This window comes from Gobio gobio (genome assembly GCF_949357685.1).
Source record: "Gobio gobio genome assembly, chromosome: 8".
NCBI classification, from domain to species: Eukaryota; Metazoa; Chordata; class Actinopteri; order Cypriniformes; family Gobionidae; genus Gobio; species Gobio gobio.
Window position 1 is genome coordinate 35,991,937 of NC_137114.1, and position 122,808 is coordinate 36,114,744.

The 122,808-nt window shown below is 38.4% G+C and overlaps 3 protein-coding genes across 3 annotated transcripts; 1 reads left to right on the forward strand and 2 right to left on the reverse strand.

Annotated features, from left to right (window-relative positions):
• Nucleotides 1-10,193: 10,193 nt before the first annotated feature.
• npas1 (neuronal PAS domain protein 1) lies at nucleotides 10,194-61,913 on the forward strand. The gene is made up of 12 exons (XM_079823542.1): nucleotides 10,194-10,324; nucleotides 20,767-20,942; nucleotides 23,996-24,234; nucleotides 38,287-38,354; nucleotides 40,147-40,236; nucleotides 51,087-51,261; nucleotides 52,786-52,898; nucleotides 53,368-53,564; nucleotides 55,005-55,111; nucleotides 55,937-56,084; nucleotides 58,440-58,552; nucleotides 58,644-61,913. Exons 2-12 carry the CDS (start codon nucleotides 20,848-20,850, stop codon nucleotides 59,609-59,611), a joined length of 2,313 nt encoding a protein of 770 aa, XP_079679668.1. The 5' UTR covers nucleotides 10,194-10,324; nucleotides 20,767-20,847; the 3' UTR covers nucleotides 59,612-61,913.
• Nucleotides 61,914-73,779: 11,866 nt separating this feature from the next.
• On the reverse strand, nucleotides 73,780-80,086 carry tmem160 (transmembrane protein 160). The gene is made up of 4 exons (XM_079823396.1): nucleotides 79,807-80,086; nucleotides 79,030-79,054; nucleotides 75,508-75,600; nucleotides 73,780-75,350 (listed from the first exon to the last, which is right to left on the reverse strand). The coding sequence occupies exons 1-4, from the start codon at nucleotides 80,020-80,022 to the stop codon at nucleotides 75,049-75,051; spliced, it is 636 nt and encodes a 211-aa protein (XP_079679522.1). The 5' UTR covers nucleotides 80,023-80,086; the 3' UTR covers nucleotides 73,780-75,048.
• A 5,478-nt stretch (nucleotides 80,087-85,564) lies between these two features.
• egln2 (egl-9 family hypoxia-inducible factor 2) lies at nucleotides 85,565-111,517 on the reverse strand. The gene is made up of 6 exons (XM_079824582.1): nucleotides 111,291-111,517; nucleotides 109,246-110,529; nucleotides 92,435-92,554; nucleotides 92,202-92,338; nucleotides 90,372-90,439; nucleotides 85,565-88,982 (listed from the first exon to the last, which is right to left on the reverse strand). The coding sequence occupies exons 2-6, from the start codon at nucleotides 110,293-110,295 to the stop codon at nucleotides 88,930-88,932; spliced, it is 1,428 nt and encodes a 475-aa protein (XP_079680708.1). The 5' UTR covers nucleotides 110,296-110,529; nucleotides 111,291-111,517; the 3' UTR covers nucleotides 85,565-88,929.
• Nucleotides 111,518-122,808: the final 11,291 nt, after the last annotated feature.

Sequence of the window (122,808 nt, forward strand, 5' to 3'; positions counted from 1 at the left end):
TATTCTTAAATTGGATCAATCAATTAAATTAGAAGACGACACTGGCTGTTACCAGTCAAATTAAATAATTTACACAGAAAAATTACAACTGCATTAAATAATGTTATGAGATTGTTTTAAATATACAAATAAGAAATGCTGGAAAGATTAAACTAAGCCACCAGTAGGTGGCAGCAGGTGACCGTCTGAATGAGTGAGTCATTGAGTCGATTCGTTCAAACGCTGATTCATTCAAGAATGAGGTAGGCGTTTACGAATAATTCATTGAATCTTTGATTCTATCGATTCATTCAAAATGCTGAATCATTCAGTAACACGCTGTTGATGTGACACGCGTTCTGCTGTGATCTTTTGGAACTATTTTCGCTGCTGAAATAGAACAAAAACACTCAATATTGCATCTAAAATGTAAGTGACTTAATGTTAATCATTGTTTATGGAACTGTCACATAAAATCAGTGTCATTTTCAGTCGTGATGTTATTCAGGAAAACAGCACTCTTGGGAATGTGACGTTGCAACTGTATCATATTATAAAAATAAATAAACTCCACATTTCTACATTTTTACGGCTGTGTGTTAACTGAGTTTCTCTGTGTGAGCGGTGCACATTTGTTTCGATTTCTCCTCGAGAGGCTGCGCGAGCGTCAAGAGTGCAACGTTACCGTCAGTTCATTATACATTATTATCATTCACTGAAGATCGCCAATTACAGTAATGAATGCAGAATCATTCTTGCATTTGGGTGATTCCATAGTTATTTTTGTTAATGACGTTTTATCAGGCTACTTGTCCGTCGGGCAAGTAAAATTATTTTTCACTAGCCCCTTCAAAAAATCCACTTGTCCCGGAGCGTTAACGTCGAGCCCTGCGTGGTGTTATCTCTTCTGACATACAGTGTTAAAGCATTGGTAAATTTGGCAGTAAAAATCCATTGTTTTGGTCTTGGTTGAGCTTGTGTGTGAAAGAATTTCAAAGCAACATGAAATGTGTTAATTATATAGCCCACACAGGCAGATGTTGTGCTAACTGCGTTAAGAGTTAAATAATAGAAAAAATTGTCATAGCGATAATGGCCGTAATTCCGGTAATGGCCGTACGCAAGTGTAGTTCCGACGAAAGTGACCTCTGACTCGACGCATGGCGTGTTGACGAACGCGGAAGCGAGATGGTAGAGCAAAACAAAACAATGGTTACGTATTAGAAGTCTAAAACAATCATTTTTAAAGAGAAATATCGGAGGAGCTTGAGTTTGTTGCCCAGCCCAATTTGTTTGAACCGCGAGAGGTGTCTACTCTCAACTAAGCTTACGCTACTCCTACATCATATGTCGGGTCAGATATCACTCTTCCCCTGGATCTAGACTTGCATACGGCCGTTGCTGAAAGCCAATGATTATAGTTCATAAAGTTATAAATATGGATATTTTTAGACATATTTTTAGATTATTATGAAGCTTGGAAGAGCCAGGATATTATTTAATATAACTATGATTGTGTTTGGATCAAAGAAGTTATATAAGTCATATAACGTTACATCTCTTTGTTCTGCTGAACATAAAAGAAGATATTTTGAACAACGTTTGTAACAAAGCAGAGAGAGCAACCATTGACTACCATAGTATTTTTTCCCTACTATGGAAGTCAATGGTTGCTCTCTCTGCTTGATGCTCAAGGATATGTTAACATTGCTGTTCAGTACCGGTGTTAGAACCGCATTATCTTGCAGCAAATCTTAATTTGTGTGTAACGGAGGAATTCCTCCCGCTGTTTTGACTCTTTTACACCGTTCAGACCTTTTAATGGGCCACAGCATTTTTGAGCACAGGGGAATTTTGATGGCATTTAAATACTCTTGCAGCATGAGACATTTTTCTGCTGGATATAGTGCTGCTGGTAGCTGATTGATGTTGATCAAAGAGAGTTTGTAAAACATCTTGAACTGAATCAGATATACAGTATTCATGTGGGGGGAGTAAAGATGATTTCTGTCATGCTGATGCCCAGACATCTTATCCTTCGGAAGCATTTAATGCCTTATCAGTCCATCGCTATACCAGCTATAAATGCATGGCTTTGAGTCAGAGGATTCAAAAGCTTGTTCATCTGATGCTCCACGTTTCAAAAATTGAATCTCAGTCATTCAGGGGAGAACTGGGATACAATTCAAACTGTGTAAAACTTGCATTAACTACACATGTTGGTCCTCTCAACTGGTTTGGCCATGGGACCCACATTTTCCCATAGACATTAAACTGTGTACTACATTTTTAGGAATTTGAACCAAGCAAATATATTTCTCAAAAGCACACACACACACACACACACACACACACACACATGTTTGTTTTTGTGAAATGTGAGGACATTCCATAGGCGTAATGGTTTTTATACCGTACAAACCGTATTTTCTATCCCCTTACACTGCCCCTGCCCCTAAACCTAGCCCTCACAGGAGACTGTGCAGTTCACTTTCTGTGAAAAAAAAACTTGTTTTGTGTGATTTATAAGCATTTTGAAAAGTGAGGACATGGGGAACGTCCTCATATTTCACCCTCTTTTTGTAATACCTATGTCATACCCATGTCATTATACACATTTGTGTCCTGATATTTCACGAAAACATGCCCACACACACACACACACACACACACACACACACACACACACACACACACACACACACACACACACACACACACACACACACCATCCCACTTTACTTAACATACTCACAAATTGTAAGAATTTCACTAACACTGAATAAACAGTATTATAAGGTAAGGCTATTAAATAGCATGATCCACCACATTCATCAAAAATATAGAATTGATGGTATTTTGGGGGAAACTGCAGTTACCATGGTAAATACACAATACTAACACAAACTATTAATAAAACATATGGACACAGATCCTAATGAATAGAATGAACATCTGTCACAGGCGGTTGCAGGGTAAGTTAAAACAGGATCTAATTGCAGCAGTTTTCAGGCTGTATTTTAACAAAGAACAGTGGAAACATGGAACGCGGGACAGAACAACCACTTAAACGCAACACGTGACATCATCATACTGCATATATATATTATATGTTTTTTTCCCCCTTCTGTCCAGGTCATTTATCATGGATCAGTAATGGTGAAGTACAGTTGTTCTATGGCAGAAGCCGATGCTAATACAGTGAGTGAATACTGGGCCTGTGCCAGGACTGAAATGGTCCAGGTGAGGACATCAGGAGAGGACACTGCACGGTGTGTGAGTATGTATGTGTGTGTGTGTGTGTGTGTAAAATCATACAGACAATAACGCTCTCTGGGTTATAACACTGGCCGAATCTTTGCTTCAAGGACGCTGGACAGTGGTTACAGCAACTTACTCCTTAGCACTGCTGTAGACTGTAGACTGTAGACTTTCTCTTTTACAATATTGGCTACAGTTTTCTACAGCTCATTTATCTTTCATTGTCTCCTTTCTTTTTTCTTTTGATAATCATGTCTGTGGACTGTAATTTTGTTTTCTTGTGTATGTATATATAGTATGTGTGTGTGTCCTTAACTACACCCTGGGGGCAAAATTGTCCCCAGAGACTAGATGTCACAAAATTTCTCTTAAGGGATGTCCTCAAAGGAAAATATTATGTAAATTTAAAATTGGTAAAAAAAATAAATGAAGAAATAAATGATTTTTTTTAAAATATATATATAGTGCTGGGAATCGATTAAAAAAAATGAACTAATTAATCAATTTATTTTTCTGTAATTAATCGCAAGTTTTTAATATTTTAAGTTTTTAATATTTTGATATTGTAATAATTTCAGTTACTCTCCAAATGAATGTAGAAACAATTTAAAGACAGCATATTTTAAATATGTTTTGTAATGGCATCTTTTTATGAATGAAGGCCAGTATCACTGATACTAAAGTCTCTATGAAACATTAATGATGTTACATTACAGTATAACTGAAAGCTCCCAATTTCAACATTTATTAGGCTTTAAAAAAACTACTTTTAATTTAAATGAATTTAAAACAATCTTTACATAACCCCATTATAATAAATATTATTTTTACCTGTGCCTTCCCTGTTAGACATATACAGAAATGTAATAGTTATCAAACACCTTTCTTAACTGCGTAAATAATAAATGAAATATAGATTAATCATCATTAAAGCTAAAATTTTCTCTATTCCTGTTGTTCTGTGATGAACATTAATGACAGGCATCATCAGTGCTCCTGTCACTTTAAGAACGGCCGCTGACGAACGTGACACAGATCTGACGCGCTGTCCCGCGCATCTCATTTCCTCACAACTCTTTAAGACGTTATTTAACTAATTTAAGACTCCTAATATGAGAATACTCAAAATTATCTGTGTTATTCTGTATGTTATTGTTTGTTCAAGAGCAAAAGAGAACTCTATGTGAGCAGGAGACTGACACGAGTCTGTCTGTGCGTCGAGTGTGTGTGTCAGAGTGTCCCTCAATTAGCTGACATGAGACGCAGCCACAAAGACAGGACATTGACATACAGCGCGTTCTCTTGTGTCTTGTCGCGCTTTGAAGCATTTACATGAATTGGAGCGTGATCATGTAACGCTAGGCAAAAATGGATATAAAAATGGATGTTGCGTTATTTGCGTTAAATATTTTTAATGCGTTAAGCTGAAAAAATTAATCGCTCGCGTTAACGCGTTAATTTGCCCAGACCTAATATACACTCGCCTAAAGGATTATTAGGAACACCTGTTCAATTTCTCATTAATACAATTATCTAATCAACCAATCACATGGCAGTTGCTTAAATGCATTTAGGGGTGTGGTCCTGGTCAAGACAATTTCCTGAACTCCAAACTGAATGTCAGAATGGGAAAGAAAGGTGATTTAAGCAGTTTTGAGCGTGGCATGGTTGTTGGTGCCAGACGGGCCGGTCTGAGTATTTCACAATCTGCTCAGTTACTGGGATTTTCACGCACAACCATTTCTAGGGTTTACAAAGAATGGTGTGAAAAGGGAAAAACATCCAGTATGCGGCAGTCCTGTGGGCGAAAATGCCTTGATGATGCTAGAGGTCAGAGGAGAATGGGCCGACTGATTCAAGCTGATAGAAGAGCAACTTTGACTGAAATAACCACTCGTTACAACCTAGGTATGCAGCAAAGCATTTATAGGAAATAGGAAAAAGAGGCTACAATTTGCACGAGCTCACCAAAATTGGACAGTTGAAGACTGGAAAAATGTTGCCTGCTCTGATGAGTCTCGATTTATGTTGAGACATTCAGATGGTAGAGTCAGAATTTGGCGTAAACAGAATGAGAACATTGTTACCACTGTGCAGGCTGGTGGGGGTGGTGTAATGGTGTGGGGGATGTTTTCTTGGCACACTTTAGGCCCCTTAGTGCCAATTGGGCATCGTTTAAATGCCACGGCCTACCTGAGCATTGTTTCTGACCATGTCCATCCCTTTATGACCACCATGTACCCATCCTCTGATGGCTACTTCCAGCAGGATAATGCACCATGTCACAAAGCTCGAATCATTTCAAATTGGTTTCTTGAACATGACAATGAGTTCACTGTACTAAAATGGCCCCCACAGACACCAGATCTCAACCTAATAGAGCATCTTTGGGATGTGGTGGAACGGGAGCTTCGTGCCCTGGATGTGCATCCCACAAATCTCCATCAACTGCAAGATGCTATCCTATCAATATGGGCCAACATTTCTAAACACACCTTGTTGAATCAATGCCATGTAGAATTAAGGCAGTTCTGAAGGCGAAAGGGGGTCAAACACAGTATTAGTATGGTGTTCCTAATAATCCTTTAGGTGAGTGTATATATATAATTTATTTCTTCATTCATTTTTTTGTATTATTTTTTTTTTCTTTAAAGGAGCTGTATGTAGGACTGTGGCCAAAACTGGTACTGCAATCACTTTCAAATTACTGTTGAGCGGTGTATCCCCTCTCCCCCTCCCCCTGACTCGAGGTTGCCAGATAGGCTGCAGGATCCAGCAGGAACGTAGGCTGCTACAAGGAGCTTTCAATGGCAAGTGACAAGGTTTTTTTTCTTTCTGTTAATTATGTTTAAGCTTCAAGAGCGATGTTTTGTGAAGTATTTATGAATCGCAAAAATTTACTAATGGCGATTAGCCAAATATAATCGTAAATATGAACGCTCGTATGTGACAGTACATTCCCACATGAAAAATTACTATAGTAAAATTACAGCAAAGCTAAATAACATTAGCAATGGTCATACAGGTCAACTTACAGCATGTTTTGTCCACTAAATATGCGAAGAACGAATGAGGAATAATTTTTACCGAGGTAACGTTAGGCTACTGTCTCAAATACGTTTTCACATTGCCATAATAGGCGTGCTAATGTTGTTTTCCTCAGCGTCCCAGCATAATGACAGAGAAACGGGCTCTGATAATGCATTACTAATGTTAGCAATGACGACTCGCCGTTTTTATATACCAAACATTTCTTAACGTTACCTTTTCAATTCAATGACCCACCTCCTCCATCTGCGCTAACCTAACGTTACTTTGCACGAACATGCATATCTTTGTTCGACTGTCATGAATATTTGAAATGTTCATTTACATTAAGTACTACAAGTTAGCCAAACATAGAGGAACCTTACCTGTACAGGAGAAAATTAGCAACGTTGGCATCAGTCTTCAAATTATTCTCCGTTTTCAGCCGTCTCCATCTTTCAAAGGCATCTCTTATACAAATCCTTGTTTTATTTCAGACACTGTCACAACGTTTTTCTGATTCATAACGAGGTCGTTTAGGTTTCGTAAAGTTAGACATTGTTTATCCAGAAAGTTTGTTGCTGCAGCTGTGGTAACTAGAGCAGAGCTGGCAACCCGAATGCAGAAACACTACTGACTTCGTGATTGGTAGACAGGTTGAGGGTGGCGCTTCAGGCCAAAACACAACATGTCAACATCAACATCAGTTGAGGGCTGCAACTTCACTTTTAAAATGACAATATCTTGGCCGGACAACCGTTTTCAGTGATATAAGTATTTGAAATTAATTCAATTCAATTCAATTCAAATTTATTTGTATAGCGCTTTTCACAATACACATTATTTCAAAGCAGCTTTACAGAAAGTGCATTTCATAGATGTACAGTAAAAATGTTAGAAAGACAATGTTAAAGAATAATGTTCGAAAAAGTTAATCAATCGTGTATTAATTTAGGCCATAACAACGCTGGCGTTGAGTCGTCTCTTCACAGGCGTGGAGTCGTCTCATCACAGGTGTCGGGGCATCCGAAGTCTCCATGAGAGGCTGGATACAAACTGGAGCTGATGAACTATTTACCTCGGGACTAGTGTCCCGAGATAACAACAGAAAAGCAGATGGGAAATGATTAGCGTAGCTGCTGTTCAGAATATTATATTTATGCTTTTGATCCGATTTAACTGTAGTATAAAAAGATAATTATAATGTGAATGCTTGGCTAAAGAGATGCGTCTTTAATCTAGTTTTAAACTGGGACAGCGAGTCTGAACCTCGAACAATATCAGGAAGACTATTCCAGAGTTTAGGAGCTAAATGTGAAAAAGCCCTCCCTCCTTTAGTGGACTTAGATATCCTAGGAATGACCAGAAGCCTCGAGTTTAGTGATCTTAAAGAGCGCGATGGATTGTAGGGCGATAGAAGATCCGTTAGATACACTGGAGCTAAACCATTTAGGGCCTTATAGGTCAGTAGCAATACTTTGTAATTGATACGGAACTTCACAGGTAACCAGTGTAGAGATGATAAAATTGGTGTTATATGATCATATTTTCTTGACCTAGTAAGAACTCTAGCAGCTGCGTTTTGGACTAACTGTAGTTTGTTTATTGATGATGCAGGACAACCAGCTAATAAAGCATTACAGTAATCTAATCTCGAGGTCATGAATGCATGAACTAACTTTTCTGCATCAGAAATAGATAGCATGTTACGTAGCTTAGCAATGTTTCTAAGATGGAAAAATGCCGTTCTTGTAACATATGAAATATGATTTTCGAATGTCAGGTTGCGGTCTAATATAACTCCCAGGTCTTTTACTGTAGTGGATAAAGTGACAGGACATCCTTCCAAGGTAAAATTGTATTGCGAGAGGTTTTGTGGGCAGTTTTTTGGACCAATAAGTAACACCTCCGTTTTATCTGAATTTAATAGCAGAACGAAATACGAAATAAAATTAACATGATTTCTTAATGTCTAGTGACATATCAGGGCCATTTTATGATTAATTGAAATACATTTCTAACATACAGTTCCTTTAAATTATTCATTTAATTTAATATATATATATGTATATATGTGTATATGTGTATATATAATTTAGATTTTGTGGTGAACATTTTTTGCCCAAGCGGTGCAGTACCAAAATTATTTATCAAATAAAAATGTATTTTGATTGTTTCAAGCCAATAATTTGTCATAAAGGTTTAGGTCGTATTTTCTTTTACAGTGCTTGTTAGGTTAGTTTAGTTTGCATTTTATTATTTGCATTTAGTACTGTATTTTTTTTTTGGTGGCCTCAATGGTTCCATGAGGAACCTTTAACATGCATTGAATCTTTCCATTTCACAAGGTTGTTAATAGTGGGAAAAAAATCTTTCATTTTTAAAATGGTTCTTTAAAGAACTGGGGACAAAAATGGTTCTTCAATGGCATCCCTGTAAAAAACCCTTTTGGGACTTTTTTCTTTTTTTTAAGATTGCACAACAGAACAGACTTCTGGCCCACCATTGAGAATTACTGGTCTATGGTCTGTCCTCATTCAGATTGCTGGCTAAAAGTGTGTGTTTGTGTGACTGGATGTGTGTTTGACAACTTTTCAGCCAGCTGTTTAAACTTTGGAGGAGGTCTCCTGTGTTCTGGACTGTCCCGCTGTCCATTATTCCTCTCTCTCTGTGTCTTTTTCTGTCCCTCTCACTGACAATTGCAAAAGTAATAGTTCTCTTACGCTTTTACCACGCGCTTCTTTGTTTTCATATTATCCTGTCGCTTCCGCATCGCTCTCTGCGTTTACAGCCGCACACATTCTTTTCTCCTCCTTCCGGAGCACTTACGCCAATTTCTGGCTTGACATAATCTGAAATGGTGCTTAAGTGAATTTATGTTGTGCTCAGTGCATTAACTTCTGCCGTTTTTGCCTTTATGTTACGGAGAGCTTTTGTGCGAGCGCACGGAAGAAAGCGAGAGAGAATGAGAATTTGAAACCCAGACCACGGACTAGACAGCCTATCAGTATTCAGCGGAGAAAGTGAGTGATGGAGAGAGAGAGAAATGGAGGAAAGAAAGGAGGAGGGGGTGATGTATCAATATTCTGAGTAGTGTTTGAGGGCAAGAAGAACGAACCGAGGAGGGGTGGGAGAGGGGCGCGGGTGCGCGAAACAGTCCAAGCGGGTTTATTCGCTCAATGTTTGTTAGTGCGAGAGAGCCCGTTGGGGCGAGATGATATCGGTAGAGCAGTTACGTTGAGGACGGAAACTCAAGTGTGTGTTTGTCTGAGAGAAGTGTTGTTCAAGTCGAATGTGACGGAATCTTAGCCGAACGCTAGCCATAACTCCACTCTCCCTCTCTTTTTTTACTCTGTGCGCTAATCAGCATTTGAAAGGCAGCTTTGACAGTGAGAAAGAAAAGTGAGGGCAGTGGGGAGGAGGGAGTGTAAACGAGAAAGAAACGAGAGAGAGAGGGAGTGAAAGAGAGAGAGAGGTAGGGGCCGTACAAGCATTTCTTTTATATTTACTAGCGATTGAGGAGAGAGAGAGAGAGAGAGGGAGAGAGAGGGGGAGCGGGTGAAGAGACGACCGGTGCGTGCAGCTTTCCCAAGAGGAAATGAAAAGAAAAGAAGCTCAACGAGGAAAGAGAGAGAGCCAAAGCGGGGAGCACGCCAGAGAAGGAAACAGACTCGCATCCTCTAACTCCAGTCATATCTGAGGCGATCCCGGTTGGAAAGTGAGCGAGGAGAGAGAGCGAGAGCACGGTCGCTGCCGCCGTGCGCCCACAAACACACACACACACACACACACGCTCTTGCGGCAGCAGACCGCTGTGTGTTTGCCTGCTCTTTTGTGCCAGCAGCTGGGATTGTTCTTGGCCCCGTCTGACCCCCTTGTCACCCCCCGTGTGAGTGTTTGTATGTGTGTGTGGGAGTGCGAGGGGTCTTTGAACGTGGACTGAGCGGAGGGGAGGGTCACGGTTCGGGTGTCCGGACGGGTCCGAGACAACTGAAGAAGAGGAGGAGGGATACATCTGCCTCCGAAACAGCTGCTCAGAGGTGGACATGCACATCAGGTGAGTCACGCAACTGCTCTTGACATACACATGTCAGACTGTCACATGCATATCTGACAGTTTTAAGTCTCAATGGTGTCGATCCGAACGGAGGGTTTCTCTTTTCTCCTCAAACTTGTTGATGGCTTCATGCCGGGAGGCTTGGCTTCCTGGGAAAGTTTTTGGGAAAGACACTTTACTCATAAGTACACTCGTCTTTCCCCCTTAATGACGGAGGTATTGGGAACGGAGGGGGGGAAGCTGGGGTTAATTGTGCGGACCACCTTGGCTCGTTCTCAAACATCATCTCTCACTTAATTAGTGGATTTTACAAGATTAGTGCGCTTTGCATTGACGGCGTGTTCTGTGGAAGGTAGTGAATGGTAGCGGCGAGGCGCTTGTCTTCTGTTATCTGATGTCTTTGGATTTAACAGCTTCTTCTAAATGACTGGATTTGTATTAGAAATAAAAAGGGTGGGTAAATATTAACCTTTTCCTTCATCAGTCAGTTTGGGCTTAGCATGGGATTATTAAAGAAACTAAATTGCTGTTGTAATAATGCGTTTTAATTCAGTTCTGCTTGTTTTTTAAATGAATTTTTTTCTGTGAAAAAAAACTCAATTTTTAAACAGATTAATTAATAATATTGTAACAACAAATTGATCATTTTAATAACAATAACAATCATTTGTCACAAAACGATTCCTAATTTGTCGCACATCTCAGTAAATTTAGTTGTATTCTTTTGATATTGGCAACATTCATGCGATTATAATGAAATATTATAGTCATAATAATGACAGTGTGTTTTCAAGTAGGTCCACAAAATAATTTAACTTTAAATACGTTCATTGTTATTACTCAGTAGTTACCGTGTACTTACATACTGAAGTGTAACCAATATATACATTTATTTGCGTTTTTTCAGCCCTTCATTCCTTGATGAATAGAAAGTTCATACTGTTAGTTTGTACTATGCTGGACAACTGGGAAATAGTTTGACACTTTCACACTTACTATAACAGTAGCAAGTGAGTGAAAAACTTTCCTGGGACTAGTTTTAAGAGGGTGGAAGTTTGTTTTTCTGTTTTCTTCTCATCATTTTGCTTTGGTTGAGTGTTTCGATCAATTGCGTCATGTTAGTCTGGAAATCGACCTGTTGCTCATTAAATGTATTTGTTTAAACACAAGTGAAAATGAGCAGCTTTTTCGACCTGACCTGGCTGTTAAAAATCGCTTTCATTGGTGGGGTGTAATGTCGTCAGAGTGATTCAGTCATATTATATTTTTCACTTAAATAAAAGTAGTTGATTTAGATTATACTACATATAGCAACTTGGTGACCTGAAGCAAAACATTTTTTTATTATTGCTTATCCTGGTGTGGATAAATTGCCTTTGTAATTTGTTGTTGTTTAGACCCTGGCTGGACAAGTGTTTTCTGAAGAAAATGTTACGTTACAGTTTTCAGATTTTGCCTTTTCTACTTCATAAGTTGTTTCACCATGTAAGTCCCAGTAAGTAGAAGCATGTAGACTGTAACACCATGACCAAACATCAACCTGTTCAAAATAACCAAACCACAAAAAAAAAAAAAAAATCTTACTATGATTAATGCGCTTACACCGACTATTAAAGTAAAGATGCAAAAATGGCCATTTTATTGAAAGCGAGCTGCCCTGTTAGTAAAGTGTACACATCCAAAGGCTATATTTGCATATATGCGTAAGACATCAGGGGCATCTTGGAAATGAACGTGAATTGAGAATTGATAGAAGTTATGCAGGTATGTACAAGAGAGCTATAGGACCATAAAAGCCGTCACACACAAACACACACACTCTCAGAGCGGGACAGACAGGCCTGGTGACAGACAGTGTCAGGGAGGTGTCAGTGAGAAGCTGTTGGTGTCACACTTGGTTGACCTGATCTGTGGTCAGGCTGTCCACTGCAGCCCGTTGTGACTCCTTACATAACCACTTCCTGCCACTCACACCCAGCTCTGCAGGGATGCACTCGGATATTTATATACTCAACATACACACACACACACACACACACACACATCAATATGGCCTTATAAACACACACACAGACACACACACACAAACAAACAAGAGCCCCTGTCAATATACAGTCCCCTCAGTCTTCTGCAGTCAGAGAGATATGATCTTGTTCACTGATTTTGACCTCCTCCATCCTAAAAAATGTCTCTTATCATCCATAACCTGTACGCCATCACACAAGTGTCTTGCGACAGTCGTGTATTGTTTAGGGCATTTTTACCTCCAAATAAATAGAAATAAAATAAGTAAAATGATTAATTTTAAAAAATATATATTTAAAAAAATCCCCTCAAATTCACCCAATTTATTTATTTCATTATTGTATTGTAATTTAGATAATAAAGTACAACAAATGATGTATACTTTTTCTACATTAACTGTAGACTTTTTCTACATTAAAATTTTGGGGAAATGTGATTAGCTTTATTTTATTAAGATTATTTTCCCCACAAATGTTTTTTTTTTTTTTTACTCAGTGGTGTAAAAAGTGTTTTTACAATCATTTACATCAGTAATAATTAAAGTACAACAAGTTATATATTCAAAATTATATATATTTATATTATATTTGCATTACATTAACCTTGGGGAAATATGATTAATTGCAATTAAAATATTGTATCAGATCAATAATTGTATCAATATTTTCTCAATGCAAAATATAATTTCTTTATTTTTTTCTTTAGATTTTTGGATGAAATATGACATGTTCATGAAAAGTTTTTGTTCGATTCACATTCATATCCTGCAGTTGTCCGTGTCAAGAAGCATGCATAGACTATATACATTTTATATATACTTAATATATACCATTAAATATATCCATCATAGTGCGAAAACCTCTAATTCTCACTGGTGTGCAAATTATGTTGTACTTTGCCAACGAAATGGGACATTTAAATACACAGATGTGGCTGCATGTCTGCATATAGACTCTAGACTTCTCTCTGACATTCTCTGTGTGGCTATTTGACCCTGTGATCAGGACACGTTCCCTGTCTGAGGGGTGAATACTGTGCGTTTCAGATATACATTGTGTATTTTTTTTAGCAGTGTTTAATATTGTGAAATTCATTTTTTTTCCTTCTCTCCACAGTTCATAAATTTTTGAAAAGTTATAGAACTGTGCTCATCCAACCCGAGTCAAACAAATATAGATTATTTAGTCAAATTCATATTGAAATCTCTCAACATATGCTGGCATATCTGAATTTGAGACATAGAAACTCTGAAAGAGACCCATGTGACGATTACTGGAGTCTTTTGTCACTGTTGAATGATTGCTTAGTTGATCCTAAGAGTTTTAAGGGTTGAGAGAAGCAAAACCATTATTATGTTGTGCTTTCAATCTTTTAGTCCCTTATAGTCACAATTTTTCCGGTTAAAATGTTTTTTTAAAAACAAAATACGCAACATTTCTCTTTATGTGAGATGTAAGATCTCAGGGGCCAGTCTAGTATCCTTTACGCTTTCCGTTTTACCGTTGCGGGTCAGAGGCGGGTAGGGTCAGTTTGATCTAATCAAATGGGGTATTGATTCCATTTGATAATTAATGGGCCAGGTGAAGATGAAGATGCAGCCTCCAGCTCTGAGGATTTGAGAGGAACCTTGGACTGGGAGTGATGGGAAGCCGCCAAGGTCAGCGGCAAACCACAAGAGTGCAGAGCGAGAGAGGTCCAGTTAAATGAGATGGGGAGAGAGAAATGCTGTTGACCAGAGCTGATTTATCAGCGTTCGAAGAAAATGAGACTACATCTGACTTCCTAATGCTGGACTTCAAATGCAGAGAGATGTGAAGAGAAATTAGTATTCTGCTGAAACAGCTCCATATATTGATGGAAAACTACATGCAGTATATATACGTGTGTGTTGCTGAACTATTTGCACTTCAAAGATTTTGGATTAATAATTCCAAAAGCAAATGTAATTGAATGTTACATGCTACAACATCATTTCTGCAGTTATTCTTATTAAACGGTCATTTGAAATGCTCTTTATAGGTGCATCAAAGACCGAGAGGAGGTAAATTATGGACGTTTTATTTCATGCATGACTCCAGGTCAATCTTTTAAAGTTGTCTTTTGTTCTCAGATGTATTTTAGTGACATATGGCTGACTTTGTCTTTGCGACTTTTGCATCCCTCCCAGAAATAAAGTGTCCTGGCAAACGTCTGGTGAAGATCGCGGCAAATTTGCCACTAATTAAGCCCTTGTTCGCCTCAAAATAAACAGTTTTTATTAGAGAACGAACTGGAATTTTAGAATTGCGTAGAAAAACAACGCATTGAACTATTTATAGAAGGATGTTTGGGTAACATGGTGGAGTCAACATAAAGTAAATGAAATATCAAATTTTTGTAGTATAAAATTCATCAGAGATGCTCTCAAAGGAAAAGACGACAGCATATGAGCAAAAACAATTGAAAATGTACATCCTAAGTTAAAAAACAACAAGTTTATGGATCCTAAAATATGTAGTAACTGCTATGATGTGAAACAGCTGTTCACCAGCTACTGTATATCAGAGACATTTATGACCAGGAATTGCAAGTGAAGCTATTGGTGCACAAAATGTAAATGAACATATTGTAAACATAATTTCCAGTCAATAATTGCAACTTCACATTCTAGACGACTACATAACTGAACAACGTACAAACGACTGAAATGTCCAAATGAAAATTCTCTCATCACTTTCAGATCGTTACAAGCCATATCACTTCCTTTCTTCTGTGAAACAAAAAAGATTTTGTCAATTGTTTTCCATGCATTTTACAATAAAATCTGATCAGCCATTCGACAAATGCTTCTCACCTGAAATCTATCGTATGACATGAGAAGACTCTTTTCTGGATTATTTTTTATGATAAATGTATTGTGCTTTTTTGAAGCATAAAAGCTTCGGTCACCATTCATTGTAATTGTGTGGAAAAGACCGACCAGTCCATTATTCATAATTTCTTTTCTTTTTTTTTGTGTTCTGCAGAAGAAAGTAAGTCATTTGGAATGACGTGAAGGTAAGTGATGACCGAACTGTCAGTTTTGGGTGGTACTAGTACTTTATCCAAAGCTGAAGGTGAAATTTCAACGTCAGTTGTCAATCCCTCAGTGTCAGATTAAGCTCCAGAAAGTTATGGCTGGAAATCTGTGTGACGTGACCAGCCCACCACAGCTGTTTGCTGTTTAGATTTATTAAGAGAAAAAGGGGAAAGGAAACCAGTGCCAGGAAAGTAAGAGAGAAAGTGCCCGATGGCCACATACAGGAATTGTTTTCTTCTGTCAAAGGCATTCAAAGGTCAAAGTCACCAGAGTCACCCTGCATTACAAAAAATGAATAATCCAGAATGTTCCAGAGGTCCTTCACGCATCCTCATACCACTGCATGTGACATTTAAAACGGAATGGCAATGTTATATCTGGCCTGGAAATGTGGGACCAATAAATGTTGCGCGAGAGAAAAGAGAGGGAGTTTGTGTGTGCATGAAAGAGAGTTGGTAATAGACGTGGTGTATTGTCTCCGTGCAGATTGGTTTAAATGTGCTCATTTTCCCCATTTGGCAGCTCCATAGGGAGGGGCGGAGCGCACTAACGAACCTCTGACAGCTGGAGGCCCTAATTAACGATCCCCTCTGAAAACAAACAGCCACAGGCTCCGCCAAACACACACCCAGGCTTGGTTTGCTCCCACACCCCGGCCTGAGCCAAATCCCACCGCATACAAGCCATACATGATGCAGTTGGGATCCACGTTCTTGTTGCTTTTGGAACAACATTAGTATTAAAAAAACAAATCTGTCATTTACTCACCCTTATGTCCTTCCAAAACATTGTTAACGTTAACTCAAACGGTAATGTAAAGTTGAAATAAAATAAAAAATTAGTTGAAAAAGTTTTTCAACTATATGAAAAACTTAAACTTAAAAATTTGAAATGTTGGCTGAATAATCATCCCTGTTTCTATTAGTCTATTCGGAATTAAGCATTTCTTAAACTGAAATAAGTATTAAAATGACTAAAACTGAACTAAAAATAAATTAAAGCTAAATAGAAATGTTTAGAAACTTAAAAAAAGACAAAAGCATATAACAAAGTTACTAAAACTTGAACTAAACTGTTGATAAAGTGTATCAATAGCGCTAAAATAAGTGTTCCAAATCTGAAGTACTTGCTCTCTTCTGATTTTATCATACAATGAAAGCAGCTTGGGTCCAAAATAAATCTAAATATATATATATTTTTATAAGACTACAGGTTTGGAACGACATCCATTGCATTCTTCGTATACATATATACTGCATACGTATACAGTTCATGCATTTCCTGAGAATCGAACCCATGACCTTGGCATTGCTAGCATTGTTAAAACTATGCTGTACTGTTTGAGCTATAGGAAACTGTTTTAGACCAGCTTTCAAGCCAATGGCAATGTGTCTATCTAGATCTACAAAATCCAGTGAGACACAACTAAGCAAATATTTAATGACTAAAAAGTTCAAAAAATAGGAAATGTATTAATTGTTGTTGTTCAACAGGACCAGCAAAAGATGTTTATCCAGGAACCCGTTCTACTTGGCTAAATCACGATCAACTTTATTGATTGATGCAGTGTATTGATTCACCAAGTATTTTCACAAATATATGAAGCAGCTCTATTGCTGCCAAATATTAATTTCCTGTAAATGTCCAGTCCTTCAGTGGGAGGACAAGGTCTCTTGTTCTCAGTCTGGTAGATGTGATGTTCTCTACTTAGACGTATAGTTGACTTTCAGAACAGAACGTGACCTTCTCTGATGCCATTGTCCGTTTGCGAAGGGCAGGAATGCTAGCACACCTTGCATCAAGGTTACAGAGTTAATTGAACAATTACGGTGGACAGGACCTCCATTATGTGTGCGGAGATAGTGAGGATGCCGAGCGAGATCCCACACGCGATTAGATGAGGCATGATAGGCTAAAGACCAGCAATCGCTATGTGTGTGTGTGGTGCAGTTGCTAATGCTAATTGCACTCTTTCACTTGTAAATGTGTTTTTTTTGTGTGCGTTTCTGATCTCTTATATGTGCCAAATGTTGTGCAAATGATGTATCGCATACAATTTATCTGTCATTTTGAATTCACATGCTTCAGTTAGGTAACAACTTTGTCTCAAAAATTCTTAAGAACTATAAATGAATGTGGAGTATGCTGGTCAGTTTGGGTTTGGTATCTTGCAAATCTGAACACATTTTCAGACCTTTTTGTGATCTTATCAGAAACACTACACTGTGATAAATAATTTTTCAAAGGTGTGAATAAGACATTATTGCAGAACGTTTTACAAGAAAATACTATTACGTTTAATTTGACATTACTTCCCCTTTCTTTGTAATTGTTTATCAAATTTAATAGCAATTTCTGAGTGAATTTTCTACACCAGTTGTCTTTCACTGTAGGATTTATTCTGAAACAGTTTTCACTCCGAAATGGCGTCAATTTTACAAATAATTATAAAAAAAACAGCAAGTAACACATTGAATTAAACATGACATTTTTTTAATTCATGAAAAGACTGAAATGGTGTGTTATTACAAACTTTGAAAATCATTTTATCAATTGATCTTGCAAAAGTCTCCATTTGCGCTCCATTATATCTCATTGCTGATACACAATTGAGACATCGAAGAGATTGCATACGATTTTTCTTTCCTATGGGCAACAGAACATGGTCAAAGTGATGTATTATGGCTATTAGCACATTAAAGCACATCTCATACAGTCTCGCCAGCTCATGACTAAGCTGTTTTGAGCCATGATGATGTTGCTAGTGCCTGTCATGGGCTCACCTGAAATTAACGGGGCTTTATACAAGTTCATGTCATGTCAGAGGTGGCATCGACCCATATGATGAATCCGCTGATGTTGTGCTGGTTGTGTGAGTGTGTGTACCTTGCCAGGTCAGGTCAGAGGGGTAGTGTAGGGCTGTGGCATGTAGCCAGTATGACTGTGTTGTGATTTACTCAGAGCTGGCCAGCGGGCATCCCACGCCTGTGGGTATGGCATCATGCTGCTGGAGGGCAAGCTGGCCCTTTAAATGTCATAGAGATGGGGCCAGGATGAGCACTGCGGCCAAACAGACCTGGTTTGTGTGTGTGTGTGTGTTTAGATGTTGCTGTACGGCCACAAGCCCAGTTGGATTTAAAGAGAAAAAAGTTGTTGTTTCTCTTTATTTTATACTTTATTATATCCTTACCCATATACACAGTAAACTGTTTTAAGCGGTATGTAATATATAGCAAATCTCAACTGCTTGATTGTTATAAAAATGTTACCTATGTTATTGGCCAGCGATTATATTAAAAGTTGGATATATAGTACAACATTTTCCACATCCATATAGTATACTAATGTAGGGCAATATATACTATTAATAGAATATCTTAAAGGGTTAGTTCACCCAAAATTGAAAATGATTTACTCTCAAGTCATCCTAGGTGTATGACTTTCTTCTTTCAGACATTATATTAAAAGAAAAAGTCCTGGCTCTTCCAAGCTTTATAATGGCAGTGAATTGTTGTCGTTTTTGTAGTCCATAAAAGTGCATCCATCCATCATATAACTGCTCCACACGGCTCCGGGGTATTAATAAAGGACTTCTGAAGCGAAGTGATGCATTTGTGTACGAAAAATATCCATATTTAAAACTGTATATAGTAAAATATATATTCAACTTACGGAAAAAGTGTAGTGTCTCTCGCAGTTCAAAATGCTTACGCTACGTCTGACGACATTGCACACCAGTTACGTTTTTTTTGGGGTTTTTTTGTTACGGCCTTTATTAACCCCCCCGGAGCCGTGTGGAGCAGTTATATGATGGATGGATGCACTTTTATGGACTTTTCAACAACAATTCACTGCCATTATAAAGCTTGGAAGAGCCAGGACATTTTTTAATATAACTCCGATTGTATCCGTCTTAAAGAAGAATGTCATATACACCTAGGATGGCTTGAGGGTGAGTAAATCATGGGCTAATTTTCATTTTTGGGTGAACTAACCCTTTAACTGCCTGATTGCTTGTATCAACTATAAGGCATATATAACAGAACTGGCTCTCTTGTGTCTGCACTCATATATTTGGTGTTATTTGATAAACCATCACAAATACACAAATCTCAGTGGCTGTTTGAAAACACTTCCTTTATGTTTACCGGAGTATACCGATTAAGCATCACCTACTGCCAGAGAGTAAATTTGCATTTTGATTCAGCTTGTCTGGCTTTTTTTAATTATTTTTTTTACGCATTGGTCTGAAAGATCAATCAGACCAAATTTTCATTCAGAACATTCATGTTGGTGTGAACAGGCCTTCAGTCTGTGCAATACACTATGCAGGCGACAAGTGACTTTATCTTCATGAAGGAGTCATCAAGCATTTTGTTTCAAAACACAACACCGTCTTTGTGAGTGTCTCATTGAATCATTCATTCAACTGATGCATTCAAAAACACTGAATCATTCAAGAACGAACAAGTTAACCATCTTAGTGAGTCAGTGAGTCATTCTACAGATTCATTCAAAACATTGATTAATTCAGAAACAGATGTTCAGAAAGTTGGAGGCTGCATACAAAATCGCCTACTTCCCGACTATATAGTGGGCAAAATTCACAGTACTTATAAAAGAGTAGGCAAAATGTTCCCAGATTAGACTTAGGTTGGCTGTCTTTATATGTTTTGTCATTGAATTATTCATTTCTGAATAAACGAGTCATTGAATCATACATTCAACCAATTTGTTAAAGAACACTGATTCATTTAAGCATGAACAAGTTGACTGTCTTTGAGTCATTGAATCATTCAACTGATTCATTCAAAACATTGATTCATTATGAAACAAAACAAGTTGACTGTCTTTATCTGTGAATCATTGAATTATTCATTTAACTGATTTGTTGGAAAAACAGATTTATTCAAGAAGGTAAAATTGACTGTTTTAGTAAGCGAGTAAATTAATCAACTGATCTGCAACAGTTAGCCAGTAAAACCAGTAATATATTGCATTATGTAATGTACTAAATGTCAGTGCAGTATACGCCTATACTCTAATGCATTTATTATAATAATAGTAAACACTAAACAGTGTTTTTCTATTTTTTCAAAACCCAATAAAAGTAATTTATTATGTTTTTGGAAATTAAATCAGTTATGGTTATAAGTATGTTTTATTTGAACTAGTATGTTACCACTTATCATCCACCCAGATTACCCTAGCAACTGCATAAGGAGTGTGCTAAAAACACTCAAAACTCATTAATATTATATCTTCACACTAAAAAATTAAACTTCAGAAAATGTAAAAATATAGTTAACATCATTATAGTTTATTTCAATACACATTTGACTGTTCTTTTGTCTTTCAGCTCTTCTGTTGGGGGTCTCGGACTGACATAGCCTCGGCCAATCACAGCCTGAGTTAGAGGTGGCGGCCCATAGGGGACGTGATGGCGGCCATGCCGTTCGTCAGTGAGGGGAAGTGTGTGAGTGTGGAGTGGGACTTCTTACAGGGGCTCCTCGCCAAACCCCCCACCTTACCCTGGTGAGGACAAACACACACACACACACACACACACACACACACACACACACACGCGCACACACCTTGATGAATAATTTTCCTGAACACAATTCAACAATTCAATTTCTCTCTCAAGCTTTTGCTTTTGCCACGGCTCAGTGTAAGCCGTTGGTGTGGATCCATTAGCAGGAGATTAACTAAGTTTTAGTAGAATTATTAATGTCCGCTCAGCTGTGGAGGATATAAAACTAAACAGAATCAATGGCTCTGTATTGATTGAACCCTCCAGGGTCGTCTTACTACAACGATGAGATGTTCTAGCTAGGAGACTTTTTTTTACTTGGAACAATGCTGTTTACACTCCGAGAAATCTCACAGGACCGAGCCACTGATCGACTGACTTAACCTGACACATACAGTATAGTGATATTCTGTTTAAACTTCGGCTTTTATTTTTGACAGAATACTGCTGAAAAGCTATAAACTTCTGCCCACAAAAATGTTGGAAATTATGCAACTATGTAAATAAAGTGAACCTAGAGCACGATGCGTTCCCAAATGCATGTTAAACTCGCAGCACATGCAGAGATGGACTTCGCTGCATTTACTGCCAGGAAGCTCTCAGACGATGAATAAACCAGATCACGTTTATTTGCATGCCGCCCTTCGCTTTGAAACACGCAGAGCATCAGACTATACTGTTATTTAATTATATCACAGCCTTTGATTTGATAATCAAGCTAAGCTCTATCGAGATTATCGTGCAGCTCCATTATTTTAATTTTGCACTTGATATCATTTTTATTAGTTTTCATCAACTCTCAAACGCTCTGCCGTTCCCTCGCACACACATAAAGGTTATAAACTATTGTTAAAAAGCTAAATCAAATAAGTTTGCTGATTTACACACTCCATCCCTTAAAACACAACCCAGTCCTGTCTAAACAAATAAATTAGTCCCTTTTCAATTTGAGGAACTGACTCTTTTGTGTGTGCTTTTTGGCAGTTCCCTTTTATTCTATGGGTCCCCCTCTTCACACACACACAGACACATTTTTCCGCGCCGTCCCTCCCTCCCGTGCTGATACTGCCCTGCATCTGCAGGATGAATGAGAATCAATGTCACAGACACAGAAAGAGAGCGAGGCGCGTTCGGCTCAGTCTTTCAGTGCAGTCACAAATTGTAGAGTCGCCGTGACAACATAATTCCTCCACTCAGGCCCCATTGAGAGCGAGTCGATATCCAATCACAGCGACAGCTACCTGGGCCTGCCTCCGCGACAGCCCCTCCCTCCATTGATCCCTCAATCAAGACTGGGGCTCACCACCCGGGAGGGAGCCTGGGAAAGAGACGCAGCGATTGGATTTGGGCTGGACGCTGGCGCAAGACTTCTGATGTAAGATAAGGCCTCCTACCGGCTACAGTGAACCTGATCATGGGTCAGCCATCACACTCTTGAGACACTTGGAAAAAGCGTGGAGCACAGCTGATGGAATCAGAAAAGATTCAGAGTGACACCTTGTCACTTATTGTCGATCTCCAGTGAGGGTTCTGCTGGAAATGACATCACACAACCTTAATAAAGTTAGGTTAGGTTTGATTGTTAGTAATCAAAATGTTATTCGATCTTCCGTTGAAACAACAGACTACTACTTCTTCTATGGTGACAAATGCTGGACTTCTCTAATCATTTAGTCCACTCAGACCCCACCCCTGTCTCATGATCGAACGCAAGCTCGCATTCAGATCTGCCTTCATACAATCAACCGTTGTTCTTTTGGAGAGGATTGTAGATACTAAATCTTTTTTTAAATTATATATTCCATTATTATTATATATTATTGTTATTATATGGTAATATTTTCTCCTTTCTTTGGCTCTAGTTTTGACTATTCTTTTGTAAGACTGCCCTTGTGTACCTTCTTTCCATTATGTTATGTGCACACCATGGGCACATCTAGACAAAACAAGGACTAGGCCTTGGACACACGCAATCACACGCAAACAGAATCTCAAGACACACACATACATTTAAACATTAAGGGCCCTATTTTGACGATCTGAGCACATGGTCTGAAGCGCATGGTGCAGGTGCACTTAGGGCGTGTCCGAATTCACTTTTGCTAGTTTAATGATGGAAAAAAAGGTCTGCACGCCAGGCACATTGGTCCAAAAGGGTTGTACCTAGTCTCTTAATGAGTCATGGGTGTGTTTTGGGCGTAACATGCAATAAACCAATCGGAGTCTCATCTCCAGTTCCCTTTAAAAGCCAGTTGCGCTTGCACCATGGCGGATTCGCTATTTACATGGCAGAATTTGTGAGCGGAAAGACTGAACGCTTCTCCAGAGAGGAATCCTTTTATTTTGAATATTTAAAAAATGTTTGTGCGCTGCTGCGTGTCCCTGTGTGTGTAAGAAGCAGAGTGTACGCACATTGTGTACCCGCTTATAGGTACATATTACTAACACGCGCTTTAAATAACACAAAAAATGCTGCGCTATAGACTTTAGAGCAGGTTTCAGTTGGTCAATGGTGCAATCGTTTTCAGTTGCCTCAGAATAGCAATGCGCCAACACTGAGCCTGAACACACCTCAGACCATGGGCGAACAGATGGGCGTGAGTGCATACATTTGCTATTTAAACAACGGTAATATATGGTAGGGATTGATCTTTGAGTACTGTGATTGGATGAACTGGACCTCGTAGATGATTCTGCTTTATCTTGTGTATAAATATGACCTTTCTTCCTTAATAAACTTGAAAATCTTATGGTATTACACTGGCTCTGTGTCTGCTTGATATTTCTCCCGAGATCTCCCGCTGCTGCTGCTTCCACACATCACAAGGGTTGAGGCGCCTGTTTTCAACTGATGACTGATAGCTTTGAGGCAGTTTAGATAGTGTATATATATATATATATATATAAATATATATAGCATATATAAAATCTGAGTTGATTTCTGGTTAATGCCTGCAACCTTGATGTTATGCACAATAACACATTATAATTGTATAATCACTGTTGTTCTTCCTCCTTCTCTTCCTTTCCGTCCTGTCTTATTTTTCACCAGCTTGCAGAACTTGAGGAAGGAGAAGTCGCGCAATGCAGCTCGTTCTCGGCGGGGTAAAGAGAACTTTGAGTTCTTCGAGCTGGCAAAGATGCTTCCCCTCCCCGGGGCAATTACCAGCCAGCTGGACAAGGCCTCCATCATCCGCCTCACCATCAGTTACCTGCACATGAGACACTTTGCCAGCCAGGGAGACCCACCCTGGAGCCCTCTAATGGAGGGAGAGAACAACTGCAACAAAGGTAAGCGTACTCATTACACCCGAATGTGAATTTTTAGACTGGCTTACTTAATATGCCAAAGAAATTAGTATGGACAAACAGTTTTGGGTTTTGCAAACCTGTTACCAAAATATGGGACATATATAGGTCAAAATACATTTTGACATTTTTTATAGGTATAAACATTAAATCAACAGGATTTTTTCATTATTAATAATTGTTTTTTAAAATTAATATAATAATAGAAATTATTTGTATGTACAATTATATGTTATATATTATATGTATTTTGGCAGTATTGGCTACTGATTTGGGACCAGATGTTTTTTGTAGTTGTTAAACGTATATGATAAAAAGTATTCAGTTAACTTTTTGCATAAATTACAGAAAATATTTGTTCAAATTTCTTCATAAACGGGTGTTTTCCTTATTTATAACATTTGAAACAGCAGGCCTGATTGAAGATACCCCGAGTACACAGTAAAGATGAGCAATGAGAAATCGTGAGATCCTCACTACATCTCACATATTTTGAGGCAGATTTATATGAGCCTTTCATGGACAGCATCAATCCTGACGTCGATTTGTATTTGAGGTGCCATTAACAGAGGAGATGACTTTGAGTGAACCACGACAAAACTCAAATCGAACATGACAGTGGCGGCCTGTCGATGAATACAAATGCGTTATTAATTTAAATTATGAATTTAAATGGAATAGGCTATTATTGTCTTATAGGTCGCTCGTGTACGTCGCTTGGGATAGTCTCACGTCGAAAATTGCCGGAGAAGCAGAGAGAGCGCTTTCACATGCACACACAGAACGACACACACACAGAAAAGTAATTGAGATTGCGCCACAAGAGTAATCACTCGCAGTCATGCGGAGTTAAACACGGCTCATCTGAAATAATGCATTTGCTAGTTCACTGGCAAATTATTGCAGCATACAGACTGTATACAGATTGTAGGAGCAAAATCTACTGTCAACGGCATCATCAGGATACATATTCCTTTCTTATGTCTCTTTTCTGAGGGAGGCTCTGTCATTTGAGTTTAATTTGAGAGCAGGGTCATTTGGCTTCTCAAATGCACTCCGTCGTTCATTACATCCTCTGATAGGTTCATCTCAATTGTGAAGTGAACAATAGATCTAACAGCCAATTAGCCGCTGCCAGTGTGTAGGGCTGTGTGGAAGCCGGCGGGGATGAACAAAAGAGCCAGAGCCCTCGCTAAAGCTTGTTAACAAGTGGCCAGACCAAGGAAGTCTGTTTCTGAGAGATGGTCCTTTTGTAGCTCGCCTGCGAGCCTCATTATACCTGCCGCATCAAAGCGATCCGGTCCTGTTAAAATACCTGGGCGAATGTCTCTCTTTCTGCTTGCTGTTTTTGTCTGTCTGTCTGTCTCTATATTCTGTTTCAAAGCCTAGTGAGCTGCTGTCTGCTGTTCAACAGTCAGTCTAGTGTTCAACAGTCAGTCTAGCCATTAAAAATGTAGTAAACTACCATCTAAGCATGGTTAATTACACGATTCGATTTTTAAATAATGTATATAACCAATAATAACTGATATGAAATATAAAATCTGATGATTATTAACAGCAGGGTTATCTGATAACATGAATTTATGCTTAAAATATCAAAACTAGCAAATGGGCTAGTTAATATTGAGTACACTGGCGTTCAAAGTTTGGGAAATTAATATGATTATTCAGCAAGGACACATTAAATTGATCAAAAGTGGCAGAAAAGACATTTGTAATGTTACAAATGCTGTTCTTTGAACTTTGTTCATCAAAGAATCTTAAAATATGAAGCTGTTCAACATTGATAATAATCAGAAATGTTTCTTGAGCAGCAAATTAGCATATTAGAATGATTTTTGAATGATCAAATTTAGAATGATAATTTTTTTTATAATAGAATTCATATTTTCTCGTTTTATTTGCATTATCTTATAATTTTAGTGTAGAATGAGTAAAGCTGTTTGTTGTTGGTATGACACAAAGGTTTAAAAGTAAATTTTTTAGGCTGCTCTGCCTCAGCGGTCTAACAGCGCTCATCAATGTCAAAATGATTGAGATGACCAATTAAATCAAACAAGGCGGGGCTTATTGTCACAATTTTTTATTGAAAATATGTGATTATGAATCATGTAATTCATAACCGAATGTGGCGAGACAGGAAACATTTGCGTTTTCGACACATCAGAACTATAAGGCATCTTTCACCAGGGCTGTTATGCTAAAAATGTAGCATCATTTCACCCTAACACTGTGTTCTATATAGACAGCAACTCATGTGACATCCTCATTAAAAGCCCACAGTGAGTTTGTGGTATCTAGTTAGTCAGCTCAGTAGATTTTGGAACAGAGCTAATGTCTCTCACACACCCACTCAACCAAATGCATACTATAACCTGATCGAAAGAAAAACCACACAAAGGGTAGAAGAAATTATCTGTGTGATTTGTAATTATAGAAATTAACTATATAACGAGGAGAGCATAATTACAAGGGTTGTCTAATTGCCATTATTACTGAGGGGAAACAAGTAGGCTACAATTAGGTGTGTAGATGTGTGTCTATTTGTGTTTGTGTAGTTAATAAACATACCTATGAGGAAGTGAACAGGGTCAAACTGTGATATTAGGTATGTGTGGTAGTGTGTAGACACAAATGCCACCTGAGAGTTGATGAATGTAGACCGCTATGAGAAACCAAAGGATATGATACGGATGAGAGTCTGAGAGCCTGATCGTCACACTTGAGAATATCTACAACAGATTGCTGAAGTAAGGCAGACTGCCCTTTAATCGTACATTAACCCACAATCAGGAACTAAAGTTCTGTTTTAAAAGAAATTAATGTCATTATGAACCACATGCTGTACATTCAGCTATAGTATAACGTTATGTATATTATTAATAAAAAAACTGTACCATCTGATGTACTGTACTGAAAGTACCCTACTACCTTACTAACTATTAACAAGCGGTAATTAGGAGTTTATTGAGGCAAAAGTCGTAGTTAATAGTGAGAATTGGACTTTAAACTAAAAGTTTGTTGCGCATTACCCCCATTGATATGGTCAGTCAGACCAAAGAAGGCGGGCTTTACTGTTCACATAAATAACGCAAATTCCAGTGCAACAGTTTTACCGGTGAAAGATGTGTTGAAGGATTATATGTTTGTTCGGAGCATTTTGTTTTATAAACGCGGCACAGTGTAATGGAGAGTTCACAAAGAAACGTTTGTTGACCGATGAAGTAGTAAAAAGATTTCATAATGCTTTGTCTGTAAATGACGTTTTACATGGATAATGTTTTCCCATTCTTACTCTCATACAATACCGAGTGGGCGTTGATACCGTTTCCTATGCAATGATGTTAGCCAATCATAGCAGTGGCTGTTCACTGATAAGAGCCGCCCCTTAGAAATGGATCATTTTAGACGATATAAATAATTGTTTTATTTTTTATTTTTATATTTTTTTTGTACAACAAAACTTTATTAACATTATAAGTGAACCTCAAGGAACATTTAAAACAATTAATCTTTTTTTTTACTGTTCACTTTCTTTTTCTTTATTCCCTTAAATCACTTTAAATTATTTAATTCCTTTAGGCATTCTTATGGCTTTGGAGTTAAATAAACCACACTAATAAACTTAATTTATGCAGACTTTTAACACTAAAAAGAAAGACTATCGTAATATAAAAAATGTCAAAATGCTATTTTAGCACATTCAGTTGGTAAAAATGAATTGCGAGTGATTGCTGGAATCGACTGGAATAGCTGCAGCTGTTCAGTGAATGTGTCCTGGTGATGCTGTTTGCTGGAATGAGCTGGGCTGGTACGGTCATGATGCATATCTCAAACTGCAGTGCAGGAATGTGAGTCCAGGTCGGGCTCCTCTCAGGGCGGACGCTGACGGCGGGTGCGAGCGGCGTGAAGCGGGGGAGGGGAGGCTGTGCGCGCTGGTGGGGGGGGGGGGTTTGGCTTTTGTCTGCTTCCCACGTTTCAAAACCAGGACTGAAAAATGAATAGACAGAGGAAAATCAATTGCATGACCTTCACACAGGGCGAGAGTGAAAGAGGGAGGAAGAGAGAGGGAAAGAGACGGGGAGGGCGAGACGAGGAGTAATGGAGGGACGATGAGGGACAAGAGGAAAAGTAAAATGGCTGTGACACAAAAAAAGTGATATTTTATCTCTCTTTATGAGCTGTGCGTATACATGTGTTGTGTGTGTATGTGCGTGTGAGTGTGTAGTTGTACAGGCTCTGCCGGGGGAATGACAGTCTTTATGGATAATGGGGTGATTAAACCTTTTATGTCCGACCGTCAGACCTATGGCCCTTAAAAGGATACATGCACATATATTATCCCGCAGTGCATGTGGATCAGCAGATCAAGTACAAAACAAGCGGCTCCAGTTTTAAACCATTTTCGTACAGTTTGTTATTAGTTAGTGGCATTTGCTAAGTCAAGCATCACTATTACTGTTGCTCATATTTAGGGTCTACCTTAAGTATTAAACTGGTGCATAACTCATCCATAACCATTTGTTATGCAGATCTGAATAACTCGCACCATGCAGCTTGTTGAAGACGTACTGTTAAATTTATAAGCGACTGGACAATAAATCGGTCAGAAAATCCTGATGTACACTAGAAGGACCTGAGTAATTGAGGTCGTCTTTTGTATCTTTTTTTTGTCAAAATATTTAAGCATCCTTAAAACAAGGATTAATTTACCTAAATTAGAAAGTGATTTGTTGTTTTGAAAAAAATATATTCATACATTTTATTTTTAAATAGAAATATATGCATATTCTTAAATTGAATTAGGTTTAATAAAATTTAATAAAAACTGTAATTGTTGTTTTAAATGTGTAATCTAATATTATATAATATAATTAATATAATAAAATATCCACAAATACAGTTTTTTTCTCACTCAAAAAGAGAGATTTATATGCAATTTTTTGTAGGCCGGTCATTTTTGATCGGGAACTCCACAAGTATTACAAGGTGGGGAAAAAATCCCCCCCAAAAAAATAAAAAAAATAAATAAATAAATAAATAAATAAATAAAATTTTCAGGAAAAAAGAAAAGCCCCGAACGCAACATAAGGGCTAGAAAAGGAATATCTGAAAACTATTTATCTTTTCTTTATTGACTGCAGGAAGGCCTTCAACTGTGTCATTCCTGGAAAACTATGGACAGCTCTATTGCAAATGGGAATAGAGTGGTGCAGGGATGACGTCAAAACCCGGAAGGATAATTCTTCGCTCTGGTTCCCTCACGAATGCTGTTTTTCAATTTATATTTAAAATAATGCCTGTGGTAAACACAAGTTGACGATACTTTGACGTTTTGTTCTAAATTGCACACACCCATATTGATTTTATTAAAAAAGAGATGAATATATATTTCTGATAATTAATTAGATGAGAACTTTTGGGGTGTGGGTTTGTGCAGTTTACGTTGTTGAACAAAATGTTCAAATATTGTCAAATTATGTTTACCACCTACCTTATTAAAAACCCCATAGGAGAATCTCAAGGGATTTGATGTTATCCCTGCACCACTCTTTACCAAAACATGTTGTTAAGCTAATTTAAAATCTTTATGACGGTAAAGAAGAGACGGTTAAATACGGAAATACGAGCTGGTTTACGGTTCAAAAAGGTGTACGACAGGGCTGCAACTTGTCACCATACCACCATAAATCTTTTTTATTAATTTAATTGTATTAATATTGGACTTTTTAATAAAATTTAAATAAACTTAATTCATATTATTATTATTGGGGCTGTCAAACTGAATGTGTTACACATGCGATACAATTTGTTCAGTTTACGCATTAGGGTTAGGATTATGAGGGTTATTAACGCAGCATCCGTTTTTTCCAGAATTTGGCTAGTTACATTAGGCCTACAGTATATAATGCGATAAGAACGCAGTGCGGAATCTCCTGTCTGTGTCAAACACACGGCTCATGCGCACCGAAAGCCGCTTCAGACAGCGTTTGAACGGACAAAAACACGCAAAATTATGCCAAAAGTATTTTGTTGAGTATCCTCGCAAGAGGTTAAATGTGTTAGATGAAGTCTTAAAGCTGCACTATGTAACTTTCCCGTCCACTAGAGGTCACCTGTTCAAAACAAAGGCGTAGTTTGATGACGCCAAGTTTGAGCGCAGAATCTTGGGACATGGTCTTCACCTCACAGCCGGTGGAAAAGAATCGGGATACGACTCGGGCAGAAATCATGTTCATGCATGTGATTTATTAACGTTAATGTAGTATGAAACAGAAGCAGGAGCGATTGTTAATAAGAAGCGCGCAACACCTCAAGAGCAGCGGGACATTTATTATGCCACAGTCGCCGGCGCCATTTCCGCTTTTCCGGTCATGAGTATGAGGTAACGCAGCTCTGTTTATCACATTAGACACATCTGAGTGTGTTGAAAATTATGTTATGACATTACTCTGTGTTTTCTCAGCGGCTGCTATGACACTTGTTCACACTGCAGTAAGAGTAAAGCATTTCTGCAAAATAAAACCGGAAACTGAGGACAACGCAGATATGAGGCCATCGACAGGCGACTCCCTCACACGTCCCGGTTCCTTGGTTAAAATAGCATTTTACATAGTGCACCTTTAAAGGGGCTATATGCGTTTTTCTGAAATTTAAACTCGCGACTGACACTTGTGGCCAAAAAACAGAACTGCTCTCATTTTCTGCTCGCTCTCGCAGCGGTGGTGACGTCACATCCGCAGACAGCGCGGGAAAAGACGACCCGCCAGAAAATAGGAAAAATAGGAGACAGGCTTATAGGTGCACCCACTGTGAGCGGACAAGGTGTCAGTATGCTCATCAGGAGATGTTTGAGTCATAAATGGTAAAATAAAAAGGCTATTGTTACGTTTATTTTGGGGAAAAAGTTGCATATAGCCCCTTTAAACGAACAAAGAGTTATGAGAAAATGTGTATCAGATCCACGTCATGTGCGACAGGTCTTAAAGTGGCAGCAGCCTAATAAACCTGCTGCTTTCTGTCATTAATGTTAATCACAGAACAAAAGAAATAGAGAAAATCACTCTGCTCTTGACTGAATAACTTTTGTAGCTTTAATAAGGATTAATCTATATTTAATTTATAACGTTTGCAGTGAAGACTGTGAAGTATTTGATAACTTTATTCATATATATATTCTACCTGTTAGACCTACCTGAAAATCTTAAAGCACTGTTTACAAGGTTACATGAGTCAAAAACAACGAAAGCAATAACTTTTTGTGCATTTTGACAGGGCAAGTAAAATCTAAACCGGTCTGATTGGGCCAGTAGAAAAAATTGAGCCCTGATATATTAAAGGGCACAGGTAAATGTGACATTTGTTATGGCTTAATTATAATTAATGGCTAAAATTTAGGGGGGGAATCAATTTCGTAGAGACATCAGTAGCTGAATTACTATCAGTTATGCCTTCTTTCATATTTCAAATATAGGCTACTGTATTTATGTTGTTTCTACATTAATTTGGAGTAGGGATGAAACGGTATGGAAATTTAACATCACAATTATAGTGACCCAAATTATCACGGTTATCAATATTATCACGGTTTTGTTCAAACGAGATGAAAGTATTCAAAAAGAACAGATGCACACACTTAAAACATTTCAACAAGTTTTATATTTTGAAATTCAACAAACAACAAATAACTAAAGCAGCTCTATGCACTTGATTCTATGAGCTTGATTCTGTGGGATTTCCTTCCTTAATGGCCTCAATAGCAACGCATAATGCATAAATAATAATAATTTATCGTAAATATAATCTCTAATATTATCTCTGTAAATATATTCTCAAGCAATATTCTCATCAGTGTTCAGCAGTGATGCATTTAAATCTAGCATGTTTTGTGTTAGAGCCCAAACAGTATCCTAGTGAAATAATGCATATCCATATTTCCATATGATTTGACAGTTTAATTATTAAATATCAAAATGTGTGCATCATACCTGACACCTAAATGATCACTTTACAGTCAGTTTTATGACTGTCATTCTCTTCAAATGCTATTGAAGTTTGAAACGTGTATAACGTTACCAATGTTGTATGTAACTTTAGAGACGGTCCCTAAATTCGCCTGCGTTATGCCAGTCATATCAGATGCGCTGTGGTTCTGCTGTGTTTTTAAAACAATTTTCGCTGCTGAAATAGAACAAAAACAGTCCAACACTGTATGATGAGTGAATCTCCTGCGTACATCGCACGTTTATCTCTGCTTTGAGTGCAGATTTCAGGGAGTGAGCGCGGCGCGCGCTCTGAACGCCTCTGATTATGAGACATTGCATTCATAAACTCAATATAAACACGCGTGAGTGGTTATAATGCGCAACGCGATTATAACAGACGGCGTTTGAGAAGACTATTATAAGTTCAACAGCCAGAGTGACTAGTGTGCAGCCGAAATAACGTTAACTTATACCCGCAAATGGCGGTTGTTAATGTCAAGCCCTGAATATTATCCCTTAAATGTCACCCTAGTCTTGTCTGAATTTGTTCGCTTCATATTATTTGCCAGACATAGCTTTGGTATTGAGGTCAAAGTCCACTTGCCTTGCGTTCGTAGTTTTGAAGTGTTCCCCCTATTACAGCGACTTTCTTCTGGCATGTTCTGCAGACAAGGGTGACCATCTTCGATTAAGTTTCCCTCAGGACTTTTGTAAAAGGCAAAATATGACCACGCCTCAGATTTGGTCCTTTTAGAGGGCTGAACAATCTCCAGGCGCTGTCACTGCCTTCTTCCATTTCTTCTCATTCAAAAACAACCGTGCGCTGCGCCAGACTGACGCTGACTGGACAAGATTTACCGCGAGTTTTCACAATCGTGATAATCACACGCGGTTTTAATGATAATTAAATTTTCTACGATATTACTAACCGTCACTAAATTTTATCGTGGTTTATCGTGAAACCGGTAATCGTTTCATCCCTAATTTGGAGATTAAATGTGTAATGATTACACTATAAAAATATATAAAAAACTTTAATGTTAGTTGCGATTAATCACGATTTAATTCCAGAAAAATTTGCGATTTTTAATTATAATTTTTTTAATCGATTGACAGCACTAATTATATTACACAATTTTGTTTTTCAATCAAAATGATCATGTCAGTCACACCAGGAAAGATGGGATTGTGGTCTTGCTTTCCAGTAAAAATATCTAAACATCATTAAAACGATATTAATTTACTTAAAATGTTCATGTTTAAAAAAAAAAAAAATGTAAATGCCGTTTTAAATACATTTAGGGGGGTTTATTATTAAAAGAAGAAACAATATTTTGATATTGTTTGTTGTATTACCCTTCACAATTTTGCTTCTCGCATAAATGTATTGTGTTTTAAAGATGTTTTTAATGTGAAACTAGACAAAAGCAAACATTTTCAATAATGTGCTGGCTGCTGAGTTTTGCATTGGCAAGCATCATTTTTTTCAGAGAATTTTTTCAGCGCAGGTCAGTGCAGCTATGTTTAGCAGTTTTGGAATTGAGTAAGTTCCTGAGTCGCACACATTTCCTTTTGTCCAGGTCTCGCACTCTCTGTGACACAGTCTTGTTTTTGACTTTCACACCATCTTTCTCTTTCTCCTTCCACTTGTTTCTTTTACTCTCCCTCCTGCCAGCTCTCAATGTCTGTCTGTCTCTCCTATTTTCAAGCATTTAAAGCACTGAGGGCTTTTAAGGGACGTTAATTGCACTCAAATTATGTTCGACCGTGCTAGGAGAGAGGTAACAGCTTAGAAAGAGGGAGAGCGAGAGAGGGAGGGATGGCAGAGTGAAAGGATAATTGCAGCGGAGAGGGACATTGCGACTGGAGACGCTTTCTCTGCCTCTTTTCGTCTGTCTGAGAGTCATTCCTCCTGTCTCATCCATGAGGTTAGAGGTGGGGGGAGCGCAGGCCACTTTACATCCACCGCCCTGTAAACAAGTTGCTAGGCGATCGGCCTACGATTCCCATCAGCCAACTGGACTGAGCATACCAACATGGAATGAAAGGCCAACCTTGCAGTTTCCATAGTAACCTTCGAACTTCGTTAAAAGGTTTTCAGCTTGAAGGAGGGGAAGAAGGAAGAGGAAAGAAATGAAAAAGAGTTAAATTTAGATGAGTGTGGAGGAGAAGAAAGTCAAATGTCTTAAGTTATTTCATTCTTTTATGTGCTTCAACGTCCTAAAGACCCTCAAAGCTGACCCATGAGTCAAGCTGGAGTTAACATGAACCTGTTATTTCTCAGAGGTTTCTCGTTCATAACTTCTCAGTTAGGATTCATTCTTTAACTTGCTCTCAAATGTTTCTCTAAAAATTCTGTAAGGAAAATAAAAATAGAACTAAATGAGATGATAGCCAACACAATAGAATAAATAGAAGAAAAAATATTTGCCTTTAGAGTTAAAATTTTGAAACAGAATTGTGTAAGATGATAAAACATTTATTCAAATAAAATATTTAATGTATCTTTAATATTTAATGTAACACAATTTTGTGAGGTTTATGCTTAAAACATGTTAGTATTGATTTGTATTTTTCATGTGTATATTTTAATATTTACTTGTTTTAAGAATAGACACTCACTAAATGTAAAATATATTATAATATAAAATGTATTTATATTTAGTTAAAATATTAAATATTTAACGTAATATATTTATAAATGATATAATAAAATATTACATATATAAATATATATACATATAGTTTTAATAAAACAAAATAAAAACTATTTTCAGTAAGAACAAAAACTGAAAAACAAGCATTTCCTGAAGTTATACTAATCTTGTTATCTTGCTTTATTTTGTCCTGTAAAATCCTGTATATATAAAATATGTATATATAAATTGTAATTATGCATATAATTGTAATATTTAAATCTTGTCATTATATTAATTGCAATATTTAATATACAAAATGTTTAATATTATATATATATGTATATGTGTATATATATATATATATATATATATATATATATATATATATATATATATATATATATATATAATGTATGTGTATGTATATATATATATATATATATATATATATATATATATATATATATATATATATATATATATATATATATATATATATATATAAATATATATATATATAAATATATATATATATATATATATATAAATATATGAGACAGTAATTCACTTTATATACTTTTTTATATATACACAAGTTAAATATATCATATTTTAAATAAATAAAATACTTTATATTATAATATATTGCACATTTTGTGAGTGTGTTTATTCTTAAAACAGGTTTTTTAAACCTAAAATATACATGAAAAAGACAAATCATTAAAGTGTCCAATATTAACAAATTTTCTTTATCAGTTAGATCCTCTGTACCCCTAGGCTGAGCAACAACACCATCATTCTCACCCGCTGCCCTATTGGGCCTGGTTCGACTTCGCATTAGCCTCTGCTGTTGCGGCTGACTTTGGGAAATGAGGGCCGACCATTGTCCATCCATCAGGCAGTATGGCTCCTGTCAGCCCTGCCCTATAGCTGGACTGCATCACTCACAGACCCTGTGGGAAGACCCTCAGTGTTTGGATGAGGGGGGTTGCTAAACTATTCAATCGTCAACACGCATGTGACCCCCCAAAGACGAACAAGCAGTGCTCTGTGTACCCACAAGTACTGAGTGGTGATACCGCTTTCTGCGCCAGACCCCCTTTTCAAGACTCTGAATGGGTCAGACTCATTGATATTCCTGTGAGGGGACCCCATTCTTAAAGTGCCGCTGAGTTTTGGGGTGTGTAGTTTGGGTGCAGGGACTCATCTATGTGTGTACTTGTATGTTATTTTCAGTGTGTTCTAATGTTAAAAGAATTGTTCACCAAAAAATGAAGATCTTTCCGTTTATTTTGACATCCGCTTCAAACATTACAATGCTCATGATAACTTTCGTTAACTCTACAATAAGTACATCCACATTTACCAGCTGATTATTCTTCATCGGCGATGCCATAGAAATATGCGGAAAATGGAGGTCAAACGATAAATTCTAAAGATGGCTGGCTGAGAAAGAGAACTGAATCCGCTCCTGACAGGATGCTTTCTGTGCACGTGTTCCGAGTGGAACACGCATAGTAGCCTTTGTCTTTGGTTGCACACCTAAATGGTCAAATACACAAACATTTTGACAGAAATATGTCAAAATGCCAAGATGTTGACGTAAACACAGTCGATGTACACACTATGCGTTACTCGCTCGCTCGCTCACTCACTCAGTCAGTCACTCAGTCAGTCACTCACTCACTCACTCACTCACTCACTCACTCACTCACTCACTCACTCACTCACTCACTCACTCACTCTCTCTCTCTCTCACTCACTCACTCTCTCACTCACTCAGTCACTCACTCAGTCAGTCACTCAGTCACTCACTCACTCACTCACTCACTCACTCACTCACTCTCTCTCTCACTCTCTCACTCACTCACTCTCTCACTCACTCAGTCACTCACTCAGTCAGTCACTCACTCACTCACTCACTCACTCAGTCAGTCACTCAGTCAGTCAGTCAGTCAGTCAGTCACTCACTCACTCACTCACTCACTCACTCACTCACTCACTCACTCACTCACTCACTCACTCACTCACTCACTCACTCACTCAGTCTCTCACTCACTCACTCTCTCTCTCACTCTCTCACTCACTCACTCTCTCACTCACTCACTCACTCACTCACTCACTCACTCACTCACTCACTCACTCACTCACTCACTCACTCACTCACACACACACACACACACACGAAGAGGATTTATGCTCCTCAGCTGGTTACTCAACCTCACAGTAAAAGCCCTATCCAATTAATTCCATATTGCAACTTATTTTTGTTTGTTTTTAGTTGTCTATGGACCTAATTAAGTTACTATTATTGAAATGTTCTAGAAAAAAAACATGTTTTTTTGTATAATATTATATTATTCTTTTAGAAAAATGCATTAACCAAAAATGAAAAAATGTCTCTGATCAAAAAAGGTTCCCGACCCGTTTTAAATTACATTATTTCATATAAGTACTCTTTCTAAGAGGCTTTTTTAAGTATGTTAAAGTGTACTTGTTTTTCACAAGTGGGTGAATAAATGAGAGTATTTTCAATTGTAGGTTTACTATACTTTATACTAAAGACATTTCCTGGAGGTGTGTATTTTGTCAGGTGAACACTTGTATTGTGGCAGGAGTACCACGGGAAAAAGGTTTATACTGTAGAAGTGAGCTCACAGTCTGTCTCCCGTTTAGCAGCAACTCAGACAAACGCTGTCATCCTCTCTCAAAACACTTATTGATTGCCACAAGCATCCCAGCCGCACACGCACACACACATACACGCGTCCTGCTGTGAGTGCAGGGAATTTCAACTGGGCTTCCACGGCGGAAGATCAGAGCGGGGCATGTTTGAAATGCACCACGAATGTCATTTGTGTGATTTGTAAATTTGTTTGTTTTGTGATGACAGGCCGCCCAGGATGCAGTTGTTTGCTGAGGATGAATTAGCATGTCTCTGTCGGTGTTATCAGCCCAATAGACCGCAGCGGCTCTGACGTTTGCTGTATTTGATAGTCTCTCTGAAATACCAGTAAAGAACTGGGAGGGTGTATTAACAGCTGCTTAGTGCTATTATCTGCTGTTTCCTCCTGTAGTAACCAAAGAGGGTGACTGTCAAGATGCGTCTATGTTTGAGAATATTATAATGGTTCTGCTTTGTTTTGTTAAAGACGTTGGAACTCTTCTTTATGCTTATTAAAATGTTTGAGAATATCATCACAGTAATACTACTTTTAATTAAAAAAAAAGACAAATTTAACTGATTTATTGATGTTTAAGATGTTGTGGGTTTCATTGCATTAATATACTTAATTTTACTTTCATCTGTCTGTTTTAGAAATGACAGACGATTGGGCTTTAAAGAGCTTCTTGAACAGTGTGTTTGCTTTCTTGACTTTTTTTCTTTCTTTTTTTCTATTTTGCAGTGCGAAGAACAAGTCATTCATTGGTCACTGACATATTTGAACAGCACCTGGGAGCTCATCTGCTGCAGGTAAATATGACTCATTTAAATAAAATAAATATGTAAATATGAGTTTGATTTATGTGCATTTACGGATATTGATGTTAGTCATGTGATGTGCATCACTTCAATTATTTAATTTCTTTCTTCAGATTATTAGATATTTTGGGCCTTTTTACACACTACTGTTAAGCAAAATGTTTTTTAAAGGAATTAATTCTTTTTTTTTTTCAGCAAAATGCATTGAATTGAAAGTAAAAACATTTTATAATGTTACAAAAGATGACTATATTTCAAATAAATGCTGTTCTTTTGAACTTTCTATCTATCAAACAATCTTGAAAAAATGAATCACATTTTTTGCTGCTTAATATTTTTGTGGAAATTGATCATATTGACAATATAATAACGTTTGATAATAATAATAAATCTTTCTTGAGCAGAAAATCAGCATATTAGAACATGTGACACTGAATAATTAGTGTAATGAATTACATTTCAAAACAAAAAAAAGAAAACTGTTATTTGAAATGGTAATAATATTTCACAATATTAGAGTTTTTACAGTATCAAATAAATGCAGCATTATGCTGCATCACCTAATGCAACTCCATTCATGATGCATATATAAATGTCTTCTTGTGTGCAAACTTATTGGTGTCATTTTTGTAAATCATTACTGTAATTTGGCTGTCTGACTTAAAAAGAGAAATAAAGTTATTAGAAGGTTACCTTGAGAAAAATGTAAAATGTTCAAAGAGGGGTGGCGCTGATAGAAATCAAATTAACACTTCTAAAAATCCTTATGATTCTTTGTCTCGTCCTTTGTCAGTAATAACTAGATAATTGCGCTTTATTTCCACCATTCCCGTCATTCTGGTCCACTCTCATTTGCATAGTGAACTCGTCACTTGCATAAATTACTGGCCCAACAACATCAGTTCTCAACTAAAGTGCCCACTCTGCTTCACTTGTGTCTGTGTGTTATTACAATTAATATTATTCTTTAAATTAGTCCTTTAATTGGGTGACTGTATGCTTTTTATCTGCCAACCGCAGTTCTGCTGTACCAGAGTTTATTTTGAAGTCGAGGGAAGCTGTTGTGGTTTCTGTCTAAATCAATTTTATTCTTCCCTCATATTGTTTTCGCTTTGAAGTCGATGTTTATGTCTACAGCTTGATTCCATAAAAATCTTGAGATTTGTTCAGAAGTATTGATTTTGTTTGTTCAGGGTTGATCGGGCATTACAAGTGGTCTCTATATGAAAAAAATTATCAAATAAAATGAAAATCAACTGAAAAAGAAAGTCATTTCAATCTATTGATTTCATGTGGCATCAAACAGCAGATATATTCTGTCTGGCTGTGATTGTGTCGTCTTTAGGTACAACAGACAATCCTTGTGAAAAAGTAGTGTGCTTAAGTGTATTGCATGTACACTTTAAATCTGAAAAGTTTTTTTTTTTAAATCTATACATGCATATAATACAATATTAATGAAATAAAAGGCCACTTAAGTGTACTGAAAAGAGAGCACAGTCTCTTAACACACTTGAGTACAGTTTCTTAACACACTTTGTAATGTCAAATTAAGTTTTAAATGTTTTTGTTGTGCTTTAAAGATTAAGAAGTACATGTGTTGACTAACATACTAAAGCACATGTAAAGTACTTGATTATAATTTTAACTGTTGTGTATTATATATATTATATTTAACTGGTCGGTCTGTGTGTATGTGTTTCTCAGGAAAAAAGTGTGAGTTTTAGGCTTAAACCGTACAGCTTTAGTTTCAGCTACAGATGTGTTTTTTTTCTCTTTGCAGTCTCTGGATGGATTTGTGTTCGTGGTCAGTCAAGAAGGAAGATTTCTGTATATATCAGAGACTGTGTCCATCTACCTTGGCCTTTCACAGGTGAGACGAAAACGCTTACTCATTGTAGCATACTTTATGCTTGGGCTGTTAAATGAATGTGTTCATTTAGTGCAACTAATTATTTTGATAACACTGCAAATTCATCAGTCAACAACCATTGCTGTGTATAAAGCAGCAACATCTCAAAAACGTTGTTTCCCTACCATCACAAACATGTAACCAATCTCGTCAATGTGTGGGCCGGGGCTTTTCCACAGTGAGCACAAGAACACCTTTAAAGGGGTCATAGAATGGTACATGCACTTTTACAAGTTGATTATACGGAAATGTGTGTTGGCAGTGCCTGTACACAACCATCCTATATTGATAAAAATACATCCAGTGTTTTTTTTTAATCTCCTTGTATATTTTCCCCTGTCTCAAATCGAGCCGTCCGACCGTGTGACGTTACACGGTGTACGCCCCTCCTAAGATTGTTGATTGACAGCAGTGTTTCAACACAGACCCGCCCTGAGCGAGCTGTCATCAATCCGCCATTGTTGATAAGCTGGAGCAGAAAGGCGTCTAAGCGATTGTGGTGTTGTGTTGTTGGGTGTAATAACGAACACAGCAGTCATTTTGATGTTCCTAAATCCGAACTGCTGAAGACCCAGTGGCTGCAGTGCTGAGTTTTGTTTTAGAAGGGAATATTCCCCCCGATCAACGTCAATGTTTGCGCAATCATTTCTCAGCAGACTGCTTTATAAACGAGCGTCAGTATAAAGCAGGTTCTGCTAATAAGCTGCTCTTGAAAAAAGGATCGTGTTCCTGCTGCACCTCAGGAAGATCGAAGATGTGAGTGTAACGTTTTATTAACCTTTATATTAATCTTTGCAAATCGCTTGCACACTTCACGATGAATGAGGCTAAAGTTTACAGGGTAAGTTACATTACGGCATGCTTTCTGTTTATGACGTTCTCAATATAATTCATAATCCCACGTTTATAATGAACAACGCGTTATGTTTGTTATTACAAACTGTGTACTCGGGTGATAAAGTTAACGTGGTAACACTACACTAAGCTTACTTTTGTACATGGTTTATAACGGTGTCTGTTACTGATTAAGAAGTAATGTAAAAAAAAAAAATCTTATAACATAACATCAATCTGTCAATGAACTAACACATCAGTAAACACATAGCAACTACGCTACTCTGCCAGTACAAAGATAGATCAAAGTGACATGACGTTAACCAACCATTCAGAAATGTCCTGTTCGAACTTCGATGGGTTCGTCATCTGTTCCTGGTCCGACTCCGGTTCAAAATGATAAGGTTGCTTAGATGTGTCTTCAGAGACTCCCGTTGCCATTATTTCTCGAAAATATACCCTCAAATGTTGTCAAGGCAACACTCCACGTGTGTTGTGGTGTTGTGTCGGGTCAGAGCAGAGCAGAGGGGGCGGGGTGAGCAAAGCTCATTATCATTTAAAGTCACATACACTGAAATGACTTGCTAAAAACTGAGCTGGTTTTGACCAGGTAAATTGAGTGTTTTCTTACAATACTAATGAGAATTTTTAATTAAAGTATATTACAAACTTTTCATTTAGACACTAAAGAATCATATTAACTTGCACAAAAATGTCATTCTATGACCCCTTTAAGAATGGACAGGAAAAATTGGCTACAGATAGCAATATAGCGGGTGAATTATGTATATGATCTATATTACGATGTTATGATGAACTATATGTCATTCTCCACTGACTTTCTATGATGTTCAAAGCATTTCTAAAGAAGCTGAGGATTAGAAGGCAGCTGTCTGACTCTGAGATGATGAACGGGAACATGGTTTGTGTAACATTAGCCGACACATGATTGGCTGTTTGATAACGTAGTCAAGCAAGAGGCTAATCATATCAATTACCGTTATGTGTGCGATGTTGTAGAGAGCGATGCATAAAACCCCTCATCATTCTGATGCATTGGCTTGTAGATGAGCCTGTATAATTCGCTCTTCCTCTTCTTCTTCGGAATCAGTTTCTGGTTCAAACATATATGGCTGAATATAAACCAGTATTTACACTTTCCATTGTGTAGCGTTTAGTACAGTAAAGCTGACCAAGTGGATCAGGTATTTTGAGCTGGTGTGATTGAGTGGAGGTGGGGACTAATTTGCATATTCAAGGGGCCACGTATATTGAATGAAGCAAGGGTGAAGAGTTACATTCAAGCTATTTTAAGGCATGAAGAAATTATTTTCACAGGAAAGAACGTTTAAATGTCATTTTGATTATCAAAGATGAGTGTTAAGGGATACAATTATTAACCGCAGTATTATACATTTTAGTATTGTTTTTTTTTTGTAAAAAAAAATTGATGAAGCACTTTTACTGTGAAAGATCAATATGTGTCTAACTTGGACAAATATTGAAATATGCAATTATTGTGATTTGATGGAATTAATTGACATCTTGTAACTAATTCGATTGGCAGTCCTAGTTTAAGCTATAAAACACCCGCGATATACTTTCATCTGTGATTGTGTTTTTTGCGGATTGTGAATTTCCCTGTGTCCCTGTGCTCATTTCTCCAGCTCTCTTCCTCTCTTGAGCCTCTCGCCTCTCCAGGTGCTTTCTCTCTGTTGATTGCCTGTGGCCTCTTGTACAGGGAATGTTAAGTCCTGCCATTTCACCCAGATGCATAAATAATAACAGTAATTACTCGCACAGCAATCAAAGCGTCGCTCCAGCGAGCCGAGGTCTGTCTCGGGAACAAATCGATAGACATCTTAAAAGCCACATTGATTGTGTGGCAAAAAAGAATACACACACACACACACACACACAAACACACTCTCGGAAGGGTCTGAGGGGGGATGGGAGGACAGATAGTGAGTTTAGGAGGGAAAATAGATGTGAATGAGTTTGATTGGTTGAGGAAAACAAGCAGAATTGTGAGTGGTCAACCCTTTTATGGGCGTCTTGCTGTTTCATTATTGACAAGTTCTGATCCCTGAATACCTGCACGAGCAGGAGGTATATTCAGAAAAAGTTTTGTTTTATCCGGCTGTCCAGAAACAAATGATTCTTTTCTAATTTGACAGGCCACAGCGAAATAAAAGCTCTGTAGGCACAACAGACTTGCTGCTTACAAGGAACTACCTTCTAAAGGTGCATCACATTAGCAAAATGTTGGTGAAATTTCGCAGGCAAAAAAACGGTCCATTGTCTTGTCAGTAGTGCAGTGATGTATGAAGCACAGACATTTCGTTGATTTGATGCACCTTGAGAATTTGAACAAAACAAGTTGGACAAACGGTCTAGGAGGAGTTAGAAAAAGTAGGTGTTTGAAAAAGTAGGTTTTCAAAATGGCGGACAGGAAGTTCAGCTGACTATGGTAAATGGACTGCATTTATATAGCGCTTTCAACAGACACATGGCCATCCAAAGCGCTTTACATCTTGCATCAAAATTCACCCATTCATACACTGATGGCGGTGTCAGCCATGCAAGGTGCCATCCAGCTCGTCGGGAGCAGCTGGGGTTAGGTGTCTTGCTCATGGACACCTCGACACTTGGTCAGGTGGAACCGGGGATTGAACCACCAACCTTCCAGTTTGTAGACAACCTACATGAACCACTGAGCCACTACCGCCCTATAAGACTATGGCAAAATTGGTATCCATGTTATCGGCATGACCCAATGAATCTATTAGGATCATTACAATGGGTTAATTTGATCAAAAGCTATTTGCATGTTTTGAAATTTCATTATAACTTGTGACCACAAGGTGGTTCTGCCCCGAAACTTTTTTGAGTACTGTCAGGGCATGATGCTGAAGACACATACCGAGTTTCGTAACGATACGCCAATGCGTTTGTAAAATATAGCAATTTACGTCAAAATTCAAAATGTCCGATTTGGGAAATTTGGCTATCGTTCGACTCGTCATGCTGCACCGAATCTAAAGATTTTTGAACAAACTGTTCAGAAGTTTTAAGCAAAAAGAGCCATTTTTCATATCTCCGGATCACTAGGTGGCACTGGGCCTAAACTGTGCAGGTAGCCGCAGGTCATGGTTGTCATAACACACACCAAGTTTGGTCAGAATTTACTAAATCGTTGTGGAGATACAGCCTCAGGTCCATTTTGGCATGCTCTGTGTCGAATTCGTTTGTGGGTTATTCAAGAATAGTTTGACGAATCAACTTGAATTCCATAACTTTTTGTCAGCATAGTCTGGAGATGATCTGGCTCAATCTTAGTGAAAATTAGAGCAACGGCCTAGGAGGAGTTCGAAAAATGTTTTTCTGAAAATTCTAAATGGCGGAATTTTATTGACGGAAAATGACACATTTTGTTTCTAGCCCTTCAAGTTATTAGCATAAACATGAGTGCAAATATGGACTGAGAGATTGAGTTAGAGACCCCAAATTTGCTATAGTGACAGGTCAGACTGTCCTTTATCGGTGTGCCAAATTTCACAACTTTCTATGGGCTGCCATAGACTTCCAGAGTGGAAGAAGAATAATATAATAAGAACACCAACCATTACAATAGGTGCCTATGCACCTTCAGTGCTTGGCCCCTAATAATATTTATTTAAATATAATATTTTATTACCTTTTTTGTATACAAAATTTAAAAAGTATTTAAGCCTAAGAATCAAAAGGTGTTTAGAATCATGAGAAACAATTCAGTCAAGTATGCTTTTACGTGTTTTAAAAAAGGTGGTTGCTAACAAGTGGCTAAATGGGACTACAGAGATTGACTGAGACATTAAACGTCATCAGCCAAACGGGTCAAATCTACTCATTTTCACAGCGCTGTTTTTTTTAAATAATCGCGTTCTTACAAACTACTATATCTCAGACTTTCAGGGAAAAGTTTTTTTGTTTGTTTTTGTAATAAAGACTAAAAGAGTTGTCGGAAGCTTAGTGGTGGTGATGAAGTTGAGCAACCGTTTTGTAGTTTGTTTATAGTCTAAGGTTTATTTATGGCAATTGTATTTAGTCCTTTAATGTTCATTTGCAAAAATTATCTTATATTACAGACAAAATGTGTCAGTATTTTGTTTATTTTTTGTGATAGTCCAAAGGCCAATAGAAAAATCCTATTGATTTTTTTGTCTAGGGAACCAGCGTGATGCCAACTTCCAGGTTGGCCTGCAAAAATATGTCATCACTGCAGTACCCTATTGTTTTCTGGTAGAGTATACATGACCACAGTCCTTCACTCCGGCTTCTGTCTGGGTCTCTGAGGTCAACACAGGAGGAAATACATTAACTGTAAGCACATGACCCCACTTGTTACCTTGTGTCAGAGGTCATGACACGCCATCGTAGATAGAGCCATCCATTCTGGTTAATCCTTGTGACCTCTCAAAAGACAGTAGGGTTCCTTAGGCGGATTACTCAGGGTCAGGAACCTTGAAAGCAGGATGATACGCCTGCTTCCAGGCTGCTTGCCCTACAGAAGCCAAAGCTTCAGGCCTAGATTGGAGGTCTAGGAGCTTAGCCTCTCGTCTCCTCTCTACGGCCAAAGCCACACCATCTGGGAAATGTGGAGGGGCGTATGGGGTTGGAAATTGATCCTTGGCTGATTAGTATGCAGACCCATCACCTTGCCTCCTCCCCATCTCTTCCTCCTCCTCGTCCTCTTCTCTTGCTCCTCTCCCATCAGTCAGAAGCAGACTGAGAGAGTGTTGTGGACAACTGCCCGGACGCCTCATACATATTAAATCCTAGCTATTATTTATATCATGTCTTTCTCTTGCTCTCTCCTGCTCTCTCTCTCTCCCCCCTCTCTTCTTAACCCTCTTCTTAACACTTACCAACAACCTTTTCTCACTTCTTCTATTTCTCATTCGTCTTTCAACATCTCTCTGGTTCTTTGAAGAGCCTTTCTACTGATGTCTGATTTTCAAACACATCGTTCTTTTGGGTTCTTGTTATGGTTGTTACAATGTTAATTTTATAGAGGTAATTATGAAATTATAAAATATAAGGATTTATACACTATATTGCCAAAAGTATCAGGACACCCCTCCAAATCATTGAATTCAGATGTTCCAATCACTTCCATGGCCACAGGTGTATAAAATCAAGCACCTAGGCATGCAGACGCTTCTACAAACATTTGTGAAAGAATGGGTCGCTCTCAGGAGCTCAGAGAATTCAAGCGTGGTGCCGTGATAGGTTGCCACCTGTGCAATAAGTCGAAATGTCCTCACTACTAAGAATTCCATGGTCAACTGTTAGTGGTATTATAACAAAGTGAAAGCAATTGGGAAAAATAGCAACTGAGCGTAAAATCACAGAGCGGGGTCAGCACATGCTGAGGCCCACAGTGTGCAGAAGTCACCAACTTTCTGCAGAGTCAATAGCTACAGACCTCCAAACGTTGTGTGGCCTTCAGATTAGCTCAAGAACAGTGTGTAGAGAGCTTCATGGAATGGGTTTCCATGGTCGAGCGGCTGCATCCAAGCCTTACTTCACTGCATCCAACGCTTTGCATTGCACTTGGTGGTGTAAAGCATGCCGCCACTGGACTGTGGAGCAGTGGAGACGTGTTCTCTGGAGTGACGAATCACGCTTCTCTATCTGTCAATCTGATGGACGAGTCTGGGTTTGGCAGTTGCCAGGAGAATGGTACTTGCCTGACTGCATTGTGCCAAGTGTAAAGTTTGGTGGAGGGGGATTATGGTGTGGGGGGTGTTTTTCAGGGGTTGGGCTTGGCCCCTTAGTTCCAGTGAAAGGAAATCTTAATGCTTTGGCATACCAAGACATTCTGGACAATTTAATTCTCCCAACTTTGTGGGAATAGTTTGGGGATGGCCCCTTCCTGTTCCAACATGATTGCGCACCAGTGCACAAAGCAAGGTCCATAAAGCCATGGATAAGCAAGTTTGGTGTGGAGGAACTTGACTGGCCTGCACAACTCGAACTTGAGTCCTGACCTCAACCCGATAGAACACCTTTGGGATGAATTAGAGCAGAGACTGCGAGCCAGGCCTTCTAACATCAGTGCCTGACCTCACAAATGCGCTTCTAGAAGAATGGTCAAAAATTCCCATAAACACACTCCTAAACCTTGTGGAAAGTCTTCCCAGAAGAGTTGAAGCTGTTATAGCTGCAAAGGGTGGGCCAACTCCATATTAAACCCTATGGATTAAGAATGGGATGTCATTAAATTTCATGTGCATGTAAAGGCAGGCGTCCCAAAACTTTTGCCAATATAGTGTAAATAACTCTTTCCCCGCCAGCGTTATTGAAAAAAGTTTTTTTGATAATTTTCACAAAAGCTTCATGCATTTTTTTGTTTTATCAACACTTGACTGGGGGTATTTTCCATAAAAACAGCTGAGAAAAACACGTTTTTGTCAAAGACTAGTTCTGAATCAGATTCAGAATGATGATCAGAACATAAATGGAGTAGATCAATTCCATCAACACCCCCAAAGCTTCACAGTCCTATTCCTCGTTCTGGGTCAACATTTCATTCGGTGACGCTAGGCAGTTTTGATTTATATGCTGTTTAATGTTGATGATCGCGTTATTTTACATTTGCATCTGCTTGCATATGCTATCACTTGTTTCTGCTTCTTCTTCATGTCTTTTGATCTGAAGATTCAGAAGAAAACGCAGAAAGCCATAAAATTCACAAACTCCACATAAAAGTGTCAATGGCGGGGAAGCGTTGTCTCATAAATGATGGACTTTTCAGTCAATGGCGGGGAAAGAGTTAATTAATAGAATTATATATGTCAATATATGTCAGTGTTGCCAAGTCTGTGGTTTTCTCGTGGAATTGGCCATTGGGTTTTGATTGGTCATTGGGCTAGTTTTGTTGTGCTAGTTTTATAATTTTGCCTGTAATGGTAAAGCTTGTGACGTTTTTTCTGTGCTGTATAATGAGCACTACTGTGTCAAGATAAACACATTTAAGCTTAAAAGTCACATGCATTCTATTCCATTTCACTGCCTCTAGATGATTTTGAATTCAAGAACGTGTCCAGTGAACGGCCCCTGACACGCTACTACAGGTCACCACACTTACTGAGCAACACCACAGAATAAGTAAGGAGCCATTCACACAGGACGTGTTGTGTTCCAAAACGGCAAGATGGAGAGCAACAAAATGTGTCTCGAGATGTACTTTTTAAAGTTTCACTGTTTTGACTTGACATAGCCTCTTAAAAACAAAATGGAAAAGGTCATAACTGAAACGATTTTCATAGTGTTTCATTTTCTCCATAAGGAAATGTATTTTTTAACAAAAATCATTTTGCACATGTGCACATATGGAACAAAAACAAAATGGGAAACAATGCTGGTGACTCAGGACTTAAATACGCAATGAAATTAATACAATGGGTAATTTTAATTAAAAAGGTAAATGAAATGTAAAAAAAAAAATCTCAGTAAGATGCACAATGTTTCTATATATGTGGTCCATATAAGCTGCGAATGCTCTGCATACCCAAGCTTAATAATAATAAAAAAACTCTTCTGGCATACATTTAAAATTGACACCTGCCATGGTGTTTCTTATTTGTTGTCTCTGATTTAGATTAGTGTGTCCTCAGCCAATGAAGCATGTAGTTTCTGCGACATTAATGCCACCTACAGCATATTTTGTCCCTTTCACTAAAAGGTCAAACATATTAGGAATACTTTAGCTGTGTTGCTATGTGTCATAAGAGTAAGCAACTAACCACCTAACACCGTCTAGAACGAAAGCGAGCATCTCGCTTATTATAAATCAATCAAATTGATTATTTATATATATATATATAATATGCAGGTTAAATTAAATCTGCAGGTTAAATTAAAGAGGATTTCGGAACCAATTATGACTACAATCATTCTTACAGACCCAGTGTCCCAAAAGCTCCCTCGCGCAGCTTTGGTGTCTACATGCTTCCAAACATCTGAGATCCCGTCAACGCCACTCCAACAAGCTAAACAACCCTCTCCAAGGCATTGTGGAGAAGATTAAGTTTTCCAAGTCAGACCACCTGTCTGCTGGATTTACCTCCACCTTTACCTCTCAATTAGCCGACACAGGCTTAAAACCCCCAGACTCTTCTCAATTCATCCCTCAACTGATCCCCAATTACACAGCTCGGCTTTTCATCCACCGTCTCCTTTCTGCTCTTCCCTCTGTTTGCATGCAACCTGCCTTGCACACACACATTAGTGTCCTTGACGGCCAGCGGAAAATCCTTTAAAATCCCTTCGTAAATGGATCTAATCCCATAATAAATGGCTGTGTCCCACAGACAAGGGTGTGAGGGAGAAACCGGCCTTTTATCAAGATACTGTAGAATGAAATCTGACCCACACAGATTACTTTTTTATAGATCCAGGAGTCACAGAAATGCAAATTGCACCATTTGTTCACCCTTACTAGTTAAGTAAGTTGTTAAGGGAATATTTAAAACTGTTATCATGTACTCATCTTGTCGATCCAAACTTGTATGCCATTTTCTTTTGTGCAACATAAAAGGATATATTTTGCAGAATGTCCAAGCTGCTCTTTTTTCATACAAAGAAAGCCCCCCCCCCCCTTAAAAGTAGCATAAAAGTTCATGTGATCATTCCTGAAGTCAGTTAAAGTCATACAAATAACGTGCAAAATAATATGAAAATGATTTTTTTTCCCCCCTTCTGTCACTGCTGTCAAATCTCCTTCATGCTTCATAGGACAGAGTTTCTCAACTAGGGGGGCACAGCAAACTTCCAAGGGTGCCTCAAGATAAAATTGATTACATTTTTAATGATTAAAAAAAATGAATTTTACAAAATGTATAAGAAACTCAAAACAGGTGAGCTTTATAAAACTTAACACACCAACCATGTGTAGTCCATTTTCCTCTTTGTTGAACACAAAAACATGTCCAACCTGCTCCTTACCAAACAAACAAAAAGGGGAAAGGGGACCAAGTCGGTCCAAAAGAGGCATTGGAATTTTTGAAGATCTTTGGATATATTTTAAAAGTCTGATTTCTAGACCTGGAGAAGTCATGTGAATTAATGAAATCTTAAAAATCCATGGGCATTTTTATAATGAATATAAATTTTTCGAGTTAAGCCAAACTCTTACATTTTACATGTAGAAATTGACTAAAATATTTAAATCCTCATTCTTAGTTCTTATCCAATAAATCATGAACATCTGGAAGAGTCATGTAAATTCATTGGTTAAAAAGAGTGCGAAGCTTAAAATGAAAAATTCTTCTGTAAATTAAATGGACAGAAACTAGGAATGTTGGGCCCCTGAATATTGTAGTGAACAATGGGGGGCCTTGGAGTCAAAAAGATCTTGACCATCTTGGTCCCTTTTCCACTTTTGTTTGTATGGTAAAGAGCAGCTTGGAAATGCTTTTGTGTTCCACGGAAGGAGGAAAATGGATTTGAATGACATGAGGGTGTGTAAATGACAGAACTTTATATTTTTGTCTGAACTATTCCTTTAAGAACGATTTGTATGTTTTCCTTTGGTTCATTTTTATAACATTAAGTATATACATGGTTGGTGATTTTAAGTTTTATGAAGTTTGCCTGTTTTGAGTTTCTTGTACGTTTTGTAAACTGCAGCAGGTAGAATTTTCAGTCTAGGTCATGGTACACTATAATTAATGTTTAATGTGTAGCATTGCTTTTTTCTCTCTCTGATGTTTGCTTCCCCCGTGTACGGCTTTAGGAATATGTGTGTGCTTGTGTACACTTGCGCATTACAAATAGCTAGGAATAGCTAAAGACGATCTTGTTTTTTTTTTTTCAAGGTCTCTCATTGGTTGCCAGCCAATATGTCGTAATCTATGTCATGTTTCTTAAATGAATGTTACTCTGTATTGATCTGTGTGCATGTGTATGTATGTGTGTATCTGCCTGCTCAGGTTGAATTGACTGGCAGTAGCGTGTTCGATTACATCCACCCTGCGGATCATGTGGAGATGGCAGAGCGTCTTGGCATTAGGCCGCACCTCCGGGCCGAGGCAGGCTGTCAAACGTCCCATGAGAGTGCTTCAAGCTCCGCCTCCACATCCTCACTTGCTGGCACTCCAGAACCAGGTAACACGCCATCAGAGGTCTAGCTTTATTTAACTTATATTTTTCCTCAAGACTCTAAAAATATACTATAACTTGCTGATTTGAGTTCAGAACTCAAATCACATGATAAAACTGCGCAGCAGTAACTTTTTGTCATCAATAAGATGCATGCATTTTAGCACATGACCACCCACATACACTATTCGGTGTAGGCAGACCAAAACCCATCAGATCTTGTGCTGATCCTGGGTAGAAGACCAGCTGCTCTGTGTTTTCTCATTTTTCAGAGGGTATTTGCATAGAAGGCTTAAAGCCTAGCAGCAAAAAACACTAGTTTAATTCTAAGAGTCAGAGAGAGGGTGGAAAATGATCATGAAAAACTAAAATACTACCGCTTTGGGTGCAAAAAACCTTGACAAACATTTTACGTGGACCACAGGAAAAAAATTAAATTATAGTTATTGCCTGCATTGTTGCTCAACATTGGTTCTGAGCTACACCAACCTGAACTCAAGAAAAAGAAACTGAAGCAAAATTGAAATTCTGTCATTAATTTCTCACCCTCATGTCATTCCAAACACTTAAGACTTTCGTTCATCGTCGGAACACAAATAAAGATCTTTTTGATGAAATATGAGAGATTTCAGCTACGCAACCACCTCTTTGATGCTTCAAAAAGTTCATAAAGAGATCATAAAACTAATCCAAATGAATTGAGCAGTTTAGTCCAAATTTTCTGAAGAGACTAGATCGCTTTATATAATGAACAGATTGAATTTAGGCTCTTATTCACATACAAACATTCATCAACTCTCACACATCAGTTTTTTTGGTAAACAGAAGTTCAACATGTTTGCTTGATGTGCGATAACCAATGAGGTTCATTCTCGTGTTACGCAGTACGTTTGAGCTTCCACAAGAACTAATGAGGTTCTTGTGTTACGCAGCACGTTTGAAATTTCGTAAGGACCAATGAGGTTCATTCTCGTGTTACGCAGCACGTTTGAGCTTCAGCAAGATCCAATGAGGTTTATTTTCATGTGTTACACAACACATTTGAGCTTCAGCAAGAACCAATGAGGTTTGTTCGCTGATCAGTGTGTGTGTATATATATATATATATAATGACTAAAGCACTCAATTCATATGGATTAGTTTTACAATCTCTCTTAATTTTTTGAAGCGTCAACGTGGTAGTTACGTAGCTGTCAATGGAGGGACAGAAATCTCTCAGATTTCATCAAAAATATTTTTATTTGTGTTCTGAAGATGTCTTACTGGTTTGGAACGACATGAGCGTGAGTAATTAATGACAGAATTTTAATTTTTGGGTGAACTAACCCTTTAACCCTCACTGGAGCATAAGCAGATTGTACAACAACGTACAAATAAGATCGTAAAAATTCTTTCGAATTTGCCAAAACATAAAATTGTTATGTGTGCTGGCTGTCCAGTTGTTACTTTTTGTTGTTATATCAAATCTGTGGAAAGTGAAATATGGTTCAAAAGGTGGATATATTTTGTGTTGTGTGTTTTCCCCTGTAGCACCATCCAGCCCCTGTTCTCCAGTCAGTGAGTTTTCAGAACGTGGCTTCTTCATTCGGATGAAATCCACCCTCACTAAGCGTGGCCTCCACATTAAATCCTCGGGCTATAAAGTGAGTTCTTCATATGGAACATGTTACATGTGTGAGGACTGTTAATTGTACAAATGTAAGACTTTTCTTGTGTAGTTTTAAGGACTGTTCACACCAAGATGAATGTTCGGTGCAAAAATTCAGTGCGATTAAGAGTCTTAATTTGAATAAACGTCTGTTAATGCGTCTGTTCAGAACAGCGCAAACATTTGTAGCTCATCAAAGCGATAGGTTATTTTATGAAGAGGTGTTCTAATATCTTTTCCATCACACTGGATGCTTTTGGTCACATATAAAACTATGGCTGTGTTCAAAATCGCCCCCTATACTTTCACTATTCCCTACAGCAGTCCACTAATATAGTTCACTTGAAGGAGTGAAAGAAAACAACTGAGTACGCCGGAAGGGCTGCTGCTTTTGCATAGTTTGTGCTGTGAGTGACTGAATGATTTCATAAACTGAACTGCTCATTTAATTCCGGTGAATTCAGGTGATTCATGTGACAGGTCGGATTCGGTGTCGGCCAGCCCTGGTGCCAGGCTCCTCCCGCTCCTTGCATCGGCCAATGGGATTGGTTGCTCTGGCTCACACGCTTCCGCCCTCCACACTTAATGAGGTGCGCATGGAAAGTAACATGTTTGTCTTCCGTGTCAACATGGACCTGCAGATCTCCTACTGTGAGAACAGGTAACCTCCCAGCATGCCTTTCAGTTTCAGTTACATTGTCTCTAGCTACCTTTGCCATAGTGTTTGCCTAAAATGATTGCAAACAATAATGTGTACCATATGTTATTACATTAATACTATGGGCCCTATTTTAACGATCTGAGCGCATGGTCTAAGGCGCATGGCTTAGGACGTGTCCGAATCCACTTTTGCTAGTTTAACGACAGAAAAAATGATTGGCGCACCAGGTGCATGGTCCAAAAGGGTTGTACCTAGTCTCTTAATGAATAATGGGTGTGTTTTAGCTGTAACGTGCAATAAACCAATCAGAGTCTCATCTCCCATTCCCTTTAAAAGCCAGTTGCGCATGCACCATGGCGGATTCGCTATTTACATATTTACATGCGGAATTTGAGAGAGGAAAGACTGAACGCTTCTCCAGAGAGGAATCCCTTTATTTTTAATAATTAAAAATGTTTGCAGAGTCCAACAAGCAGTGTGTACGCATGTTGTGTACCTGCCTATAGGCGCATATTACTAACACAGAAAATACTGCGGTATTTGTTGGTCAATGGCGCATTCTTTTTCAGATGCCTGAACACACCTCGTTTTTGCCCATGGGCGTGAACTGATTGACTCGCGCGAGTGCATCTGCTATTTAAACAACGTGCCGCTGGACGTGAAAATGATAACTGCATCGGGTTGAAACTGGCAAACAACACTTGCATCGCGCCTGGCATCGCATTGCGCCGGGTGTATGATAGGGCCCTATGTCCCAAGCCTTGAATTACACTACATGGCCGAAAGTAATTTTGAAAAGTCAAATGTACGTGCACTCAAAATAAATACTTTTTCACTGTCAGTGAAGCAAACTGACATTTTAATAAAGTAAACCTTTAATAAATGTGCCATAATTAATGGCAGTAAGTTGTAGAGCGTGTCACTCTTAAAGGGATAGTTCACCCAAGAATGAAAATTCTGCATCATTTACTCACCCTCATGTTGTTCCAAAACAAATGAGTTTGTTCCTTCTGTTGAACACAATAGATTATATTTTAATGTATACTATGGAAGTCAACGGCTACCGTCAACTGTTTGGTTACCAACATTCCTTAAAATAACTTCAACAGAACAAAAAACTCATTCAGGTTTGGAACAACGTGGGGTTGAGCAAATGATGACAGAATTTTCATGTTTGGGTGAACTATCCCTTTAAGGCCAATTCACTTTGCGCCAACAGACAGCAGCAGACACTTCGTCTGTTTTTTTTTAATCAATGTTACCTCTGTCTGTCTGTTGTAGCTTGTTTTTGCTGATTGAACATGCTGAATCGTTGCTTGTCGAGTCGTGGAATGTCTGAGAATTGACGTACTGTATTCTGGTGATTTGTCTGCGTTGGGTCGGTGTCTGTCGGTTCAGTTTAAATTTACCTTTATATACGTCCTTGTGTGGGTTTTGTAGGATTTCGGAGTATATGGACCTGAGCCCAGCTGAGGTGGTTGGCCAAACCTGCTACCACTTTATCCATGCAGAAGACCTGGACACCATCAGACAGAGTCATGAAGACTGTAAGCCTGCCAGGATTTTTGGTCTCTTTTTTTCACCACCCCATCCCTCAAATATTTATATTAGCAATCCTGGGTTTGATCTTGAGTAACTAAAATCTCTCAAAGTTATTTATTTGTATTATTTTATATTTATTTGTAAGTATGCATGTATTCACACTTAGGTTTTATCATGTCATAATGATCAACAAACTGTTATTCTTTACCTATAATGTAGGACGAAAAGGAAATATGAAGATCTTTTGTAAAGCATAAAAGGAATGGAAAGGGAAAAAAGAAAATAATGTTAGTTTGAATTGGTCATCATTTAAAGAACAGTTGTATCTGTTTTGTCAGTTTAAGAACCTGGAGCTGGTGTTTACATTTTGACAACAACGCCCCCTAGCCAAATAAACAAATTGTGTAACTCTTCTCCACATCCAGGTTTAAGAAATGTATCATGTGGTTTTTGAATTTTCAAACCTGATTCTTTCACTAAAGACCAGTTTACACCAAGATCAATAACTATAAAGATAACGGTAAAGATACAGTTCCAAAAATCATTCTAAATATAAAAGAATAGTAATATCACAACTATAATGATAACTGCACCAAGAAACGATATTGTTGGAATCACTTTCAGAACGATTTTTTTCCAGCCGATAAACAATAAAAACATTGACAGCCAATCAGAATCCATCCTGCTTTAAAGAGCTCGAGCATTTAAAGTGGCTGACGACAAAACTGCAGCACATTTGTAAACAGAACGACGTCATCCGCTGGTGTGAATGCTAATATAGTTATCGTTCTTGGTGTAAACAGGCCTTGACTCTTTTTCTTCTCTCTTAGTGCTGCGGAAAGGGCAGGTTGTGACTGGGTATTATCGGTGGTTGCAGAAGAGAGGAGGGTATCTGTGGATTCAGTCCTGTGCCACCGTGTCCATTAACCACAAAGCGCCCCATGAGCGTAACGTCATCTGGGTCAACTATGTGCTCAGGTCAGCTTCCTAATGACCTTATGTGTTTGTGTTTTTGAGTGTTGTGCTACAGTATGAAAAATATGGTAATGTGATGAGAGTTTCCACAGTGGCCCTTGTAAACGCTCTTCTTCTCCATCTGTCTACAGTAATCTTCATCACACAAGTGCGCACACATTCAAAGAAGTCAGACAAAAACAAGAAAAAAATTGGCTGAATTTCAGTGATAATTGGACTGGTGATATATAATTACACCAAATGGATGTCAAAATTTTCTGGCTGAATGGTGTTTTAGTTAATTAGCTTTGTAATTACGATAGCTAATTAACTTCTATAGCACCCTGCTGGAGCTATGTTCATAAGGGTTTTTTTTAGTGTGTGTGTGTGTGTGTGTGTGTGTGTGTGTGTGTGTGTGTGTGTGTGTGTGTGTTTGAAAGCAGTATCACAAGTGGGTACCTCTCTTACCATGCTGTTCTCTGTGAGGAGGAAACTCTATAGCTATGTTCCAAATGGTCATGAAACCTGTGATTGGTTTATTTAAACTTATATTAAAATAATGAAGACATTACTAACATGTAAAGTAAATATAATTAATATATAAGCTAATATATTTTTCACTGAGCTAGTTGTTCTCTGATTCCCTTGTCATATTTTATAGAACACAATTAAAGGGGGGGTAACACACAGTTTCAGCCAATCTCATGTTAATCCTGAGTAGTATTGCATCCTTTATATCTCAAAAAAGTCTTTAGTTTTATTAGATTTATAAAAGACAGATAAGCTGTACCGACTCTTTCCGAAAAAAGCCAAGCTCCGGGAGGTGTGCTGTGCGAGTCACGAGCGTGCGCATACACACACACACACAAGCACACGCAAAACACGTCATCGTATCATAGACTCTCTATTCGTTCCGGTTAAATCACAAAATAAAACGTACACACACGTGTCCCTGCTCTTGATACAGAATCACTGATGAAAAAAACTATGATGGTGGATTAGAACCCAGAACCAAACCTCAGACATGCTCACCGGACAAACGCTCTACCACTGGACCGCGAATCTATGTGAAGAATCTCGGGACTGACAATATTGTATTATGCTATAGTTAGGAGATGTAACGTTAAGGATGAAACTATCATGTTAAACACGACTTCCCCCACTTACCCACTTTTTTTAAACAAAGTTGCAGGCATTATGGATAACTTTAGAATTCACTATACGTTTGTGTTGTTTATATTGTATGCACTTACGTGCTGATTGCCAACAAAACACAGACATTTGGTGCATTTTACTCACCGCCTGCAATGATATGCAAATCCAACGGGCCTTGCTTATGAAACATTTGTTACCGAAAATACCAGGAACACTTAAAAACTGCATCCACTGTTAATTTAACGCTGGGTTCTTTGGGAAGCTGATCAAGGTTATCTTTCCCTCACAACCAAAAACACACTTCTTTGGTGACATTGTTAAAAAAAATTGCGTTACCCGAATGATGGGCGTGCTCTCTCCTGAGGGTTGGTGTGTGCGCACGCTTTTCTGGGAGAAGTGTCCATACAAAGATTTTCCGTCTTTTGTGACTTCATATAGGGCCATGCTCGGGAAAAAAAAGTCTAATTTCTTTGACACTTTGGCCATGTTTAGCATGGAAACACTCAGAATGCATGAAATAGCATTAGACCACCCCCCCCCCCCCCCCTTTAAAAAAAAAATGCTATACATTGATTTAAAAAAAAAGGAAGACAAATTGCTGGATTGTACATAAACTACAACAAGATGGGGATAAAAATACAACATATAAATACGCTATTTAACAGGTGTGCCATACGGAGAAGCTGTCTTAGAATTTGCCAAACAAGACAATTTAGCAAATGTGCTATTAAATAAATGTAGCGTTAGATCTTTTTTCTGTGTGAAAGAGGTTATCGAAATTTAGCCCGTGTGGTTTGAGCAGACTAAATGTTTGGAGAAGTCCGACATGCGTCACTTCCGGAAGATTAAATTATGACATTTTGATGAAAAATTACGAGGTCAGAAAAAAATAAAAAAACAAAATGTATGCATGCATGGATGAATCATTCACAATAAGATCAATAACAAGCATTTGAATTTCCATTTCATGCCCACTTTAATGCTGCTGCCTATCTGTTGGAAAAGCCTTTGTGTTGGGAGTGTGTGCCTTAAGGAGCGTAGGTAGGCAGCTCACCTAAATTTGGAACAGGCACCTCATATAGTCCAACCTCCTGTAGTGTGATTCAGCCATACTAAATATTGGAGAACACTGTTAACCTGTGGCACAGGGTTTAGCATTTAAACTGTCAAATGTGTAAAGCTCCCTAAGGTAAACTGCTTGCACTCTTTTATCTGTATTTTCAGTCGACCAGAGCTGGCAGACATGCCTCTGGACTTATTACAACTCCCAGAAAGCCTGAGGGCAGAGCGGCTTCAAGCAAACTCCTCCCCACGCGACAACTCTCCAAAGGCACAAGGTACGCTTTTAGCCCCACACACAATTATCCATCCATACACTTGTAATAAGTTACTCAACAGACTGAATCAGCAGACTTATCTTTTCTCCAGGCTCCACGGCGACACAGCCATTGAAAGGCAGGTCCGAGACAGACCACAAAGGGAAGGAACCCTTTTCGCACACTGCTGCCAGCCAATCAGAGAGCACCAGGAAGAGATTGCACCAGTCTGAACCTGAAAGTGGTCTTCCCGAGACGAGGAGGCGGATTGAGGTGTTCCGTCAGAGAGAAGACAGCCCATGTACCTCCTCGGACCAAGCCAGTGACAGCGAGGTGGAAGAGGACGATGAAAGAGAAAGCGAGTGGGACCACAACCCCACCAGCAAACGGGTGAAGAGTGAAGAGGGGGAACTGAAACAAGGCAATGGGGCCAATGGTACAGGTAAGATCCACAACGGCCGTGCCGTGATTCAGCATCTTAAGAGCGTGGTGACCAGTTCCGGGTCGAATATTAAGACTGAACAAGAAGTGATAGGAACAACTCTAGGTGCAGGTTCTGGGAGGCGCTGGAGCCAACCTCATCCCAGCAGTGTAGGAACCAATGGCAGCAGTCCACCTTCCCAACCGCCAAACTCCACCCCAACAGAAGCTCCCCTCAAGGCTCTGTTCAGCCCACCATCCCCAACTCTGTCTCCACCCATTTCAGTCTCATCTCTGCCCAGAGATGAACGTTCCATCCACGGAGGGCGAGCTCCGGACTTCGAGCTACTGCAGAGACTGACTGCGAGTGGAGCTGCAGGACGTGTACTCTTTCACCCCCTGGCTCTTGGCCCACAGGGGCCTCAGAGTCTCTACGCTCCCAGCACTATTCGCTACGCCCCACCTGAGATGCCTACAGCTCACGTCGACGGGCACCGCTCAGACCATGTGGCCAAAACTCCCACTTTCTTTCCCCATCTGCAAAGGATCACATCTCTTCCTCCTTTTAGTGGCTTTTCTCCAGCCGAACCCACCTTTCCTCCAACTCTGCCCTTCTGTATGAATGGACTGAGAGGGGCGGCAGGGACAGACGAGGATTGAGGGAGAAAGACAGAAAACAAAATGTAAAGGAGAGGCGGAAGAGATCGTAAAGGACAGGGCACAACGTTGAGAGAGGAACTTCAGAAGAACTTGAGGTTTGTCAAACAGTCTTCCCAGAATCCTCTCCGGACTTTCCTGTTAATTTGTTGGTGTGTCTTCCTCTTTCTGGACAAGCAGTCAAAGCCATACTGAACATATGAAGGACATCATGCAACTTACACCGAGGGGTCATCGTTGAGGCCTCAACCATTGGGAATATACAGGGCCGTCATTGGGTAGAAGGCTCTTTGATGAGGGGCACGTACTGTGGGAGACGGCCCGTCTATGATTTTTTTTTTTCCATGTCCCAATGAATTTAAGAAACCACACAGGAATATGCAAGTATGGACAAAAGCAGCTTGGCGGCAATTGCCAAATAAGACATTCTGAAGGAAATTATACATACCGAAAGCACAGTCCACAGGTCCTTGACTGACAGAGGGATCATACTGAAAATAAAGATTAGAACTTTTGAACAGTGTAGAATTTTCATTTTTGTAAAAAATTGTCTTTAAACATCTAAAAAGAATCACTTGAAAAATGATTAATTCAAGGTCATAGCCATATATAGACTACACAGCGTTGAGAGACTTCATACGTGCAAAGGCCCCAAAAAGACCCCCCCCCCCCCCACAAGTCATAAGAATTTGGGGGGAATTTGGGGGGAGGGGGGGTATGGTTAAATAAGTGTGTCTATTTGTCATGTATCATGTCCAAGCACTTATAGTATATTGTTGCATACACGTAGCACTTCATCCATGGCCAGACATTCTAGCTCTAAAACCACAGGAATTACGTTTACAGCAGTTGTGAAGATTCTGGAAACCGAAGTGTGGAGAACATTGTCAGATATATAAAGGTGTGACGTTTTATTCTAAAAAATAAAATGCTTATTAGAAGAATATCACAAACCCTGTTAAACCCAAGTCATATTTCACTCAATAATCCAAAGGGGGAAAAAAACTAAATTATATTTTGCTTGCTTTATGGGATTTTGTGACATTATTTTGATGTGAATTAAGCACATTCTTGACAGAAGTACAAAAAAGTATTCTTTTTTTTTTTTTTATCGGTATTACAGTAATGATAGTCGGCAATGGGAATAATCCCATTATACTACCCAATTTCCATTAAAATAATCCCACAAGGAAAAGGTTCCTAAAAAAGAATCTTTATAATAAAAGCTTCATAAAATATGCAAATTTTCTTCGAGCGAAAATATAGTTTAATTTTTTTGTCTTTTGATTTTGGGATTAAATGTGATCTGGACATTGTAGGATTCACCCCTCTATCTAAAGCTGAGGCGCAGGAGCTCTGTTTCAAAATCTAGTGAGGTGCCTTGCATTGTAATGCATCTGACGTCTGGCTGTTCTATAGACAATAAAACTGAGATACCTCATTTTGACCAGATTCTAAAATAGCGTCCCATTTCATTGTGGATCCCAGAATACATTGCAGCAATATTTGTGTATACAGTATATGTATTCTTTGTGCTCATTAAAGTACTGGTAGCAACATGCAAACATCAAATTATTGGAATCAAAGTATTTTCTTTAGTGTGCTTTCTGTCTGTGTAGACCACAAATGGCGAGGCAACTCACTCGATTATGGAACGGTGTACTCTACAGACATAATTATTATATCTTAATTGTATTTAAAACCCTGGAATTAAACACCTATTATGAGTAGCTAATTATCCTGAGCTAGCTTTCTCAGATATAGGTACCTCTCGCAAGGATTGATAGATGACATACATTTTGATTCCTTTCAGATTGCAGTCACTGAAATAGTTTTATGACGAAAAATATGGACATTGTAAGTGGACCACAAAAACAATATCAAATTCCGGTAACTGATGAAACCACGCCGATGTGGTTTAAGCCGTAACTAATCACAAGAGGATAGATACACGCTTCACTGTGTGAACATTTTCTTGGTTTTTCAATTTTATGTGTTTGCGGGTTTCTCTGCCCATGCAGTATTACCAGATATGATGGTTTTCAGTAGCACTAAATGATATGAGATGGTTTTTATTTGTATTTGTGATTGAGTGTGAATGTGTAAATAGTTGAGAGAGAGAATCAGTCTTGAAACATCAGCACACGAGTTGGTGTTCCCTTAACCTTTGCCATCACTGTGACTCTAACTTCTTTATGATTGTGAAAATACAACGCCATGAGCATTGAATGAAAATGATACACTGTAAAAATGATTATTATGATAATCCAAACCACAATAATAAACTCTATTCCAATAATGGAGCATTTCTTTGTGCCATGTCATTCTGTTCTTTGCATATTCACACTTGACCCGTCAAGATGCATCAGGTTTGATGTCAATGACGCCAAATGCCAGTGGTTCATGAATAAAGAAACAAAAAGGGGTTTGGGATGAGGGTGAATAAATTGTGACAGTCAAATTCTGTCATTATTTACTGATGTTGTTCCAAACCCATGACTCTTTTTCATTACACAAAAGGACCATTTTTGACAAATTTGTACTGCTCATAGTTTAGAAAACAGATACATTTCCATAATCTGGTCACTCTTTTTACAATGAATGGGGACTAAGACATCGAAGCTTTAAAAAAAGCACCACAAAGGTCATAAAGTGTTCAATACACTAGACCAGTTTTGTGAATTATTCATTAAAAAGACATTACTCAAACAAATAATTTGTTCACAACTCGTACATCACTATTTTTGCATCAAGGAGGTGGATTTTTAACAGTTTTAGAGAACAACCACAATTCAAATTTCACTCTGATTCTCGCACAAAGCTATCATATAACTTCAGAAGACTGGGAATATAGTACCTTAGTCATGGACCATGTTCATGGTACTTTTACATTCTTTTTAAAGCTTTGAAAGTCCTGATTCACTGTAAATGAATGAAAAAGTTCCACCAGCGCACTGTTCAAAATGCATGCTTTGGTGTTTCAAAAGAAAAAGAAAGAAAGTATGTACCGGTTTGTAAGGACATAAAATGATGCCAGAATTCTTTTTTAAGAGAGCTATCCCTTCCCTTTCAAGGGTGTGTTCACTCTTGACAGGTTTTGTTTGATTAATAGAAACTCTGGTGTGATTTCTCTGTTTGTGCGGTTCATTTGAATAAGTGTGAACACTGCCATCTGGACCCTGGTGCGCACCAAACAAGCAGACAGACAGCTAAAAAGATGGGCCTCAGTCTGCTTCCAAACAAACTCAAACTTCTACCAAAAGCATTGTTCGCCAATTCACCCTTTGCTGGGAGTTTGACAGGCGATCTGACCAATCAAAATCCGCCATTCGCCGAATCCGCCATTTTTGTCCGACAAAGCAGTCAAGAGAGTTTGTAGATTAACGTTGGTGGACTTGAACTTGAAAAGAGAAGTGACGTGTGGCCAAGTATGGTGACCCATACTTGGAATTTGTGCTCTGCATTTAACTCATCCAAGTGTACACACACAGTAGTGAACACACACCCAGAGCAGTGGGCAGCCATAATGCTGCGGCGCCCGGGGAGCAGTTGTGGGTTCGGTGCCTTGCTCAAGGGTCTCACCTCAGTCCTGGTATTGAGGGTGGAGGAGAGCGCTGGTAATTCATTCCACCCCACGACAATTCCTGCCGGACCTGAGACTCGAACCCGCAACCTTCAGGTTACAAGTCCGACTCTCTAACCATTGGGCCACGAATGCCCCAAAACGGTGTGTACTGAAGTCTTTCGGCGGTTGAAACAACATTCCTTCTGAAGTTCATTCATGTTTATTTCATACTATAAATTAACTAGAAGGAAGGAATGGTCGGTTCACGAGCAGCTTTAACTGAGGCACTACAGCAACCTGTCACCACACATTAAAGAGCCACAAAACAGAGATCTGTCCTGTCTGGCAGTGCGTTGTCAGTATCCTCTTTGTTCTGTGATGTGTTTTTCACTGCATGAGAACATATGTGGTGTGAGAGCGGGGCTTATGGGACATAGCAACAGTAACTAAAGGGGGCGGGTCTTTGCGAACGGTTCCATTGATCTCTGTTGGTAACAATGGAACTTGCGATGCTTTTGGGAAACACACCCCAAAGAGGGATTCGAACCGGCGTTTCCGGCATGGGAGGCAGGTGCGCTAACAAGGATGCTTAAGACTACAGTTTCACTAGTGCGCCTCTTGAGGCCAGGAGAGTGAGGTTTACTCGCACAGCTCTTACTAGCCTCCGTTACACTCACCCCCCTAAACAACCTCACTCCCACCTGAGTCACGGCACCAATAGTGATGGGCGCTCTCTAAACACTGCTTTATGAAGCTTCGAAACCTTTACAAATCTTTTGTTTCGAATCAGTGGTTCGGAGCGCGTATCAAACTGCCAAAGACGTGATTGCAGTCAACAATGCTTTGTTATGTCAAAACTGTTTCGGAATGTTTTGGAATTTCAGTGGTTTACCATGGTTCAACCCATGAATCATGTGGATTCACTGAGATCGCCTCCTATCGGCGAACCATTGAACAAGTGTCTATGGTCTGATCTCTGATCAGTTTTATACATTTGTTTACGTTTTAATAACACATTTGTATAATTAAAGCTGCACTATGTAACTTTTCCATCCACTAGAGGTCGACTATTCGAAACAAAGGCTAGCTTGATGACGCCAAGTTAGAGCGCAGAATCTTGGGACATGTGATTGTGGTCTTCAACTCACAGCCGGTGGAAAAGAATCAGGATAGGATTCATGCAGAAATCAGTTTCATGGATGTGATTATTAACGTTACTGTAGTATGAAACAGAAGCAGGAGCAATTGTTAATAAGAAGAGCGCAACACCTCGCGAGCAGCGGGACCTTTATTATGGCATAGTCGCCGGCACCATTTCCGCTTTTCCGGTCATGAGTATGAGGTAACGCAGCTCTGTTTATCATAATTTAGATACATCTGAGTGTGTGGAAAATGATGTTATGACATTACTCTGTGCGTTCGCTCGGAGGCTGCTATGACATTTGTTCACACTGCAGTGAGAGTAAAGCCTTTCTGCAGAATAAAACCGGAAACCGAGGGTAACGCAGATATGACGCCATCGACAGGCGACTCCCTCACACGTCCCGGTTCCTTGGTTAGAATAGCAATTTTCTCACGATTTACAAATAGTTGGAAACATTTGGGATATTGTAAGTACTCAACTGAACAAACTATATAACACTGGCCTAGTGGTTTTTTGACATTTTACTGAAAATGTTTTACATAGTGCAACCTTAAAAGGAATAATAGTAGTTAATAGTCTCTTATTAGCCTGTTTAGCTAAGCTATCCATAGATCAAACAAAATAAGCCCTGAAAATGTATACAAGAACACACATTATACAGACACTTCATATTTAATGGCATTAGATGATTAGTTAATTGGATTCAATAAAACATACACTCATGCCCCTAAACAACCTCACTTCCATCCGGGTCACGGCACCAATGTATAGTGATGACTATACACTGCTTCATAAAGCTTCAAAACCTTTACAAATCGTTTGTTTCGAATCAGTGGTTCAGAGCGCCTATCAAACTGCCAAATATGTGTGATATCAGTAAACAAGTCTTTGTTACATCATAACTGTTACATTAATTTTTGTTGCATTTAGACTGTTTTGACCAACAGGCGTCACCAGCATGTGGTGTTTCAAACACTTCGAAACAGTGAATCACTTTGCGAAGCAATTGGTTCAGTTGATTCAAAGCTTTGAAAAGCTTTGTTTCTCCCATCACTACCAAAGTAACCCTTCCGGTTCTACTAAAGGCCCGGGTATACTTCGGCCTATACCCTAACCCCGTCCGCGCGCAGCCCAAATTTTGAGACCGCGCGGACGGTCCGTGTGCAACAGCGCATGCGCCAGCAGTACAGAAGAGTCCACTAGGTGGCAATACGCACAGTATTGAGCACAGTGTTCAGCCGTCGAAGAAGAGTGTGCAAAGACCGGTTTAAAAACAACTTTTTTATTCTTCAGTGTCTCTTCCAAGCTATGTTGCAATGGTGGATGTACTACAGTTCTTCTCCGATCATGCCCAGCGAATGTCCCGTTGATGACAGGACTCAGTGCTGCCCTCCGATGTCTGGTAGAGCATAGACACTTTTTTACTGCGCATGTGTCGAACGCGATCCTCCGCGCGCATCCGTTGTGTAGTATACTTTGAAAGACGCACGGACAGGGCTGCGCGCGTGACGTGTCCGGACGCGGTAAGTGAAGTATACCCGGGCCTTTGCACCGCTCAGAGAGGGATTTGAGAGGGAATTTCCGGCATGGGAGGAGGGCACACTAACTAAGACGCTAAAGACCGCAGCCTCTAGCGTCAGTCGCTAATGCACCTCTTGAGGCCGGGGACTAAGGTTTACTAGCTGGCCTCCATAGCACTCACCCCCATAAACTTCACTCCCATCCGGGTCCCGACTCCCGGCACCAATGTAACCCCTCTACTCTGACAGGGATTCGAACTGGTGTTTCCGGCAATGGAGGTGCATAAACAAGGACACTAAAGACCGCAGCCTCTAGCGTCAGTTGCTAGAGCTTCTCTTGAAGTCAGGGGAGTGAGGTTTACACGCACAGCTCTTTACTGCCTAGCCTCCATTACATAAAGACATCTAAATGAACCAAAAACAGGACATGATGTCACAAGATGCAACCCTAAAAAGGACAAAATGCAGCAGATCTTCATTTGTGTGCATCAAATGAATTCCTGGTGTTGTTTTGACCCCTTACACAGTTTATAAGCTCTTCATGAGTTGTCTGGTAAAAATACAATCATGTACGAGTGCATTTAGCCCAGAACAGAATGTTCTGTAAGTTCCATCACAAAATATACATCATAAAAGCTTCTCTTTTTTGTATCTTTAGGTTTGGTGTTAAAATTTTTCACAATTGCCCGAAATCGGAGGCAAATCGGTGCTCGTTCACGCGAGTGACTAGTGTGAATTATCAAAGACGCGTTCTGAGAGAAATTGACGATGCGTCGCCGATTCGAAATCTTGCTGTGTGAAGTGAGTTCTGACTGAAAATTACATCGGCAATGACCTACAGCCAATGAGAGAGCAAGATACAGGGCAGCAGTAAGTTTGGAATTATAGACCAGAATATCAGTATTTTAATAGATATACAATATTAACAATTATATCAAACAGAGAAAAAGCACAAACATTTGCTTGACCAGCCGCAACAGCAACACATTGCAAAATTATTTATTTACCTCAACTCTCTTCGCAGAACACACAATCCTTGCTCCCCGCATCTCCCCAACCATTTCATCCTCCATAATCTTATTTTCAGACAATTTGGTCATATTTAATAACAATTCCATTCCATCTGACGACTTTGAAAATCGTGTAATGTGAACTCTGCATAAGTAAAACAAGCCTAAATGTATTATTTCCTTGTTTAGGTCTGGAACAAAAGAACCAGGAGCACCGAAAGCGTGAACACACTCTAAGAATAGCATAAAAAAAGTACAATGGCAAAAAAAGTACACCAGTTGCATGCTCGGAAACTTTCAAATATTTGAAGTCTCTGTCTTGAATGGCGTGAAGGGGGTTGCTTTTGGATTTGAAAAGTGAACATTCAAAAGGGATTAACAATCGGCTATTATCTTGTGTAAATTTTGTAATCCACACCGGTCCATGTTAACAAGTTCAAAAGAAGAGGAAAAGAAAAGAAAGATGAAAGAACATGGATCGGATTGATGTGATAAGCTGCTTTAACAACAGCTCCCTCTGGGAGCACATGTAAGCTACCCAACTCTGTCAACTCTTCCGCTCCGCTCACAATAAAGCCTTTTGATTGGCGTTCATCATAATCCGTGTACAGATTCATAACTCTGGCTCCGTGTCTTTGAAGCAGAGTCGGTGAGCGGCCCGCTGTCAGAGTAATAGGCCGGAGGGTCGAGACAAAGGCAGACGTTGTGATTGAAACGTGGAGCGTGCTGGTGTTAGCGATGGTGTTGTGTTGTTTCAAGAAACCCCAGGGAGGGGCTCTGACATTGAAGACGGGTTAAAACCTGTTTTACATTCAAGTGGCAGGCCTCAGTTCATTAGTGTGAGGATCATTCCCTCTTGACGACTAAAGGAATTGCATACTAAAGAAGCTGAGTTGTTGGGAAGAAAAGGCGAATGGCCGGACCGTGTGCGTGCGCATACGATAACTCGACTGTGACCCGAAGTTTCTCCTCTAAAATATCCTCCACGGCCATCTCTTAAGAGCAGACTGACATATAAACAGGAATTAGTTCTCTTTTAGGGCTCGTTTTGGCAATAAATCGGGGAGAACATGGCGCTTTTCAGTGATCTTGTGTCGCAAATAGACATATTACGATAACAACAAATGAAGTTCGGTTTAACATACCGGTTCCACATGATGGAAATGCAGCTCTGTGTGATTATGAACTCAGTTCATGTAACGCAGGTGTGTGAAGTCTGGCTTGTGGGGATGTGTTTGGGCGCTGTGCCCTTTAGCAGTGTGGCGGCCCCTGTAGACGCCCTGAATTTGAAGCAGAGCTGCGTGCTCTGAGGGAGAGACAGACAGACCGCGGGCCTACTGCACTGAGACACGCCCGGAATCAGTAACTAACGAACTGCACCAAAACACCAGAGAATGAGGAGGAGTTGGAGAATAGGCAAGAAAAGCATGGAGGACGTCGGTCTGACATATTTTCACTTCGTTCTTCAGCTCTCAATGTTGGGGAGTAAACAACTAAATGCAGTGACACAAGTGTAGCTACATTTATTATAGTGTTATAGTAGCTCGGCGGTTTTCTAAACAGCTTTTTGATAAAAGTCGGCATGGAACTGAAGTTGTGATAGTCTTTTCTTCTCTATTGAGACCGTATATGCGAGTTAAACAGCTTTTTTAACAAGATAAATATAGGACGGGATTTTGTCCATGGGGAATTGATGGGATGGTAGTGGTTTGTTATTGGTCGATCTCATGTGAGTGACAGGTTGTCCCGCCCTCGTGCCAGAAAACACGTCATCAGAGAGGAGATATCACTGCAAGAGCGAGGGAACGTTTTTTTGATTAAAGATTCATTTTAAAAGATTTATTTACAAATATTTACACGGATAAATCATTTATAATAGATACTGCAATATTCCGTTAAAGAAAAAAAAACGTATAGTTTGATTTCATAATTAAAACATTTTTTATACAAAACTATTATGTCTTCATCGCATGCACCATTCAAAAATTGTATTATAGAAATTGTCTCATTATTTGACAATGAAATAACATTTCTTTTGTTCTTTATTTCTTCTTCAAATGTTATAAAAGAATTGGTAATGGAACCAGGAGAATCTGTAAATTCCTTATGATCCTCAATCCCTGTATTTTGTTTAAATGTATATGCATAAATTTAAATGTATCAGAGGAGTAAAGAGTACCTGAAAACCATACTCAAGTAAAAGTACATATACCTTAAAGCGAAAATGACTTTGTTACAGGTTACAAGTCACCAATTCCGATACCACTTGAGTAAAAGTCTTAGAGTATCTGATTTTAACAGCAAGTATTTTACTCTTACTGAATGTAGGCTCAAAGATGCACTAGTCCGCAACACCTAAAGGTCCGTTCACACCAAGGACGATAACTGTAAAGATAACGATAAAGAAATATTCAAAAAATCTGAATGTTAAAGAATAGCAGGGTTCACACCACAGCTATAATGATAACGGCACAGAGAAACAATATCATTAGAATCACTTTCAGAATGATTTTATCCAGCTGATGAACTATAAAAACATGTCGGCCAATCAGAATCCATCCTGGTTTAGGAGCTCCAACATTTAAAGCGGCAGACAAGCGTGCGCATAGAATAAACAGAGCGATATCGTCCGCTGGTGTGGACGCTAATATAGTTATCGTTCTTGGTGTGAACGGGGAGAAATGCCAGTGAAAACAAATTAAAACTGAACACCTCAAAATTGCAATAAATCAAGTTCGACGCTCTTAAACGTCTACAAACACTCAAGTCTCATTTTAGCTCAAGTGCTCAAAAAGGGCGTAAGTAAACCAACATCCTTCAAAAAGATCTCTTTAAATGCACAATATGTCATTTTCGCCGCTAGAGGTCACAAGGCGTAGCTTGATGACGCCTTGATTTTTGCAGAATCATGGGAGTTGTTGTCTTCACCTCAGCTGATGAAAAAGGATCTGACGGGACTCGGGCAGAAATCATATTCATGGATGAGCTAATATATTAAATATTTATTAACGTTACTGTAGTATGAAGTAGAGTGGGGCTGAAAGCTGTTGGAGCGGATCGAGCGATTGCTAATGAGAGACAAGCGCGACACGGGGCTCGAGAGCAGTGGAGCTTTTATTATGCCACAGATGAACGCTTCCGCTTCTTCCAGTCATGCATATGTGGGGTAACAGCTCTGTTTTATCATATTAGATACATCTGAGTGTTTTGAAAATTGTTATAATGCTACTCTGTGCGTTCGCTTGGCGGCTACTATGAGACACTTGCACACTTCAGTAAGCTAGATCGATATTAGGCATGGTAAAACATGGTACTCGCGGTAAATCAAGAAAACCAGACAAATAAAACCTGAAATCGAGGGTAACGCGGATTCGATAGGCGATGCACGGTCCGTGTACTGGTAAAAATTGCTTATTTCTCTGGATTTAAACATTCTTGGAAGCATTTGGGATAATGCAAGTACACAAACAAAATACAAAATATATAACATTGTTTTAGTGGTTTTTGGATATTTTTATAATATGAAAAAATCTTACATATTGTGCCTTTAATATAATGGATAAATAAAATAATGTTAGAGGATTAGTTCACTTTTAAATAAACTTTTGCTGATAATTTACTCACCCCCAATGTCATCCAAGATGTCCATGTCTTTCTTCCTTCAGTCGAAAATAAATTACGTTTTTTGATGAAAACATTCCAGGATTGTTCTCCATATAATAGACTTCAATGGGCCCCAAACGGTTCAAGGTCCAAATGACAGTTTCAGTGCAGCTTCAAAGGGCTTTAAGCGATACCAGACGATGAATAAGGGTCTTATCTAGCGAAACGATCAGTTTCTGTGAGAAACCGAGCAGTATTTATGCTATTATTTTACCTCTTATCAGACGAACGTGATCATCTCTGAGCTCCGCCATAACTTCCGCTAGGTGAGGTCAAAATACGAGCCTGATCATAGATATATATCGATCGTAGATGCCTCATTTTACTGATCCATGCAAGCGCTAATGAGGAATCTACGTATACATCTATGACCAGGCTCGTATTTTGACCTCACTTAGCGGAAGTTATGGCGGAGCTCAGAGATGATCACGTTTGTCTGATAAGAGGTAAAATAATAGCATAAATTCTGCTCGGTTTCTCGCAGAAACGTATCGTTTCGTAGATAAGAACCTTATTCAACTCGAACTTTCTGCTAGTAATTGTCACTTAACTACAGTAACTATTTCTTTAAAATAGTTGCTGGACTGTAGTGTAATCTAACAAGTGTGTTGATTGGGAAAAGCTACATCTTCGGCAACACTGTCAGCTTGTTAACCTCTAAAGGCCACCAACATGACATTTCCGCCTTGTGCAGCGCTGAATTCATGCCACCTTAAGCATCAAACCTGTCCTTCTCAGAAATTGCGGGAGACAAATGTGCTTGCATAGTCCCCATTTATGTACATATTCATAGACTCATTATGTACTGTAAATAGCACTGAAGGTCATGCATAAACAAATAGTCTGTAACCAGTGATAAACACTCCCAATCAACATACAATGAATGTCATTGGTTTTTAAAGTGTGCATATAGAATGTTCTGCATTTCACATTAACATAAATATACTTTTTTTATTTTTTTATTTAAGCCACACGGTGAAAAACAGCAGACATGCATGAACATCATCAGCCAATCAGGCTTCAGGTTCAAAAGTCACAGCAAAGGCAATCATCTGCCTCTTCATGTCTTAAAGACTCGAAATAAAAATGAAAACCTGACAAAATTCTAAATGTGTTCTGGAATTTACAAAACACCACCAGCAACAATTATTAAATGCATTTATATGCTGACAGATAAGTGCCATAATTTCTCTGAGGACTCGTACAAGGTCTTTGATAAAAACAACAGCCACCGTGACAAGAAACCTACAACGACACACACAAAAATATCTTTTGGATGACAATAATTAGAATATATAATCAAATAAATAAGCAGCCCTTTTTGAAGATGTACAAACAGAAGTGGAACGACTAATGAAAGAAGCAGCGCACATGTTCCAGAGTCCCCCGGCCGGCGCTATTAACAAACCTCGCACGCATACAGATCAACACGCCTGTCTGTTTACCGCAAATCCCTCCCTCCAGAGACGCCACCTGCCCTTGATATCTGACACAACCCGCACTCACGTTTTGTTTGGAACTTTTTACTATTTAACAACTTTTTGTCATTACAATTTCACAGTTGTAATTAATTAACCCCTAATAGTGGTGCAGAAATCTGAATGACATTAGAAGAAGCTTATTTTGGGTTCAACACAAGTTAGTGAAGTGATGGGAGTCGCCAAGCGCTGTACTACAATAAACATGAGGCTAAAACACACTGTAAAACATATTTTTAAGTACAGTCAACTTGGCTATATAAGTCATTTCAACTTAAATGACATTAAACTGAAATTGCTTAACATATTTTGAGGAGATACAGTAATGTAAAAACATATGCTGTCATGACTTATTGATCATGTCATTTTTACAGTATACTGTTTTAGAAGAATAACCACAAAACTTAAACATTATACTGTTTATTAAATAATTTGCCAACATTATCTGTGCAATTTTATATGGAATATTTCATCTCCTGTCAAAACCATGACAGGAGGTAGACTTGTATATAACAAATTCAATAAGCAATTCTTTTACTCTAGTGTCATGTTTAGAGAATGAATGTTTAAGTTTTATGTGATTGCATTTTGAAAGTGTGTATTTTAGTTTATTTATCTGTAGTTTATATTAGTGCCTTGCCCACTGCTGTTATTGTTAACTAAAACTATTAATAGTCTTTATTATAATTGAACCAAATATTGGCAACACTTTACAATAAGGTCTCATTTGTTAACATTAAGCATTAACTAACATGAACTAGCAATAAGCAATACATTTTTGCTTTGTTAATATTAGCCTACTTAATAAAAATGTTCATGTTGGTTCACAGTACATTAATGTAAGAGATACAATTTTGTATTAGTAAATGTTGAGATTTAGGGTACATTTATGCGACAATGTCTACTAAAAATGAAAAAGTTTTCCTTTTTCCGCGTACAGACGACAACGTTCCCAAAACGGTCCTCGTTCACACGGATCTGCAAAAACGACTAAAAACGCTGTATTATGCTGTGTGGCCAGTAGTTGGCGATGTCACTTTGCAACAAAACAATATGCGCCTAGACTGAACACATTATGCGTATGACAATGACGATAATGGTATCGTTTTCCAAAACTTGCACTTTGAATCCTGTTTTCAAAAGTTTGTGTTTTCAGGCCCCCAAAACGCTGTTGTCGTGTAAATGAACAGTCAAAACGCATGAAAAGTTTTCAGTTTTTTGGTTGAAAACGATTAGCCAAAATGAATAAATGCGGTAAAAGTATTGTTCATTGTTAACCCATGTATTTACCTAAGGAAACGTTTATACGACAGATATACTGAAAATGGAGATGATAATGGTATCGTTTTCAAAAACGTTTTCAGGCCCCCCAAAACACCGTTGTCGTGCCAAATTAGTCGAAAACGGTGTTGTGTAAACGCCCCTAAAACTAATAAAAAATTTGAAAGGTTGTTTTGGCAACTAACTGAAATAAGTTTAAGTAGCAAAATCACTACAACTGAAATAAAAATAAGTTAAGCTAAATAGAAATATTTAAAACAAACAAACTATGTAAAAATGAGAGCCACATAATGGAATTACTAAAACTTAAAAAATATGTATTAAAAAAACCTTAATCAAAATATTAATAAATACTATAAATACTAAAATAACACTTCCCTATAGACTTCTATTCTAAATACAATATGTAAGTGCATTTTACTGTACTTTTCATTGAACTTGTTTTGAATCTGAATCATTCCTTTAGCACCACTGATTGTTTATCCAAAATAACAGACAGGAAAAATGAGCAAGTGACAACAATTTAATCTGTGATATGACATTTTGGATAACACTCTTGGATTACTCCTCGAAGGTACGATGTGTAAATTTGCTTTTAACATGGGAAAAAACCTGGATTTAGACATTTAGAGTTGACTGATTCTATAAGTGTGCAATGTGCGCTGATTAAATGTACAGTAAACATACACACACTCCAGTAGAGTGAATCACTGTTTGAGCACGTGGTCCGCACACACATGCCTGACGCCACATCTCGCCTCAACCGATTATATACGCACCAAAGACAGTATGCTTTAAATAAAAAATAGCTATACTTTGGATTCATGCATAATAAAAGAAACATTGCTTTCATCTCTGTTGAGAGAAGAGCTGGAAGATGAAGTCTAGAAGTTCTTATAAAATCTACAAGGAGTGATTTTATTGAATAAGACTAGAGCAGGAAATCTGAAGGGAATTGTGAGAGACGCGAGGTAATCATTTGAAAATAAATCTCAAAGAATGAGGACAAAACAATGGAAAAATGCTGCATGATGTAGAAAACATGAACAAAACAACAAAAACAAAAAACGCTCTGATATTGTAACACTTCACAGTAAGGTTCAGTTTGTTAACATTGTTTAATGCAACCATATTTTCACAGCATTTATTAAACTTGTCACCAAGTCATAATTATAGATATATATACACAAACATTTAAATTATAGATTTAATTGTTATACATTATAACAAATATATATTTTTTTTGTATAAATAAACTAATGTATCGTCACAAAGAACAATAGTATATTTATAAATTAATGCTGTAGTTATTATCAGTTAATGCATTAACTAATGTTAGAAAATCAAACCTTATTGTAAAGTGTTACCAAAAGAAATATCAGAACTCTTATTTCTAAATCACGTCACTATATAAAATAGTGAACATGCTCAACAGTTGAACAACCAAGATGCTGAACTAATTGTCCAGTAAGTGCTTCATTTTAATGTTTCAGCACTCATATCCCACAACCAACAGAACAATGACAAAGGAAAAATATGAATTTATGTCACTGGCCCTTTTGTAAGCAGTGGGACAGCTCATGTTTAGCAGTGTAAGAAACACAAAAACTCACTCAACCCAATAAATCAAGCACTAGAGTACTGCACAATAATCTTGGTAGAAGCCACAACTCCACACCGACCTGAAACCAGGTTTGCCTTTTCTCTTAAAGTCGTTTATGAATACAGAACTCTGGCTCTGGGTCAGTGCAAAAGGCCATTTCAACTCGGAGTCTCGTCTCACTTGTCTTGGCCTTTTTCTTCAGCGCCACGTCTCTCGCGGCGGGCTCTGCACTCTGCGCACTCCCCGCCTTCATCTCCCCCGTGCTCTTCCTCATCCTCATCGTGAATAATCTCCACCTCCAGGCGGCCGATGTAGAGCGATACCGCGCACAGCCAGAAGAGGGCGGCGCTGGACACCACAGCCGTGTGGAGAAGCACAGCCGGCAGAGAGAGGAGCATGATTCTCCTCAGAGTCAGAAGACTGCCCACGTACGACGCTCCACCGAACGACACGCAAACTCCGCCCAGGATGAAGAACGCTGGAAGAGAACAGGAAGAAACCTTTCAGAACAGGAATAGAATTTAGGTTTGTTTTTCAAAAACTCGCGCACACACACAAACAAATGACAGAGCTGAGAGGAAAAGGACTGAGAGCATGCTAAAAAAAAAAAAAGGGAGATTGAGAAGATGTAGTACCGTATCCAGCCTCTCGGCCCACATCACTCTGTACAAACGCAATAACGCCAATCCCTGTTGCCAGGAGACCATTCCGGAACCAGGACAAAAAACCTGCAAAAAATTAAATGAATAAAGTTGCTTAAGTTACACGTTTATCCACCTAGATGCCTAAATATCCAAATCTAGGGGTGGTCGATATGACCAAAATCTTATCACGATAGGATATTTCACGATAATGACATATCTAACAATATAGTTATTTTTGCTTTAAAGCAGCACTAGGTAACTTTTCAACCTTTAGAATATATTTTCAAACCTCTTGTGATGATACATCGACTTACAATAGGTTGAATAACACGTCTGCCATAGCCTGATGGGGTCTGTATCGTTTTTAATCGTACTTTTAAACTTCGGTAGTAACCCGAGAAAAGAAAGAACTACAAAATTCGACTGCTTTACGGCATATACGTCACTTCCACCACCACCCCCACTTCCTTGAATTCGGACGTGCGAGCCAAACTATAATTTGTTTGCCGAATGTTGTAGTCATGGCCGAAGCAGCACAGAAAAATAAGAAAGCAAAGGTTTTGTCGGAGGAAAGCAAAAAGAGGAAAGGAGAAAGTGATCGGATTAAAGGCAGGACGAGGATCAACATTGGGCCAGCGTTTGCTCGTTGGCGTGAGCTGGAGGAGGAGGGGCTACATTCTTGCAAGTAAATACATATAAGACGTACAAAATCATATTTTAGGATACCTAACATGTCTGTGATATTGGTTTATTTGTCTTGCCTCAAGCTATAATGCAAATCGATTTTTCAAATTTGCAGATTCATCTAGGGTAGCTTGATATTATAATATTGACGATATATTGTTATTACCTACCACTCAAACAGTGAATTGAAGTATCATATAGATTCTGTAAAACGGGAACCAATAGACTAGGCTACTATAATGACGCTGGCTTGTAAACGTGAGCCTCGCGATCATTTGGCGTTTGAAAAAAATAAAACCCATGAAATTATATTCATATGACATGCTGAAACATATGCCACTGTACCTGGGATGAAGACATTTCACACGCGACGCAAGCAGAACACCTGCATGTGAACTCCATAGACAGGTGAACTCCTGCTGCAGTGTTCAGGGCTATCATAGTAACTATGACATAGTTGTCATGTCAACAAATGCACGTGCGATGCATCCACTGATGTAGAATGACAGTTTACGACAGTAGTAGAGGACACTACTGTTTCCCAACTGTAGGGGGACCCCGAGAGCAAAAACTACCTAGTGGTGCTTTAAATAAGCAATGGTCATGATTATCATTACCATTTTCAATATCATTTAAGCTAACACAGTTTATGCTCTTAAAATACTTAAAAGAACCAGAAGTTTCAACTGACTTCAGCGTTGTGTATAAATGGAATATTGAATAGAGGGCAGGGTTTTATTTTAGCGCACATCCTCTCCATCTCTTGCTCGGTTGGAAGGGAGCGGTTAAGGATATTCTAGCCAAGCCATCAATAACTGACGTCAGATACCCCTTTTCCACCAAGGCAGTGCTGGTGCTAGTTCGGAGCCAGAGCCTAGTTTCAAATCGGTTCTTTGTGTTTTCACCAAGGGGGTAATCCAGCCCCCGGAAAGCGTACCTTCCATAGGGGCAGCCATTGCTAACCAAGTCATCACCTGCTGTTAGCATCCCATTGACTCCCATTCATTTAGGCGTCACTTTGACAGCGAATAACTTTACATCTGAGGCGTTTAAAGACTCCATTTGTCCATTGTTTATTTCTAAAGAAACACGACAATGTATAAAAGGCTCCATTACCTTGTATCTTACACTATCGCCATTTTTGTAAAAAAATAGGCTAACGATTGCATCATAACCACGCGACAACCGGCGCGCAGTAGAGAAATTACCATATAGACCCAAGGAGAAGCTTGCAGGCAATATTTTACTGTCTATGAGGCAATCGGGGGGACGTGGAGGCATAAAGTCCGATAAAGTTAAGGGAGAAGCATGTGGAGAAGCCCATAGAGAGCCAAAAGCAACGCAAAAGCTGCTTGTTTGTAATCTCCATCTATACAAATGACGGCGAACTGCATGAATGCATTGGATTCGCTGTGTTTTAATGCCGATGTAGGATCGTAAAGCCATGTGAATCAATAGTAACGCACCGTTCGCCATTGTTGATGGAAGGCTTGTTCGCAGCGGGGAAAAAAGCGAGAGCATATGACTTCTTATGCTTTTGATTAGGGATCGACCGATATGGATTTTTTATTGCCGATGCCGATACCGATTTTTTGTGGACATCTGTCTGTAAATAATGCAGGGGAAAAAATATCGGTGAACGCAGCAGCCTTGTATCGGCCGATGCGATACACGTAAAAATTGCAAATATCGGCCAGATATATCGGCCGGCCGATATATCGGTCTAACACTACTTTTGATTCACTCATGCATTTTTTTTATATCATACGCGGATCAGTTTGCGCAGCGCCGATGCATCTCGAAAAAAGCCTGGTGTGTTTGTTTTTCCCGCTGCCTCGCTAGCGTTGCTGAGAAAGATGAGACGTATACAGTGACGCAAGACCTGGCTCTGTTGTGGCTCTCAGCATGTGGAAAGGCAAACCGGTTCTTAGAAGGCTCCTCAGTCGAACCAACTATGAACTGGGACTAGCACTGGCTCTGAACTAGCACCCGGTTCATTCTGGTGGAAAAGGGGAAAGAGAGGTAATGCCATTCCTAAACCGAAGCAAATTTTCAGATTTCGATTAAAGATTACCACAACAAACTATTTTTTTTCTTTGCATCAACTTGCACGGGTTAATTGTTCACCACAAGACTAGTAGTGTGTAAATAGGGTCACTTTTGATTTCACAACGACTTTAAATCTTTGCATATATGCATATTTTATGCAAGCATATGCATTTTAAATTTGATTATGCTGTTCACAGAGCTTCAAATTAAAGTCTGTAATGTGATGACCTTGTAGGGAAAGCAAGGAAGACTTTTTTTTATAAAAATGGGGAAAAAATTCACTTTTGCACTTTATTACAATAACAACAATTTTGGTTGGTAAATGAAAAGTTCACCCAAACAATAGTCTTGCATTATGTATTCACAATCATGTAATTCCAAACCTTTATGAACATCTTCCATTCAACACAAAATCAAAATGATAAATGTGCTCGTTGCTCAAAAAATACCATAGAAGTATAATAGTCTATATGACTTGAGAAGACTTGGAATAAATTGCACAAGAGCTTTGTATGAGGAAAAGAACAAATACATTTTGTTATTCACTGATAATATTTTGCTCCAGCAAGATGTTGATCATGGAATCAGGAGAATTTCAGACTGATTTTATGAAATGGATTAAGCAGTTAAATAAAAAGATCTGATTTGTTAAAAAAAAAGGGCACAAAATGATATTGAAAGGAACTTGTCCTTCAAAAAAAATTTATCAGGCGACTTCAGAAGATTCATTTTCTATTTGTCAATACGCCTATTTTGTGTTCTGGACAGATTATATCTCACCTGTTTCATGAGACTTCCGCAGCATCTAGAAAATGAAGTAATATTAGAGTTTATAAACAGATCATTTGGTAGTTATATCAATAGAGATTAGACATAAAAATATGGTACTACCATTATTATGATTATTATTGGCATGTAACATAGGGTGACCATATTTTGATTACCGAAAACCAGGACACTCGGCCCAGCTATGACATATTCAAATGATACTCGAAGTTTACTCAAAGATTCTTTATTCATTTCAATACAATTAAAAAAAAAAAAAAAAAAAAAAAAAAAAAAAAAAAATTATAAAAAAAAAAAAAAAAATTATATATATATATATATATATATATATATATATATATATATATATATATATATATATATATATATATATATATATATATATATATATATATATATATATATATATATATTTTTTTTTTTAAGGCCAGGACAGGACTTGAAAACAGGACATGTCCTGGGAAAACAGGACGTTTGGTCACCCTAATGTAGCATAACATGGTAATGCCATGGTTTTCTGACACAACACCATGTTAAATAACACGATTTTGTACCATCGTGGAACCATATTCTTTTGATTAGCATATGAATAAAATGGAGCATGAATATAGTAACATGATATAAGTTACTACCAAGCGTACCACAGTACCACCAGTACCTACTTTTCGTAATTAGTTTAATTTATCAAATTAAAGTTTGTAAATTTAAACAACGAATACAATACATGTAAAGTGAGAGCATCAGGAAGAGTGAGTGAGTGTTTGTGTTTACCAGCGCATCGGCTTTATCTAGTTCAGTGATGTACTGTTGCTCCACTGCTCGTGTTCTGTTCAGCGGGTTTTTCTCCGCCGCGCGTCGCGCGCTCCCCCGGTGAAGCGCGCGCGCTGGAGTCCACACACACTGCAGCACCGACCGCCGCGCGACCTGAGAGAACGGACACGCAAGCCGAGACAACCGCCTGCACGTTAACCAACTTATGGAAGCCATCGTTTACGATGGAGGAAAAACCCAAAACACGACCTTTACCCGACCTCTGAACTTTGCCACTGCCGGTGAGTGTGCGTAAAGACGCAGCCTCTTGCTCGCAGGAGTGCGCGTGGATTTCAGTGGCGCCATCTATCATTACTTCCACTGTATGATGAATGTATTTATGAGTTAATTTTTAATGTCCCTGATACGTTTATTTACATATCTTTGTTACGTAGTACTATATTTGAAAATATATAATTTAGGTTTAAGGGGTTTTAAGGGTACAATCGTAGGAAGATACTGTCGACATTGTGTCCACAAAGTGGCGCCAAAACACAACAAACCTAAACCTTGTGCTGTTCTTCTTTCCCCTAAAAACGTTGTGTACAATAAGACATTGGCATATCAAGCCATAGTGACTTTATGTCATAATTTAGCCTTTTTATAATTATGATATGTGGCGGAAATGGGCTTCAATAATATGTGGACCAGTAACAAAGTCTAGTGGTGTTGTCCAAAAGTAACTGATCGATTTGTATAATATATACATACATACAGTGCTGGGTAGATTAATAACAAATTATAATCCATTATTAAATACAAATTACATGATGGAAACTGTAGTTAGTAACGTAATTACATTACACATTTTAGACTACTTTTAGATTACTTTTATCACATACATTTAAATAGGATAATAGAAAGAAAAAAAACAATCATCAACAAAATGACGTGCATTAAACATTATAGCCCTCCAGATTTTCCCAAACTGGGGTTTGTGAAGGAACTTTAGAGGGTTCGTAAATTGATGAAAATGTAGGCTATTAATTAATTAAATCATGAAAATATAAAATCTTTAAAAAAAAACAAATAATGCACTCAAAAGATGAAATATTTTATTTATTTTTATTCTGTGTTGCCTAACTTGTGTAATTACACCAAACTGGAAGATTCCTATTGATACATAAGCAATAGGCTGTTTTAGAAAGGAAGTTTTAAAAGATAAAAAATAAGAATTAGTGAGAATCAATACATTCTGAATAATTCACTGTCATATTGTAAATATGAAGTTATCATGTAATCAATAAAAATGTAACTGTATTCTGATCATGAGCATTTTAAAATGTAATATTATAATTTTTTGGAATATATACAAATATTTAATCATTTCTGTTATATGATGCATATTTGGATGCCTACAGCAAGTCACACTTAAAATACGTTAAAACGAATAACATTTATATATTAAAAATGTATAACAAGCACACTTTTAAAGCAAAACATTTCACAAAAATCAGTTTATTCGGTTTCATATTAGCCATTGGAAAATTTGTATATTTTGCAACTTGGTAGCTGGTGGTTATCAGCTAGTTAAACACTCACCATGTTCCAAATACCTGTTTGACCACCTTAAGATGGTATGAGCTGGTAGAAACTGCGTAGTCGCCCCAAAACACTTTTTAAAATTCAAAATACTTTCTAAGCAAAGCCACTGTATTGTATTGTTCTGAGAGCAAGTATAACATAAGAACAGTGATTTAATGCATGAGCTGGTGTTGTTTATAGCATATGTATGTTTGTGTTTGACTGGCCCCTTCCGGCCTCCTCTCTCCCACCGCAGAGGCCTTTTGTCTTGATGTGATCCTCTGGGATTGTGGGTTGCCACGCCTCAACAACCTGATGGTCATATAGCGTGAGGAGCATAGTGAGGAAGGAGGGGGTCAGAGGAAAGACGGTACGGTGTGTGTATTTGTATGTACGTGTGTGAAGAAAGGCTTAAGGAAAGGGCCTTTGATATAAACAGTAACTACGCTCGGGTTGTTACGCTATGATGCTGAAGACTGCAGACGTTTTCTTGTCAAGGCATGTTTTATTATGGCTGCCAATTTAATATGCTCATTAAGTGTGCATGGAGCAACATTTAAACAATGATCTACGGTCTACTACAACTCAACTGCAAAGTAGATTGACTTCTAAAGACATTCAATGCTTCATTTCTCAATAATGCACATTGCACATTACAAAGTGACAGTAAAGGCATTTATTATGTTTTATTTTAAATAAGTGCTGTTCTTTTGAACTTTCTATTCATCAAAGAATCCTGGAAAAAAAATGTATCCACAAAAATATAAAGCAGCACAACTGTTTACAACATGTTTCATGAGCAGCAAATCAGCATAGACTGATTTCTGAAGGATCATGTGACACTGACGACTGGAGTAATGATGCTGAAAAAACAGCTTTGCATCATTGGAATAAATTACTTTTTAACTTTTTATAACATATTGAAATATTTATATATATATATATATATATATATATATATATATATATATATATATATATATATATATATATATATATATATATATATATATATATATATATATATATATAATGTCATTCACAATATTACTGCATAAGTATAGCGTTTTTAGCACTTGTTTCAAAAACACTGAAAAATCTTATCAACCCCAAACATCTGAATGGTAGTGTATGTGCCATAACTGTTTGAATTAATATGAGAATACACGCTTTATTTCAATCTGCTGTATTACTTATGTCATTATCCATTCAAAAGTGTATTTTTGGTATTTGTATTATAATAATACATTCTATTATTTATAATATGTATCTATTTAATTGTTTTTAACTCAAAGAGGTTATAATGATGACTAGACATGCGAAAAGATATTTGAGACAAATTAATAAGCAAATAGTCAGCAAAAACCAAACATATCTTAAATGAGGTCATACAATTTTTTTATGTAAAATAATCATAATTATAAAATGATTAGAAGAATGTGAAATAGTTTTAGATGTTCAGTTATTCTCATCTGGAGGCAAATGCTCATTGTGTCCCTTTTTTTTCTGTTTTCTTTTTTTTTGAGTTACTGTTATCTCTCCAGACGTGTTAACCCAGCTTGCTCTGGTTTAGTTTGAGGTCAGTCTGAGAGCACTAAATTGACAAACTGCTCTAGTAATCTGAGATAGATCCAAGAGCAAAGGGCGCATTCATAAACACTCACACACGGTACAGATGACTGAATTGAATGAGCTGGAGGCTTACACTCAATCAGAGCCTGGACCGGATAAGGAAAAAAACTTCCTGTTTGTCGACACATTCCAGGACTAATATCTCTCCTGCAGCTGAGGAATGCAATATGACACTGATCTAGGACCAGTTCCTATTTAAAAACGCAGCTACTTATCACCATGACATCAATCGCTTCTCAGCGTTATCAAGCCAGTGTACAAGTTAAAAGTTCAAGTAGTAGTAATATTAGTATGTATCACACGTGTATTCTAAGACTGATGTATTGATTTATTTATTTCTCGTATTTACATACAGACACAAATAAATTCTCCTTCTCATTTAACCGTCCCATTTATGTGTTGACATACTACTGATTATAATCATGTTTTTTTAAATACTTTTCAGTGTGTAATGCAAAAACTTTTCTGAATATCAGCCACTTTCAATTTCCCTACATATCACCACCATTATAATTTAGAAATAGAAAATAAAATAAAAATACATTTATATATCTAAATGTAAAAAAACATAAAATATAATAATATAATTTTTTTTTTTATAAAAAAACGTTTAGATTTTTAATAATCCATTAGACCTTAATAGATTTTTTGACTCATAATTAAAACTTTTTATTTTAGTATCATTTAAATACACTTAATACACATAAATAAATAAATAACACTTCCATCTAGTTTTATTTTTAATTCAGTTTTATTTTGATTTTATTTCAGTTATTTTCTAAGGCAACATTACGTTTTTCATCTTATATTATTTATATTTTATGTTATGCTTTATGTCAATTAAAGTAAATTATTTCTAATAGTTTTAGTCACCCACACACACACAAACAGACACACAAACACACACACACACACACACACACACACACACACACACACACACACACACACACACACACACACACACACACACACACACACACACACACACACACACACACACACACATACAGTGCATCCGAAAGTATTCACAGCGCTTCACTTTTTCCACATTTTGTTATGTTGTAGCCTTATTCTAAAATGGATTAAATTCATTATTTTTTCTCAAAATTCTACAAACAATACCCCATAATGACAACAGGAAAGAAGTTTGTTTGAAATCTTTGTAAATGTATTAAAAATAAAAAAACTATGTACACATGTACATAAGTATTCAATCAATGCCTTTGCCACAACCCTCAAAATTGAGCTGAGGTGCATCCTGTTTCCACTAATCATCCTTGAGATGTTTCTACAACTGGATTGCAGTCCACCTGTGGTAAATTCAGTTGATTGGACATGATTTGGAAAGGCACACATCTGTCTATATAAGGTTCCACAGTTAGCAGTGCATGTCAGAGCACAAACCGAACTATGACATCCAAGGAATTGTCAGTAAACCTCTGAGACAGGATTGTATCGAGGCACAGATCTGGGGAAGGGTACAGAAAAATTCTGCAGCATTGAAGGTTCCAATGAGCACAGTGGCCTCCATCATCCGTAAATGGAAGAAATTTGGAATTAAATGATTTTTGAACCACCAGAACTAAAATTCTCTGGTCTGATGAAACAAAGACTGAACTCTTTGGCCTGAATGGCAAGCGTCACACCAATACCATCCCTACATTGAAGCATGGTGGTGGCAGCATCATGCTGTGGGGATGTTTTTCAGCTGCAGGAACTGGGAGACTAGTCAGGATCAAAGGAAAGGTGAATGCAGCAATGTACAGAGACATCCTTGATGAAAACCTGCTCCAGAGCGCTCTGGACCTCAGACTGGGGCGAAGGTTGATCTTCCAACAGGACAACGACCCTAAGCACACAGCCAAGATAAAAAAAGAAGTGGCTATATGGATCAACTATGTGAATGTCATTGAGTGGCCCAGCCAGAGCCCAGACTTGAATCCGATTGAATATTTCTGGAGAGATCTGAAAATGACTGTGCACCGACGCTCCCCATCCAACCTGATGGTTCTTGGTAGGTCCCGCAAAAAAGAATGGGAGAACCTGACCAAAATAGGTGTGCAAGCTTGAAGCATTATACTCAAAAAGACTTGAGGCTGTGATTGTTGCCAAAGATGCTTCAACAAAGTATTGAGCAAAGGCTGTGAATACTTATGAACATGTGATTTTTTTATTTTTAATAAATTTGCAAAGATTTCAAACAAACTTCTTTAACGTCGTCATTATGGTGTATTGTTTGTAGAATTGAGGAAAATAATGAATTTAATCAATTTTGGAATAAGGCTGTAACATAAAATTTGGAAAAAGTGAAGCCCTGTGAATACTTTCCGGATGCACTGTATAATTTAAAAAATATTAAAAATGTTAGTTATCAATATTGCTTTAATATATTATTTTATTAAACATCACTATTTAAATATATGTTTTTTTTTTTAAGAAATAAAAAATATGTTGTGCCATCTCACCCAGTGTCTATGAAATTTCCTAAGAATAATGACCCAAATATAATGCAAAAGTATCTTACCAAAGCAATTTTAAAGAGAAAAAGAACACAGTGGTCATCTGTACAAAATCTGACATTTTAATTAAATACTCAGAAAGGTTAAGCGAAAATCTTTTTGTTCTCAGTTGATTTAAGTTTCATACTGTTACACGGCACAAAGCATTTTCTTTCTGTAGCTTCTCATTCAAACATCACACATATACAGTATGATAAAGTGCTTTACTGTTTCGCTTCTCTGGCCACCTCTGGCATGCACTCACACAGAACAATACTACACTCCCTCTGTCAGAGTATGCTGGGAAAACTGCCGCTCTGTGCTCCTTTCTTTTCTCAAATTGTGACTATGTTCAGAATAGCACTACTGTACTGTTTCTGTAGTATGTATACTGTGCATAGTATGCAAATGTTTACATTAAATAAATGGATGACGTACAACATTTGCCAAAATGTGCAGTATACAACCAAAGCATACTGCATGGGCCACTGCACCCACAATGCATTGTGCTTAACTTGACCTTCTGTTTCCAAAGTGACAGAAGGTAATATCAGTTGCATTTTCATATGTTTACAAATCTCAAAATATATATTTATTTATATTTAATATGCATTTTACTTGAGAGATTTTTTACACAAACTGGATTAAAAATGCAAAACAATTTTATATTTCCTTGTTGACATGATAATGGGCTAATTCATTAGTTTAACATAGCCTACTGTTTTAAAAAATTGCATTAGGTTGCCAATGCCTTTGCCTTTACACACTGTTTTTATAAATAGTAAGCAGTGTACAATGTACACCATGCAGTATGCTAGGGTTCCATTCTAAACATAGCCTCTTTTAAGCACCTGATGAATTTGCAATGCCCTCTGGGAAATGTAGGCACAAGTGTAGAGCATGTGTAGACACCTGATAGAATGAAGCTGTTGTATTTTCCAGGGCTGTGTTCGAAATCGCCCACTATACCTCATTCACTATTCCTTACATTACTCCACTAATATAGTCCACTCGAAGGAGTGAATGAAAACGAGTGAGTGAATTCGGACACCGAGTGCGCCAGAAGGGATGCCGCTTTGCAAAGTCTGTGCTTGCTGTTTAATAATCATTTGAAACTTTGCAAACTGGCAGCTTCAGTAATGAAAAGATTTAACTTGAACTCTTGGAAACTAGCATGCATAAACCTTAATTAAACAATTTAATAATCAAATAAAAAGGAACCAGCGGTTTGGAAAATGGTATGCTTAGCTGTTACGAGAATACATCGGTTGTACACTCATGTACTCGTTGTACACCTCTACAAATGGCTGTCCCTTCAAATAGTGCCCTATGAAAGGGTATAGAGGGGACGATTTCGTACACAGCTCAGGTCACCTATCCACCTTACACGTTTCAACACACATATAGCGGCAAATGAATCAGAAGTCTCCACATTCAGAGAAAACAGCTTAGGCCTACATACGAGAAAATAACAAAATGCTGAAAATGGTCATAATTAGTGATTCAAACCAGTGTGTTTATGATCACGATACTAAATTAAAATCAAATGATAAAAAGTAACCCTTTTGCAATATCAAGCAGCGTAACGGACAGTTTTTGTACAGGTAAAATAACTGGAAGCGGATGAGGGCGATTTCGGCCGGCGCATTCAATTTACTAGGGCCGCGCCTGCTCTTACGTAAAGAATAAGGTGGATAAGCACAGTTGCCATCATTTGTGGAGAGCCTCATTTTGATCTCTTGTGTTGTACAGCGCCTCTCTGAGGCTAGAAGGAGATTGTCAGCTCTCTAGAGAAAGACACTTTAAAGCCAAGCTAGCATGCAGCAGTATTAGCCTAATGCTCACATATATTAAACAATGTTGCAAGCACCCTGTTTGACCTTTTGTTGCAGAACATACATTCTGCAGATTGCAAACTGAGTTGGTTGTAATTGTCTATCAATTTTAACCTGAAAACATCACTTGCACTAGGCTACTTTAGCACACGGCTAGCTGCGTATAGAGTCCAATTTATTCAGGTTCGACATGTGCTGGTAAGCCCTTGTGCCATGCACTTTAAAGTTAAGTTTTTAGCTTTTTAAAGCTGCAGTCCGTAACTTTTTGCTCTCTAGCCGTTAATAAAAACCTGGTTATTGTGTGTTTAAAACCCATTCAGTTTATTAGTACTATTACAGAAATCTTACCTGTTTCTTACCAATTTTCATTTTTGTACGACTGACAAATATGCATTATGTTAAGTTTATGTTAAAACGGTAATCTGAATAGATGGAAATTTTATTTGCAATTTTTTTTCAATTGTCACAGTTTGGAATCTGCAATATATCGGTTCCATATCAGGTATCAGCCGATATTAGATATTTTTAAATCTTTCGATATTGGATGTTTATTTGTGCAGCTCACTGCACAGCATTTAAAATGAAGTATTTTATTCATTATTTTAAATTTATTACAAAATATTATCCATTTTGAATATTGTCAATTTATCAGTTATCAGCTATAGTATAAAATAATATGTAGACATTAATTGTAGCTTAGCATTATCGGCCAGAATTTTTATATCGGTACACCCCAAAGAACAATGGTTCCAGAAAAGCATTATAAATTAATGTTGGGGCTGTTTACACAGGACATGTTCTGGATGCGTTTATCAATTACATGTTACTTGAGATGTGACGCAACAGCAAAGACAATTTAAAAAATAGCGCAGTGAACAGCCCTAAAGTCTCCTGAAAACTGGGGAACTGCGGGATCCAAATTTGCTTTCCGCACAAATTTAATGTTGCTTCCAGGTTCGCATAATTGTTGCAGCAAAGCCGGGCATGAAAATTGACACCTTCAGAGGGCGCTGTTCATTCTGAGTGAATTCACCCTGAATGTTTCCTAGGGCTCAGGCTCTATCGTAAGGGATTCTGTCCACTAAAGCATTCATGTTTAATTTGATTGTTGGTTATTTGTCAGTTTTCATGTTCTAGCTTAGTGTTGGCGTAAGTCAGATGTCAGTGCTAGGCTGGTTACACATTCACAGGGCTGAACAGGATATGACAAAGGCCACTGGAAAATCTCACTTGCACACAGGGGTGTAGTGTCGTGAAAAGTGAGGGTTTAGTTTAGAGATTTAATTCTTATTTATTACAGTAATTACTCAAAATACTAAAGTAACTAAAGTCCATTTGTGATGTTTCTGTTGTTGACTTTCCATGGGATGAGGAAAAATCGGACATTCCTGCCAGCCTTCCAGTGCCATGACCATCAAGTCCCATGTTCACCCAATCAAATAAAACTTGTTGGATGTTTGAGGCCATAGAAAGAGCTGTGATTGTTGGGCTTCTTGCGTCTCCTCTTGAAGATCCTCTCCAATCACGCAGAAGCATGGGCCGCCACACACATGAACAGGACGCACTTAAATGTTCACTCGACTGGCTGTGATTCAGGTCTTGCTGCTCTGTGAGACGGGCACTTTAACTCCTTTCTGTCCTGTAGCTGTGAAGGACAGAAATAGAGAGACAGAGAGAGAGAGAGAAAATATTTAATGATGGACAGAAGGCACATTTAAGTAACAGAAAATCTGAAAATGCAGAAAATCCTTATTTGATTTTACCGGGTCAAAAATGACCCAAACTTTTAAATTGATTGTAAATCTCTCATAATGCTATATTATGACCAAATATTGTATTCAATCTTTTTATCAACTTGTTTTCTTTCAATTAGCACAGGTTTTTTATTTATTTTTGGAACTGATATATTGTAGTACAACAGAATGAATCTAATATTTGACATAGCATAATGAGAGTTTTATAAGCATTTATAAGTGTACCAAGGTGGACTTTTTTTAAGGGGAGTTATATATACCCTGTGTGAGTAAAGTCAGTACATTTGAAATCAACTTTTAAAATAACTGGCATTCTAGGTGAAAAGAAAATCCTATCCGAGTATCAAAATGAAGTCTGAAAAAGAGCTTCCAAAATGTATTCAGCATAAAGTAAATATCAACACTAAAATAGACACCAAGCTGAAAACTACTGCATACTGTGTGTCGTAGAATAGCTTTGTTGATAGTTTTGTCATATCAAGAGACCGTATAGGTTGTTCATGTGTGTGTAAACATACAGTATAGTTGTGTTTATATATAGTAATAAGCTATTTTTATGGCTCTGAATGTTGCTTATCCATCCACTCTGATTCTTTTGTTTTTCACTTGCCTTTCCTAACGTGAAGCAGCTGATTTTGCACATTCATTTGTTATTAATAATGTCATCTTTTGGTTTGCGTCCATCAAGTTACACATAAAAATAATAAGGGAAAATAATCATTGAGGTGTACCTTTCAATTGTATTAAATTCACAAAATTATACAAAAGTACATAGTTGAACATATAAAGAAAAGATAACAATCTGAACAACTTTGAACTCCGAAATGTGTATTTTTTAAAATATAATATTATACAATAACATATAATAAATGTACCGCTCAAAAGTTTGGGGTCAGTACAATTTTTATAGTCTTTTATAAGTCTCTTATGCTCACCAAGGCTGCATTTATTTGATCACAAAAACAGTAAAGCAGTGATCTCGTGAAAGTTTAAATAATGGTGTGAATATATTTTAAAATGTAATTTATTCCTGTGATGTCAGAGCTGAATTTTCCGCATTATTACTCCAGTCTTCAGTGTCACATGACATTCTAATATGATGTTGATTTGCTGTTGAAAACAGCTTTCTTGCTGAAAAAAAGTATTAATTTCTCTCCCTGACCTCACAGGTCTCTTTTTTGGTTGTGATTGACGGTACGCTTCCATCATCATTCAACATGAGTATCACCATGAGAAAACAGCCTAAGCCACATGTTTATTTTGAGAGGTATGAAACTTACCCAGTCTGTACTTCTCCTTAGCTTCGGCCCGCTCTTTTGCATCAAAGTACCAGACGGTGATGGCATAGCTGTGGAAAAAGAAAGATAATTTCAGTCACAATTGACAGGGGTTAGACAGTCTGACTAGCGTGTATTGATCTGATAAACTCGAGACTGTTTAGGACTGTGATATGGAGTTTGAGATATGCAGAGTCATGTGGATTACTGTGGTCAAAGCACAGAAAGGGTTAAGTCAACACTAGTAGAGCAGCTAGTTTGTTTATTCTTGGCTCTGTCCTACCGGCACGAGTGCACAAACTGAAACGACGGCCGCTTACACTCAGGAAGCACGTACTTCCTGTGCCCCACCTCGGCCCCCAGCTGCGATGGTGGTTGATACACACCTACCCTCATCCTAAATGTAGAATGCAATGTAAAATGTAAAAGACAATTGTTTTACTATACCAAAAATTCTGCGTTTAATTTGTTTCATCAAACTCATTTCAAGACAAACCCACTTCCTGAGGAAGACCAACTGCAGGTGTGGTGTTTATAGAGCAGGATCAAATTAAACTGTAGTGTTTGTAGCGGTGGGAGAACAATGGTAGTGGACGACTGGGGGACGGGGTCAGATGAATGCACATGAATCACGCACGTGTTGGGATAGATCACGATAGATGAGAGGTTACAAGAATTATAGGACTGTGGTTGTTACCACATGACGTTTAATTTAATTATTTGTGAAAAGATCTCGATTCAAACTCCCACATGATCTTATTCCTAAATGACAGCGATTTGGCTTTATATCTATTAAACCTTTGACAAGTACGATCACAGTGAACATTCAGATCTGCGTTGGCATTGTCGCTGACCCAGACAGAGCAGTTGTCATGTATAGGGCTTTTCAAACACACAGTATCATTATTTCGGATAGAAACACTGATGTTTACGATAGTGATACTCTACAAAATAGAGTAAGTCACGTTTTGAAAGTAACTTGATGCTTCAAATAAAGATCTTTAAAGTATCTAAAAGTGCTCCAATCAGGATTTTTGGACCCGATCACTGGAAGCATTATTAGCCGATACCGATCACTGAAATAAATAACAGGCCAACTATTCTTAGCTACAATGTATTTTAAATAAGAGATGAGAAAGTATCAAGAATTGACAACTCTTTATTTATTGGCAGACAACATGTGTAACATATTTCATTTACTCTCTTAGAGGTGATTAGGAACAGCTTAGAGGTTAACATGAATATTAACATTAACAAAATATTTGTCTTTTACTGAGTTAACTCCATAAATGACAATAATTTATTGTCTGAAAACATGTCCCCAAGCCTAATAAGTCCCAAGTTACACCAACGTTTGAAACCATCATCGAAAATTCCTGGGGTGAAATCAGGATTGTTTAATATTGGGGTAAAGGAAGAATCATACAACTTGGCAGATAAAGTACTGACATTTTTGATCTGGGCTTGCATTTACTCCATATAAAGGAAGTCAGCCAGCTATTCATGCCCTTTAATGCACTATTTGAGAACAGTATAGGTCCATTTCGAATAGGATATAATAATTTATCATTAGCATTATGATAAGGACAGTTGTACCACCCTATAATTTTTGACTCAGTTCCCTGAATAAATCTTATTTTTAGTTTATTAATTAAAATGAATTTTATGATCATCACAGAAGAGGTGTATTCAAGTCACTGTACTAGTGTTATCATTAACTTAAACTAAAACCAATATTAACATGTAAAAACATGTATATATATTTCGAAAAACATGCACATATTTGTGTGTGTGTGTGTGTGTGTGTTTTAACTGTAAACAGTGTTTACTGACCGGGTGGCAAAAGCTGGTTTCACTTCATGTGGATTCCGGCGATCTGACCAGAAAATGAGCAGACGGTCAAAGAGAGGCTCGATGTTGGCAACAACATTACGACCCTCGGGGTAAATCTGCAATAAACCTCCATGAGCCTGGGAAAACAGACAAAAATTAAATGGTAGAAATGGGTAAAGAGACGACTCTCCTCCTGACTGAATCAAGCAACAGTAAGAGTAAACACAGCATACCTTCACATCCCAGTCCTTGTTCAGATAGTAGATGCAGGTTATGCAACGTCCGTCGCCATTAGGATTGTCCACATGTCGCACATATCCTGTTCCGTTGCCAGGGTAACATGCCACCATTGCCTGGTTGTACAGAAGAGAGGGGGTTTAATGAAACATAAGATTTAGTGGTGATAAACTCTTAAATGAGAACATTTTGTGGCATTGTTCACTAAGGCCCAGGTATTAAATTCCGCTGTTGGTGCTCCAATCACAAGCAGACAACACTAAATCAGTGTGTTTTGAAAAAGTACTGTGATCTGATGACTCAAATACACATTCAGTAGGGATATGGCCACATTGTAGTGTAAACGCTAATGTGCTAAACACCAAAGAACCGCCTACTCTAGATCAAAGGAACACAAGTAACTGATAAAAACCGAAATATGAACTGTAACTTTGAATTATTTCAGGTTTTGAAAGAGACAGTTTGGAGCAGTCCCGCCACTGGCCGTTTTGATGCCCTAAGCGCGATCACTTTAGGATGCCCGCAGTGGCGGCGTTCGTTTTTTTTTTTTTACGGGGGCGATGGGGGGGGGGGGGGTGATGTAGAGAGAGCATTTTCTTTTGGTGCTCCCCTGAGCACTTGGTGCCCTACGCGCAGCACGTGATGCGCGTGGTGGGAGCGCCGGCACTGGTTTTGACTATGACAAGCTAGCAAGTGGAAATGCTAATGTGTCCTGATGCAAAAACAGCAAATGTCCGCCTACTCACATAACACGTAATATCACAACAAGGATTTTAAACCAAGTAAAAAAGAACATAAGTAACATTCATTTTTAACATTTTAACTAATGTTAACTTCCGTAGGTTTCCTACAAAATACTTTTTGACTAGCTGTCATTCACCATAGTGCCCTAGCACACATGCATACCCTTGGATGGATGGATCTTAATTGTATCTGAGGATCTCTAAAAATTTATATTTTTAATTCCTTATCCAGTAATCACAATAACAACTGTTCTTGACTGCTCTCTTCTTCACTACAGCTTTTAAACTTATTTACATAATATTTTAGTCATCAGGCCCTTTAAGAGACTTACAGCTCGCTTTGATGTTGGAATGATGAAGCTCTTCTGTGGCACCTGCCAAAGGTCACGCACACACATGCTTATAAATAGCATGCACTGTATGGTACATCTACATGACCGCCATGACCACCCACAGGCCGCCATTATCACTGCTGTTCATGTGGGTTTATGACCACAATTCGGGGTGATGTATGTCATGCCAACCAAGCTAAGGTGAAATAAGATACATAAGCTTCTTTCATTACAGACACTTGACTTAGCTTAAAATAAACATGATGTAATACTCCTTTTTGTCTAGATCTATTACTTTTAAAAAATAATAAAAAAAATAATAAAAAGCAAACAAATGTAAATACACTTGCAAAAACAAAAATGAGTAACACTTTTTACAGTGGGTAACTATTGGTTAACTATTTTACAGTGTCCATGTAACATGTTACATGTAATTACTAGTAACTATAAATTATGCAAAATGGATTTGATTATAATATTCTTTATCTGACTCCATTTATCAAAGTTGTCGAATTTAGAAGAGAGTGCCAACTGGTTATTTGGTCATTTATATTTGATAATTATTCATACATTTAATCTTTCCGTTTTAACCCTTTGTTGCAATTATACCGTTCCACATTGGAGATAGTTAATAATTACAGATTAATTCAGAAAGGATAAAAATGTAACAATTTATTAACAATCAAGTAAATGTAAAATGTCAATTACATAATAGACAGAAATCTCTTTTAAAAGGAAACACAAATTCTAATTATGGTTACACTTAAAATAGTTTCAACTAGATGTAAACTTAAACCCTTAATTATACTCAGTAGGCCTCTGCCTAGAATGTTACCTGTGGGATAGAGAGAGAGAGAGAGAAGAGAGAGAGAAAGAGAGAGCCAAAGAGCAGCTCTCTCTAGAGAAAGCAGAGAATCCAAAGAGCCCGAGCTACAGTTCAGATCTTCTTTTATCCTCTTCCCTGATGTCACCAAACTCAAATATGACTCTTTTAAAACTGACCAATCAGACCAAACCGTGAGACGTTTGAAAGTAACCAATCAGACGAAACTTCTCCCACTGTACCAAAGGTGTGAAAAGCATTTGGCCAGCCAGCCATTCTTTTGTCCTTAGAAGCTCCAACTGGCCCTTCTGATGGGGTTAAGGGGGGGAGGGGGTTGAGTCAATTTCAAATATCTTGGTTGCGACAATGGTTGCTAACAGTAAAGCAGATGATTTTGTTCTATTTCAAATATCTTTGATTATTTTCCACCTTACATCATCCTTGGTGAATATCTGTTTTCCAGTACGTGGAGCTGTGCCGAAACGCTGCATGTTGCCTCAGGTTATGCTCAAGTACCAAGATTTGTCTCAATACGCTGAAGTGTGGCAGAGATATAACCTCACATCAGTTTTGGTGTGCTCTTCATCAAACTTGTTTGTGCGTAATTCGAAAATACTTGGGCTTATGAGAAAGCTTTTAATAAGATTTTGCCAGCATGGTCTGAAGAGGATCTGAGCCAATTTTGGTGAAAATCGGATGAACTGTCTAGTTTGAAAAAGTTTTTTGGGAAACATATTGTTTTTTGGAAACTTAGTAGGTTTTTTTGGAAACGTTGAATAACGTATCACTTATTCAGAACGCCAGAAATCTCGTCTCGAGCCAAGGAATCAGAGGTTGAAAATGTATTCGCATGAACTTAAGTGCAGACTCCAAATTTGCTGTGGTTGATTATGAGACTCTATTTGCTTGCCAAATTTCATAATTTTCCTGCAAGCGGTTCTATGGGCTGCCATAGACTCATGCATTAGCAGCAGTAGAAGAAGAAACAAATACAAAAGGTTCACACAAGCTTGGTGTTTGTGAAAAAAACAGTAGGTAATTCGGCCAGGGATGTTTATGCGGATGGTGGGAGAAAAACACTGAGATTCTGGATTCGGGCGGCAATAAAATCACAGACTAGCCCCTGTAAATGTTGAAATTACCTTATGGCACCATGAGAAACAATTACCGTCCGAATAGGGCTTTTGCCATCACAAGAATGCGTTACACATGTTCAAAATACATTAAAATAGAAAAATTTTAAATTGTAAAAATATTTCACAATATTAGTGTTTTTCTGTATTTTTTATCAAACGCAGCCTTATTACAAATAAGAATAATAACTTTATAAACCAAAAAATCGTACAAACCCAAACTTTTGAATAGCAGTGTGTAAAAACGATTCTAATGAGAATATATTCAAAATTTTTTGAAAGAGTTTAGTTTAGTTCACATGCTCTGTGGTCGCTCATACGGGCAATGGCAATTCGAATTTGTCTTGTACCATTTCCCGATCCCCACCCCCAATCACTTCCCATCCTCTTCCCATCCTCTTCATGCCTGATAAAAAGTCCAACAAACCACCAACAGCATTTGGCTTGCCTTCTGTAGAGCTCAGTTTTGGCACAATTGCTGCTCTGGATGATATGAGGCATTCCTGGGCCTGGATGATGATGGGGGAGATGGTAACGGGTTGGTTTCGGCAGGCATGAGTCATCAGGGTGCACTGTTAGCTGCCAGCTCTATGATATGGTCAGCACTTTATCAAACCCCAGAGAGAAAACTCCCCCTAACCCTTATCACTGCATCACAGTATAGCAGGAAACACAACGTGTGTCACATGGGTTTTACAGGAGCATGTGGGTGGATGGCAGAACGGGTTTGTTAGGCCCCCTTTTTTTCACAGCCAGCATGCACTCCGGCAATAGGTTTGTTTGATGATCCACAAAAGTGATTGTGCACTTTTCTTAAAGAGATGATAATTCTGTCAGTGTTGACTCACCCTCATGTCATTTCAAACCTGTATGACTTTCTTTCTTCTGCAGAACACAATATAATAAAAAGTTAGTTTTGGTGACCATTGTATGCAGAATGGACAAATTAACACTGAGGAAAAATAATTATTATTTTGTGTTCCACAGAAAACAAAGAAAATCAAACAGTTGGGGAGCGACATGAGTAAATGTCTCTTTTAACACCCTTTTTGGGCAAAACTGACAATGCAACTAGCCTTTAAAAAAATCCATTCCATTTTTTTTTTTTTTTTCCACTGGCCCCACTTAAAAAACCCAAGTTAGTTAAGTTTTTAGCTCATTTCCCCCCGGTTTCCCAGACAAGGCTTAAGCCTAGTCCCAGACTAAAATGCATGTTCATAAAAGCTCTAATCCTGGTTTAGTCTAAACCCTGTCTGTGGGTCTAAAACCAGGCCTATGAGATAGATGACTTTGGAATCTTTTGGCCTAAAACAGCACAAAACACACACACACACACACACACACACACACACACACACACACACACACACACACACACACACACACACACACGTACAAACAAAACCATACTGTCATGTTGATTAGCAGATCTCATTAGGCATGACATATTCATCAGGTTACACATGGTTTGTAAATTTAATGACCACAGATAGCAGTCTAGAGCTGCTTTGACTGGATTTCTACTTAGTTCATAACAGAGTAGAGGACATGACCTCCGCTGGCAGACTGAAGGGTTCACAGGAAGCCAACTATGACAACCAAATTGAACAGAAAGTCAAATTATCCAATTAGGAAGAACAAAAATGAAAGCGCCCAAAGACATACACAGCTAAATGCCCCAAAACACTACAGCACTGCCATCAGTGTCACAGTGCATTTTGCATGCAGCTTTACAGCCAACACTCAATTAAATGGTCTGTTTCTCAAGTTATTTAGTATTACAAAGTCTGATTCATTCTAGTCAAATTGGTGATTCAGATGGTTCATGTAAATAAATTGGTTCCCAATTACGCAAGTTTTAGCTTTGAGTTTTTCCCATGAGAGACTGAGGGCCCTATTTTAACGATCTGAAACGCAAGTGTCAAAGCGCGAACCGCAAGTAACTTTGTGGGCGGGTCTCGGCGCTGTTGCTATTTTCCCGGCGGGATAAATGGCTCTTGCGCCCGGCGCAAATCTAAAATGGGTTGGTCTGAAGTAGCTTCATTATTCATAGGTGTGGTTTGGGCGTAACGTGAATAAACCAATCCGAGCGTCATCCAACATTCCCTTTAAAAGCAGGTGCGCAAGTTCCATTATGGATTGCTATTATTATGGCGTATTTACCAGGCGCACGCCAGGAGCGGTTCACAGCCGAGGAGACTGATGTTCTTGTAAGAGCAGTGAAAGACAGAGAAGTGAAGTTGTAATGTTGTACATTATGGTAAAGGTGATTTCACAGTCTTTTTTTTTTTTCAGTCTTTCAGTTTTTTCAGTTTTTCAGTCGATTTTTTTTCCTGGTTCTTGACGGACAAACCAATTTGTCAGATGTCCTTATATACATATATGTCTTGCCACTATTGGGCAAACAGGTCTTATCCTTAATTATTACAATTAGCCTGAATCATTTGTAAGCTAGATTTATGCCTATTTGTTCACATCTTCGTGGCACACCACAATGATTTCCGTCATCTCATGTGTTAATATTTTTTTAGTGTAACAATTTATGATTTGCAAAAATAACTGTTGCATCTGTGTAGATTACATGAGCAAAGTGTATGCGCGTTGTGCACGCTATACATTATGGTCAAGCATGCGCCCTTAAAATAGCATAATGAACAACGCGCAACGCGCCACTGACTTTAGACTAGGTTTTTTCTGGTCAGTGGCGCAATTGTTTAATGGAATAGCAAAATAGCACCAGGGATTGTTTGCGCCGGAACACGCCTCCTTTTTTGCGCTGAACCGCCCAGGGAGCGCAAGTGCATTCACTAGTTTAGCGACGTGCTTCTGTGGAGGGAAAAGCGCGCTTTGCGCGGGTGCAAAATAGGAATGACACATGCGTCGGTGTACAAAGTCAATTGCGCTGGGTGCAAGATAGGGCCCTGAGGGTCAAGTTTAAAGGCAAGACAATCTTTAACAAAATATATAAAATGAACTGCTGCCAAGATGTCGTATTTTATGGCTATTTGATGATCTTTGGTTGTTTTATGATTAACAGGCAACAGTTCCTCTAAAACAGTATTGTTTTGATCATGTGAGATCCTTTCATGCCTTGATAAGTAGATATTGAGCACAGAGTGTGCTGAGATAAGAGTCTAAATCCGATGACGAGAGCGAAGAGGATAAGTAGGACATGGGGGAATTACACAGCAAATTCAGCTGTATACTTTGATACTAGAGGCTGAGGTGGGTCAGAGTCTTTTATGCAGCATTACAAGGAATTTTGAGCAGGCACAGAGCAGCCGTAACATGTAAAGCAGCCATTTAAAAAAAAATGTTAATGCCATACTTTAACTCATATCTCATTTATCAATAACACATAAGAGTGTGATTAATTGCATAATCTAGGTCACAAGACTCTAGCTTGCGTATACTGTCCCTCAGAAAGAAAGAAAAAAAGAATGGGAAAAAGGTTTTTATGAATGATTTACAATTTCATTCTGCTTGTCATGAATAGGGCCCAATGTTTATAAAACAAAACTCTCCTTCTCAATGCAATCTCATTCTCAGTCTGTACATGCACAGATATAAAAAGTAATGTTCTTAATTGTATTGAATGTGGACTTCCAGTGTACTTTAAATCTTAAAAGTAGATTTTTTAATAACTGTACTTTCAGATAATATATGAATGTAATAAAAGGCCACTTAAGTGCACTTAAAGAGAGTGCACATTCATGACTATTTCTCAACACACTTAAGTACACTTTTTAAAAGTGCACTTTCACTTTGTAATAATGACAAACTAAAACTTTTACTTTAAAGTACAGTTGATGGAACAGTGTTTTCACTGTGATACTGTTATCTTTGAAAAAAACAACAACAACAACTGGATTTGTAATCGGACATACCGGGCATTTTCCTGGTGGGCACTTTGTGGCCGATACAAGGTTTTTTTTCTTTCTTTTTTTCTGGCTCATCTTGCAGGGAAAGTGACCCATTGGTTTGTCGTCTGAATTGACAGGCCAAAGCAAGAGAGACCACCCCCTCCCTCCACGTAGGTGCTGTTTTTTCATTTTTATTGGAGCGCATGGGAAACTGCAAAATGCGAACAGAATATCTTCTTTTGTGTTTCACAGAAGAGAGAAAGTCATACAGGTTTGGAATGAAATGAGGGTGAGTAAATGATGAGAGCATTTAATTGCAGTAAATTTACTTTAAATTTACCAAACTGAAAATAAATTTAAATTTACCTAGCTCAAAATCAGTGCTTTACTGTCAAGTGCATTTCTATGTGACAAAAGTCCCTGTCCTAGTTTTATTTATTCATTTATATAAAAACCCTAATATAGGCCCTAACCCTAGCAAAAACCTTCACATACGGGCCACATGGGCTGGATTTGTTCAGAGCCAAATTTTTGCCTCAGTCTAGCCCTGTTCAAAACGTTGAGAATGCATGAAGCTAGAATAAGTGCTCCTATTATGTTTTTTCAAATATTCAGTTTCATGCAGTAATATAGCTGTTTGTAAATGTAAACATTCTGCAAAGTTGTAAAGTCGAAAGTGCACGATACAGTTATTGTCTCCCAAAAGAAAGAATAGACTCTGAACCGCCAATACGAGACGTTTGTTTTTCAAATCCCACTGCGTGACATTTCTACGCCACTAGAAAAGACATTTGCATAATGCACGCCTATGTTGTGTGTTGTCCGCCCGCAAACAACTTGACCAGCCCTCAAACGTAATTTTACTGATGACTGTTTCTCAAATCTCAACGCGGGATTCACAAAAAGTTTTCTCTTGAAAGATGGGTCAGTTCCCAGTTTATTTGGACCAACTTGCTCCTCAAAATCATAACCTGCAAATATGAACACTTACACAATATAAAACACAGACATTTTTGAACATCAATAATTATATTTGGGTGTTCAAAAATGTCTGTGTTTTATGTTGTGTACGTTTCCGGCTAACCAACGTTATTAATGTCTTACTGAAATACTTCTGCTAATCAGCTGTGGGCCGCTATTACCTAAAACTGTGCCTATTAATGCAGATGGTCTGTCGTTCTTACTAGTTTGAGTAAAGATTAAGGATGGAGCAAGATTTGTTTTGCAAACTTTGTTACATCAGTCATTCACATAAGTGCTGGGCTAACACTGTGTACAATCGCTGAGCTTTAGGAATAAAGTAGAGTTAATAAGTAAAGCTGAGCTGAAGTTCAGTTATGGTAACGTTGAGCTTCCGAAAAATGTGCTTTACACAGTGGACTAATCAGATATTCATACGACAAAATATTCTGGGTGGCATTACATTTTTGTGCAAATGATAAAAAATGCTGTTTAAAAAAAAAAATGCTGGTGGGGAAAGGGTTTATTTACACTATTAGTTAATACTATATGTTGTTAAGGAATTAATACATAATGACACATTTAATCAATAGCAATTCATGAATCTATTGAACTGATTAGTTGCTGAAGTGGTAATGAATGGCTTGTCTCTACATGAGTCATACATTAACTCATGATTATCTGTGCATTCGTTAAGCATGAATTAATGCACATAAGCACCTGTACTGTTACCAAAAAAACATTTTACATTTCTCAAGCAGTTTTTCACATCTTTGCCTCTCGTTCCCATTAATGTCTGACTCTGACCTCATGTCCGTGCCTATATAGTGGATGAATGCAAATAGAGTAATGCAAAAGCCCCGATACTCTGTGCTGGTGATATTTAGTTTGGCTGGTATGAGCACGTTACTCTCTCTGGGAGGGGCATGTGAGGTCTACTGCAGATGCCAACGCTGGAACACGCTGTTCCCTCCGTTTTTATCCTTTTCCCCTATGCAGCCTTTGCCACGTTGTCCCAAGATCGAATGGTCTCTACGCATATGAGAACGAAACCAAGTTCGTTCTCTGAAAGCACTGGTTTAGAGAGAAAGAAAGCTGGGCATAGGCACCCACACTCTCTTGCAGTATTCAAAATGCTACGTGTCTTGTTTCCAGGGCAACAGCGAGAAATATTTTGGCCAACTAAAAAGTAAAGGGTCTGATAAGGCTCGAGAGAGAGAGAGAGAGATTGAGAGAGAGAGAGAGAGAGGAGACGGAGAGGAAAAATAACTAATGGGAGGGTTGATTAAGGACATTCAGTGCACTGGAGAGAAAACGAGGGAGTTGCGTGTCCGCAGAGGAATAGAGACGTGAGATGAGAGCTATTCTAATGCAATAGGAAATGCTGCAACCTTTTTAGAACCGGCTTTATCACTTTAAATGTATATAACCTTGCTGTAACCGGTTCAAATAAAAATCCTAATAGAGCGTATTTCTAATAAAATCCAAAGAGTGCTCTCACTCTAAAATTACCTAAATATTAGAGCTGCAACAACTAATGAATAATGATAATGAAAACTGTAGACAATGAATGTCAGTATCGAGTGCATTCAAATATATAACATGCTGATAACAATCAGCTCATAATAAACACACAACAATGCAAGTAATCTTTGTTTACATGCATATTTTATCCGGTTTTGATGTCAAAACCCAAACAAACATGTACTGTACACACTGAATTAGCCGCTAGAATTAAACCTTATTCATGGTTTGTGTGAACTTTACAAGATTAAAAACCACCGTTTAAGGCATTTTCATGACCTTAAACATTGTAGTGTTATTGTGCATAAACGCTGTAAGATTGTAAACACGTTCATTGATTAGTCAGGTATGTACTTTTACCCGTTTATATTTTAAACATTACTTTCACGACATATTTACATATTTTGTTTTATATCCTTTAGTATAGTCATTGGACAATATGTGGAATAACATGCTTTTAAAATAAATGCTGATTTGTTTATTTCCACTACCGTTCAAAGCTTTGGGGTCAGTAAGAAATTCATATTTCTTTATATGAATACATTAATATGATCAGAGGTGACAGTAAAAACATTTATAACATTACAAAAGATTTTGATCTTAAATAAATGCTGTTCTTTTAGAACTGATTACCACAAAAATATGAAGCATCACAACTGTTTTCAACATTGATAATAATCAGAAATGTTTCTTTAGCTTTCTGAAGGATCATGTGACACTGAAGACTGGAATAATGATGCAAAAAATTCAGCTCTGCGTCACAGGAATAATTTACATTTTAAAATGTATTAAAATAAAAACGAAATTTAATAATATTTCATAGAACTGTTACTGTTTTTTTTATTTTATCAAATAAATACAGCCTTGGTAAGCATAAGAGAGTTCTTTCAAAAACTTACGGACCCCAAACTTTTGAAAGACACTGTATCTTTTTTTCCCACATTTTTATCTAACTTTATTTTATCTAATCGAATAGATGGACAGATTAAACAACGGAAACCTCAATCAGACCTCAAACCTTGCTAAGATGTTTCTGTCAATGCCTATTTCACAAATCCTTGCACAAAATTGCACATTGAAACATTGTTTGAAGGATAGCATTGAACAAGATGCTTTTGACCAAAAAAATGGCTTCTCTTGAACAAATAAACAGCAGATCAATCGATTATCAAAAGTTGCAGCACTACTAAATATCAAGCCACAAATGTTCTTGCAAGATGTTTTCATCACCCACTTGCAAAAGTATGTGAACACCGCAGTACTCGCGTTCCCATTCCAAGGGTTGAGCTACGAGATTTTTTCTTCAGACGTAAATATATGACTGAACACATGTGCAAAGTTGCACGTCAACATTGGCTTCTCAAACCTCTGATCATTTACACATGCAAACAACAATCTTTCACTGGCATTTCTACAATGTACATAGTCTTAAAAGCCGCAATGAGAGGTAGAAGCTCAAGAGTAATGCAGTGTTCCTTTCACCGCAGATTAAAAAATATTCCCTGCAGATTAAGGATGGCGTGAGGACAGTGACTGCAGTCTGACTGATCTGACCCACTGAACAGAAGCCTCTCCTCTCTCAATCACGCTGCAGCGAACACGCTGAAGATTCACAAAAAGGTCACCCAGATCAGGTTTCTAACGGAAACAGCAATGGACAGGCTGTGATTACAATACAGAATGTCCACATGTCAGTCTGTCTGGCTGTGCATTCATAACACTCCGGCAGCAATACAACTACTGTGCATTCAGACTCAGCAAGCTACATACAAGACTTTATTCTTAATAAGTTCAAGCTAGAATGGAGAATATACACTAGTGGTCAAAAGTTTGTATATTACAATTTTAAAATATGTTTGAAAGATGTCTCTTATGCTCACCAGTGCTGCGTTTATTTCATTAAAATACAGTAAAAACAGTAATATTGTGAAATATGATTACAATTTAATTTGAATATATTTTAAAATGTAATTTATACCTGTGATGCAAAGCTGAATTTTCAGCATCATTACTCTAGTCTTCACTGCCACATGATCCTTCAAAAATAATTCTAATATGCTGATTTGCTGGTCAAAGCCACAATATGTAATTTTTCACCACTAGAGCTTGCTGCGATAGTCGGTGTTGCTGGTGTTACCGGTGTTCAGGTGCAACACCGGTTACATTCCTTGCCCATCACGGCACCGCCCCCCACTGTCCTTTTGATTTTTTATAGTAATACAATTATTAAATTCAGTTAGAGAACAGACACTAGATTTAAAAACTGAACATGTCTGCTTAATAAAGTGAGAGCCGACCGAGAGTCGCAGCACAGACCAGTAGCAGGAGTCAGATTTAATTTATCACAAGAGTGAAACTGACTGACAAGATGATCACAGAAGATTTGGTTTCAAAGTGAAATGTAAAAGCGCCTACTTAAGTGAGTGTGTCATTGTACGTTTTATATAATAGGCTAATGAACCCACCATTCAAGCAAAGCGCCACCGAATTGGCGCTAATTCTAAACCGAAAGTAAAATGTGCAAGGCCACACAGGGCACACGCATTTACGGCCGCACTGTCATACATGGTGCATGTCCACTGGCGCATTTTCAGTTCATTTCTATGGAAGCTCAACTTTCATAGGAATTCACTGAAAACACTTGTTTTGCTCCACTCCGTAATGAATGGCTGAGTGGCAGTGCACATCTTACTTTCGGTTTAGAATTAGCAATTTAAAAGCCCCCGTTGGTGATTCCGGTATTAACGGTGTTGTCACATGTCGATTAAACAGTGGGAAAATTTAATGAAAACGAGATTTAAAAGACTAACTGTGTTGAGCTATATAACAATAAATAGTTCCCTTTCAGTCGGTCATGTTCACCGTTACATCGACGTCACCAACGTATTGGGATCTTTCAGGGAATGAGGGTTACACATGTAACCGAGATGTTTTCTGTTGATGAATGTATCCAAACAGTTGCTCATCTGTCTAATAAAACACATAATATATTAAAGCAGCACTAGGTAGGTTTTGCTCTCGGGGTCCCCCTACAGTTGGGAGCAGTATTGTCCTCTACTACTGTCGTAAACTCTGTCAGGGGATGCATCACACATGCATTTATTGACATGACAACCATGATAGCCCTGAACACTGCCGGAGGAGTACAGATGCAGGTGTTCTGCTTGCGTCGCGTGTGAAATGTCTTCATCCCAGGTACAGTGGCATATGTTTTAGCATGTCATATGAATATAATTTCATGGGTTTTATTTTTTTTCAAACGCCAAATGATCGCGATGTTCACGTTTACAAGCCAGCGTCATTATAGTAGCCTAGTCTATTGGTTCCTGTTTTACAGAATCTATATGATACTTCAATTCAATGTTTGAGTGGTAGGTAATAAAAATATATCGTCAATATTATAATATCAAGCTACCATAGATGAATCTGCAAATTTGAAAAATCGATTTGCATTATAGCTTGAGGCAAGACAAATAAACCAATATCACAGACATGTTAGGTATCCTAAAATATGATTTTGTACGTCTTATGTATTTACTTGCAAGAATGTAGCCCCTCCTCCTCCAGCTCACGCCAACGAGCAAACGCTGGCCCAATGTTGATCCTCGTCCTGCCTTTAATCCGATCACTTTCTCGTTTCCTCTTTTTGCTTTCCTCCGACAAAACCTTTGCTTTCTTATTTTTCTGTGCTGCTTCGGCCATGACTATAACATTCGGCAAACAAATGATAGTTGGGCTCGCACGTCCGAATTTAAGGAAGTGGGGGTGGTGGTGGAAGTGATGTATATGCCGTAAAGCGGTCGAATTTTGTAGTTCTTTTTGTTCTCGGGTTATTACCCGAAACCCGAAGTTTAAAAGTACGATAAAAAACAGATACAGACCCCGTCAGGCTATGGCAGACGTGTCATTCAACCTATTGTAAGTCGATGTATCATCACAAGAGTCTTGAAAATATGTTATAAAGGTGGAAAAGTTAGTGCTGCTTTAAAGCGTCTTTGGTGTTTCCATAGTTTCTACAAAATAAAACCCGAAATTGAGGGTAACGTGGGTATGATGTCATTCATTGACCTGGTTAAAATAGCTTATTTCTCTGGATTTAAACATTCTTGGAAACATATGGGATAATGTAAGTACACAATTCAACAAAATATATAACATTGTTCTAGTGGTTTTTCGATATTTTAATCCAAAAATCTCACATAGCGTACTTTATTAATATATAATAATAACGGTTCTTATTATCATCAGTTAAAAGACAAGGGTTTTGCTGCTTAATATTTATGTGGAAACAGTGACCTTTTTCAGGATTCGATTTGATGGTTAGAAAGTTCAAAAAGAACAGTTTTATCTTTTGTATCATTAAAAGAAAATATTACACTTACCCCAAACCTTTGAATAGCAGTGTATTACATTATCCACAGAAATATGAAGCAGCACAGCTGTTTTCAACATTGATAATAATAAGAAATGTTTCTTGTGCAGAAAATCAGCATATTAGAATGATTTCTGAAGGATCATGTGACACTGAAGACTGGAGTAATGATGCTTAAATTTCAGCTTTGAAATAACAGGAATAAATTACATTTGAATATATATCCAAATAGACAACAGTTCTTTTAAATTGTACTAATATTTCACAATATTACTGTTTTTTGATCTAATAAACACAGCCTTGTTGATAGAGACCTCTTTCTAAAAGGGTAATGTACATGTTTTTTTAGTGTGGAAAATGCCACAGCAGGAAGATCACATACCATTGGACAGTGGTTTGACCTGGCAAGCTCAAATAACCAAACCTGCGTCATAGGGGCAGTTTTGCTCTGACACGCTGACAGGACTGATGCGGTACTCTGCGCGCATATGTGTCAATGTTCAATCACACACCAACTGAGCAATGCATGTTTGTAATATCACATCAGAAAGTCATAATTACTCAGACCAACTTGACAGTAATATAAATCATGTTTTCAGATCCAGGGTCTGTTTTTGTAAATGCGTAAATACGTTTAATAAGCTCTGATACGGTCTCACGCACACAATGAACACACTGTGTATACAAGCACGCACACAAGCACTGCACCTTAGTGGCTGTAAGAATATGTTGTTTGTATATGGGCTGGAGATAGAGATTGACAGAGGAGCCTTCAAAGCCAGAGAAACACTGATCTGTGATCTGATAAGACTGCATTTCTCAGGCTGCTAGTTGAGAACAGTGGAACAGTGAGAAACACAACACAGACCGTCAGTATCTAGTCTGATACACCCAAGAGCCAACCGCAACTTCCTTTGCATTGCAGGTGAGGTGGCCGTGCTTGCCAGTTTTTACCTTGAAGTAATGGCTAAACTATAGCATCTACTGATACTAACATATTGAAAAAGGGGAGACTGCAGGGAAAAGTTGTCAGGTGTAGATGTGATGTTGGCTGGATTTCAGAAACTAAGAAGGCATTGGTCACATTAGCGGAATTGCCATGAAACTTCATCCCGCAAAAAAAAAGGTTCACTGTCAATAGTGAAGTGATGCATGAAGAACCGTTCACACAGAAGTCACTTTCATATCAAGCAGCTTTCTGTTGGTCAACGTGGCGCATTAGCGCGAAAATATACGCAATCTATATGGGGAACTTTTTCATCCTTATCCAAAATTTCAGCTCGCATGGATTACTATTGAAATTACTGATTTTATTGGCAACATTTCATTTTTAACCGTTGAGGTTTTATCAAATCAAGTTGATTTAAATAGCAGCATTTTTCACAATACACATCGTTTCAAAGCAGTTTTACAGGAAAGCATAATGTTAATGTTTTAGTGCCATCAAATCAATTAATCACGATTAATCGCATCTAACATAAAAGTTTGTAAATATATAATATACTGTATGTGTGTGCGCGTGTATATATATTACATGTGATTAATCCATAGTCTGTAAGAGAAATATGGACGTAGTGTCCATGACGTCACCCGTATGTTTCTGAAGAGCAGTTTTGAAGCGTAAAGTCGCCCGTTGCCATCTTGGCAGCGCGTCACTCCCGAATAACTGAAAATGGGCAAAGAGGCGGGATGTGGCTGGAGCTGAGGTGACGTGATGGCTAACAGACAACAGACAAGCGGCAATCCACCTGTAATTCAAGTGGCCATGCCCTTAATTATACATATAACTTTAATGCTTAATATAATTTAAACAAATTTTTTTTTTTTTAAATCACCCCCCTCACAGTTGTCATGAAGGGCAAAATTAGCTGTATAGACCAAAACCACAATTTGTACCAGGCTGTAAACATGTTTTTTTTCTGCTGTAAAGTTGGGCATTTTAACATGGGGCTCAATGAGATTCTGCTCTCTTTTTGGAGTCTGTCGATGAATTGCAGTTTAAGTCACTGCAAGCTGTAAACTGGGGGAGGTTGTCGCTTGGATTAATCACGATTAATCAATTTGACAGCACTAGTTTTAATATATCGATGCCTTATAGTTGCATTTAGCCAATTAGAGCAGGCCGAAAATACAGTTTATATTTTGCAACTATACAAGCAGTTAAGCAGTTGAGTCAAAAATCATCTTAAATTTGCTACAGATGTTGGGTAAACCTGCGAACACAATAAAACACAAAATGCGGTCAAGTACATTTTTAGATGTTAACAAGGATGTTATCAGGTCTTTTTAAAGGAGTATGTAAAGTTGGGGTAAGTTGCTCAACTCATTGCTTTATGGCAAGTTCAAATGTGACAACTTACCCCATACATTTTGTAAATAAACTATTGTCTTGTTTTCATGTGCAATAATAACGATTTAAATTTTAAATATATATGTTTTGCAGCCAAGCTTCCTATACAGATATTGACGTTCAAAAAAAGAAATCCTGAGAAACATTCACTGTTTACCATAGAGGTCCAAACAAATAGGACCCAATAATAAAACATTTAGCCATAATTTACATACCCTCATGTAATTACAAACCTGTATGACTTTATTTATTCTGCTGAAGAGATATTTTTGAATATTTTGAAGAATGTTGGTAACCAAACTTTTCTGGTTACCACTGACTTCCACTGTTTCTCAACACTTTTAAAAATAAAGGTTCAAAAAAAGATTTCCGTAGATATGCAATAGAAGAAACAATTTGAGTTCCCCAAAGAGTGTTTCTGTTAACAGTTTTTAAAAGAACCATGTTTCCTTAGTGTGAAGGATATTTCAACAGTCTGAATAACCCTTTTCAACTACAAAAAATATTTTGAGCAATGGAAAGGTTCAATGTATGTTAAAAGTTCTTCATGGATCCATGCCAATAAGGAATTCATATTTTGTGAAAAAATCTTCACCCTTTATTTTTAAGGGTAAAGAAAGAACATCACACAGTTTTGTAACATCATGAGGGTGAGTAGATGAAAGAATGAACATTTTTGAGTGTACGAGCACACGTTTGCCACTCACCTTTGTGCGGCCGTTGATGACATAATCCCCCAGCTGTCCATTGGCTGCACTGCGCATGATGGCCTCATCGATGTGAGCCATGAGGTCGCTGATGCTCTTGCAGCCTGGCTCGTTGCCTTCGACCCAGGCAATCTGGTCTCCACGGATGTTCTTAGAGGGGATGCTCTTTTGGCTGACTAACTGGCCCCCTCTGAACTTCCCGCTGTGATTTAGAGTCTCCACTTCCTCCAGAACCCTGCCGCCCAGTCGATCGCCCAGGAAGGCATCTTTTACGCAAATGCCGTAGAACTTCATACAGGGAACTATGTACTGTTGAGCCATGTGCTCTGGAGACCACCCTGCACTGGTGGCCACCGCCTGCCCAGGGGCCAATTGGTTCATTGCAGCTTTGGGCCCATTGTGATGGACCCAACTGAGGGACGACAGGGAGCTGTTTTTGTGTTGGTGATTGGCTGCAAGGGGAGCAACAGCCTGTGTGCTTTTAATTGAGTCTGTTTTAGGGCCCATTTCAAGCCTCCTCCTTTTGCATTCAAGTGAAGGAGAGTCCGGTCCATGGGGCGTTTCCGAGCACCCCATTCCAGGAAAACCACTATGGGCCCCGAAGTCTCTGTTTTCCTCATCTTTTCTCCTCTGGTGCTGGAGTTGTCTGAATCGCACATCTCCACAAGGTCTTTTTGAAGTCCTGTCCAAAGTCCTGTCCCCGTGAGCAGCGAGGCCCCCATGGGGAGTTTCCAGCAGTCCATTCAGATGCAAACACCCGCTTTGTGTCTGCTTAGGGACATCATGATAACTTCCTTCAGCTGTAGGTGAAGGGGACACAGCTCCTCCACCATTATACAAAGGCAACCCGCTCTTCAACTCCTTCAAAAGCGTGATCCCGGATCCAGATCTAGACGCATGTCCTGCCAGCAGCTCCTCCGCCGTGGTCGCGTTCAAACCCATTGTACTCACCGCGTGAGACCCACCACCGTTGGTGACTCTCTCTTGCCGTGAACAGATACTCTCGCGTCCGTGTGCATTTAATAGGTCCGTGTTTTCCAGTCTCTCCATGTCATGTCGTCTACTCCTGAATACTCACGTAGCTCACGTCCAATCTTCATTTTCTGCACAATCGGCTCCGCTCATGCCTGCCTAACGGCGCTGTTTTCACGAAGCTCGACAATAAACTTCCACAGTTCAACACAAATACTGTGCTTTCCTTCGGTTTATTAGTTGTTTAATACAGAATTAACCTTTAACTATTTTCCATGGCTGTTTATTTCCAGAGCACGGGGTTATGAGCGTCTGGAGACAGAGAGTAACAGTTAAATAAATCACTTAAACATTAGACACGTTAAAACGGACACCTATTGTAAATCTGCCCAGTCACACTCTATAATTGTAATAATTAGGTATATATGTCAACCACATGGAGAAAATGGAACGTGGTGTAATGAAACAATTAATAAAATGAAAATGTAATATAACTTTCGGTTGAAGGTTTATCTTCAGAACAAAGTCCAGACATAAACGTACACGAGCTATCAATTAAATAATGCGCTATATAAAATATATACAATGACACACATTAAAATATTAGGCTAAAGTAAACACGAATGAATACAAATATTTAATGCATGTATGAAATAAATAGGCTATAGATGCAAAAAGGATAAAGTCTAATCTAAAGCCGTGTTCTTTAAAATATGGCTATAGGCTATAGCCTATAATAAATCTTAAATTTTTATGCAGGCTATAGCTGCATAAACGGACAAATGCGGATAAAGTTTAAACGCCAAAAGCTTATATAACTCGCTAAAATAGTTTAACCAAAATAATAACTAATACAAACTAATTATTATCAGCTGTAACGTTAATTTAAAAATAAAAAAAATAAACGTGAAACGATAGGGCATCCAATTCATTAGTTTAACACTTAAATGTGAAAGCTATCTGTATAATACCATCCATCATAATCATACTCCTATATATTTGTCTGTTCATAAAGCTTTAATACAAAGACTGAGACGAATTTGGCGTATTTTAGACTAGTGTTGGCTACTTACCTCTATATGATAAAGTCACTATAAAAGACCAGCCGCGATTGTAAAGAATTTCCGGTGTTCTCTCTTCCATTTTCAATTCACGCTCATTTCAGATGATACAAATAATTAAAACAACGTTTTACACAGACAACACTGTCATTTCTTCCCATACAATCCTTGGTGAACAAAGATCACGCTTCGTGTCTGAAATAACACTGTGCGGGTAGCAAAATTACAAAATCTACTATGGCCAGGACCCAGCTCATTAATATTAATATTCGATGCTCTTGAAGCATCCAATCAGGTCACCTAATTAATATTCACGAGCCTAGTCTTCTCCATAGTAGGATTAGTAAACTGAAACTCGTTTCCGGGTGTGATAGCGCGCCCCTCCCTCCCCTTCTCTCTCTCCATGAGCGGCTCTGTCACTTACACGTGCGCACATTCGCATCACGTGACCCTGAGCGCCACAATAACATGAGTGTCACACAAAATATGGACAGCCAATATAAGTACGTTATTATTTATATACAGGATAGCTATATTTTATAACAATTTCTGTTTAAATTATAATGATGGACCATTGCTTTATTGGTGATTCTTTGGGCACTCACTGTTATGTTCCACCTTTATTTATTTATTTATTTAAAAAAAAATCTACTCTACCTTTTTGTTATATGGTCACGTAGACAGACCATAGACTGTGAAAAAAATACGGACGTAGTGTCCATGACATCACCCGCAAGTTTCTGAAGAGCATTTTTGAAGCCTAAATTGGGCGGAGCCAGCCATCGCCATCTTGGCAGCACGTCACCACGCATCACTCCCGGATAAATGAAAATGGTCAAAGAGGCGGGACATGGGTGGAGCTGAGGTGTCCGGTTGCTTAAAACCACGCCCGGCTAGCTCCACCAAAGTGGCAATCCACCTGTCACTCAAGTGGCCACGCCCTTAACTATGCAGAACTTTAAAAGAATTCACCCCCCTAACAGTTGTCATGAAGGCCAAAATTAGCTGTATAGACCAATACCACTTTTTGTACCAGGCTGTAAAAAAAAAAAATTCTGCTCTAAATTTGGTCATTTTAACAGGGGGGAGATACAGATTTGACTCCCCTTTGGAGCCTGTCTCTAGCGGCCAGTCGATGAATTGCCTGAGACAGCTTTCGGTGGCCAAGGACCACCTAGAAGCCATCTGACTGATATAAAGCAACCAATCACAGTTCGTTTTGTTCAACGTCATGTTTAGGGACGTGGAAATGTAAAGTTGATATCCCTATAACAGACCAGCGTGTAAAACACTTGCGAAGTGTTTCCAATTTTGTGTGCCATATCAAAGTCCCTTTAAGGCAAGTCATTACACTTGGTAGTCATCATAAAGTTACTTTCTAAACTCTTGAATCATGACAAAACCCCCCCAGCATTTTTCAATGCGGATGTGCAGTATAGCATCTGGAGCTTCCAACAGCTGCTGCAGTGATGCAATGACTTTACCAATTGGCGATTGGCTCTTCAAATAAGAGGGCGGGAATTATTCCGCCATATTGCAGATCATACTTTCTCCCAATTGTAGTATTGTAGTATGTCTTCGTACATCTTCTTTGGCCATATGCATCAGATGTTCAGCTAACGGTCCATTGGCATGACCCGAGAAGAGGTCACATTAAAGTCATGCACTCATCATTTATTTTTCTTACTTTTAATATAACTTTTTTGTCTCCTGACTTTCAATATTGAAGTATGAAAATTAATATTTTTTTTAAATATATTGTATTATTATTATTATTATTATTATTATTATTATTATTATTATTATTATTATTATTATTATTATATTAAATACATTAATATACATGAATACTGAATATTATTTATTTAGAATTTGCAAAAAACATTTTTATTTTATTTTGTACTTGGCTGCAGAAGCTCATCTGTTCACCAAGTCTGAAAAGCAGCCATTTGTAGGCTTTACTAAAACAACTCCCACACAAGCCTTCAGCAAATGCGCGCACACACACACACACACACACACACACACACACACACACACACACACACACACACACACACACACACACACACACACACACACACACACACACACACACACACACACACACACACACACACACACACACACACACACACACACACACACACACACACACACACACACACACACACACACACACAGTCTTTTCCCATCCCCTTCTAAAGTAACTAGATGACTCATTCTTCTCTTTCCACCAATAGGCCTAGGCCTGATATAGAGTCACTGACTTTCCCAGCAATGCAGGTCACCGTCACTTTCTAGAGAATTCGAAGGGATGTGTGTGTGTGTTTTCATGACAAGTTGTTCTACAGTTTAATACTATTACACAAAAACATGTTTTAAAGCTCATTTGAAACTCTTGTAGGACTTAACAGATAAGAATAGAGATGTTCAGAAGAGGTTGAATAATGATAATAGGTATTAAAACGATTAACGGAATTGTTTTCATGATTTCAGCACAGGCATAAATCTTTCAACAGCATAATTACTTGTAGACACAAGAGTGTCTTGGGTGATGACATTTGTATTAGCTGTATTATGCTCGTTTAGCCAATGTCATAATTTCATGTTGATAACAAGAGTGAGTGACATTTTCTTGTGTTCAGAGCCAGTAATCAGAGGTTTCTGTGTTTGAGCCCCGCAAGGAACCAATTCACTACTGTTCCCTTCATTTCACTGTCAGTTGCTAATGCTTCTCATAAGATTTTTCATTAGATTTGTTCATAGCTCAGGTGCAGTGCCTGGGCAGGTCTGCCATGGGAATCTTGTCCCATGGAGCATTTGGGTAGCGCAGCTAGTGCTGCTAGTTCACCCCAAGCAATTATTTTGTTTTTGAGATTATAGTCTGGTGCACCACAGTAGATTTGTGTTTACTAGTGCAAACCTTTAAAGGTCCCATGGCATGAAATTTTCATTTTATGAGGTATTTCAACATTAATATGAGTTCCCCTAGCCTGAATATTGTCCCCAAGTGGATAGAAATGTTGATCGGGGTAAAACCGAGTTCTGGCTGTCTCTCTCTGCCTTTGAGAAAATGACAGGCCCGACTAGCCAATCCTGAAGGCTCCTGGTTTGACGTCCAAGCAGGCACGGTTTCCTCCCTTTCCCCCGCCCAGAGAATCTGGCACGCCCATGCAAACACTCGAGAGATCATTAACGTTACTTGTGAACGAGTGAACACTGGCAGTTTCTCAGTGTTTGGATGTACAAATGAAAACAGAAGTCTTTCTTCAGTTCCTTCTGATCTGTGATCAGTGATTTCTGATGTGTAGCTAATTATTTATTATTTGTGGACACGCAGCGGCTTCTCTCTCTCCCGACAGAACGGTGTTTTCGTGTTTTCTATCTTGAGAGTCAGTGTTTTTGTACGTCCTCGTCGCGTCTATCTGTTCTTAAATGTGCATAGTCTTTTCTGTTTAACATCAGCAGTCACATCTTTAGAAACTTCACACACGCCGAAGCTCGGCCTCCAACATCCCCGACCCCCAGTACTGCATCTGGCCCACAGCGGAGGCACCAAACGCGGCGTGAGATTAAGCAGAAGGAGGGTAAGCGTGAGGGTATCTGGGCTAGGCTAGCCAGCTTTCCCCACAATAAACTGGATTACATTCGATTACAGCTGTTGTGTCTTTGTTTGCGCTGTGTAAGTTACTCAATGCGCGTCAACGACGCTATTCATATGTTTGGAACATATCTAGAAATAATGCTATATTCAACACTTACTAACTCGTTCATCTCGCTGTAATGATACATTGCATGTGTTACAAAGTTGGTAGAATAATGATGAAGAGGACTCGGTGTGACTGGGACTCGTGTTTATTCAGAACTCTCAGATACAAACACAATAAACTCGCGCTGACTGACAGCGCTCTCATAACTCAGTAGTTACTATAAATAACTTTGTTAGCAATCGCTTCGTCTCCGTGATGTCCGGTTCGCGAACGAATCATTCTTTTGAATCGGTTCTTTTTAGTGAACCGAACCAGTTCACCAAATCGGACTGAATCGTTCTGAACGGTTCGCGTCTCGAGTCAGCGCTGATCCATAATTTACTAAAGTTACTAACTTTCTGACATGAGTGACAGTCCCTCCGACTAGAAATAAACTAATAACCTGAAGTATATGCTAGTAACTACAACAGTTCACCCTGAACTGAGACATGCTGAGAGAACTGATGAGAAGTGAACACAGGTCCATCCGTCTCTCTGGCAGACTCGTGCCTGCTCGTGCCTCGTTAAACCACGCCCCCTCCGCTCATTTAAAATGCAAAGATGTCAGCCAATCACAACAGTGGGCGTTTTTACTGAAGTCTCACAGCAGACACGCCTCTTGAAGCAGGGCATTCAGCCACAGGGCAAACAGCAGTATAGAAAAAATGCCTTTTATTTCTAAATTATGACATTTTATGATGTAAAAATCATACTAATAATATAAGTACACCTCAGGAAACACTATAAAATAATAGAAAAATGCCATGCCATGGGACCTTTAAAGGGTTAGTTCGCCCAAAAATGAAACTTCACCCTCATGTTGTGTAAGACTTTTAGATCATCTTCGAAACACAAATTAAAATATTTTTAATGAAATCTGAGAGATTTCTGTCCCTCCATTGACAGCTAAGCAACTACAACTTTGATGCTTCAAAAAGTTCATAAAGAGATCATAAAACGAATCCATATGAATTGAGCAGCATTTTCTGAAGAGACTTGATCGCTTTATACGATGAATACCTTGAATTTAGGCTTTTGTTCACATTTTAACATTGATCAGTGAACATAAACAGAAGCTCAACTGAACCTGCTTGACGTAGCACGAGAATGAACCTCATTGGTTCTTGCAGAAGCTCAAATAAAAGCCTAAATTCAATCTGTTCATCATATAACTCGATCGAGTCTCTTCAGAAAATGTTGACTAAATCACTCAATTCATATGGATTCGTTTTACGATCTCTTTATACATTTTTTGAAGTGTCAAAGAGATAGTAGCATAGCTGTCAATGGAGGGACAGAAAGTTCTCAGATTTCATCAAAAATATCTTAATTTGTGTTCCGAAGAATGAAAGTCTTACCGATTTGGAACAACGTGAGGTTGAGTAACTGATGGCAGAATTTAAATTTTTGGGTGAACTCCTTTAAGAATCTACAACAAGAAGCAACTCTGTCTTTGAAAGTAGAGGACAGGAAAAAAAAGGGCCATTTTCATATTTTATGTGAATGACTCAATGTAAGGCCTTTTGTTTAGATATTTTTACTCTCGTGTTTTGAAAACATTTTCTAGCAGTTAAATTGCCTCTCAGATTCACAGTTAGTTTAATCTGGCCCCTCTATCTGAGACGATAAGTCATTGCATAGATGAAGACATGGCGACCTTGACAACTGAGCAAGGATGTCTAATGATGCCTCTGTTGTCAGGAGCATGCATGCTGCACAAGGGATTTCCTTGTGTCAATAGACAAACAATTGTGCCACTGTTAAAACCCAGTTTACGTGACCAAATGAAAATACTGCAAAACAATGCAGAAAAAATACAACATTCTAAGGCCCTGTTTACACCTGGTATTAAGAAGCGTTTTTCGCCAATCTGATCACAAGTGGACGACGATAAATACAGGTGTAAACAGGGTCTAAACGTTTTGAGCTTGTCCACTTTTGACCACTTCCAGAGGTAGTCGAAAACACTTTAGACCGGATTGCTTTCGTAGCTCGTGGTCGATGGCATTTGAACAGGCACAAAAGACCAGCTACTCTCCGCCTACTGGCCTAACGCGTAAACATTATGGGAAGCGCGTTTGCCAGATGCGTTTTCAATTTTGTCAACTGAAGACCCAAGTTTGGTTTGACAACAAAAAATTTACCAAGCAAAATGTTCTCTCACCATTCCTGATTTCTAACACACACTCACAGCATTCAGTGTTGTCTTGTGGCTGTCAGAGCAGAAACAAAAGATGCTGCACTCTGTATGTTTTCCCTCCAGTCACGGTCATATGTAAATTGTGCAAGCTTATTTTGTCCATTAGATTGAAAGATCTGATATAACCCATACATAGACAATGCAATCCCCTCAAAGAAATCAGGACAGAAGTGGTCAAAAGTGGACAAAAGAGAAGGATTAAAACAGCAGGTGTAAACAGGAATGCGTCTGCCTCGTCTACTTGTGATCTGATCGACCAAAATGCATCTTACAGTTTCTTAAAATTGCTCAAAAAAAGTTTGAGTTTTGATTTCTAAGTGATCAATGTGCAAGTGTTTTTTCACACATGATCGTAATTAGGGAAATGATTATGGCATTTAAATGGCTGTGTTTTCTAAATGAAACATGAGCTGTTAGTTTTGAATGATGTGTCTATGTAGAGAACTGTGTTTAGCATTTTGTTTAAGTGTAAAGCAAATAATGCGCTTGCAGTTTTGCAGACATGATCTGAAGATTAAGTATGAATTAATGGTTTTGCTAAGTGTACCCCTTTTAGTGTGTAAGCAATTTTAAAAACTGTAATACTAGGTGTAAACGGGCCTAAATGACGCATGAGAAAAAATCCCATCTGTAAGGTGAAATACCTCTTCATCAATTCATATTGATGAAATATTGTGATGACTGTGTCAAAAAAGATCTCCACAGCCTCTGAAATCAAAATGTGCACGAGATGGTGCATCCTGCCTGGGATGCCCAACCTGCTCTGTATGTCTGAACATCCCATACATATTCATATTTTAAGAGGTCAACAACAATCACATTCAATTGTTTAGAGGCAAATGGTAAATGGCATTGCTCTTGTTTTTCCTCTGGTACAGCCCAAACTGTAGTGCTTTATTCACATCAACGGCACATTCTCTCAGGCCTTCTAGAAACCACACCCTCAAACAAAACACAAGGCTGGAATATACTACATGACTTTTGCTCAGATTTTTTTTGCAGTCTGGCTAAGTCAACAGTAGTTGCCGAAAGTCTGCACCAGTCTCCAGATTTTGATCAGTCAGAGTTGATAGATTTTATAGAAAATCAAATAGGGCCTCATACATGAAACACAAGCAGGATGAATTTGTGTGTTAATCGTTCGTAAAGCCGCTCTGACGTAAATTTTCGGATTCACGAAAATGTTCATATTTTCAAAATGTGGTTTCAAAATTTGGTACGAAAGAAATGTACACCTGCTCCCTACCATGTGTAAATGATGCGTAAAACATTTGAACGTTATGTGTTTTAATTTAGGCAAACTGATGACATTGCATTTTGATGCAATATGTACCATAATAAAATTTCGAGAGTTGATTTTTTCATTTGTATTTTATTTAATTTTTTTACTGTTCAACTTTGGATAAAAGGCAGCGCTCGTCACTGTCACTTTTTTACCAGGCCGTCCAATCACAGTGGAGGAGGGGCGGGACGGGACAAAAACTACACCGACCAATCATCCCACATGTACACCGACTGAACAACAATAATGGAGAAGTTTGCTTTTTACTGCATTTTTTATATTCAGTAATATTCTTCATAATTAGATACTAATAACACATTACTGCCATGGATATTCTGTATCATAGCAACCAAAGTTTCTCAGCTGGAAAAACGCTGCCCTTCAAATCGCTTTCAAGCGCCACCAGCTGAGCGTTTTCAGAAGAGCATCAGGCGTTTTTTAGCTGGCTAAAAATGCTTTGGTGGACACACAATCATTTAATATTTATTGCTAGGCATATGGTCAGTTAGTCTCTTTAGCATTTATGCAAAATACTGGAGCCAAACCTGAGAAAGAATTCCAGAAGATTCCACAGCGTTCCTGGACCATAGGCCGTAAAAAAATATGGACGACGCAACTTCATTGACTTCCGCTTTACCATAGTTGAAGCTTTCGGAGGCCCACACACGGCGCTGACATCTTGGGACCGAGTCTGCGCAGTAGCGTTCTCGGGACCGGAGTTGCGCAGTGGAGAGCAGGAAGTAGAGGCGCGATTATCAAAATCAAAAATTTAGTAGCCCGAAACCGGTATTTTTTTTAAATCGGGTCCCAGAGTAGATAAATCTGAAACCGACACCTTTGTGTTTTCATGTGTTCAGCCAAACCGTATATTTTGTGAAACGGTGATGTCATCACACCACGTCCCGCACGGTAAAGACTAGAAGGGATACAACTACGGGCACTGGGCATGTGCACATCAATATTGCGTGATTTAATTCCTGTATTTGCATTATTGGGTAAGTCTAGGGTTGGGGTAGGTGTAGGGATTAATAAAACACAATCTGGTAAGTAACACATTTATTTATCGTTATTTTATTGCAAGATTTTGCCTCACTTTTGACCGTTGCTGTACCCCTTCTAGCACTCTTCTTCTCCGTTTTTAGTGTATTTCTGTGGCAGAATTACAGCGCCACATACTGATCTGGCATTTATACTACATCGTTTTGAGTCGGTTTCAGTGGTTTCATGTGTAAGCAGATATTTCTTGAGACGAGGGGAAAAAAGATCGGACAGGGAAAGCTCTGGCTTCGTGTGGATGTGGCCTTAGTCCTGGTTCACTTAGCGTTCACATTGTCATTTTTAACAGCGAACCTAAACTGCTTTTAGGAAGTATATTTTCCAACATTACTTGTGGAGCATCCAAAACAATGCTGTGTGTTGGGATAAATGCGCTCACTGTATCTGCGTACATATGATGGAGCTGACAACTGACGAAGCAGCAGGAATCCCTCCGTCACACACACGCAGCAGGAATCCCTCCATCACACACACAAACAAATTCGAGCATTCTGTTCTTTTTAGAGTCGCATCTTGTGGCATGTTTTTGGTCTGTTTACATGTCTTTGCTCCAGAGTTTATTTGGAAGTGGGCCGAGGCCCATCTTTTCAGCGGTCTCGGCCCGCTTGTTTGGTGTGCACCAGGTTTCGTTCACACTTATTCAAATGAACCGCACTAACAGATCAATCACACTAGGGTCTATTTTAATCGAACCAAACCTGCCCAGTGTGAACACACCCTACGATTCCATCCAGTCGGAGGATATCAAAACATGTTTGATAGTTTGAGCCAATTTTAGAACATATATCGCAATCACTACTGAAACCAAAGCTGTCCTCTATCTACCAGTGTGACCAAGAAACATCAGACATACGAAACCACTCCAGTAGGACAACACGTAAATTAAAATGGTTCTCATATTCCAAAGTGCTTTACCTATAAAAACATTTAATAAAATGTATAAAGAGAAACTGAAATACAAGCACATTTAAGTTTTTCTTCAATGTTCCATACATGCTGTTCAACCTGACATGCTTATGTGTGTTCTATTGAAGAAAAGATACACTGTAATACACTTGCATTCCTCTTTGTAGATGAATACATAGAGTCATGTGCTGTTTTGGAAAAGCGATATGTCCCATTTCCATGCTTGTGCACCTGTCAGCTCCCTGTACAAATGTAGTGACAGTGAACATCTCTTCTCAGCAGTATCAAATGTGATTGATGAAAAGAGAAACAGACTTATGTGTGAGAAAGCAGAAATGCTTCTCATTCTAGCCCAGGGGTTCTCAACTCTGGCCCTAGAGGTCCACTTACCTTCAGAGTTTAGCACTTCTTGTAACTTTTTAGTATGCCGGAAGTCCTTGACTAGCTTGTTCATATGTGTTTGATTAGGATTGGAGCAAAAAATCTGCAGGAAAGTGTACCACGAGGGCCAGAGTTGAGAACTCCTGAGCTCCACAGTTATAAATGCAAATCGCCTTATTATAGCGCCTCCCAGTGTCGGACGGGTGTGTGTCTGTGCCTGTGGAAGTGGAAGCCTACACGTTTGGGGCCATTGGGCAAGTTTGGGCTCTCTATGATTAGGCAATTATTGCACTTTTAGGGCAGAGAAGTAACATCTTAGGTGCTTGGACCCCTAAAATTGTCATGGGAAGTGGCATTTATCTCATGCTCAGTAGTGAACACTGTATAGATTTACTACATGTATTTTTTTTTTTATTTGTTCGTTTCTGGTCTTCCATACCCTCCTAAGACCCAGGGGAAAAAAACGTTTTTTGAATTTAGTATTTTTTCATGTGTCCTAAAATGCCTGATAAACATGCTTTAAGCTCCGGTGTTCTCTACAGTCCACTAGAAACCCCATAGCCTAACATTTTTCCTGAGATGTTGATCACTAACAAACAATTTGAAAAGTAGTCAGATTTGAATTATAATGACAAAATATTATACATTTTCTATAAGAGTGCGCAATTTGATCATTCAGTCATTTTTAAAGACCAAGGAGAAGTTGTTGTCCTGGTGAAACCTCAAAACAAAAGGTATCTCTGAAAAGCCCTGAATGTGCTCTTACAGGACATCTATACCAGTGGTTTTCAAACCTGTCCTGGAGGCACCCCAGCCCTGCACATTTTGTGTAAAGGCTGGGGTGCCTCCAGGACAGGTTTGAAAACCACTGCTCTAGACTTAAATCTGTGACATGTAGCCTATGGTGTCAGAGAAATTCACTAAAATATAACGTCCTTGTACGTGGACAGTGGCACCCAGGAGGTTAAGACGTCTCTGTAGCCTATTTGAATTAGGTGGGCACATACTTCTATTTTTAATAATTTTAAAATGTCTTCTGGGATGAAGTGTGCTGTTCGTGGCTGTCACAATAATCGGACGAAACTAAACATGTGGTTGAAACAAGAGTGTTATGATCAAAAACAAATCACAAAATCACAGTGCTCCTGTCCCCAATGGGTTTCCTTCTATCGGCTGCCTACTACAGAAGAGAACAGAAGGGTTTTAAAAAGCCTCAGAAGAATCTGTTCATATGTGCCTTCTTTCACTTTGTTGACAAGAAGCCGACAGCAGAGAATCCATATCCAATACGTTATGGCTCGGCTACTACAGACCTCCAGAGAAGAAGCGCTGTAAACGACAAAGGAAGGAAACAGTGTCTACAGGTGTGCTTACTAATTTCGGCTACATTTCCCGATAACATTGTCTCTTAGCGTGTATCGAAAGGCATAACTTAACTAAAGGTATATCATTTCTTGGCGTGTTCCCCGAACTATATCTTAGGAGGTTGTTACACCCTCTTAAGTGGGATGTTACCAGGTGCTGTCCAAGGTGGTGGTGCTGAATTGGTTTATCAATGGCTCAAAAATCGATTATTCACTCTATGCAGGGGCTGTTTAACTGTGTAATGTGAGAAAGCGGTGTTCTTTAAAATAGAAGCACTTCAGAAACAGTTGAAATTGCTTTTATCAGAACTCGTTGAAATCTTATAAATATAATCCAAATTGCAAACTAAATCCAACCGTGGATATTTTATATAATTTTGAAATGATTGTGCGAACCTGCAACAAAATGTTGCCCAAACGTATCATGAATCAACCCACCTAACTGGCAGTATTTATATTTAATTTATATTATCATGATATATTTTGCTAGCCTTTTGCTAGCTTGCATCACATTATTGGTGTAAATCACTAAATCAAGCATTCTGCGTTAGTTCAGGCAGGCCATGTAGTCAAGCTCCGCTATCAGCTG

Bases quoted from the DNA above. Each gene is read 5' to 3' on its own strand.
- egln2 (XM_079824582.1), bottom strand. From the start codon at position 110,295: ATGGAGAGACTGGAAAACACGGACCTATTAAATGCACACGGACGCGAG. The intron at 92,555-109,245 runs GTGAGTGGCAAA...CTGTACAACCAG, and splicing joins TCATCAACGGCCGCACAAAG to GCAATGGTGGCATGTTACCC. The intron at 90,440-92,201 runs GTCAGTAAACAC...CTTTTTCCACAG, and splicing joins AAACCAGCTTTTGCCACCCG to CTATGCCATCACCGTCTGGT.
- npas1 (XM_079823542.1), top strand. From the start codon at position 20,848: ATGGCGGCCATGCCGTTCGTCAGTGAGGGGAAGTGTGTGAGTGTGGAG. The intron at 51,262-52,785 runs GTAACACGCCAT...TTTCCCCTGTAG, and splicing joins TGCTGGCACTCCAGAACCAG to CACCATCCAGCCCCTGTTCT. The intron at 52,899-53,367 runs GTGAGTTCTTCA...CGGTGAATTCAG, and splicing joins TTAAATCCTCGGGCTATAAA to GTGATTCATGTGACAGGTCG.
- tmem160 (XM_079823396.1), bottom strand. From the start codon at position 80,022: ATGGCTTCCATAAGTTGGTTAACGTGCAGGCGGTTGTCTCGGCTTGCG. The intron at 75,601-79,029 runs GTGAGATATAAT...AATTTTTTGCAG, and splicing joins GCGGAAGTCTCATGAAACAG to GTTTTTTGTCCTGGTTCCGG. The intron at 75,351-75,507 runs GTACTACATCTT...GTTCTCTTCCAG, and splicing joins GGGCCGAGAGGCTGGATACG to CGTTCTTCATCCTGGGCGGA.